This window comes from Marmota flaviventris, chromosome 18, assembly GCF_047511675.1.
Source record: "Marmota flaviventris isolate mMarFla1 chromosome 18, mMarFla1.hap1, whole genome shotgun sequence".
Classification (NCBI taxonomy): domain Eukaryota; kingdom Metazoa; phylum Chordata; class Mammalia; order Rodentia; family Sciuridae; genus Marmota; species Marmota flaviventris.
The window spans coordinates 49,978,986-50,123,164 of record NC_092515.1 but is presented as its reverse complement, the minus strand read 5'-3'; the positions used below and the strand labels follow the sequence as shown (position 1 = coordinate 50,123,164).

Genomic DNA, 144,179 nt, shown 5'->3' with positions numbered 1-144,179 from the left:
AGTTTTGATGTTCAAGTTGGAAAAATTAGAATTTTCCTTTGTGTCCATTTGAACCATCTCCCACCATCAATGTTACTCCTTTAAGGGTGAAGTCAAGTCTCTTTGCTTCCTTACACCTCTATTTTTGCCATTTGGAAACTGATTTCTGTGTATGTTTCTACTTCTGGAAATATATATATTTAAAAAAGTGTGGGCTGGGGATGTGGCTCGAGCAGTAGTCGCCTGGCATGCGTGTGGCCCGGGTTCGATCCTCAGCACCGCATACAAACAAAGATGTTGTGTCCGCCGAAAACTAAAAAATATTTAAAAAATTCTCTCTCTCTCTCTCTCTCTCTCTCTCTCTCTCTCTGTCTCTCTCTCTCTTAAAAAAAAAGTGTGAATTTTCCATGAAGCTTGATTGACTGTCATTAAAGAATAAGAAATAAAACTAATGTAATCCCAATTCCAGTGGATTCACAGAGAGAAGACACACTTTGGGTATCTGCAAATCATTGCAAATATTATTTAGTTACAAGTACCAGAAAAGCTTGAAAATTATTTTCTGTTTTTCTCAATCTTTAAAGAGAGGCCATCTGGGCTGGATGTGATGGCACATGCCTGTAATCCCAGCAGCTCAGGAGGCTGAGACAGGAGGATTGTGAGTTCAAACCCAGCCTCAGCAATGGTGAGGCACTTAGCAACTCAGTGAGATCTTGTCTTTAAATAAAATATAAAATAGGAATAAAAAAAGCACCTCACATGTTGATGATGAGGAAGGCTATGCAGGTATGGGGGCAGTGGATATATGGGAGATTTCTGTGTCCTGCATTCGGTTTTGTCTGGTCCTAAAACTGCTCTAAGAAAATTAGGTCTTTTGTAATGGAACAGAAATTTATTTATTTATATAAGAAATGTTTCTCTTTTTTTAATATTTATTTTTTAGTTGTAGTTGGACATGACACCTCCATTTCATTTATCTATTTTTATGTGGTGCGGAGGATCGAACCCAGGGCCCCGCACATGTGAGGCGAGTCCTCTACCGCTGAGCCACGACCCCAGCCCCCAAAATTTATTTTGTATCAGAAGAAAAAAAATACAAAATGGGGCTGAGATATGGCTCAGTGGTTGAGTGCCCCTGAGTTCAATCCCCAATACCCTCCACCCCCAAAAAAGAGGCCAATTGAATGGAAGAAGCTGTTACTAACATTCAAACTCCACTTGGGGCCCAAGAGCATAGATCTTTATAATTGCTGAGTAATGGGAAATTCAGAGTTGCCTGGCTACTTTGCTTTGCTGGAGAGCAAATGACACTCAATTCAATTAACTTCTATGGGGTACCCTGCCATTTCCTGGCTCCAATGGGGTACTAGGTGCAGGAGAACACTGAGGTTAATAAGTTCTCACGGAATTCAAAGCCTGTAAGAACAAGAGACCAGTGAGCAAATAAATTACCACATGAGAGATAAGTGCAAGTACAGAGGCGCATTCAAAGGTAAAATACATACTACGTTTAACCACGATAAAATTATCTGGTTTCATTTGTCTGCGAAGGTCAGGGGAAGCTAGTGGAAGATGTGATTTCATGGCAGCAGGTGAGTGGGACCTTAGCAAACAAGAATGAAATAAAGGTCTGAAATAAAGGCTTGCTTTCTCAGCTGAGTAACACTGGGTGGTTATTTTCTTCATTTCTTTAGATTGTCACTTGGGACTTTTGAGAAAGGAAGGGAACTCCTCTAGACAACCTCAGATGTCACAAAGAACACTGACTTCCTGGGCTGGTAGGTAGCTCAGTGATGGAGCACTTGTCTAGCATGTGGAAGGCCCTGGGTTTGATCCCAGGCACCGCAGAAACAAACAAAATTACACTGACTTCCCATCAGAATATTTGCATTTAAGTTACAATTTTTCAATTTAACAACTTTTGTGACCTTGGGAAAATTGCTTAACACTTCAGAGCTTTGGTTTTTACTTTTGTAAAATGATGCAGGTGGATTCTACTGGTGGTTCTCTGACCTTTGTATCTTATATCCTATCCACAATTAAGTGCTGTCACTGCAAGCTGGTTTCCTTGCTGTTCTGATCCTCCTTCCACAAAACCCAGAAGAGGAGCAAGTAAGCAAGAAAGCTCCTTTTTAAAGCACAGCCGCACCTCCACACATGCCTGCCTCCTACTGCCCTTTTTATAATTTATGATTTTTATATTTTTATTTTTTTTTCTAGGATGTAAGAATATTTGAAGAATCTTATGAATCCATAATTGTTCTAAAAACCTTGCGGCCCACTTACCCTCGTTTGTTTCCCTGCTGGTTGAGAATTCTTCCAGCATCTCGCTCCATGCCTGTCTTGAATACTCAAGAGTTGTGGGTTTTACCTTGAGTCATCTACTCCTTTCTCAGTTCAGAAAGCTCAAGAAGGCAAAATGGAAAAGGGAATAACATGCACCTTGGAGCTAATAGAAGCAGTTGCAAAGCTGATTGTAAATACCAAGGGCTGGGGATGTAAGTAGTAATAAACAGCCTTCCCTTGGGGACAGCTGGAGGAGGAAGCAGTCAAGAGCCTTTAGAGCAAAAAAGGAGCCCGTGTCATGCTGTGAGGCCCTAGGTTCAACACACACACACACACACACACACACACATACACACACACACAAGCCTGTGTGGTTAGGTCACAAACCTCTTTGCAGTGATTTGTTAGAAGACTCCAGTGCCTGGCCTCACATCTGGCTGCAATGGGCTGCAAGGCAGCTGCTGACTAGGGAACCGGGGACTGAAGAAGTTTTGGGTTTGACCTAGGCTTTGCCTCTTCCTTAAACTTCTCCCTACTTGAGTGTGTTCAAGCATAAACCAAGAAGTAATGACTCCTGCTTTATAAAGTTCACGTGAGGATTTCATATGGAGGTTATTTGAAAGTGAATCTTGGGAAAAATGTTCAGGAAATGGAAGAGAATTCCCAATTGGCTGACCATAGCTGCTCTGGTTGTTAAGACCAGATTTTCAATTGTGAGATACTCTGGGAGCTTACACACACACACACACACACACACACACACACACACACTAAAAGGCTTGGGGGGAAAATGTAAGGTTTTGATATCTACTTGAAGGAAATTATTCAAAATCCTTTTTGGGCAAGGAGAAATAATATTTTTTCTCCTTTTAAGGGAAATAAAACCCCTTATTTAGGTTTCTGAGATTTGGAGACTTTTCCCATCCTCTTTCCTACATCCCCAGCTCTCATTCCCCAAAGCAGTAAGAACAGAGTTCTCAGCCTCTACACTGATGATTTATCCCGGTCACAGAGGGGACACCCGGCTAACTGAGGTTAACAGCTTTCTCGGTTTCATTTCAAAAAGACATTAGCATGGAGGCTCTATGAAATGCTGATATGCCAAATACTGATTCATTCACCTGCAGAGTTCACTCTAAGGCAGGGACCTATTTGACAGGCAGGGCTGAGCTCCCAGCCTTTTCCTAAAGGGCAATCCCATAATTCATCTCCCAGTGCTAAATTACACCTGACACTTCACTGAAGGCTTCAGGTGCACTCGCCCAACTGCAATAAGCCTAATGCAGAGGAGGGTTGGAAACTACCAAAGAATTCTTTTTGGAAATAATACAACTAGTCTGATTGTGGGAAGCAATATCTGTGAGATAAGCAATCCCAGGCAGGATATGCATATTTGCCTTTGTTCTGTGGGAATGTGAACTAGCCAGGGACACAGTTAAGGAGAGGCCACAGCAGGAGAGGTGGCAGTGATCAGGTCTTTGCCCAGCTGTGGCCATATGCATGGGGCCCTCTGAACTATGAATGACAACCGGAGCTATCCTGTCCTTGGACTTGGTCTATTCACTAAAGGGTCTCCAAGCTTTTCTATAATCTGGGTTTCCCCTATTCTACTCTGATTTCAAATTTGCAGGATAGCAGACTATGGGAAAACTGCAAAGTCATGGGCTCTTGCTGTTTGCCTATAGCTTCCTGCAGAAAGGCTGGGGATAGGCATGGAAGAAGGTCAGTACCCATCCTTAGGCAGTAGGTCCTCCCAGCAGCCAAAGGATTTCCCATCCTGGTTAACTTGTTATCAGTCATGGTGATACAAGCCACAGGGTTGAGTTGGTAAAAGACAAGAAAGAAAAAAATAATAAAGCAACAACAAACAACTTGTCAAAAGCAGTCACGATCCAGCTTCCTTATCCAGTCCCTGTCTAGGACTTCTCTTCTAGGTTGCATGTAGGAATGAGGTGGGCACACGAGGCTTTATTCTGTTCAAAGCTCAAGGGAACTTGGGAGGGATGAGAGGGCAGGAAGTCATTATTTGATTGTATGTGAGGTGTTGGGGACACTACAGTGACCAGACAGACACAACGGTCTTCTCTCAAGGAGCTTCTGGTCTAATTTTGGAGACCTGAATTTAAAAAGAGCTAAGACGACTGATCTGCACAGCTGGGCAGTGCCCAGTACTCATTTGGTGCTTGGGAACTGCTGAATGATGAAATTGTAAATAGGGTAAAAGCAAGAGAATGAACTAAACACTATTAGGTGCCTTCTATGTCCCAGATTCCACCGGACGTCCTTTTCATTATGTTATATAATTCAGCAGAGGATAAACTTAAAGTCAAGGTCAGACCCTGGTATAAGGCTTCGGGAAAAAGTCTCTTAAATGGAATGCACATGAGAAGCCGCGATGCTTAGGAGAAAGACCCCAAGAGTAGATGTCCATAAAACTTGTGCATAAGTAACAAGCCTGTCATTTATCAATGGTATAGTGTAAGTCATCTGTCTCCTCTGAGCCTCTGTTTCCACATCTGTAAGTCAAAGGTGGGAATACTTCCCTCCCAGTATGGTTAAGAGGATTGGATAGAATGGAGAATATGAAAGGGCTTTGATAATAAGTAGGATTCTGCTCTTTCTTGGTAAAAGAAAAATCAAATTTTATACAGACTACTTGTTAAGAGTTAATAGTGTTTTTAAACAATGAAATTTTATGATTTTGAAAATTTGAATAACCAAATAATGTTATCAAAATGGTGTTTGGGGACTTTTTTGTTAGAAGGAGTCCTATAAGCCAAAGTTCTCTCAAGATGATTATTTGCCTTGTCTTCATTACATATTTGGAGAAATGACTGATATTCCAGTATCCATTCACTTAAGCAAATTAAAATGAAAAAATTATGTGTATTTATTTCCTAGTGATCTTCTGTTCCTGTCATCATTACAAAAGCAAAGCATCACCTCTATGAAATTTTACTCTCTACTTTTCGCCCATGTTTTTATCAGTGCATTACAGGTGTACTAATAGTGGGTTTCACTGTTACATATTTGTTCATGCACACAACATAACAATATAATTTAGTCCATTTGGTTCCCCAGTATTTCCTCTTTCCCTTCCCTCCTCCCTCCTCGGGTTCCTTTCCTCTCCTCTACTGATCTCCTTTGATTTTCAAGAGATCCCTGACCCACCTTTCTTTTCCTTTTTCCTCTCTAGCTCCCACATGAGAGAAAACATATGACCATTGACCTTCTGAGTTTGGCCTATTTTGCTTAAAATAATGGCCTCAAGTTCCACTCATTTTCCTGCAAAAGACATGATTTCATTCTTCTTTATGACTGAATAAAACTCCATTGTCTACTTTTATCTCTAGTGCTTTCCCTGCTCTAACCATGCCTTGCTTCGTGACACCTCCTATGTCAAAATCTGTGAATTCTGTAATTTCCTTCCCTTTCTCCTTCCCCAGATGATTAGAGAGGTGGTTATATGACACGGACCCATGTGGACATGGGTCCTCATAGATGAGGTGGACACTATCTCCCACCTAAATGTGAGGGACTGACATTTGTCACTGCTTTTTGTTTACGGTCCTTCAGCCAATTTTCGATCTATGTGACCATGCACATATTCAACCCAATTTGAATTAATTTTGCAAGTGAAAATTCATGGAGCAGTGTATCAAATGCTTTAGTAAAATCCATATATATTACCTCTAGTGCATTCCCTTCATCCATTAATCTCGTAATGCGATTTAAAAGAGTGATCACATTTGTCTGGAATGATTTGTCCTTTATCCATTCCCAAAGCTGCCTCATGCTCTTGGGCTCCATTATCCTCTACAGCCTTTCAGTTTTTCTCTCTTAACATCTGATTCGTTATATCGTTAGGCACGGGGTTTACATTTCACCAGATGATAATTACTGAGGACACCTTTTTCTGTGCAGAAAATATTTAAAAATTTTCAAGAATCTTTAAAATGTACATTGTCAAAAATAATTTCCATTGTTAAATTCATAAGAAAATTGCCTTAATACATAAGAAAATAATCATAAGAAAATTGCTTTAATAATCCAAGAAAATAATCATAAGAAAATTGCTTTAATAATCTTTCTTGGTTTCCTTTAAGATAAGTGTCTGTTGTAAAGTTCAGGATAGTATTTAAGCTATTTTTCCTATTCTGCTTGTTGGGATTGTGTTCCCAGAGTCATTTTCCCTTGTACCCAGGAAAGATGTGCACAGCCTTGTGTAAATTAAGGGTGATCTGATTATAAATATTAAATTCTTACTGGAATGCTAAAATGATCATCTTCACTAAGAATGTCTATATTTATTTGCAAAAAACAACAACAACAACAACAACAAACCCACAAACAAACAAACTTAGCAATGTTTCTCTGTGTGTATTTAGATCAACTTGCCTCCTCTCTCAAAATATTTCTCACCTTTAAGGTTTAGGTAGAGTTTTCCCCCTGAAGAGCTCAAAATCAGTAAATGGAGAGTAGTAGTTAACAGAAAATGGAAGATGTTTCCAAAAGAGTGGGAGAGCAGGAACGAGAGGCATGACAACCAAAGCAAAGAATGATGAAATCAGAGAGGCGAAAGACCATGCATAAGCGAAACTTTAGAACTAGAAACACAGTCCCATCAGTTAAGCCCATGGGCAGCTTTCTTTCCAAAGGTGACAAGGCTTAAATGGAGCTGATCCTTGGAGATCAATCCCTTGGCTCTCATCCTTCCCACAAGCTACTTCTTACTTGCTGTCATAGTCACTGTCTGGTTTTTCCTCTATTTCTTACCCACACACCATTTAGGAATGCTAGTGGAAAAAAGGGCTGAGAATCCCGCTTTTCAATTTTTTTCCCCACAGTGGGTGGTGAGTGCTGGTGAGCATCTGCTCCCTAGATCTTTACCAAATGACCCTGAGAAGACACCACTTGTAGGAAACATGCAGGGCATGTGGGTCAGTGTCTTATTAAACGATGAGGTGAAATTAACTTTATCTAAGTTAAGATGTTAGAAGTTTATATAAATCAGATTCAATTTAGTAACTTAGTGAGGCTGACTAGTATATTTCAGATATTCCATAAGGCGTATTGAATGTCACTGAACTGTTAATCAAAGACTCAGGTTCATCATATGCTGTGCACTGGAATACTGAATGGAAGACAGCTACTAGACAATAAAAATGGCTATAATTTTCCCCCCAATTTTATCTCTATTCTGATATCTATCTTCTTCCTGTAATAAACAAACGCAATGCAGATCAAAACCAACTTGTACCCAGGAAATATACAGCTTCACATTGATATGTGAACACCCATTCATTTGGATAGGAATGGCAAGTATTTATTACTGGCAAGGGAGACATGCATACAAAATTAAGTCAATATGCATGAATAAGTCCTGATTTTTATATGACATTAATATTGAGAAGCTGAGTACACATCTGATAGTGTGCCTTCCTCTGTCTTTATCCTACATAAAGTATTTGTGCTGAGGACTTAGGAAGCTTATTATTAGTGTTCTATTTTTCGAGGAGATATTAACGATGATTCAAGTACATAGAGTCTTAGGGAGGACTCACTCATTATACATGTGCCCTAACATTAAAGTCATCTTCCCTGTCTTTTGAAATTTGACTGATAAAGCCCTTGAAAGAGGAAGAAATCCTTTTATCTCCATGCCCTTCCTGCCCCTTTCTCTTGCCTGTACAAATGAGAACCTACAAGAAAAGAAACAAGTCTGAACCTGGGATATTGTTATTATCAGGTCATTAACACGTGCTCATGGTTTCTAAGAGGTTGTAACTTGAGAGTTGCACTGAAAGGGGAGCAGAACGAGTCCATGTGGTCATCTTACACTCTGGGATCCAAAGGGATCACTGATGGAAAATCTGACTTAAGCAAACATTCAAGCTACCGACTTTTAATTTTCTATTTTAAGATCATAGTCTATGATTTATGGTTCCCTTGTCTTTGAATTTTCCTATCTCTTCCTTTTCAATGTCTAGTGAGCCCCGGCTACATGCCAGATATTGTGCCAAGCGGTGGTAAAACGTCTATAAAGTATGACCCATGCCCTTAAGAATGTGTGCTCCTGTAGGAATGACAGGTAAGTAAGTTAATACAGACCTCGTGGAGCGCCAAGTACTAGGTTGGAGAGGCTGTAGAGTGCTCTTGGGGCACAGAAGAGTGGCAGCTAAGTCCCCTTGGGGGAACGTTGGTAAAGTTTTATAGAAGAAATGGTGCTTTAGTTGGGTTTTGAAAAATGAGTAGAAATGACGTGGAAGAGGTGTTTTTAACCTGCACCCACTGATTTCTAAGAAGTAGATGGATAGAATTCAGCAGGGCTATGACATGGGTGGGGAACAAAACCTTTTCTTTTCTCTAACTTTGAACCATTATTTATCACTCCCTTCAATTATAAACATAGATTATAAATCACAGCAACATTCACAGTACCAGTGACTGTATCATCAATAGAAATCACAGACATCATATCATATCCATATAAGACATTGTTGTAGGTTTTTCAAAATATCCTTTAGGCTCAACATTGCCTTAAAATTATAGGAGTAGCTTCACTATTGTACTTTATCAATGAATTAATAAGAAGCACACATTATCATACCAGAAACTTTAAAATATTTAATTGATTTTAATATCTTGATAATTTAATTTCCATTTAAATTGGTTTCCTTTGTCATTTGACATGTTTTATTTTATGCACACTTAAGTGCATTATTTCAGAAGCATCCATAAGATTTATCTCTATGGCAAACTAGCAGTGGGGTACAAGACACAGCAGAGTTTAAGAACCCTGAATGGGGAGGACTTTGGGGAAAAGCAGGAAAAGGAGACACTTCCCCATGACTTTAAGCATTTCATCTTGATGCTTCAAATCACACAATGTTTCTTTAAAACAAATGTTGATATGTATCAAGAAAAAACATGTATGTAACAATTTTGCAAAATATACTAGGCAATATGTGCTCACCATATTTTCATAAGGACATGTTCCTGGTAAACAAACCTATTAAGCATATTAACAGTGCATACAGAATTTCTGAGACTAACAAAAATGGTCCGTCCTGATATCAGCTTCTGCAGCAGATTGTGGTAGGATAAAGGCAAGGAAAGATGCCTGAAATACTTATTTGCTACTTTTATTTGCATGGGTAGGATGCTACAGACCAATTAAGGTCAACCAACATTTGCCTTACAAGCATTTCAATGGTTGTAACAGACACTGGAAATATAGAATATGCTAAACTGCTATCAAACATTAACAGAGGCAGCTGGTAGTTGTGGAAAGAACACTTGACCAGGGGTGTATAGCTTCAGGTCACAGCCTCAAGTCTGACATTAATATTTGTGGCACCTTGTGTATGTTTCATTGTTGGAGATGATGACTCTTGTTTTAACTTATAAGTTTGCTCTGAGGATCAAATGAGTACATTGAGATGATTAGAAAGGTTTGAAACATAATACGTATATTATTATTATGAAAATAGTGAAATACCACCATAATTACATTTTATGTCATATAGAAACAACAGTGAAATTTTATTATATCCTTGCATTAGAAAATATATTGAAGGTATAACTTTATAGAGAAATAGAATTAAAAAATAGATCTGATGTGTAAAATACAAGATGCAAATGTAGCAGGCAAATCTATCTATAATACAGGAGCTAAATTCCTATAAGACTGTAGACAATAAAACATAAGTGACTAGATGATTCCATAATACAATCAATTCCCTATACCTGGCATCCAAGCTTTCAAATATGACCTGTAGCACAAGACAGCAACGAACTTATCTGTTATTTAGATTTAGTGGCACTAAGACCACAAATACATACACATTTCATTAATGAAGCATATTCAATATTAAAATTTAGATAAGTTTCTCCAAATAAGCTTCTTCTTCAGAGGAATCATGCAAGCAAATATTGACAAATATTATAAACAATAGGCGAAAAATGCAGATCTTGTTTTTTCCCCCTTAAAAAAACCTATTCTTATTATGCTTTTCATTATAATCTAGCAGAGGAGGATTTAAGTACCAGCCTGGGCCTTCCATTCTCTAGGTCAATATTAAAGTTTATTTCTTCTATGGTAAAATACACCTTTTACATTCTGGGTGTTATCATGTAATTCAAACAAAGAGAACTGCATTCCAATCCTCTCCATTACCACAAAAGCATACAAGTTACTAACCAGAAGAACATTCTTCCAATTTTTGTTTGAAGTGTTTTTTATTCTCATGCATGCTGAGAAACATTCTTAAGCCAAGGCTATTGAAATTATACCTGTGAGACTTTTATTTTATAAAAATTATATAAGCCAAATGGTCCAAAATACTAACCCTTAACTGCCAATTCAAATAGTCCCTAACCCTCAATCATGTGCTAAAAGAGACAAATGAGCTATATTTGAGTTCTGAAACTAACACCTCTGGATAAAAAGGGTGGGGAAGCAAAGCTTAATTTGCATCTGGGAAAGACACGGTTAATATGAATGGGAGAGAAATGTAGAACACTATTCTAACTTGCTTATGTTCATGTCTTCCCAATGAACACCTGCATGAAGATACACAGACATTTATGGGCTGACCCACGTGGACTGAAATGACTGAACATTTTAAAATCAGAGAAGCATGGCTGTTGTTATAGTGAGTGCTTAGAGCCTGGCATGGGTGAAGCCATAGATTTTACCTTCGGGACCACCAGCAAACAAACAAAATTGGGAGACACAAAATCCAAAGAACTCTCTTCACCTCCTATGCAGTGTATGCATACACATGATGACCAACATAAGATTCAGAAGTACTTAAAATTTTTGTAGATATAAATTATAAATTAATGGAACCTGCTTCAAATAGACCCACAAAGACACACCACTCAAGATACAAGCAACAAAGCAAGACAGACACCTGATAAAAATACTCAGAAGTTCCCAAACTGAAAAAATTGCATCCTGAACACCAAAGTGTTATGATGGATTTAGAGGTGAACAGATTTATGTCTTATGACTGATGCAGGTGAGCAAAATAGGGTTCAGAACAGAGAACGGAGATGCATAAATGATGGGTTTAAGGAGCTAAGTGAATGAGTTTCAAGTCCATTCGCCCTACCACCTAAATTTCAATCCAAAGTCCTAAAAATTAAAGCTGAATGGTTTCAATCTTTTCTAAGGATGTCCTTTCAGTGGACAAAGCTTTGATCAACAGTCTCAGTCTTGCCAGGTGGCTTCAGGGACTCTGCCCATCAGTAGTTCCCCAATAGCATCCTTTCTTTTTCCATTTTCTTGGGTGAGAAAGGTTTTGTTTACTTCATGGGAGCCCAAATTTATGAGGTGCTGAGAAATAGGAGTGTGAGGCCTTTCAAGTTGTTCTCCTAGATTTAACACAGCAAAGCAAGCCAAAGCAGAGTTCCGGCATTGGTTAACACATTTGCACTGCGAAACCTTTTTGTTACAGGATCCAAACAGATGCCCAAATAAAAGCAAAAACAAAGCAATAACTAAAAATGTCTTCCCTCGATCCCCCCAAATAGCCCATCCCTTTCTAAGTCCAGGCTCCTGAATGCATAAGAAACTGTGTAGCCTTGGCCAGAGGAGCACCCCCTCCTCAGCTGGAGGCAGCATTCAGAAAGAATAGATTTTTTTCCGGCTTCTGATAGTCTGAGACATTGTGCCTGTCACTCAGGGTGAGCAAAATAGGGTTCAGAACAGAGAACGGAGATGTATAAAAGATGTAAGAGAATGAGAAGAGTACACAAAGTAGAGAGACAGTAGAGATTGATACCAAGCTTAATCCTGGGATGGGCCATTCTCCCCGTGCCTATAAGAAGCTTCTCAGCTATTTTAATTATAAATATTTATATCCACGGAAGCAAATTTAGAAGGATTTATATCCCAGGGGAGTGTAGATCAATAGATCTGAGCAAACCTCATCTCTAGGCTGACCACTTAACACTGTTATCACCGATTAGGGCTGCTTGGCCCTCCGGGAGGGTGTCAGTTCCCCTCTTGTCCTCCATAGGTCCACCCCATTCTTGGCCCCAAGAGGAAATCAATATCAGGATGCAAGGATCGATGTCCAGGACATCTGCTTGGCTGCAGTAGCTCACCTTAGGATCGCAGTTTGGTTAGCCCTTGTCGATCCGGCAACCCACCCTCCCCAATGCATCCTCCCAGATCTGCGGGTTTCCCGATTTTGATCTTTAGTTCATTAACTGAAATCAGCCAAAATGCTGCCGAATCTTTTTGCGTAATAAAAAAAAAAAAAAAGACTTGGTTATTATTTGCCTCACTTTCCAAAAGTGAAGAAACTTACCAGACCTCAAGGATTGGGTCAGAGTCGATTTCTTGCCCCATGGCCAGAGCTTGCTTCCTGCTGCCGACTGGGAGCGACTGGAGCTGGCTGGATTACTGTTCCAGGTTTGTGTGAGGCTCCCTATGCTTGGTCTGCAGTTGATAGATCCTCTGCTCCTGAAGCATCCAGCTATTGACCCGCCCAGGGAAAGAAAGAAAAAAATGGGAAAAAAAATCAATTAATACTAAACAGCTTAACAAAACCCTGCATAGCATAGGCCTGAAGCTTACAGGGTAGGAGTTGGGGTGGTCTCAGTGGCAACAGTGGTTATGGGGACAGGCTCAGCCAGCTAGAAAAGCTGATGTTCCAGGGACAGGAAGCCAATATGGTAGGCGTGAACACACACGCATTCTCTCTCTCTCTCTCTCTCTCTCTCTCTCTTTCACAGCAGCTTTAGTCTGGGAGCAGAGAGGACAGTTGCAGGTACATGTTCATTGTGAACTGGTGGAGAGTGACACAATCACCAAAACAGAAGGGCTGTGATCAAACTCATAGAGCAAATGGATGTTTTTCAGTTTTGTTTTTTTTCTCTCTTCCTCTTTTTGGAGGGAGTGGAAGAGGAGGCGATACTGTTTTGTTCTGAAAAGGTAATACTGTTTTACGTGTTACAGGAGAGTGACCCCAGGTATTTCTTCGTGCGTCTCCCTATCACACCACCACATGCACACACACATGAAGCATTTTTAAGGGGGGGGGGCGACAAGGAAATGGGGGAGCACCATACCTCAGCTGCCAGGCCCTCTGTCTTCTGCAGGAGCTGGCTTTGAAGGCTTGGGATTTTTGCATCCCGCTGTTCCAGCTGTAAAGAGTTTACATAGGGAGGGAGCAAGGAAGGATCATGAATGTCAACCAATGAGCAATTAGCATGACAAGACTAAAGTATTGATCCTCTAAAGCTCACGGCTCTGCTGTAGCCCCAGAGCTAGAGCGGCTCCCCTGTCACTAACTCGACAGTGCATTTCGGAAGCCTGTGCTATAGGGCTACTTTTTTGTAGCCCTGATTCCCTTCTTGGGGATGGGGAAGGTAGCACCCTCATGCTGCCCGTCAGGATCATCTCCATCCCTGGTACGAAGCTGCCAAGAAGAAAATAAAGAAGGTAAAGATTTTGGCTGTCCTGCTTCATTCGTTTTTTAAAAAATGCAGCTCCCTCCTGATGGCACCAGGCATTTCTATGTATTGATTGGAGAGAGGCTAGGGCGAAATCCCGGCCTGACAGCTGGGGCTGGAACTTGTGTGGCTTTCCATTCTGCATGGCCAGAAGCAAAGTGCCTTCTACAGAACCAAACTCCTGCTCAATCCAAACACCATACTTCATGTGCATATTTTACTCATTTTAAACTTGTGGGCCAAGATGGGAGGAGGGAATATGCTGTTTCACTGAAGAGACACCCTTATTCCTAGGTGTAAGTCTACAAGACATCAAAGAGAAAATAATGGAGTTTGCAGCTCAGCAGATATGGTGTTCAGATGGACACTAGCCAGGTGATGTTGCCCCTGTAATGTTCTCCATTCTCACCACCAATTCCTTTCTTTGGCCCTCTCAACCACATGCATGCCAACTTTTCTTCATCATTTCTGCTACTCCCCACCCCATCTCTCCCATGCCTTCACAAATTCTTAAATTGTTTTTCCAAGGTATTTCCACACCTTTTAAAAAAGACCTAGTAGCATTCCATTTCCACAAAATCTCCCAAGTAGTGGTAACCGTGTGCTCTGTGTGAGCTTCTACTTGAGCCCAAATCTCCCCTTACAATAGGGACATAATGATGAACAATACAGATATGGCTTGTTCACACAAAGAGCTTATAGAATAGTAGAATGAATAAGCCCCTCATTATGACCATCCCTCCATCCATATGCGCACCCACTCATCTATTTGTTGATTTGTTCAATTGATGTTTATCAAGAACTTTCTATTGTCAGGAATTACTCTTTGGTAAAATGATACGGCAGAGACATGAGTGCTTGCCTAATAATCATTTTTCTCCTTTTCTTCCCAGGTACACAGGTTATCTTCATTTCCCAGCTGTTTTGCATGGGGGCAATTAGATCTGATTAGATCTGACCAATAGAATGGGAGTGAAAGAGTAGTGTGCCTGGCCTGGGGTCATTAAAAACTTCCCACATAATCCTTCATTTCTTTCCCTTCCAATGTGACCTTGTTGGTAACATATTGATGACAGGGATGCATTGCAACCTGGGTTTCTGGGAATCCAACTGGAGAAAAGTGGCATGACTCACTTTAGAATATGGCAAGAGTAATTAATTTGTATAGTGTTGAATGATGGTGATTTTAGGATTGTTGATGTCAATGTGAGCTTAGCAGCTAGTGTTAATTTTACTGACTAATAAAAAGAGTGCACAAAAACATACATGACCCCTGCTTTCATGTAGAATTTACAACCTACTGGGTGAGAGACAAGCTAAAAAAATAATTACAAAAATAAATATAAGTCACAGTTGTGATAAGCACAATAAAGGAGAGGTGCCTGGGGCAATATACATACATGTCAGAGGAAACAGGCCTAGATGACTGCTATTGTGTACTTATACTGAGATCTGGAATGGTGAGTAAACTGGGGGTGTTCCAGGAAGAGAGGGCAGAGTGTGGCAGGTTGCTATGATAAGGAAGAGTTAGGTACAATCTAGAATCTAAAAGAACCCTAGACTACAGAGAGTAGGCTACAGAGAATGTGAAGGGATATAACTGCAACGTAAGGGTGGAGAAAGAAGCAAGGCCAGCTCCATCCCGGGCCTTAGAGGTTATAGATTTCAGAATCTGTCTTAAGACTGTTGGGAAGCTATTTAAGATTTTATGCGAGGTTAATAAACAAATCACACTTGTATTTTGAAAAGGTCTCGCTGGCTGTAGCATGAAGAATGAGTTGACAGTTTCATTTCCACCCATATGGTAGACCAGATAACCTCAAAACCCTTCTACCCCAAATGTTAAGATATTCTGAATAAAATAGAACATGCATTCTTTTAAAATAAAGGGCTAAATTTGCAAGTAGGGCACTCCCCGAGCACCAGATCCAAAGAGAGAACTGAAATGAGAGCAGGAGGCCCTGGGAACTTATCTGCCTTGAGGAGCTTGGCCCAGTCTCAGTGACTGCAGGAATTTGGTTTTAGCACCCATCTGGGAACAAGGGCCCGTGGGAGTTAATAAGTTGGAACTGAGATCTCCACACAACACTGGGACTCTTGGCCTAGGGAAAAATAACCCATCTGTGGTCACAACAGGGCTTGTCTTTTCTTGGCCCATAAGTCTCCCCCTGAGAATTTGTGACTCAGACTTATAGAGTTTAGGGATTTGTATTTATAATCCACCAAGTTCAGAAGCCTCTAAGCTGAAATATTAAAATCAAACTTAGTCTCAGTCCAGTCATATCACTATGGCATTTGGCAGGAGAAAACCTCAAAATACTCTGGAGAGCCACACCTTTATGTGGGTCACCTATGATTCTTGATGATAAAGGATGGCTGAGGATAGACTCACGTGCTCCAAAATCAAAACCAGCGAGTGCTATGCAAAGCAAACAGCAGAATGAGGCTTCTGAGAATTTCAGGTGATAGAATAGTCTGGTAGAAACTGCCAAAAGTATGTCTAACACTATTAAAGACATAAAAGAAGGTACCAAAACCATGCAAAAATAATAATGGATTATGAAAAAAGATAATAAACTGAAGTGGTGAGAATAATGCAGCCAGATCAAGAATGCATGTTACCAAATATATAGGACTCTTGGTACATATCAAGATTTAGGAAGCAATCATATTCTTTCCCCCTTTTCATTCCTTATGTTAAATATGTGATTTTTATAGGACAAACCTCTCAGCTGCTCTGTTAGTGACATCAAATATATAAGGACATAATGACTGCTCTAGAGACAGGAAACATTTTCCATATTTAAAACTGATGGTCAGCTCATAAGACATTCTCTCTGTTATGATTGTTGAAATGTCTCATAAAGGAAAATATCATCTCAGTGTGATTTCTTTGCTTCTTTGCACTCTTCAGCTCCATGTTCTCTTTCCAGCTGGGCACAAATTGAGGACACTGGCCTTTTCAATGGTGGACAAAGAGACATAATGGGAGCGAGGTGGCAAACATCAAAGGAAAGCTCAAAATAAGGAAGGCTCATTATTTTATCAGAAACTTTTTTTCCCTTTCTACTGTTTAAAACATTATTCCTATGCTTCATAAAAGAAGTAGGAATAAGTGAGATACTGACATCAAGAGGTTACCTGATCAGCCTGAGCTGGTGTTCCGGATGAACCAAATCCCAGCCCTGGTTCAGGTTGAAGTGAGGTGTCTTTTTTTTTTTTAATATTGGAGAGTCTTAGATGAAACTACAGGATTCCAAGGTTAGAAGAAATCAAGGTGACTTCACTCACATCTGTCTTGTGAGACACTGATTATCATTGCCATCGTCACTATCTTTTACTGAAGTTCAACTCTCTGCCAGATTGTGTGCTAGCTATTTCATTAACAGAAAACTTCTACAGAATGGGCATTAATATCCTCATTTATTGGATGAAAAATGACTCCAATGTTCCCAATTTATAAAAGATCCAGGGGTAGGATAAACACCCCAGCTTTCTTTAGCAGATTTAAGCAGAGGCAAAGTATTCAGAGCCCTAAGCAGAAGAGGGGCTGACAGAGAACTTAAGTGTGTGGCTTCAAAGCAAGCTGAGTTCTGAGCAGCCAATAAGACACAACTGAGCTCAACTATATTCATTTCTCTCCCAATGGAGAATGCAGATCTATCCAAGTGGGAGAGAGATTTTAAATAGCAATGGTTTATAGAGTCTACTGTACCATGTAGAGCTGTTTGTGACGTCAGTTTTTTTCTTACTTAACACTAACATCCCATCCATCCACAAGAACAGCTGTTGATCCTTTCTGATGTATTAAGTCTGTTCCCACCACCACCCCAAATTCATCCTGGTCCATCATATCATGCCCCAGAAACTTCCTAATGGGCCTTCCTTCCTCCACTCTGGCACCTCAACATCAATCCTTCTCACAGTAGCCAAGGTGATCTTTTACAAATGAAACCAGATAATGTCACTTCCTTGCTTAAAACTCTCCAAGGGTTTCCCATTGCACTTTGACTAAAATCCCACTTCTTGGTCAAGGTCTGCCTGGCCCTACAGATACTGGCCAGTACCCCTTGACTTTCTTTGCTGGAGTCTCTGGGCCACTTTTCTGATCTGGAAACACTCCAGGGTCCAGGTGTGTTAGGTGCTCACAGCTCTCTCTTGCCTGGAGTGCTCTGTCCCCAAGTCTTCACTTGATTGCTCCTGCTGTCCTTTAGGCATTGGCTCAAATATCACCTTTTTAGAGCTTCCTGCCTCAGGCCAATCTCTGTCACCTACCCTTTTGTTATCTTGCTTTTAAACACCACATCATCATCACCAATCATAGTACCTGGGATGTGGACACTCAACAATATTTACAAAATGAATACATGGGGTTCATAACATCTTTGATACCTGTTACCTTCCAAGACAGAGGAAAAATGAGATGCCTAATGATTAGGATAACTTATTTTTAATAAGTAAGTCCTAGAAAGGAAGTCTTTAAGTCTGTTTTCTTAAGATAAACATTGCCAGGTGGCTCCTGGCAACCCCTGGCAATCCTTGGCTTGTAGTGGCATCACTCTGATTTCTGTCTCTGTGTCACAGGACCTCCCTCCTAGTCTGTGTATCCTCTTTTCTTCTATTAGGAGAAAAAGCCAGTTTTGAGGCTTGAGACCCAGCCAAATCCAACAAGCAACTCTTAACTAATTATATCTGTAGAGACCAAATAAGGCCACATTCTGAGATTCTGGGTGGGTATGAATTTTTTTTTGGAACACTATTCAACCCGCTACACATGGGCAGTATCAACCGTAAATGCCTCTCCTTCCCGTTCTTTCTCAATTTCCCTATGCTCTTTGAGAGAGCAGGATCCTATTTATTTTCTCCTCACATTTTGTTCTCTTCCCTGTCTGTGACTCATGTCCACTGGTTCTTATGCCTGTCCTTCCCTCCACTAGGAATACTTCTGTAACTGTCTATCTGGAGGACTCACACACACCCACACATATTACCCATCTGCAATGTAGAGTACAACTGGGTTTTCATTAGAAAGTTTTCTAGGATATGGAGCTGAGGAGTTCCAAAATTGAAGAATTAGATTCTGACTAGAAGTATAAAGGCAATAAGGCCAAGGAATAAATAGCCAGTGATTCCAGGCTATGGTAGAGGTAGACTGCAGGGACATTCATCAGTAGCTGTAACAAATCACAGGGTTCCTATTAATAGTTACATAAGTAGGAATGTTTCAATATAGGACTTGAGGTTTACAATTTTCATGATGTTCTTTCCCATACCAAAGGAAAGTATACTCAAAAGACTATGCCTTAGAATGTCTTGGTACTAATCCATTTTGAGCTCCATTCCAAAGGTTCCATTTCATATGCATATTCCTGAAGTATCCACAGCCATGATCTTTATATAACAGCATCTCATGTTCATAGATACTGTGGTCTTTGAAGATCTTTTCTGTCATTTATTTAATTTTTATGATTGGGTTATAGAAGAGAGGAGAACTCACATGGATGAAGAATCATTTGTGTTTTCTTTGTTTGTAATTTTAATTTGCTCTCTGTCTCCCTGACTATAGTTATAAATGGTTCCTACTATTATGAAGAGTCCCTACTGCTGAAAAAAATTTTAATCTACTAGAGGAAATTTCTTCATCTCAGGACTCAATATCCTGTCTCGATTTCTTCTCCAGGAGAAAATTATAAAGATTCCATTACGATAAGATTGTACATAGTAGGAATTCAATCAATATTGATTTCTTTTGGAAATTTAAAGCAGTATTTTGATTCAAGTTGTACTAGAGGAATAAACACAAATAGTTACTTATTCAGGGGAAGGAAAGTGGTATTAGGACAACACCCAACAATGCACCACATGCACTAAAATAAATTGGATGAATTAAAAAATGTACCAATGAAGTAATAAAATTATTAGAAGAAATAATGAAATAATTTTTAAGAATAATATTTAAGTGAGAGATGTCTTTCCCAAATATGACACAAAACCTGGAAGTCATAACACAAGGACTTGTAAATTCATTACAATAAAAATAAAACCAATTTCTATATGGCAAAAATCATTATAAGCAAAGTAAAATGAGATGACAAATTGGGAAAATTTATAATTCATTTAACAGACAAAGGGATAAGTTGTATAGGATATAAGAAGCTCCTATAAATCAATGTATAAAGGTTTACTAACTTAATAGAAAACAAGTAAACAGTTCATAGGAAAAGAAATAAAATGACTTTTAAACATATTAAAATATCACTCATAGTAAGAGAAATGCAGATTAAATCCACACTGAGATACCATTTTATATTTAAATATTGATACAACTCCCAAAATATTGATAAAACAATGTATTTGTGAAGTTGTGGAAAAATGTATTCTTTCATACATTGCTGGTGGAAGTAAAAAAAAAAAAAAAACTGGCCCACACTCTATGGATGCAATTTTTCAAGACCCAATAAAATTGCAGGCAGATGTCCTTTGGCTTAACAAGTCCAGTCTGAGTTTATCATACAGATACACTTGCACACATGTGAAAAGGCACATGCAAATGTTTGCATTGCAGCTTTTAATCTACCTAAATGTTCACCAGTAGGAGACTGGTTAAATACATAATGGTTTGCCTACATAACAGGAGACTATAAAGCTGTAGAAATACTGAGGACTCTCTTACATGGAAAATCTTTTTCTTTTTGTAGGAAAATGGAATAGATAACAGGAAAGCTCCAGAAAAATCATCATATCTGAGAATATGATATATTATAAAATGAAAAAAATAACAAAAAGGCTCACATGTATGGTATGCTATTTGTATGAAGAATGGGGAAGGGAGTGTATACCTATGTATGTATTTACTTGTATATGCATAAAATATCTCTAAAAGGATACATGAAAACTGACAATGGGGATTGCCATTGGAAAGAGAGCCAGGTAGGTAGGAAACACAGAGAGAATTTTCACCATGATTCTTTGTATTTTGCTTTTTGAATTCAAAGAATATAGTCTCAAATTAATTAATTAAAAAAATAGCTCTCACACATAGACATACCCATAACCACATACACACAGACTTTTGCTATCAGATCTCAGACGTGGAAATATAAATAAATCCCTGGCATGCAGGAATCTTGGCAACATTATCAGGCTAGTGGGCTCCAGCAGTTAATGACACACAGGCTATAATTAGGAAAGAGAAACTCACCAAACATACTTGTCTTCTGAATTCCTGGCATGTACCAGGTACACTTGTTGAATGCAAAAATTAAAAATGAAGGGTATGATCCAGGATCAACAGCAAATGGCCTTTGTAGAGAACCCCAAACTATTGATAAAATACAAATTATTATAGCTGTTCTATCCAATAATTGACTTCTACTACCAGAATGTGAACTACTATTTCATTAACAAAGAGAAACGTAGGCTAGAAATGTAGGCTCTTTCCAGTTATATTTATCCTTGAAATTTTCAAATTACAACATTCTTTGCCAGAATGAATGACCATTCTCTTCCCTACTATAGGGTTATGTCTACGTTTCCAGCTTCTCAGGTCTGGGACCCAGAGAGTTCCCTGGCATCTCCCTGACCGTTTTTCTCTTTTCCTTTAAATACATAAATGTCTTATATTATTTAAAAAAAAAAAACTTTTCTCAAGTGTCCATGTAGCTATCCTTCTATACCTCTCTTCCCTTTCTCTGCCAAATTTCTCAAAATACAATTTATACCTGCTTCTTTCATGATTTGAAGTAACTGACACTTCTGTCTCTCCCTCTCTTAGTGAAGTGACATAAACTTCATAAAATCAACCATTCTTAAAGCAGACAATTTAGTGGTATTCAGTGCCACCAATGTTGTTCTACCATCACCTCTAACTAGTTCCAAAACATTTCCATCAGTCCCTAAAGGAGACATTTTAACCAGTAAGGAATCACTCCTCATTCCCTCCACCCCTTGGTCCCTGGTAACTAATAATCTGCTTTCCATTTCTATGGATTTTCCCTTTATTTATATTTCATATAAATGGAATCATACATGTGACCTCCAGAGTCTGGATCCTTTAACATTTTAAAGGTCCATCCATGTTGGAGTATGTGTCAGAACTTCATTATTTTTCATAGCTGAATTGTATGGCTATACCACATTCTGTTCATTCATTCATGAATTGGTGGACATTTAGACTATCTCCACCTTTTGGCTACTGTGAATAGTGCTGTTATAAACATTCATGTATACATATTTGTTTTGAACACCTGTTTTCAGTAGGTACCCAGGGGTGGAATTGCTGGGTTGTTACTTGTACGTTTTACTTTCTGTGTTTCTTTTTGAAGCAGTTTGCTTAAGCTAAGGTGCAGATATTCATGACAGCCTCATTCTTTCAACCAACACTTACTGAATGCTTATGAAGGGACAGGCCCTCTGCTCAGACATGGGGGATTCAAAGGTGAGTGAAACCGTCTCTCCTTCGAAGGTCCTCGAGGTCTGACAAAAAGAGGTAGATGGGGAAATAAGCAGAACAAACTGGATCACATCTTTCCAACAAAAAATACACTCTGGAAGCTCACCATTGAAATTAAAAGAAAACTCAGATTCCTTACTGGAGTCTTGAAGACTCTGCCTATACATGGGACCTCCCAGAATTCTCATGTGGGATGAACCCTGCTTCTTCACTCTTCCCCTAGCACCTAAAGAGCAGGCTCTTAACAAAGAGTGGGGAGATAGAAGAATAAAGACTTGTGTGAGTGTTCCACTGTTCTCCCTCTTGTCTTGGCCTCTATGCTCCAGCCTTTGTGCACTGAATGTGCCAACTCATTCCCTTCTCAGGGACTTTGCCCTTGGTGGTCCTTCTACTTGGATCTTCACATGGTTCCTTCTAATCATTCAGGTCCACCTGACTACACTTGCTTACAGAGACCCACTCAAGTCCACACATTTTCACTTTCTCCCACCTTATTTTCTTGATGGAGTTTACCCATTTCTGAAATGGTCTTGTTTACATATTTAGCTCTTACTTCAATCATGTGGTTGCTATATACTGTATTTGGTACACACTAGGTGATTGATAGACATTTGTTCACCTATAAGTAATTGGACTTCAGTTGTGTCAGATGCTTAAATTATAGTTTATACAAGGCTGAGTATTGGCTCCAAGAAGGGAATGATCTAATACTAAGGACATATTTGAGGGTCTGGCTTCCAGTTTTCTACCTTTGGGCCCATGTTCACAGCTTCTACAATCAACTTTGTGCCTCAGACGGACCTCTGTCTCATGCATACTCCTGGATATCTGGCTACTTAGTAGACATTTCCAACCCCACCTGAGCTTCTTCCTGAAATTTTTTTTCCTACAAACTTAGGATCTCAAGGCCTGTTTAGACTACTGTGTCCTCTCAGCTGTGATGAGAACATGTTTCTGATCAAAACATGTTTCTTCAATGCTTCTAATCTTATCTTCTATTTCCCAAGAGAACTAGTTGATTTAGTCACATCCCAAACATGCCAGAATTGTTAGCATGTGTGATTACCAACAACTATGGTCTTTCCCTCAGCATTATTATCCAATTTTTTCTGACACCCATATGAAATCTTTACTGTCCATTAAAATCTGTATTTATCTGGCCCTCCTCTGATCTTCTAAAGACCATAATATCTGGGCCTTTCATTTGATATTTAATAAATATTATCTTGTTTAAATAAAAATATTTCACTGATTTACTCCAAAGAACAGAAAATTCTCAAGGTACTGGCTGTTTAAATTCTCTTTGATAACATCCAACACCTCGCACACAGAGCAACATGTGCATAGCATACACATAAGAAATATCTTAATGAATAAATATGGATGTTGAGAAGCAAAGAGAAAATTTCTCATGGGTCATCTAAGGATTTCCAGTGAGGGTAAAAGTTGAGATGACTTGCATCTCTGCTTCCTATAAATCTTTCTTGCAGTAGTTCTTACTCCTGAGAATCATACGGAAGACTACCAATGCTGGAGCCCTCGTTCTAGAAATTCTGATTTAGCAGGTGTAGTTTGGAATACCAGTGATTTTGAAAACCCTCCTATGTTATTCTGATGTATAGAACCACTGGGCAAGACTTTCAGAATCTATCATGGTTTGTAAATTTCCAATTATGTGTTTCCATGGATATTTTTATTTTTCTCTTGAGTTTGTGGGTGTTATATATGACAAATCAGTCACTCAATGGCTGTCACAGTCTGGCAGGGATCCCCTGAAATGGAAAATTTCAGTTTAGAATAATCTCAAAACAAAATATTTGGGGTCTGAATATTTGTATCATTCTAAAATTCATATGTTGAAACTTAATTACCAATGTGATGGTGCCTTTGGGAAGGAATTAGGTCATGAGTTCATTGGGATTAGTGACCTAGTAAAACAAGTCCCAAATTGCTGCCCTGCCCCTTCCATCATGGGAGGACACACTGAGAATGTTTGATCGATGGATCAGGAAACAAGCCCTCACCAGACACTGAATCGCAGGTGTCTTGGTCTTGGAACTAGCATCTGGAACTGTATAATAAATAACTATAATATATAAATTTCTGTGGCTTATAAGCTACCCAGTATATGATATTCTGTTATGACAGCCAAGATTGACTAAGATACAGAATAAGATCTGTTGATAATATTGAAACTAGAGAGGAATGGTGGCAGACACTATCCATTGGCCACCCAGAAGCCATTATAGCTCTTTCACCTTGCTAAAAAGCCCCAATGCTGCCCAAATGGCAATGTTCCCAGCCTCCAGGGATGGGTCATAATTGGCATAAGCCTGTTTGGCAATCCCATTTCCTTTTATCTGATACTCAACTTAAAGTGAAGGTGGTCATGTGACAGAATCCCTGCCAATGATGTTTAAGGAAAGGACTACTGGGAAAGAATGCTTTCTAAAAGGAGTGTTGGCTTGTGTGTATCTGACTTCCCTTCCTGAATAGATACTTTGTCAGCCATTACCAGAAATAAAAAGCACTAGGACCATCTTCCAACATACAGAAGATGGAACACAGAAGGATGAAAGGTTTTGAGTTCGCAATAATATTGTTGACTCTCTGGAACTATCAACCTTCCAACATCTTCTTACTATGTGAGACTAAATGTCTTTAATTACATACTCAACAAACAGGGGTTCAATTTCCTGTTACTTTCACCGAAAGCATTCCCAACAGTCTTAGCCCACATTGCCATAATAACATGCATAGATTGGTGGCTTAAGCAATAGTGATTCATTTTCTCACCCTTCTGGAGACTGGAAGTCCAGGAGCTTCTGGCTTGTGGCAATTGCCTTTTCCACTGTGTCCTCACAGGGCTTTCCTCAGTGTGTGCATCTGCAGCAGGAGAAAGCAAGCTCTTTGGTGGCTCTTCTTACAAGGGTGCTAATCCCATCACGAAGACCATGACCTCATCTAGCCCTTCTCACTTGCTAAATGCCATGACACTGAAGGTTAGCACTTACATATAAGAATTTTAGAGGGACACAAATATTCAGCCCAAGATGCCATCTGATACAAAATTGTTCTACTTACAGACAGGAATATACTCTGAGTATCTCCAAAGTAGAAGAGATACTTCGTTTGTTTTTAATTGTATTCTTCAAGGGTTAGTGAAAATCACAGAAATACCACTGAGACTTTAGAACACACAAAAATTGGCAAAAATTCCCCTAAAAGCCAATTATAATAATAATGACAAAAGTAGGCATTATCTGTCTATTCATTCACTAATTCTCCATGAAGATCTACTGTGTACTCTGCACATTCTGGGGATTCCAAAGTGAAAGATGCAGGCTTTTAGACCTCTGCAATCTATTAGGAAAAATAAGATATAAAGGGCAGATGAATAAAGAACCAAACATTAACCTTATGGAGATAGTGCTAAGGAAGTTCAGCCTTAGGAGCGAGAACTTCATGAAAGAGATGAGATTTGGCATGTCCCTTCTGTCGGCAGGCTGATCTCTGTAAGAAACCAGACACGAACTGTTGAAGGGAGCCATATTCATACATTATCTCATGTGTTTTGGGCTGCCTGCTTTCAGAACTGATTCTCCTGCTGAAGTGGATAGCTGATGCAGTTAGTCATGAATCTGGGGAAAAGTTTTATGTCTGATCTTGCGGATGAAGAGGAACTCAACATTGCTTGGGAGAAATATTTCACTTTTATCCAGGGTGCTAACTTTTTTGGGCCAATGTAATATCATTTAGGAACTTTGGCAAGAAAATTAATGAGAAGCTTGTATTAATGCATGTATAAAACAGTATAAAACATAAAGGATTCATCATTAGTACACTTAAATATCAGGGATATTGGTTCTTAGCTTTCAACAGATTACTGGAGGAAATGCTGTGATTATGAAGGCCAATATATTCTTTGATTCTTTAAAGAGAGGTAAAAGAAATTTATGTCAGCCTGGTTTGTATAATCTCTTCCAAATTTCAATTCATTTCTACTGTATACACCAATACCCCTTCAACTGGCTTGCCCTTATCATTTGCAGAACATGGAGTAAGAACTCAAATGGAGATCTATATACATTTTGTCTAAATATTTAAAAATTTTAAAAATTAAATGATAGCATAAAACATGTTCTAGCTTCCTACTGTGAAAAATATATACCTTCATAACATATATCCCTGGGAGGCCACATTTCCAGTTAGCAACCTTTGGACTTTAGACCCAGCCTGTGTGGGGAATTTGTTCACAGGTCCCAGACCACAGTCCATTCCTCTTCCTTTTCCACCCCTGGCTTTGTCTCATGCTATGGATGATTTCATGTACATGTGGGGGATACCATGTGCATATCCAAACCTTATTCTCCCCCTTTGTAAATAGTCATCCCTTGGCTACCATTTAGGCCTAGTGGCAGACCAAAAGAATGGATCCAAGAAGAAACCTGTACAGGCCTTGGAAGCCTGCTTGAAACTCTGGAATCCTGGAGAGTGGAATGTGGTCTAGAGATGGGGAACACTGGTAAGTGGTTAGTGGGTATTCTGTCCTTTGATTGCGCGGACTCCTCATGAAATGGGAAAGGATGGGATGTAGCCAAAGTGAGGTTAGAGCAGAATTCTCTAATATGGGGCCCAGAACTGGGGCCCCTGTTGCTGTACTTCAGGACTCCCTGCTCTGCTGATTATCAGAGGCAAGTTCCATACACATACACACACACATACATACACACATATATGTGTATATATGTCTTATGTATATCTTATATATATTTATACATATGTCTTATATATATTTATATATATCATATATATATATCAGGATAATAAAGCTGCTTCTACTGCTAATATATCTAGTTGTGGAAAAGTCTAAAAAATTTAATAATATACATAAAGGGCTCTGTACGGGTGCTTTATACTAGTCATGTATTATTATTAAGCCATATTTTTGTTTTGTTTTCCATTTCTCCATGTACTAAATCAAAGGGCAAAGCAGCTTCCTGCTGCACACACCCTCTTATGTTATATATATATAATATATATAATCAAAAAAGCAAAGATAGAGAGCTGATGACAAAAGGGGCAAAAGTTATTACACACCTTTCAGATTTTATTCTTAAACCTCATGATTCCTTCAGGTCCAGGCTGCTTTCTTCAAGACTCCGAGTTTGTGGACATATGCTAATCGGTATGAATGATCTAGGCCCCCCACTTTGATGCTGTGTAGGGGACATTAGTCTTCAACTGCAAGGCAGGGTGATTCCTGCATTAAACAGGGAGCTACTGAGATCTCATCGGTTCAGCCAGCAGAGAATATGCAGTGCACCTTTGTGGCAGAGGCAGGCAGCTGAACAAGCGGGGTGTGCCGGGGAATGAATTACACCGTGAGCCTCTGCATCCATAAAAATGAGGCTGCTCCAGGGTCAGGCGGGTGGGTGATGTGTCACCGAGGCAGGTTAAACTGACTCGACCCTCTGGCTCGCTGATTTGAAGCTGACAAAAGGGGCTGTGCTGTGGCTCTGGGCTCAGAATATCTTACTATTGTCTCTGGCCATTTTGAACAGGAGAGCCTCTGGATTTTTCTTTCTTAGGATTGTATTTTTTCTTTCTTCCCCTTTAATAGAATCTATTTCATTCTTATTTGCTCAGAAATCCAAATTGGTTTTATTCTTGGGGTAGGGATTTGGGTATGTTTTGGGGAAAATCCCCATATCTTTATCCCCCTTTAGCATCTTGCTAAATAGAACAAATTGTCCTATTTCTGTTTTTTTGCTTTTCAAAAGCAATTACTTCCCTGTCATTTCTAGACATTCAGGCAGAAGAGTCTGCCTTGATTACCCATCCTTCCACTTCCCTCCTCCTTTCAAGTCCTCCAGCTTCTGCACTGCTGGGGAAGGATTCAATTAAATGAGGTGTCAATGGAGCTACAATGGTTTCAGGTCAGAGACGTCAGTAAAAAGCTGCAGAGCTGCGGCTGCCCCGTGTATGTAAATGTATATATTTATACCGGGGATGTCAACTTGCAGGACTCTCCTCCTCTGCTCTTCCCTGATCAAAGATGATTGCTGAGGCAATTACTGCAAAAGGAAAGAAAATCAGGGCTGCTTCCTCATGCTTGTGCTGTTGGAATTTAATTGCTTGGAATAATGGAGCAGGAGTCTCTTTCCTTTGCACAAGGCACACACGAACTTTCACAAATGGCGGTGCTAGGGCACAAGCACACATGATGGCCACCACGTAGAAAAATATTCACGTGTCCCTTAGTCCTTATGCACGTACATGGAACTGTCGGCGACACAAGGAAAAACACTGCGCTCTCTGGTTAATCTAGTAAAAGCAGCACACAGTATCTGACCCACATATTTTTTTTAAATATTTTTTTTTAGTTGTAAATGAACACAATATCTTTATTTTATTTTTTTATGTGGTGCTGAAGATTGAACCCAGTGCCTCACGCATGCCAGGCAAACGCTCAACCCCTGAGCTACAACCCCAGCCCCTCTGACCCACATATTAAAAGCCATCTTTTGTCTTCCTTTATAAAAGAATTAAAAAATTTTATTCTCATATTAAGAGAGATAGCTGAAGTAAGGGGAAAAGAGGAAAGGAAAGACTCTAATCAAGACAGACTCTTCTGCCTGAATGTCTAGAAATGACAGGGAAGTAATTGCTTTTGAAAAGCAAAAAACGGAAATAGGGTAACAGGGAGAAGTCACAGCCACAAAATATATAAATTCCTTAAATTGCATTTGTTGTTTGTTTAGTTCTTCTGTACACACAGTCCCAGAAGTCCTAGGTCTCTGCACAAACACTTCACATGTTAAAAGCTCTCTCAGACTCTTTTTGCTTTGTGTAGGAGGTTACAACAACAAGTGGAATAGTCCCCACTCCTCAGTGTGGTCCAGGCTATTCTGTTTCTGATCTCATGTGACATGGGCCTCAAAGACGGATTCTAACTTGCATCAACAAATATAAGGAGTGACAAGAAGATGCAGAAAATTTCAGCTCTCTCCATAATTAGTTCTGCTGTGTCCAAGCACCGGCACTGCACCTGGCTTCAGATGGGGTGAGACCTTGGTGGTGTCCAGAGTACCCACATGGCATACTTACATTTTCATTTTAGCCTGTTGAGGATGCTCAGATTTGAAATATTATTATTTGGCTTAATTCGGTCCTCCACCACTGAGCTACAACCCCAACCCCTTGTTCTGGTTCTTGACCAACTCTGCTTGGATTCTGTTGTTTCTTCCCTTTATTAAAAAAAAAACATATTTTTAATAGTAGTTGGTATAGTATCTTTATTTATTTATTTTTATGTGGTGCTGAGGATCGAACCCAGTACCTCGCATGTGCAAGCTCTACCACTGAGCTACAGCTGCAGCCCCTTGTGTTCTGTTATTTCTGACCCTTCCTCTAATGCCTTCAGTGCCACTTTACAGGATGTCTAATGTCAGTTGCAGCCTCTCCCTGTAATGGTACCAGTGCACTGTGACTCTGCCCAGCTCTGAACGTTCAATCGAATGGGAGAGGCAGAAAAATAAACAGATAATTACAATACAGGGTAAAGGTATAACCTGGGATCACTCTGAAGGAGGTGGTTTCTGGGTCAGAAGTAGCCAGCAGGGTATCAGGTACAACCCCTGCAAAGTGAAAGTCACTTTGCCTTTGAGATTTCTTTTTCAAGTGATTTGTTCTCTTTGACCCTCATTCAAAGGGAAGTTCAACCTCTTCCTCAGATTTTTGCAAATTCCTGGGTGGGAGTGGTTGGAAATCCTGCTCTTACTGTGCATTTTATGCCTCTGGAATTAACCCTTCCCCTGGTCTGTACCAATCCACGGGAGGTCCTCAGTACTACAAAAGGTGCTGGAGGGAACCAGTCACACAGGGTACTTGTGTGAACACCCTAAATGTTGGGGGCACAGGGACTTCACCATACCATGTTGTTCTCCCTTTTTTGGTTTTCTCTTGTTCTCTCTCTCCCTCTCTTTTCTATAACCACTCCCCTCAGGTCCTTCCCCTAGCCACTCAGCTGTGCTGAGCATGGAGCCACTGGAGTTCCTGCCTCCTCTACTGCTGACCCTTGGCCACACTGCCTGCCGTCTTTGAGAGACACTTCTGTGCATGAGTGCTTACACACTGTGGAGGCCTTGGTCTTTGTATTTTCTTTCTTTTTTTTTTTTTTTGGTACTGAGGATTGAACTCAGAGGCACTCCACCATTGAACCACATCCCCAGCCCTATTTGGTATTTTATTTAGAGACAGGGTCTCACTGAGTTGCTTAGCACCTTTCTTTTGCTGAGGTTGGCTTTGAACTCAAGATCCTCCTGCCTCAGCCTCCTAAGCTGCTGGGATTATAAGTGTGCACCACCGCGCCTGTTGGATTTTGTATTTTCTACTTATCTCTGTAGTGAATGAGTTATGGAATCCCTCCTCCTCATCTCCCCAACAAGGTAGATCCTTTATACAAAGAGTTATTATATTAACCACCAAATGTATGGGTGTTTTTTTTTGGATTTTTTTTGGGGTACTGAGGATTGAACCCAAGTGTGCTTTACCACCGAGCTGCATCCCCAGTCCTTTTTATTTCATTTTTATAGTGCTAGGAGTTGAACCCAGGGCCTTGTGCATGCTAGGCAAGTACTCAGCCACTGAGCTGCATCCCCAGCCCTGTGGCTCTGTTTTATAGGCACTGGAGACAAGGCATGAAACAGAGTTCTTGTTACCACAGGGTCAGTTTTAGTTCCTAATGCCCTTTATTCCCTGTTTTTTCTTTTCTTTTCTATTAAGTGGAAGGCATTCAGTCGATGCTTGCTGAATGAGCACTCTGCCTCCACTATTCCTACGGCCTTCTCTCTCCTCACACTATGTCACCAACCCTAATCTCCAGCTTGTGGTGTCCCCATCGCCCCGGCCCAGGCCTGCCGCTAGGACTTCGCTGGGGGTATTTTCAAAGGTAACATTTATTGGTTTTTTTTTTTTTTTGTGACCTTTGCAAAGAGCTTTCTATTTATTCTGTCCTTTAATCCTTACAAAAAGTCAATGAGGTAAATAATATTATTTTCACTTTATGGGTGAATAAACAGGAACAATGCTGTTATATTTTCTTGCCCAATAACTAGGTCTGCTTAATAGGTTTTTATCTAATTTACTATTTGGATTCCAGGTATTTTTCTGACTGTGAGACGGTAGTCTTGGGATGGACACCGCTCATTATTTTAGTTAGGATGGCCAGGGGAGATGTCATTGAGAAAATGATGAAATAGGAGGCAGCTGTGTAGACAGTGCGGGGCGGAGCGTCCCAGGCACAGGGGAAGGTTCTGTTCTACAAACAGGAGGTCAAATGACTGGAAGGAGAAATCCATACAGAGAGTCGACGATGAACTTACTGGGCATCAAAAATTCTAAATATTTTAGAATTAGGAGGGAAAACAGTTTGAAAGAACAACCAGGATTTAAAAAATCCAAGGTGATATTTAAAAAACATCCCAGAAGATATTGCAAAGAAGCATCAGGACAGAGATCTCCCCTCGTACTCCTTTAAAGCCTCATCTACTTCAAGTGCCTCTCCCTCCGTCTCCTTTTTCTACCAGAGTGAGAAGAGGAAGCACAGCAGAGTATGGATAACTAGGAGGCACTTCATATTAAACAAAATAACAGGTTTCAATCAAAATAGAATACTTAAAATAACAGTACCAAAAGCTGAATAAAATAATAAAGTACAGGATCAGAATGTTCAAAGAAAAAGAAATATATGTTTTCTTAAATATTTGAAAAGATGCTCGACCTCATTAACAATAAAAGAAGTGCTGATTAAAGCTATGTTGGGACCACCTTTATGCCTACCAGATTGGCAAACAGTCAAAAACTTTGACAATGAATACTGTTGGCAAGGTTGTGGGGGAAATAAGCACTGTGATGGTTAATTTTATCTGCCCACCCAAAGAGGCTATGGTGTCTGGTCATTAGGTAAATCATGAGTCTAGATGTTGCTGTAAAGGTATTTTTTTTGGTTGTGACTAAAATTTAATCAGACTTAGGTTACTGTGATTTCCTTCCATGATGTGGGTGGGCCTCACCTAATCAGGGAAAACCTAAAGAGAAAGACTGAGGTCCTCCAAAGAAGGAATTCTGCCTCCACACTCAAGTTGTTGAAGTTGCTGAAGTTCCCAGCCTGCCCTGTGGATTTTGGACTTGTCAGCCCTCACAATCATGTGAGCCAATTCCTTAAAATAAATCCCTCTCTTCTACTGTGTGTGTGTGTGTGTGTGTGTAGTTAAACACACACACACATATATAAACTATTGCTTCTGTTTCTCTGGAGAACCATAACTAATATTTAATATAGGCATTCTCCTAGATTTTTAGTAGAAATGCAAAATGGTATAACTCTCATGGTGAGGAATTTGAAAATATCTATTAAATGACAGGTTCATTTTCCCCAGGATAGAAATGAGGTGTCTCAATATTATGCCTCTTTCTTTTCAGTGTTAGAAATCAAACCCAGGACCTTTCTCATGCTAGGCAAATGCTCTACTGCTGAGCTATATCCCCAGTACAGCAACATATGTCTTTTAATTATTTTATTTTTTTGTGCCTTGTAAATGTACTGACTCCCTCTTAATAATTAAAATTCAGATTAATTAATGTATTTAAAAACCACTCATTAAAAACAAATATACAACCTGAAGCTCTAAGCATGAGATGTCAACTGGCACAAGATGAAGAACTGCCACTTGACATCCCTGTGGAAGCCTCTCAACTCTGGTATCCTGGTGAATCACCATTGTTACTAGCAGACTAGAAGCAAGGGTGCCCAGGAAAAGAAGTGAATGCCCCAGTGAGAACTAGGTGTGCACTGTTTGGTTAGGTAGGATAGACACAGCCGACCTAGGCAATGACATTCACTCTCAGTTTTCTTCCATATCTTCACCTCAGAGACTGACCAGAGTGTTCCATTCTGGCATTCACCACTGCAAACAGGTCAATATCTATATGACCTGTACCAGCAGTACCTCCATGTTTTTATATAAATGAACACTCTCTTTCTCAGCTTTAGTTTTCCTCTTACTTCTGACACTTTCAGGTTCCTTGCTACCTCCTCTTCCCATATGGTCATTAAACACCCTCCAAAGTTCAGCCTCAGGTCTTCTCTTCTTAGGCCAGGCTTTCTCTAACATGCTCATCCATGTTCATGGCTTCAGTGACCACCTTTATCAAGTGAGTGTCAAGCTCTTTTCTCTCTCCCAAACCTCTTCTCCCAGCTCCCTTGCGTGCATTCAGGTAACTAATGAGTGTAAGGTCCTTGCTTAGCATCTGGATGGCCATCTTAAGTGACAGCTGCCATTTTAAGAAAAATTTTGCTTTCCCACCAAGGGTGTTTCTGAGAAAGGCTCACCACCAACCCAACCCTTCACTGCCTGCATTAGGACCTGCCCAACTCTAAACGCTGAGCCTGCCCCATAAAAGTCCTGAACCCCAAGCCTGTTTTGCCTCTCTCTGTCTATGGAGAGATGTGCCTTTATTTGTCAGCTTTGACAATTAAACTCTCCTGTGTATTTCTGCTGGTCTCTGTCTTTCATTTCTTGCTCACCCATCTCCCGGTTCCTCGCTTTCCTTTCAATGGGCAGCTCTACTGAGATGCCACAAAGGTACCTTAAGCTCACCAGGTATAAAACAAAACTCACAGCCTTCACTACCTCCTGTCCCTGCCACCTGATCCTCCCCACACATTCCTTGTCTCAGTGAAGGCAGAACTCCGAGGCACTTAGCTTCTCTCTCCCTCACTTTCCATCTCCCCAACTGTCCAATGTATCACAAGCCACGATTATTTTACTTCCTAAACAAACAGATCTAGAATATTTCTACTTTTCTCTTCCACTGCTACCATCCCAGTCCTAAGTACCATCCTCCTGAAACAGCTCTCAAACTTTGACTCTTGGCCTCACTCCATCTGTTCTCCATTCTTGAGCCAGAATGGTAATTTTTTCATATATAAACCTTAGCATGTCACCTTCTTCTTAAAACAGTGACTTTTCTTCAGTGCCTTTAAGACTTTGCTTTCTTCGATTCTCTTTATTTCACAACTAAGGGTCCTATAGGAAGCACTGCCCACATCTCTCTTCCTTCCTTTCTCAATTTCATAATATCTCCCCCCACCATCCCTCTACCTGGTTAACTTCCGGTCTTCCTCAAAATGGCTTTCCCTGATGCTTCTGATCAGGTCAGTTCTTCAAAGCACCAGTTCAATGACATCATCATTTTCTTCTCTTTCTTCTCCTCCTTCTTCTCATTCATTCATTTATTCATTCAGAAAGATTTGAGGACCTACCGTGCCCCAGGCCTTGTTCTTTCAGTGGTATTCTCAATGCCTTGGAAGGCTGTTCACAGAGACACAGTCCTTGCCTTCAGAGAGTTTACATTCCAGTAGAGGAGAAGGATGTGAGCAAATAAACAAGCAAACAGATGCTGTCATGTCAGGTCACGATAAGGGCTCGGAAGAAGGGGAAATAAATCAGGGTCAGAGGGGAGAGTGATGGGGTCATTTAAAGCAGGGAAGTCAGGGAAAGCTTCTCTGAGGAAGGGACATTAGAGCGGAGACCTGTTTGCAGTTGAGTTGAGCTGAGGGAATGTCTGGGGGAGGAACATTCTCCGTTAAAATAAAAGCAAATACAAAGCTCAAAGATGGAGCATGCCTGGCATATTTAAGGAACAGCGAGGAGGTGGTGTGGCTGAAGTGCAATGAGCAAGGGGGAGAGCAGCAGAAGGAGAGTTCAGAGAGGTTGCCGGGAGCTATATCATGTCGGGCCAGGCAGGCCAGGTAAGGCCTGATTTTTTTTATTCTAAGAGTGATGAGGAATCATTGGAGGATTTTGAGCAGAGAATGACATTATCTGATCTACGTGATAAAAGATGAATTCTGGCTACTGTATGGGGGAAAAGAGTACAGGGAGGCAAAAGTGGGAACGGAGATGCCAGCTACCAGGGTACATCAGGTGAGAAATGACACTGGCTTAAACTAGGGTGGCAGCAATGAAGGTGGTAGGGAAAATCAGAATCAGGATACAGTTTCTGGTGAATTTTGTTGGTGAATCAGAACCTACTGTTAGGACAGGTGTGGATATGAAAGAAAGAGTTGCCAAAAATGACTCTTAAGATTTTTGACCCAAGAATTGATGAATGCCATTTGCTAAAACAGAGAGTTCTTATTATACTTGTGACAATAGTCTGTATGATTCTCTGGTTCAGTGGTTCTCAACTGGGGCTGATTTTGACTCCTGGGGAACATCTGGCAGTGTCTGAGACATTTCTGGTTGTCACAATGGGGATGGGGGAGTACTTTACTGACATCTAGTAGATGGAGGTCAGGGATGCAGCAAAATATTCTGCAGTGAACAAGGTAGCCCACTACAGTAAAGAGTTATCCAGCCCCAAATGCTAATAGGACCAGTATTGAGAAACCTGCTCTGATATTCAATGTTATATGGGTTCTATTATTGTAGGGACCCTGGAAAGCATGGCAGTGCCTAGCATTGTACTCCAAGTGCCTGACATATGGGGGAATTCAATAAAATATTTGCTATTATGATATTCACACAAATAGGCACAATAAATAAGGCCTTAGAAAAAGAAGCATCAAAGGAGAACATTTTTAAAAAATCAAAAAGAAATGGATTCAAGATTATGGTATCAATCATCAGACTTTCAACAGCTGTCTTCTACACCAGAGGAAAAAAAGATAGTCAAGAAAAGAATGTGTAAACCAGGGATTTTATATCCAGCAAAACTGACCTTCAAGTATAAAGGGGCAAATAGTTGTCAACGTGTAAGATCTCAGAGAAATTGTTTCCACAAATTATACCTAAAGAATCTACTAAAGAGAAAAGTTTAGATGAATAAAATGACTTGAAGAACTAAGTAGAGATTAAAAAGAGATCATGGTATATAGTAGCTATATGATCTAAAAATATAAATATAGTACAACTATTAAAAATAAGGGATGGGGCACAGAAATATTTAACATAAGTTTTAGAAGAAGAAAATAAAATAGAAGCAAACAATCATAAAAGTAATAGACTATAATATACAATTTCCCCGAGTGATTAAAAAATGCATATACTTTTGTATTGAAAGGGACTACTGAATACCAAAGAGAGCCAGTGTATCAGGGCTTACACCTAAACCCTTGTGAAAATTCAGAACTTTAAGAGTTAAGAGAAAATTCACTTTTAGTGAAACACTGGTGTGTGTGGGGTTATCCATAACAAAGTAGAAAGCAGACTAATATCACATTTCTTGTTAGCAATATTGGGTATTAGCAGACCCTGAAGCAATGCCCTCAAAGACCTTAGGAAGAAAAAAAAGTCTGCATTTAGCCTAACTACTAATTAAATATAAGTGCAGATGTAACATTTTTTTGGAATGTAATAAGTACTCACTACTTGTATAAAAAACGTTTATCACCCAGAGATCCTATATTAAAAAATTACTTATGTAGATTGTTTTGAATAAATGACAAAGGGTCCCAAAGAAGAGAATTACATAAAATAAAAAAAAAAAACAAAAACAAACAAACAGGTGGCCAAGGAAAGGAAGATATAAAGAAAGAAAGATACTTAAAGAGAATTGGAGAGATCTGAGTGTCTGAGGCAGTCTTCTTCAAAGAGCAACCTTCCAATGGTCTAGCATTACACCTCCTTCTCTATCATTCTATATAGTTCTATTGTGACAGGACTATCATAATGTAAAAACTGCATATCTTGAATCCTTAGAATCATAGCATGGACAATGTGTATAAGACAATAATAGTTATAGAAATATTACAAATGTTTACACTGGAAGAATAAAAACATGCAATTACCAAAAATTTGGTGGCAAATGGAAAGATGTGATGGAAGGAGGGAAAGATACACTATTTTCACCATCTTTTTTTTTATACTTTCTAATGATAATTATTCAAGAAATAGGCTTTTAAGAATATTTCAAATCATGAAGACAACCACTAGAAGACTTTACAAATTTCATAACTGATGGAAATTATGGGTAAGAAATGAAAAGGGCAAAGAGGATGGGAAGTAATGTAATTATATCAAGAACCACAGCTTTTAGCAACCTGGATTCTATTAGGTACCACCTAAGACTGAAGCATCAAGATGGAAATGTAAGAATATTGCTAATCATGACAATGCCTAATTGGTCAAATCTACCTGGAATAGACTTGGATAATTAGTGTCTGGGGTCTCCATTAAGACACAAGAAAGAAATGCCTCAGTTACCAGAAGGGAATTTAGACGGTTAAAACATAAAATAAATGTAAAATGAAATTAAGACTACTCTTTTTTTTTGTATCAGGGATTAAACTCAGGGGCACTTGACCACTGAGCCACATCCCCAGCCCTATTTTGTATTTTTATTTAGAGACAGTGTCTCACTGAATTGCTTAGTGCCTCTGTTTTGCTGAAGCTGGCTTTGAACTGGAAATCCTCCTGCCTCAGCCTCCTGTGTGGCTGGGATTACAGGCATGCGCCACCAATTCCAGCCAACACTATTCTTAATCATGCTTTCAAGGCCCTGTTCAAATATCTACTCCTCACTAACTTGCCAGGTATGGTGGGTTTTTTCAGTCCTAGGAAGACATGGGAACTACCCAATTAAGCACCTACTTTATGCCTTTACTAGGCATATTATTTGCATTATCTCATATAATTTTCATAATAACTTCACAAGACAGATATTGCTATTCCCATTTTATATGTAAGGAAACCAAAGCTCCAAGGGATTAAGAAATTTGCTCATAGTTATTTAGCTGATAGACATTCTGGTCTATTAAAAACCAAGGCTATTAAAAACTGACATTGCAGTCCATCCTTCTCCCACTTCTCCATGTTACACCTCTGTATTTATGTTCATGGTGTTGATTACATATATTTTTGTACCATGTATGTTTTATCTCCTAGACTAAATCATCAGCACTTTGATGAGGGGCTCTCTGTTTTTAATAGTACTTCTGTCTCTTACAGCACATAATGTACTACATTTTGTATAGAATGAGCTTAATACCTATTATATAATTCTGGAATGACATCAATGAAAAGGAAAGTTATATTTTTTAGGTAAGTTAGTTATAATAAGGAATTAGTGTAAAGGGCTGCAGTTGTGGCTCAGTGGTAGAGCACTTCCGGCAAGTGTGAGACCCTGGGTTCGATCCTCAGCACCACATATAAATAAATAAATAATAGAAGATCCATTAAAAATTTTAAAAAAAGAATCAGTGTTATGAATCTCTACATCCTCAAAGCACATCAAAAATGTGCTTCAGAAATTTATATCTTTGTCTTTTCCATCATTTTCCTAATTAGGTCATTTTCTCAGGATTACAAGCAAAAGAGATAAATAAATTTGTTATCTAATTATTTTTTCCTGTTTAAATGTCTAATCTTCCTTCAGCATTATTTTCTTTTTTAAAAAAATGTTTTTACTAGTGCATTACTGCTATCTGTAGTAGTGCAGTTCATTTTGACATATCCGTACATGAATGGAATATATCCCTCAGCATTATTTTCAATTCATTTTCTCTATATTTGTATTACCCTTTAGGCATATTATGTGTTAAAAAGAACTTCGAGGGCTAGCTTATGATGTTTACCACCATGCGTGACAATATTTCAAAGGAAAACCGACTTAACATGTCTAAAAAGGGAATTGGGGATAGCACGTCTTTGTAAACAATAAGCTTCCTGTACACAGTAATTTCATAGCGCCTGGCTCATTGCAAATGTGAGTGCTGGTTGAATCGCATGTAAAATAAGGAGGAAATCTTTATGGACATATTTCTTAGTAAAGGTGCATGTGAAATATGTCTCTTCCTAAATCGTCCACCTGATAGGCAGGATGCACGCAGCGCTGCTTCGGCGTTCTTCCTGTCACTCACAGCCCACCCCGCTCAGAGGAGCCCACGGTAAATCTCACCACCCTGCGAGTGTAGATGGATTTCGGTTTGTTTTGTTTCACTATGGCTGTATCTTGTTTCAATAAATGCTGGCTCTAAGGCTTCTTGTGCTTTTTATTCCAAGCTGAGGATGCACGTTTACAAGCTGCCTGTCTCTCTGCGTTTAGCTGGAAGTGTTCACAGCCCCTCCCCCAGCCACCCTTCCCACTGCTTCTGCTACTACTTTTATTCAATTCAACACTTGAGGGAACTGCAGATGAAATGCCTCTGAATCTAAATTGCCAGCAATGGAAATAACAACCTATTTTCTGACCTCCCTTTCCTCCACCCACTCTTTTCGAATCTGAGTCTAGGAGCACAAAGCTGCTCTCTCTCTCTCTCTTGTCTCTTGGGTTTAGTGACATAGTGGCTTTTCAGGACTAGGAAAAAGAAAGTACAGCTTCCAACAAAAATCTATTAGGAAAAATATTTGGAAAGAGGAATAGAGAAGTGGGTATGCATATGCTTATTAGGTCTATGCAAATTCTGGGGAATATACGATGTAGAATAAGAAATTGGAATTTATACACTGTAAGGTGAAGCTGCTACCTCAGGAGATTATATGCTAACTCCAACAGCACTAATCGCCACTAAAGCATTCTTGCTATTTCTCTTACAGAATTGCTCTCAGCATCTGTACACAAGACAGGAGAGAAAACAAGCCTTCTAACACCTAATTTTAAAAAATCCTAGACAGTGTTGCTCAGTTTAATCACGTACCATGTTACAAGACTTGTCTATGAATGGATTTTATCAATTTAAAAAAAAAATCAAATCTTCCCTCAAAAAAGAAAAAAAAAATTACCATTGTGAGATTTTAAAATATGATGCATGCTCTAATAAAACCCCTACTATGTTCTGGTGGGAAGTAGCAATAGTAAGTAGTACTATTCCCATTTGGAGTTAAGGAAACAAGCTCTTGAGAGAAATTACTTAAGTATTAACAGTCCAAAGTCACACAGGCAATGAGTGGAGGAGGAGATCGAAACTCAGGCTGGTGTAAGTCTGCACTTTGCTTCAAAGGAAGTTCTAAGCAATGGTTTGTGACAATTGTGACCCAGGACAGCATGGAACACAAGAAAAATGGTGAACACAGAAGTGGACAAAATGTAAACAGAATTAGCCATTGGCCATTTAAAACTTTTGAGTGTTTTAGAAAAGTAAAACCTGAAACAAGCTGTAGAAGAGAGATATAGACTGACACTTCCTCAAACTATCTATGGAGTAGACTTTTTGGAATATGTAGAACGTTATTTTTTTCATGGTTAATAATGGGTATGCATATGTGCAGCTTTTGTAAGTACTGCCAAATGGTTTTTTCAAAGGGGTTGAACGAGTTTACCTTCCTATTAGCAGTTACTTACCTTTGCCTATACTTTGTGTGTGTGTGTGTGTGGGGGGGGTTGTTTTCTATTTTAGTGGTTATATAGTGATATTTTAAAGTTTTTGTCCAAGTAGGTTTTAAAATTTATATCATTTAGAATTAATTAATGTTTTGATTAATTTTTTATTTGTTTTTCTTAGCACAGATTTTTTTTTTGAATTTTTGGTTGGAGACTCTTTTAAGGGGGGAGGTTTTTAAAAACTTCTTTCTTTCTTCTTTCTTCCCCCACCTTCTCTTCTCTCTTGTAGTTGACTTTAAGTAATCATCATTCAGAGCTCCAAGTTCAAAACCAAGACTTAAATTTGGGTTGAGGATCCCTCTACCAAGTGATACTGGGGACACCACCACATCAGTCACTGAACCAGTAGGAAGATCAGTTTGTTTTCTGAAACTGAGATTGTCGCTCCCTCCTGAAGCCCCAGGAGGGAAGGCTCTTCCTTCAGCCACCCTCAGGGCTGGAGGCAGTCCCCCTTTAGTGGGAAACAGAGTCTGGCTCCCATTCACATCTCCATCCTCACAAAAAGGGTGCTTTTAGTCCCCTTCATCCTTCGGGGTTAGCTTCCCAGGCCTCGTCATTTCCATGCCCATGGGCCTCCAGATCTACGGACTCAGCTCTTCTCACCACATACTACCTTCAGTTTGGTTTCAGTTTTTGGCCTCAGAGAGATTTATCTTGTTTATGAGTGCAAACACAGTTCTTATTAAAAAAAAATGAGTTGTTGTTTGTGTGTGTGTTTCTGTAGGCAGGGGTGGGGGCGTGAGGAGAGGGTTAGAGTGCTCAGAATATGAACCTGCACAGCCATCTTGACCAGAATCCCCTTCTTTGAATTTCAGCGATTTCCTTAAGACGTCTCAAGTCGAACCTGCATGTAACTAGGTTCATTATCTTTCTTCACTACAACCTGCTCCTCTATAGCTTCTTTACCTCGATGAATAGTATAAAAATTGAGCTGGTCTCCAAAATTAGAAGTGTCAACTCCAATCCCAATTCTTCCCTTCCTGTTGCTCATCATTTTAAATCTATCACCAAATTCTGTAGAATATATTCCAGCAGCAACTCCTGAACCTGGCTGTGGTGCTCTCTCCTCTCCAACCCCACTATAGTGTAAGCACTGTGTCAAGTACACTCATCCAGCCACCAATGTCTTTCCACTTGACTTGTCTTTCACTGTTTCCAGACTTACTTTCCTAAACAAACAACACAATACAATCTTAAATCTCTCTCTCTCTCATGTATGACTAAAAAAAAAAAAAAATCTCTCTCTCTTTTTACAACTTTAAATCTCTTTAAAGACTTCAACTGTCTATTACCTAGAGAATAAAATTCAAAATTGTTAGTAGGGATGAAGATAAAAAGGTAGGTTGAGGTCATAATATATGATGTTGGGATGTACTGTGTGGCTGAGGGTGGTGTTTGCAGTGAATGACAAATGAAATGTATGTTTATTATCTTCTTATGTACTATTAGCAATGATCTCTAATATGAACTAAAATGCGAGCATATGGATGAATGGCCATCACTGGCAGAGGACAGCGTACTGGCTATTCTACTTGGGCTGATCTCTGTTGTCCCATCGTGTGGATTCTTTATGTACTAATTACATCAGTAGGAGATGGAAGGGCAGGAGGAAGTTTGGGTGTTTATTCCTCCCCCTTTATTCCCATTGGGCCACTTTTCTGCTACTGTGGCAGGAGCCAGGTGGCCCATGGCTGAGTCTCTCCTCTGATAAAGATGGAATGAAATATATTTAAATTAGCAAATGTGAATTTAATTTCACTCAGGCAAAATTCTTAAAAAAACCCTCAAAAAAACACAATATCCTACCTCTTTAAGAGTAAACATTATTTTCTATTTTAATGAACATTTGGGTCTTACAGTCTAAGAGAAGAGATACAGATTTATTCCTTTAAAATCAGTTCTGAAAAAAAGAACTAGTGGATTTATTATTGAAATCCTCTGACATCTCTCTTACATTCTCATTGTATTTCTGCAAAATTTGGGGAGCTATTTGAAAACAGTCAATTCTAGAAACAATATAATTGGTCTAGCTTAATTGATCACATTTGGGTATTTTTTAATGGACAAAATGCTGACCCGTGAGTCATAATTAAAGCTCACAGTGCTGAGACTATGACACAGCATGACAGCCTGCTGGAAAAAACCAGCTTGTGCTTACTTTTTATCTAGGTGTGGAGTCCTTCTGACACATGCTCTTTCTTCTCTGACCTCCTTTCCAAAGTCAGAAGCACATTTTGTTTCTCCCATAGTGGTTAAAAATGACACATTCAGATGTATCTACAGGCTGAAGTATGAGCCAATTTCTAAGAAATGAAAACCAATGCAAAAAACAAATAAACAAAACAAAACTCAGAGCAAATTCAAATAGTCTCTGGATACCATCACTGAAAAATAATGACTTGTGCTCTGTGCAGCAAACAGGAAGCAACGTCCTGTGACTTCCCTGTTCAGCCCCCATCCCCCAAACTCCCTTCTGCCAACAACCCACATTTCATACACACCCAGTGTTGGGACAAGCGTGTGGTGAAGTGATGAGGGAGAGTAAGCTTTGGAATCACGTTCTTGGTTGGGGAAAACTGCAAGCTCTGACTCTTTCTATGTGAATGGCATTTCATTTTGTCCAGTTCAGTGTTTGCTGATGGCTCATGCTTTCTAGAAAAGCTTTGATGAAACCTTCTAATTTTACCTCAGCTTTTTCTCTTCTTTAGCGCAAGCTCTAGTCCTGGAAGTATAGAAATGTGGTCCAAAGGAAAACAGCAAAGTAGAAGTGAAGGGGGTGGGGAGGAGTCAAACCTGAAGGAATTATAAATTTGATGAACCAGTTATCCCTTTTGATACCTGTTTTACTAATTTCTTATACTGGATGATTCTGATATGAAAGAAAACCCCAAATCTTTTCCCATAAAATCCATTTTCCATTTCATGTATGTTTTTAATAGAGTTGATACAAAGACATTCTGAGTTTGTTCAAAATGTGGATATTTTTGCTTCCAGAGTATTTTTATTTTATTGATGTGGGAGAAAAACAAAGTTAACTTATTTCCCTGGTTTGCACTTTCTGACTTTAAATATAGTTCTTGTTCAGCCAGATCCTCCTACTTCAATAACTATTCTTCAATCATTGTGGGAAATCAACAATTCTCACAAAAAGTCAACTACATAAACATGTATGTATATGAGCACACACATATACACACAATTATGTGTACACAATATGTACACATAGTCCATACATATTATGTATGTGCATGTAATACATACATATCTGTGAACACATGATTCCCCAAACATGCTGCCTTGGACTTGAAAATCAGAGTACCTGGGGGGCAGCATGTTCATTCTCTGAAGTTCCCTTATCCACCTAAAGGCTGGATCCATCAAAGAGGAACTCGGTGGCCTTCCAATCTTATTACTAAAATTTCATTAATAAAGGAAGATTAAACTCATACCACAGAGGAAGAATCTAAAAATCAAACGCCACACCTAGAGTCCAGAGGAACTTTGTCCCAGGCCATTGTCTGTTCTCCAGACTCATTCTCCCTAAAAATCATGTCCAATTCCTCCAACACTGCTTTTAGTCCTCTACCTCCCTCTTTCCTATGAAGACAGTATTTAAGCCTCAACCATCTTGCCCTTCTCTGAATTTCATGCTTTATATGACACATGCACACACATGCACATTGACAAACTTGTATGCCTTTCTACTGTTAATTTGTCGTCAGTTCGTTTTAGCAGATTTTATTACTGAATTGAGGGAAAGTGGGAGCTTCCCTTCATACACATACTTATAACTTATATGTGTCTCTTTAAAGTATTTTTCTTGATTAAAAATATAAAAAAGGGCTAGCGTTGTGGCTCAGTGGTGGCGTGCTCGCCCAGCGGATGCGGGGCCCTGGGTTCTATCCTCAGCACCACATACAAACAAATAAAAGGTATTGTGTCCAACTACAACTAAGGAATGAATATTAAAATATATATATATATATATATATATAACCAACATCTTTGTACTTACAGTTGAAGTTTGGAAGCTGGATTATATCCTTTTCTCTAACCAAGTTCTGTCTCAATGGAGAGAGAGAGAGAGAAGTTAGGAAGATGGGAATAAAATCTGCTGTGTAACCAGGGAGGTCTATATTGGACGACATGGTTTAAGTGTGTGCAACAGCATACAATATACCTTCTCTTCCAAATTCTAAAGACCACATTAGCTTCTTCCTGTAAGCTAGAAAAACATGGCTTGGGTGTGCAGCAACAATGAGTTTCCTAATACTTTACCCCAGAGATAAGCAAAGAAAGCCACCTGAATCAGGTTTTCCCAAGGTTTCTGACATTTCAGCTTTTGGGTGGAGAGGTTAACAAGATGTCTACAAATGACAAGATCACAGAAAGGAGAATGGTGGGGCTCAGATGGGAATGCTCAATTCCTCTCCAGAACATTCAATCAGATAAACTTTCTCCATCTCTGAATGAGGATGTTTTCCAATTTTTTATAGCTATTCTATGGGAATGCAATTGATTTTTATATTATTGATTTTGTATCATGAGACTTTGCTAAACTCAGGGAAGAAGCTCTGAGAGCTTAAAAAAATAGGTTCTTTGGAATTTCCAATAAAGATTATTAGCAATTTGTGGGTAAAGATGAATTTTTAGTTCATTCTTTCCACACTATGCCTGGTATTTCTCATTCTTGCCTTATTGTGTTGGCCAGTACCTCCTGTACCAGGCATGACTTCTTCCCTTCTACTTTATTTCAGTTTCTGTCCTACATTTTTTAGTCTTTTCTAGATTCTTAAGTTGAATATGTATTATTTTCAATCTTTCTTGTTGGTAAGTGTCAAGAGAAAAAAAGAATCAAAATGGAGAAGAATTGGTTTGGTACTTAAAATGTGTCTGGAGGCTGTTGTTACTCAGTCACAAAACCCTTGAACTTGGCTGCAAGACAAGTTCACTCACTCCCCATTGTTAGCCCTGAAACATAGTTACCATCTGCTGACCTGTACAACTGGACCCTTCCACCAAATACCAAGATTGAGAAAACACCCAATTCTTTACTTACAAAACACCTTAACTTTTTAAAGATCAATCATAGTTTCAGACTAAAAAGTGTTGTAATTTCCAACACCTTCGTGGTTTCAAGAATAAATATAGCTGCTATTTTATAAAGCCTCTGTATACATTTTGAAGACTGCTTAAATCAGTGTTTACCCAAATTTGAAATCCTAATTAGTCCCAAATAAGTGTAATTTTCTTTGTGATGAGGTTAATTTTATGCTCAGTTGACATTACAAATATATTTAAAAATATACATTTTATGTTTGAGAACCATGTAGTTACAGTTCATGAATTTTAATAGTGCTTTGATTTTCTTTCATATTTAAATATTTAAAAATTTTCTTGGTGGTTTTGATTTTAACCATAAAATTATTAAGGAATAAACTTTTAGGTTTCCAAACATACATGCCTTTTATTTTTTGTAACGGTTGAGTTCTAATTTAATTTCAGTGTAGACTAAGAAAAATTTGCATGGACTTTCTTGAGGTTTACTTTGTCATTTAGTACAAGCTCATATTTTATAGTTTTTCTATGTGGACCCCATCTCTGTGTGGGGATACATATTTTTTCTGTGTAGTACTCATTTGTGACAGAGATGTATTAAAATCTCCCACTACTACTATAGTTTTGCTTCAAATCCTCCTGAAACCTATAATTTTTCTCTATTTCAAGTTCATGATTGTTATTATTTCTGAGTATGGTATTTTGTATTATTGTGCTTTGTCCTTATTTTCTTTTAATATTTTTAGATGAATGGACCTTTATACCTTTATTTTATTCATTTGTTTATATGTGGTGCTGAGAATTGAACCCAGTGCCTCACGCATGCTCTTCCACTGAGACCTGTGCTTTGTCCTTCTTAAGGCCTTTAACAAGGCTTAAATACTACAAAAACATCTTTTAGTATTTGTCTGGTAAGTCTTTCTTTATCCCTCAACATTTTATTTTCAACATTTCTTGCATTTTTGCTTTAGATACGTATTTTGTGATCTGAAAATGGCAGAACTTTGTTATTTTCTTTCTTCTTTGAAATATGAATGAATTAATTACATCGTAGTAAGATATTAACTGAAAGACGTTTAGTCTCAGTCACAGCCAGAGGCAGTAGGTGAAGAACATCATATGACAAAGGAAGGAGCTAGACTTTCTGTGCCTTGCTTAGAGAGGACAACACAGGTTCTGTTCATGCTCATGTACACACGGCCTCCCAGAAAAACTGGTCCTGCAACCTTTACCCCATTATTTATATCCAGATTACCAAAGAAGCTTGAGAGAAGAAAAGTAAAGAAGAAAATGTGAGGGGTGGATGATGAGACGATGGGGGAGGGCAGTGGGTAGAGGGAGGGATGAAAAGAGGGGGAGGGGAGGGAGGGGGAGGGAGAGAGAAGAGAATGCATTAAAAGAGTAATTAGCCTGGCAGGAGTGCTATACCCTCCCTAACCCATTCCTGCAAGCCAAGTGAAAATAGGGGTGGAGTGCTTGCCAGAGGGGAGATGGAAATCTTACTCATTTGCTAAGGCTGAATGAAGATACCACAGACTTGATGCTGCCTTGGGATAGAGCCAAAAGAAGAGAGGAAGTATTTAGGACCTAAAGTCCTGCAATTGCTAGGGCTGGAGAGCACAGGCCTGAAAGTTGTCCAGCTAGTGTTCACCCTGATGGCAATATGAGGAAAAGTGTTTCAGGCCAAGGTCCCTTCCACTGAGGAGGAGCAAGGGAATTTTGCAGAAGCCAAGTGGATGCTGGAGGTTAATCAGGTTAAATCCATGAAGGATGGTTCCTAAGAGAATTGCCTTCCTGACTGAGACAGGTGACCTCAGAGGAAAATAACTATCTACCCAGAGCAATAGCTGTTGGGAAGAGTGGCCATCAGAAGTCCCCTGAGAGTACATCTTCTGCTTCAGAGGCTTGTATGGTACAGAAAATCCTACCACAAATTTGTTCAGGGCCCAGGGTCAGCAGGATGTGGGAATGATGATAGGGTCATGGTCAAAGGAACCTGCCAAAGTACTCCATGATAAGGAGCCAGCCTATGTTCATCTCTCCCACGACAATAGGCATATGACAGCAATGACAGAATTCCCTCTTACCTTCTCCACACAACCCTGGAGGAGTTAAGGCAACGCAGAAAACAGGCAAGACAGGGAGGAGCCACATAATCACAAACTGTGAGGCTATTTCTCTATTGCAAGTTCCTGTGTCTTGGTTGGAATAGTGAAGGGTAGAAGCCTTCAAGTGGATGAGAGATTGAAACTTGGAGTTAGAATGCCTGAAAAGATCTTGCTTATTAATTCCTGAAAGTGACAAAAAGCAATGGAGTCTATCTGGTAGAAAGTATGTCAGACAGGAGTGTGAAGAGGATTATTGGGAGGAAAACTGGGTTATTTCTTGCTTATTTTTCCACTGAACCCAATATTCAATAAATCCATTATATATTTATTATGATTACTAATATATCTGGACTCATTATAAAAAATAATTTTGTATTTTCTATTTACTTTCTTCTTGTGCAACTGGGGATTGAACCCAGGGCCTAGCACACACAAGTCAAGTGTTCTACCACTGAGCCACAGCCCCAGGCCTACTTTAATTTTGACTCCTTTTATCTGCATACTATACTGAATAAATATTTGATATTCCTGCTTTACATTTCAGGATGGAAAACCATAAATTACTTGTTAACTTTTAAATATTTTATCAGATATATTTCTTTTACATATGACATATTTTACATATATTTCCTTTTACATATGACATGGATATTTGTGTACTTTTATTGCCCACAAAATAACACTATTTACTGTCTTGTTATTTTTTTTCTTATTTCTGGATTAATCTTTTTTTAATATTTATTTTTTAGTTGTAGTTTGACACATTACTTTTATTTCACTTATTTATTTTTATGTGATGCTGAGCTCGAGCCCAGGGTCTCCCCCGTGTGAGGTGAGTGCTCTACCGCTGACCCACAACCCGAACCCCTGGATTAATCTTTTTTTGCAACAAAAAAGTCCCCAAACTTCTTTGCAATTGGCAACTAACAATGTACTTATCAGCTTTTAAGCTTGTGATTCTTTTTAATAACCCATGTCTCCCTCTGGGTTAACTTCGTTTCTCATTTTCTTTAATATTTTTCTGGTTGTATAGTTTTGCTCTCCTTCTTAAATGACAGTACAGCTGAGTATAAAATTCTAAATTGCCAACTACTTCTCCAAAAACCCATCATATTCTGATATTTACTATTTTTTAAAAATATTTTTCTAGTTGTTGATAGACCTTTATTTTATTTATTTATATGCGATCCTGAGACATCAGCATATAAATAAAGTTCCTTACACATGCCAGGCAAGTGTGCTTCCACTGAGCCCCAGCCCCAGCCCCTGATATTTACTATTTTTGTTGAGAAGATTGATGGAAGCATAGTCTTCCCTTTCTAGGTCATCTGTATTTTTCTCCATGATAGCTTGTAAGATTCTTCTCTATCCTTTATGTTCTGAAGATTTATCATAATGTGACTTGATATGACTGTACATTTATTTGTCTTGCTCACTATTCAAAGTGAAATTTAAAAGAGAAACTTTCTGGCTTTTGAATTCTGAAAAATTTCAGCTAATTACCTTTTTAAAAAATTTTATTTTTTAGTTATAGTTGGACACAATACCTTTATTTTATTTATTTATTTTTATGTGGTGCTGAGGATCGAACCCAGGGTCTTGCACATGCTAGACAAGTGCTCTACCGCTGAGCCACAACCCCAGCCCAGCTAACCACTTTTTAAAATGTAGTTTTCCCCTCCATTACCTCTATTTGCTTCCTGTGGATTTACTTTTATATGTGTCTTGGAGCCTCACAATCTATCCTAAATGCTTTTACTTTTGTGTTATTTCTTTGTTTTCCTGTGAATTTCTCACTATTGCCCTTCATGTCATTAATTATTTGTTTGCCTGTGTGTAACCTAGATTTTATTCCATCTATTGAGTTTTTTTAAGTTTTCTACCTATAGATATTAAGATGGCATTCTGACTCCAATACAGAATAGATTTTTAAAACATCATTCTAGGGATACTATTCTGAATTTAAGAAATGTGCACTCCAGTATGCATGAAAAGGGACTCTTCCTCCTAATGTATTAATTATGATATGGGACAACTAGAGGGAAATGGCATATCTTACCTAATAAAGTCCTTAATTGTTTATTCTTATGATACATTATAAGAATAATATATTTACCATGCTAATAACTTTGGTGATTCTTTTTCTTTAATGGTCTGAGTTCATAGCTCTCTAAGGAGATGAGGTCTTTTGTGATTGTTTAAAAAGAATGCAACTAAGCAATTGTATTTTTAAAATAATATATGCAAGGATGTTTGGAGTCAGTTTTCATAAGTCAATACATTAAAGATGACTGGATAATGAGTACATTTTAAATATTTCAAATATGAATAGAAGAGAGCTCACTAGGCACTCTCCCAAATTTCTCCCAAACAAATGTCCTCAGGACCTATCCAAAGTATGTAATGCTTTTGTCTAAGGGGAAGGTGAACAGGAAATGCTGAAATATTAGAAACAGAAACCTTTAGTGAAAAATATCTGACATTGTAATATGTAGTAGGTAGCATGAAAGTTTTCAAAATGGTAAATTTCAAGTAAGTTTAAATTACTTTTTATTCCACATTGGGTGATTATATGAGGCTGGCTTAAAGGTAATAGTTTGTAATTAGCTCATTTTAATGTATTATTTTTTTTCATCTAAACTGATTAGTTATAGAAATATTTCCTTTTCCCTTGAGGAGGATATACACATTTGTTAAAAGAAACACAAGGCTAATGCCTAATAAGCATTCTAATGTATATAGCATCTGTACCTCTTCAAATATAACATACAGTTATAAAATAAGTAATAAATCCCCCAAATTTCTTCTGGATTCTTGCAGAGAGTCAGAAACTCCCTCAACATTCAGCATTTGACATGACTGGTCAGCCATTCCTTTTAATAAAGATCTCTTTCAATTCTGTTTCTAAACCTTTCTTCCTCTTTTCCCTTATTGTTTTCTTTAACCCTCAGATCTACTTACTCACTTTTCCATCTCTTACATATTCTCATTCAAAATATTAACAGGTTAATATTTCTCAGGATTTCAAATATAATTTCTTTCTGATAACAGAAATTTACTTCTCCATGGGCTGGGGTTGTAGCTCAGTGGTGGAGTGCTTGCCTCCACGTGTGAGGCACTGGGTTCAATCTTCAGCACCACATAAAAATAAATAAATAAACTAAAGGTATTGTGTTCATCTACAACTAAAAACAAACAAACAAAATCATTAAAAAAATCTACTTTCCCAACCTGATGGCATTCTAAAACATCTGTTGCATAGTGTCAACTTCCTAAGCATCACTTAGGAATACACTTCTATATTAATATGTTTAAAGTTTATTCCAAAGGAATATTTATGGAAGATGTAATTATGTCTCAAACCCTTTTCTGGCTGCTGGGCATATCTAAACCATGAGGCACAGGAGCTTAGAATTAATTGGGGTGAGAAATTTGTAAACAGTTAGTTACAGACATAGTGTGATGAGAGCTGAGAACAGAGAAAGTGCACAGTGCACTCCAAGTGCTCAGCCCATGGCTAATCTGCTAAGGCTGCCCCTCCCTATGTCATCATTCCACTTATTCACTTGAGCCTACAACACTGCAGACATCTCTGACGCACTCTCTCTATACCCCATACTATCAAATTCATTACCAGGTACCATTTTTGACTCCTTCTTCCAAAACTCTTGTGGAAATCTTGCCTTCTGCTCTCCTGCACTCCTTGCTATCTCCATGGCCATGGTTCTAGTCCCATCTCTCAAAATAATCTATGGATTGTTTCACGATTCTGTTTACTGGACTCCCTGTTTGAATCGCTGATCCAATCTTTCCAGTATTGTGATGCACTTTCTTTATTCCATTGGCTTATCAATCCCAGGTCTACCACTAATAACTCAACTTTACCCAAGCAATTTAAGTTCTCTGGGCCTTCTTTCTTCAACTGAACAATGTATTGTATCTCAAAGTTATGTTTTAAAAATATATGTAAGTATAAAAATACTGCTTAGCACGTAATAAGTAAATGCAGCTCACTAAATGTAGCTACTATAAATAACAGTTATTATCAACTATTCTAACTCCCATGATGTATTATTGCCTCTTACTAAGTTTATAACATTTTTATTTTATAGCTTACTATGCACTTTTCCCTCTTCTTATTAAACCACACGCTCCTTGAAGGCAGGGATTAGATCTTATTTGTCTTCAGGCATGACTTAGGAGCCAATTTTTCCTTGGCTTATGATTTACTACTCAATAGGATTTGACAAACTCCTGTTTGATTCACAGTTGATGGGGACAAAAAGCTCCAGAGCTCAATTAAAATGATACTTGAAAGATACCTGATATCACTAAAATCTATAGAATTATGTATTAAATGGTCCCCAAAGAATCAGCTATTTCAAAAATAAAAATTATTACAAAGAGCTTAATACATCATGTTATATCATATATCACACACTATAAAAATGTCAGAAGTAGCTTTATTTCATATTACTATATTTCTTGATGGTGATCTAGTTAGACAAGTAAGGCTTGCTGAATTTGAACGTGGATAATAAAGCTCAGGTTCTAAGAAAATGTTTAAAATATAAAATAGAACCAGGGAGGGTGGTGGAGAATTCCTTGGGAGAATGCAGTTAGGGGATATTTGAGTCTCAACAGTTTGCAATTCCTTTCACAGCACATAAATGATTTAACAGTAACACAGAGTAGCCAGAGTAAATTATTTCCATTTCAATCACTGCACAACCTATAATAAGTAACCAGATAAGATGCTGAATGATTATATTGTTATGATGTATGCTGATCTGATCTGAGTACTTTTTTCTTTTTTTTTTTGTTTTGTTTTGATTTCCGATGCCTTGGATCCTTGCCAAATCATTAAACAAGTCAGACCCAGCTGAAGCTGGCTTGAACAATCTCAATGTAACTTGCAAAGGCCAGTTCATCAAAACCCTCAGGATTACACAAACAAGGAAAAAAAAATACCAAGGGGCCTCCCCTATTTGTCTTCCTGGCTATCTGTGTTTCATGGTAAGGAAAGAAAATAACATGAACAGGATTTAAATGCTCTGTTTGACAGGTTATTAAGATTACACTCATGACCCGCCTATTCCCCCTGATCCAGACAAGTCAGAAGGGTGGTAGAATGTTTCTAAAGCACCCACACATACATATAAAACACAAAATGCCAGAAAAGAAGAAAGAGTAGGAAAACAAGGCCAACATGAATAATTTGGTAGCATTGTAGGGGTTTTAAAACCAAGACACAGGCTAGCATGGCAGGGTCTATCAGCAAGTTGACTGGCACCAAATTCTCTGCACAGAATTTAGATACTGGGGGCTCAAGTGCTGTCAATCTCATCTTGTTCTACCATGTAATCAATAGTTCCAACTGAGACCTTCACAGGAGGCCAGATTCTTATCCTGTGCAATTAGAGCCTACCTCTGTATGAGATCTCTTGTCACAGGGTCATCTCTGATACACACAGTGGGGCACCAACTCTAACTTTTCCAAGGCCCTTTATAAATATTCTTCTAATGACACAAATTTTACCATCATGGGCACAGGCTTGGGTCTTGCCTCACACCCTCTCTTAAGTCTGAGTTTTAATAAAACGTGGGTGCTTCCATGGTAAGGGACACTGGGAAACCACTATTGGATGCAGAACTAGGAAAATTTTAAGAATTACTGAGAGAGAAAGCTCTGAAACCAAATAGATTAAAATATGTCCAAAATTACTATCTTTGGGATGGTGCAAGGATTGGCCAAACTATAGCCTATGGATCATACTAAGTATGGCTACTTGTCTATATTTGTCAATAAAAGTTTTAGTAGACTATAACCATGCTCATCTATGCATTTACATATTGTCTGTATCTATCAGAGGTGAGTGGATGCCAACAGAGACTTGTCAACTATTCCTTTTCAAAAAAGTTTGCCAAGTCCTGATAAAACAAAATCAGCAAAATCACCTAGGCTCTTTTTTTTTTCTTTTAAATACATGTTGCCTAGGCTCAATTCTTTTGATGTGAACTATAACAATGATATTCTCCAAGAAGGCACTTACTGGAGTACCTGCCCAAAGGGGCAGTATGTATGGTAGAAAGACTGTCTGTTTACTTTGAACCTAGATTTGACTCATTTCTGCAGTTTATTGGGCCAAACAATCTTCCTCACAGTTATTATAAGGATTAATGGTTGTGATCTAAATGATAACATTTAGAACTTACTATACTGTTGTGTTTTTTCCTTCCAGTCTCTATCTTTATGGTTGCTGGCATGATCCAAATACATCAGACACGCATTGCTTTGACACATTTTGAAGGAGTGGCACCATCTAGAATTGCATCCTGACTCTCACTTGTGCTTTTCCTTTGGTTGATATCATTCTTTAGGGAGATGCCATTGTTAACGTACATGATAGTCTTTGACTTAAAAAATTTTAGTCTTCTCCATAGAACTCAGAAAGCACAGAGAAGAGGCACTTACAAACAAAAGGGAAACAAATGATTTGTCCATAATTAAGTACAGGTTAAAATCATCCATTCACTACTCATAATGATAGGTTATTATCAGTGTCGATCACATGCTTAGATCAATACCTAAAACTCAAAACATGGAATTACTACTTTGGTGTCAATATTGTTCATAATGATTGAATTCTAGTAATCAATTTTAATAACTGCAAATGAACTCAAATAACAATTACAGACATTGTCCAATGCAACTGGATATAAATTCAAAAATATTTTTGCTTGTTGAAAATATTAAAATATATTTTATATTGAAAAACAGACTAATGTTAATGTTATATTATTATTAAGCAATAATAATGCCTAATAATCATCAAGCCCCTTCTGAACATTAGTAAGATTAACAGATAACACCTATATCATTTTATTTAATCTTTACAATAATCTCATGAGAAGGATAAAAATCATTATTCCCATTTTATGATAAACCAAGACTTAAAAACAAGTTAATTTCACTAACAAATTACATGATTTTAAATTCATAACAAGAGATGTTCAAAAATTATTTGTCATAATGGAAAAATATTCTGGGCATGTCAAGTTGGACAGAGCCTGCTGCTTCGTGTATCTCCACATTACTGATTGGTGTGCTGAGTCCTTTGTACTTGATCTTCAGTTAACTTGATTGCACATCATTTCCTATGATGATTAGGTATCAATAGTCAATTGCTTTTTCAGATTCAATGTGATTTTGATGACCTATTTATTTAATTTTTGTTCTTTGGATTTTTAAATAGATGCATTTGCAAAGTCAAAATATCACATAAATTATAATGGAAAAAGCAACCCCCTGTTCCAGGTATTTTTTACCTCTAACTTCCACTCTCTAGAGTCAATGATATAACATATTTTAGACATTTCTTCTGTAATTGGTCTAAATATTTCCAAAGAACATGCTGGTATTGCAATGTCTTGATTTTTTCTTCTACTTCAGGCATGCTGTCCTGACTTCAGAGAGTGTAAGATGAGGCTTTAACTCTGATGCTGCCCCACATCTTGTGCATGCCCTTACACACTTACACAGTCCCTCAGCCGTCTTCTCAATATGGTCATAGAACAATTTCTTATTAAGACATTATTCAGTGCTTACAGTATTATCACCACCAGGATACTAGTGACAACTGAGTCATAGAGTGTACTATGGTTGTATTTTCTTGTTCTACAACTTTTTGTTTTCCATGGAGTCAGTGCTTACATGATTTTTTCATCTGCTTAATTTTCAATAACTTATTCTCTCAAACTGACAGAGTGGGGCCAACGTCAATTAACCAACCTGTTCCTTTTTCCAGGAATTATCTGTTCTGGAGCCCTCTGGCATTTTGCTCCTATATGGACTAGTTTTCCTAAAGTTCTCATCTTTAAAATTCGATCGTGTCAATCTTATTCAAACTTCTGTATGTTTATTTATCTTTATCTATGATATCTGTAGATTTCTGATAGAAGGAATAAAAATCTTTCACTCATAGAATATCTTACCAGCCAAAAAACAAATTACACTTTTGGTTGAATCTGTTTACTCCCAAGTAACTGGTATTCCATATCTTCCTTATTCTTATATTCATTTTGGTTTGGCTACTGTATATCCTTAAATAATATTTCACAGAGAGGTCTTGGGTAATAAAATTTCTGTATCTCTCAATGTCTGACCTTATTTTGATCAATTATGTTAATTTTTATTTTCTTGATCATGACTCTTGATTCAAAATTATTTTCTTTCACGTTATTTTGTGCATTTCAATTTTTTTTATAAGTGACAGGGCTCTTTCTGCTTCCTGACTGCCATGAGTTGAGCAGCTTTCCTCCACCACCCCCTTTTGCCATGATGTTCTGCCTCACCGTGGGCCCGGAGCAATGCAGTTGGCTGACCATGGTCTGAAAGATCTTTGAAAGCATCAGGCTTTTTGTCTCTTCTGTATTCTTTCCACCTAGAACAGTGCTGGGTATATAATATATTTTTGATGAATGAGTCAATGGAAAGAAAGTACACAAAAGAATGGATGATTCTTTAACAAATTAGAAAACTGACATTTAAAGAGAATCTCCTTGGCATTTCCATCATCTGACCAGAAGGATAATCTCAGGTTAGAGGAAATGAAAATGCAGCAAGTAACTGTAAAGGGGAATCCCAATTGGCAGAGAAGATCTCCTGGTCTTCTTCTAGAGGGACAAGAGCCTCCCAGGAAAGGCACTGGTTTCTCAGGCATTGAATATCTTTATTTTGGAGCAGAAGCAAGATACTTCCAGCTAAGTGGGAATTTGAATTAGATAATACATAAGGCTTCCTCCTTGCCAAGCAGAAGAGAAATAAAGTGAACATTTATATTCTAAGGAAATGCCAGCCACTGCATTAGAATCTTCCACTAAATTACCTTCCAACAAACCTGTGATGGTAAAATTTTAGGCTACCGTACAGCAATCAAAACTGAAGCCTGTGAGCTTCCTGAATATTTTTATGTATGTTTATTGACTGAGATGAAACCACATTTTGAAATGTAATTCCATTATGACAACTTTGATATCCAATTTAAAGAGGAGACACTTTTAGACTTGATTAATATAATGAAGGCAATTTTATGTTATATACTAATATCAGGAGTTAAAGTGACAAAGTTTTCTGTCATCTTTTTCAAATTTCATGAAGCATTTGGCAAAACAAAAGAAAAAACAAACTTTTCCTTGATTACTCTTTGTCACCATATCCCAAATGACCAATTCCTTTATTCATCTCACTCTGCAGGGATCTTTATGGTCACAATCTCCATTAACACTAATGATTAATTGAAGCAGTGGCTTAGCTATTTCCTTGTAACTTGGAAGCAGAAAGAATTGTTGAGTGCACCAAATACTCCCTGATTTCCTTAGTTTGAGTTGAATGGCATTTTTTTTTTTACCAGAATATTCAACCTTTACAAATGAAAGCATCTGACCAGGAATGATTGTTTGCTTAACCAGTCTCTCCTTAAGCATGAGTTTACATCTGACTTGTATTTTCAAAGAACTCTAAAATAAATAGCAGTAAAAGGATATCTGCAAAATATAGCATTATATATTTTATCTGAACTAGTTATTGACTATGAACTTAGAACTTCTAAGTAGGTGATAGATTTGGGCTGTTGCATCTTGATCCTCCTGTTGAGCTTATCATTGTGGTGAAGAACCAACGTGAGTTTGTGAGGAAATTCTTGGAAGTGAGAGCTGCAACCTATAGTCATGAAGTAGAATACATGTAATGGTCTTGGGTAATCACTAGGGAGACCAAGAGAGAGAAAATGAATTAATGAAAGTGGATTATAATTACCAGAAAAGTAAGTAAGTGAATAAATGAAGCAGGTCCCCACTTTATTATTTTTTATTGATTCTTATTAGTTATATATAACATCAGGATACATTTTGACATAATCACAAAAGCATGGAATATAATTTGCACTAAATCAGTCCCCAGCACTTTCCTTGTCTTCCCTCCTCCCCCACTCCATTCCCCTTTACCTACTCTACTCATGTTTCTGCAATTTATTTATAGTTTTTTTAATACTTATTTTTAGTTATAGGGACACAATGTCTTTATTTTATATTTATGTGGTGCTGAGTATCGAACCCAGTGCCTCACGCATGCTAGGCGAGCACTCTACCTCTGAGCCACAATCCCAGCCCCTTATTTATAGTTTTTTAAAATCAGTGTTTTGTGGCTTATAAATAGTGGATTATAAATTGATTTTCATATGCAAGAGCAACAAATAGTATATTTATCTTTTTCTTTTTTTAAAGACCTTGTAATTAACATATATTAATTTTACAGAATAACGGATGCCATTGTATCATATTTGTACATGTGTACAACATTTTGATCATTTCCATCCCACCATTACCCACCCATCCCCTCCCCTCCCGCCTCCCCCAATCCCCTTCCTTTTCAGTATGTCTCTCTTCTACATTCATGTCGTCTTTTCTCTTTGTAGATTTCACATGAGAGAAAACATGTGACACTTGTCTTTCTGAACAGTATGTTTATTTCTAGTTAATGCTCTTTTTCTACATTGCCAAAAAGCCCCACAGTACGTGGTGTCCAGTACTCATAACAGAACTTATTAAACAATGATAGAATTGCCTCATTACTTGTGTCTCTGCACTTTTATTCAGTTACAAGCTTAATGAGGGCAAGTATATGCTATTTTTGAACACATTATATACTAAAATCACAGTTAAAGTCTGTGTGTAGGAGTATGATTTACCTGTGGTACTTATTCATTCCTTGAACAAAATATTCATTGGATACCTGCTTTGTTCCAGGTCCTCTGCTAAATGCTAATAAAACAGTAGAGAACCAAGCAAATGTGTTCTTCACCTTCATAGATCTTATTTAAAAATAAATAAAGGAATAAATCAAAGTGTTTAAAAAAACTTATGAGCAAACAATAAGAAATACAAATTGCATCATAAAAATTACAAAGGAATAATATGTATTGTATTTTTTAAAAGCTCAGCAGACTTTTTTTAAATGGCGAATGCATTTTTATTTGTTTATATGGATTAAAATTATGCAAATAGGACTATTAAACTGAAACTAACATATTATGGGCTGCTGTCAATAGATTTATTGAATAAATGTGGTGAAGTTATAATCCAGATTTGACAATGAAATTCTGAGAATTAAATTTATAAAATTCGAGTTAACTGAGAATTTTAAGAATCAAGCTCATTGTGTAGTGAGGTATACACTTTCTGTTCAAAATTTGGCCATTCTGACTGTTATTTTGCCCACATCAGCTTTAAGATTTTTATATGGATTGAAAATTTTTCAATTAAACTACCTTTTCTGATTTATCCAAGCAGTGCTTTATAAAAACAATTGCTGAAATATGAAGTGAAAATAAGGAAAGTTGAAGAGATTGATCTATATAAATAACTTCATAGTACATATGTATGAGTCTTTAAGTTATTCTCATACAAAAACCAATCTTGGCAAGGTTTGGAAATCACAATTAGGGAAGAAAACATGGGTTACTACTTATTAAGCATTGCTATGTTCTTCACATTGTGTTGATATTTTATATATATGAAGTCATTAGGTCTTAAATCCTTGTGGGGGGGTACTTTGAAGTAGGTATTGTTGTCCCTATTTTATTGACAAGGAAACAGAGTCAAGAATTTATACTTTTGCCCTATGTTACATGTGAAACAGTTCTTACTTCAAGTCTTTCTTTGAATCAGATAGCCTAAGATGCTTCATTTTCCTGAAGACACTATCATGTCCTTGACTCTTACTATGAAGAAAATTTTGATCAGAAAACAGGATGGCCATTGCATGGCCCCACTTGGTTCTACTACACTCTGTTCAAAGTAGCTGTGCCCACCAAAATTGTAACCCAAAGATTATAAATAAATTAGGACTAAGAGCCAGGACTTTTGACTACCAGCCAACTGGGGATCCTTGATTCTTCTGCTTCTTTGGCATTCATTAATCTCTAGCCTTGCCTCCTCTTTCTTCCTTTTTCTTAAGTGAGCTCTTATCCAACCCTCATTACCTCAAATGCAATATTGTAAAGCTTTCTAAGAAGTCTCATAATTTCTGCAAGTTCTAAATCACTTCCATACCACTTCATGTACAAGTGACAATCTTCCATAATACAGTTCTAATCTGTTATTTCTACCTAAGTCTTCTGTGGATATACACATGGCAACAAATTAAATTTAAGGATTCATGTCCTTCACCCAATGCCTAAACCCTTATTACTCTTTAGCACCCCTTCTCCAAATGGTCATATTTCCTGTTTCCTAAATATTTCCACTTGTCTTCTGCAATAATTTTATTCTTCTTCCATTATTTCTGCTTTTAGAAGTCCCCCAATGCCTGAATTGAATTTTACTTTCCCTGTTCTCCCAGGTAGAAATTTTTTATTACTTTTCTGGGAACTTCCCTAGTTTGTGTACCTGAGAGGTCACTAATACACAAATAGTCAGAATTTAATGTTTCACTTCCCCAGTGACTGGTAGATTTTACATAGGTAGGGATTCTAGAGTGGTAAATTAATATCTCCTAAAGTGCTTAGTAAAGTGTTTTGAGCAAGAATTCAATAAATATGTACTGAATTAATGAAGAAATCTGGGTTTGGGCTAGAAATCAGACATGATTTGGGGACAAAACAAAACAAAAAAGTAGATTTGGAAAGGCTATCTAGAGGTCTCAAAATGCCTTGTGAATCCTTTGAAATGACTGTTTATGTGCACATTAAGATAATAAGGAGAAAAACAAGATAGAAGATAGAGTAGGTTCAAAAATGGTCTATTCTCTCTTTTGGTTTGGTTAAGGGTTTAGCAATCATGTTTATATTTTCAGAAAATCAACTCTGTTCTATTGATCTTTTGTATTTTTTTTATTCTTGATTTCATTAATTTTGGCTCTAATCTTAATTATTTTCTGTTTTCTACTGGTTCTGGAATTAGTTTGTTCTTGCTTTTGTAGGGCCTTGAGATATAACATTAGATTATTTATTTGGGACTTGTTAAAAAAATGTAGACACTTAATGCTATAAACTTTCCTCTTAGAACTGCCTTTATTGTGTCCCAGAGATTTTGATTTTGATATGTTGTATCCCTGTTCTTATTTGTTTCCAAAAATTTTCCCATTTCTCCCCATTTCTTTTCTGATCCATTCATCATTCCCTTAGCCAAACTAACCAAAAGAAAGAGACAGAAGACCAAAATCAACAAAATTAGAGATGAAAAAGGAAACATCTCCACAGACATTGCTGAAATCCAAAGGATCATTAGGAAACATTTTGAAAACTAATATTCTAATAAAGTATATGGAAGATATTAAAAAATTTCTAGACACATATGACTTAACCCAAATTGAACCAAGAGGATATAGAAAACCTAAGCAGACAAATATCAAGCAACAAGATTGAAGCAGTAATAGAAAACTTCTCAACAAAGAAAACCTGGGACCAGATGGAGTCTCATCTGAGTTCTATGAGACTTTTAAAGAAGAACTAATGCCAATCCTCCTCAAATTATTCTGTGAGAAAGAAAGGTGGGGGGAGCACTCCTAAATTCATTTTATGAAGTCAGTATCACCCTAATACCAAACCAGATAAAGACACATCAAGAAAACTACAGACCAATATCCATATGGACCTTAATAAAAAACTATTAATAAAATTTTTAATTCTTAACAAAATATTAGCAATCTGCATTCAAAAACACACGAAAAAGATTGCACACCATGATCCAATTGTTCCATTCCAGGGACACTAGATGCCTACTCCATGCAGGCATCTCCCCACAGTAGCTGCTAGCTGACTTTGGATATCTGGAAGGGCAGTGGAGAAAATCCTTGGGCTAAAATAACAGAAATGGTTAAACTCATTGAATGAGTTTGTTTTATTAAAATAGCCAATGACTAGGAAATAAAAAAATAGACTGGAATAAAATAGATCAATGGATCAGTATAAAGCATCCAGAAACAGACATGAGTATTTATGACAAGTTGGTAATTAAAAGAAGTTTGAGTGAAAGAACAAATTATTCAACAAATGGTTTTGGACAACTCCCTTCCCATGTAAAAAAAATATATATATATTCCTTACCTCATTGTCCACAAGAATATTTTCCAGTTGGATTAAAGACCTAAAGGGAAAAACAAACTTGAACTATTAGAGTTGCTTCAAGATTAAGAAGTCTTTCTTAAATAGGATAAAATGATAAAATTTGAAAATTAAAACTCCTATACAACAACATGAATGTTGGCAAACAAAAAGAAGCAACAACTCAAATCTACTTGGCTAAAAGGCACAGTCAAAAAAAATGTTTTACTGGGGGAAACAATAATGAGATACCTTTTTTTTTTTCATCAAGACCATCAGAAGAAGTTTAAATGTCAGACAATATCAAATGTTGGTAAGAAAGTGGGGACTTCATGCACCTCTGATGGTAGTACAAACTGGTTCAACTTTAGAATGCATGTGGCAATACCTAATAAGGTTTGTAAACACTTGTCCCTATAATAGGCCATTCCATTTCAGTATATATGTCCTACTCTGAACTCTCATATGTGTTCAGAAAGAGATGTATATATGTGTGTTCATTGCAGCATTGACTCTAATATTAGACATTTGAAAATAATCCAAAAATCCTTTTGGACCAATTTGCCTTTATGAATTGATTCTTTGACTCCTAATGATCCATATGGGAAAAAAAATCATACGATGAGTAGATTCAAAAAACCTGACACTAAGCAATAAAAGCAAAAAAAAAAAAAAAAAAAAGAAGATAAGATACATGTATTAGTGAAAAGCATACCAGATAGTCTAAGTATTGTCTGTGGATGGATATATGTTGAGATAAAAAATGAATTTGAAGCAACTTAAAACAAAATCTAGTAGTTGCTTCTGGAGAGTAAGAAGAGAACTGTACAAAAGGGATGTGGTTATGGGGATTTTAGCTTTATCTGTAATATTTTGTTTTTTAAATGCAGACTATAAATTATTATTATAATATTCTTTGTAATATACTATATTAATTATAGTAAATATATTATAATAATCAGATTATTCTTTGTAATAGTATGAATTATATTAAACATACTATAATAGTATTCTTTGTAATTATATTGTTCTTTGTATTATTCTTTGTAATTTTCCGTATTTTAATATTTTTTTTTCATGCAAAACTTTTGAGATGTTCTCTTCCGACTTCCCAACGTATTGATGCAGACCTGTACAGAAATATGAAATACACAGTGAAAAGTGTATATAAGATGCTCTGCTACTTAAACTATTTTATGGTAAAATTTTTAAAGTTTATTTCTGAGAACCGTTTTACTCTTGCCATTTTTCTGTGTGAATAGGATAACACAATTAGAGAGACTCTGTTCTGAAGGAAGATCTTGAGAGATCATTATAGAAAAACTCTTTCATTTTACAGAAGAGAAAACGAAAGCCCAGAGACTGGCTGAAGGTCACGCAGCTCGTTAGTAATCCAGTCAGGATGAGAACTCCGAAACCACGCCAGAATGTTGTATGAACTACCTTTTCCCGGCTGTCATCTTTATTCATCCTTCCTCCTCCTCCCCCAACACTCTGACAGAATACTGCTCCTCTATTATTATTCTTGTTACACTCGGCTTGGTGTTATTTACGTATGTCTGTTTCCCTCCCAGAACATGAACTTTTACTCCTGGAACTCTGAGACCATATCTGATTTATCTTTGTAGTTTTGCACATAGTAGGTGATCAATAAATATTTGTTAAATATTCTATTTTAGTTATTATCTTTATGGTATTGCCAGTTTGGTGTGAAGGACAATATATTCAAAGGAATTTAGCACTTAGATTTGTTATAACTCTGATAATAGAGCAAGAAAACTATTTAATATCTAATCTTCACTTTAGAGGTTACTTGATTCAGGGAGCTGAGCCACAACATCTCTGTCATGCTTTGTGATATATACATCATAGGCAAGACATGTGTTTAGCAGCTGAGCTTGCCTTATCACCAGGATGGTATGTGACTCAGTGGAGCACGGGCAAGCTTTTCTTAGAGGGGTGAGCATGAATGCCCCCCCCCCTTTTCCCCAGCATCATCTTAATCTTGTACTCAACATTCAGCCCCTGTGGTTGATAAATGTTTAAAAGATTTTCACTCACACTGTTTTGCCAATGTGATAGATTTTATTCACCAGCTGAGATTTTCATGTGTTCTCTAGCTTCCTATGGCTTTTCATTGGGTTTGGGTTTCTCTATCCTTCCCTTATATTAGTAATGATTCTAGAATAATGGAAAAGAGCTCAATTCAAGCTTCATAGCAATTTAAATATCACTTTTATAGTCCCCCCCATTTCTACAGCATCTTCTCTACTAATATTAACACCACAGCTTGAGGCAGGCGCAGACCAATTTGCCTTTATGGATTCTTTGACCCCTAAGAATCCTTGCTCTGTTTCTGAGCCCTTCCGACAAGAGCCTGATGTTAGTACCACTAGCTTATATCTACATGTTACCTCAAAGGCAAGTGAAAGAATTAAATCAACCTTTTCTTCTTCCTCATAGAGAACAGACTATATAAATTACATTTGTATACAAGTCTCTGCTTGCTTTTAGTAATTCAAATAGGAAATCTGCATATTTAGAAAAAAGAGGAAGTGGCAGATTTTTTTTTTTTTGGATGACAATATCAGGCTCAGGGAATGAACTTAATATGAACTTAGTGAAATATCAAAACCATTGTGGTTGATGTATATGAAAAACACTTGGATTCCTAGAGCATCCAATTTTATGGAATTGAAGTTATGCTTTTAACATTGTGTAAATATGAATTTTGTGAAGAGGATAGCCAATAATAGTGTTTATTTCCTACTGAATTCAGAAAAAAATACTTTTAATAATATTTTATATAAATACCTTCCTCTATCTTCTGAGCATCAAATGAATGACTAATTAAATCTGTTATATAAAAACATCATAGCAGATGGTCCTTCCCATTAATGAGTACGTAATGAAATAATAAACATGCTGAAGAGAAAGACATGAGAGATTGCAGATCAGTTGTGCAGTGAGTCATTTATCTCAGGACCCAGAGGTCAACCAATAGGAAAGCTGCTGTGAGAATGAGCATTGAATCCCCTCTCCTTTTCCCATTCTGCTGGTCACCTATTAATGCCATAAATGATACATTTAAATTATTGGGTCTTCAGCATAAAGTGTCCCAGAAAAATACTCCACAATTCACATAGATTTAATGTTAAAATGGTAATCTCATTTATAAATATATAAGCAAAAGTTATAATGTAATAACAAATGGAATTCAGTAACATATCACAATATTAATATAATATGACTAAGAAGGGTTTATTCCAAGACAAAGAGAGTATTTAATGTCTGGAAATCTATCAACATAATTCATTACATCATGAAATCCAAAAGGAAAAACAAAATGATTATATCAGTAGATGCTGAAAAAGCATTTAGCATAATTCAGAAGTCATTCTCAATAAATAATAAGTAGAAGGAAACTACTTAGCTACAATGAAGGCAATTTTCCAGAAACCAACAGAAAATGTCATTCTAAATAAGAAAACTCTCAAACCATTTCAATTCAAATCAGGAACTATTTAGGGAGGGTCATTGTTAGTAATTACTATTTTAATATTGCCTTGGAGATTCTAGTAACTATAGGGAGGCAAGAAAATTAATTAAGATGCATAGGCATTAGAAAAGAAACCACTAAGAGAGTTGTGCTGGATTGTTATATGGTTAAGGAGGTTATAATGGGAAATATATTTCTTAGAATTCCTCACATTTGTGATTTTGTGCAAGAGTTGGCCAAAATCAGAAGTCACATGAGACTTGGGAGGCAGAGGAAGTCACTATCTCTGAAGATCCTCTAGAGCAGGGATAATTGATGGATAATTGTAGAAGTACCAGTGAATTCGAGTTCATCACCATTCTTTTCCTACTCCATTTCTAACTCTACTTCCCGCTAGACCTGACCACAAGTAACTCAGGTCCTCCAGCAACTCCACAAGTGGGAGCTATGCAGAAAGACCAGCTATTCATAAACTTTTCAGCCAGTTCTTTGTGTCTTCTCTCTGGCTTCTAGATGTATCCAGCTTTCCAGACTTCCATGCACATACGTTTCAGAGGTCTCATTAGTGACTTTTTTCTCATCTTCTAATTCCCATTTGGAGACTTTCTTCCAAACATTTCCAAACACTTGTGTAAGGTCTTTTCCTATAATTAAACCTATTTCATGATACTAGTTGCTCTGTTTCTCTGAATAAACTCTGAGGACCAGAATTAGAAAAATAATCTATTAAGGGGGCTGGATATGAGACAAATGTTTAAAATAAAGTTTTCCTGTATTTTAGCAATATGAACCTAGAAATAAAAATGGAAAAATAGTAATATTCTGTTCATGATAGTGACAAAAACTATAAAAAATTAGGAATAAAAGCAAGGCTGCTAAGCAGTACAAAGAAAGGCATAGGATTATATGAAAAAAATTCAACTGAAGCACTTAAAACAAGATGTAAGCAACTGCAAAGCCATTTCATGTTCTTGAACATGGAGATGAAAGATGATAGAATGGTAGTCCTTCCACACCAATATAAAAGAAAATACATTTACAACTAGTATCTTAACAGAATTTAAAAAAATAGGTTGTCTTCAAATTTACATATATGAATAAGTGTCTTATAATAATCTAGACGTATATAAAAAAGAACAGTGTATATGTGTGGGAGTCCTTAATATATAAGAACCTAATATGGCTTTTGTAATCAAATCACTATGCATCACCATAAGAACAGATATATCAATTGATAAGATAGGAAATTCAGAAATAGATTATATGAGAATTTAACATGTGAAAAAAAATTGATAGTATACCTTGGTAGGGAGATTACATGTGGGGAGCCATTCTCACACGTGACTGGGCAACTCCCGGTTTGGGTCTGAGGCGCTCTGGCTAAACTGTGTCGGAGCTTTCCCGACCCTCTCCTGGTGCCAGAGCCTGTCCGTGTGGGGGTGTGACTTGACCGCTGACCTGGGGGCCAATCACTGACCCTGACCTTGGAGTGCTGCCCCCCTCAACCTTCACTGGATGGAATTCTCCCATGAATTTCTTGTTCCCCAATAAAAGGCTACTCCCTGGCGTGCTCTCTCTCTCTCTCCTGCTAGCCCTGAGTAATCCTTGCTGCCCTACCGGGTGGTTCAAGGTATGAATCAGAGGGAGAGCCATCTCGGACCTGGTCATAGAAAAAGGTAACTGAGTCTGTGTGTTTTATTTCGATCTCACTAGCTAACTTTTATGCCAAGAACCTCTTTAATGAAACCAGTGCGCTGGTCGCATGGTGGAAATTATTAGTTTATTAAACAATAAAGCTTTTAGTTTATATATGAGCATGAAGAGAAATTCAGAAGCATACATAAATTGGTTAATGTTAATTGTCTAGAGGGTAGGTGTAGGACATAAGGTAGGAGTTAGGAGAAAAAAGGAAGAATAAGAAAAAAGATAAATCATTAAGTGAACTTAGAATGCATGATATATACCACTTATAGAAATTTACATTTTAGTGTGATTGTGTATAAACATACACAGAGAAATGGATGGGGGAAGGGGGTGAGATCTAGTGACTTGTAAGGATCTCCATGACCTATCAGTTAAGAAAGAAAGTTGCATAATAAGATTCTATCTAGATTAAAAGAAACCAACGCACTGTATCAGTCAGGGTTTGAAGTTCTGAAGCAGAACTTCTAGGAGCCATATAGAATAGGAATATATTATAACAGTTTGGCCTTGTGCAGTTGTGGGAGCTGGTAAAACAATTTGTGTATGGCTAAGGCTTCTGTATCCAATGTAGGGCCTAAAATCTTCAGGGAAGGCAGTCGGGAAGGAAAGATAGTGATAAAATGCCATGCCTCAAAACCAAAATGGGCCAGGCATGGTGGCGCATGCCTGTAATCCCAGTGGCTCAGGAAGCTGAGGCAGGAGGATGGAGAGTTCAAAGCCAGCCACAGTAAAGCAAGGCTGCTAAGCAGCACAGTGAGACCCTGTCTCTACCAAAAAAAAAAAAAAAAAACCAACCAAACAAACAAACAAACAAAACAAAATGGAACCTAAAACTGGAACCCAAATGGTTCTTTTACTTCCTCCAATTCTCCCACTTTTGTCATGTGGGTGACCTGCAGGATAAGTCTTGGTCATAAAGCAGAACATACGTAAAAGCAGAAGAAGCTGAAGGAGGAAATCTTGTAGGAGCTGGAGAAACTTTGGGCATAGATATTATCTGATACCAATAGGGTAAGCTAGTAGGTCTACAAAAAAATGTGTATAAGCTGTGATAACACTTGATCCTACACTAACTTTCCAATCAAACTATTTTTATTTTTCCCTTCAGATCCCAGGTAAATTTTTTCCTTTGGCCAATCCTAGTCCAGAACCACAGAAGAAAGGAAATTCTGGAGAATGTTACCCCCTTATACATATGCATACAAATAAACAAGACTTCTAAGTGTATGTATACCTTTATGATGGAATAAATACAGAGAAAGGCATGTTAAGAGATGTGAACAGGGTTTTATGAAAGGGAAGATGGATGATCAGTCTTACCTGGATACAATGTTTTATCTTATTATTTTCCCTTATCACAAGCAGGTATTATTATAGTAATTTTAAAATATTGAATGAATTAGAAACAGTAAAAACCAAAATGGATTCACACAGATCTTCAATTCTTTCTGATTTGGGTCATTATCAAGCTTGTTTCTGTGCTTATATCCCATTTCTAGCATTTAATAGCTGTGTGGCATTTGAGCAAGTTATTTAATCTCTCTACATCTTATTTTCCTCATTTGTAAAATGGACATAGGAATGATAATGATAATACCTGGCTTGTAGAGTTGTTGTGAAGATTAAATGAGACCCATGAAATGCCTAGAATAGTGCTCAGCAAATAGCAAGTACTCAATAACATTAGTCATCATTATCGTTATTTTGGTATTGCTGTTATTGTTAACAAGTCTAGATGGAAATCACTCTCCTCATTCTCATACCCTATCAACTCGATTCTGTCCTGTCACATCAAGAAGAAAGAAGGAAGAAAAGTGAATCTGATTTAAACAGAGCTGCCCCAAAAGGTTGTTGCTAGCCCATGGGTCAGTGAGTTGTAACCCTGGGTAGTCATTAAAAGGATGTCGATGGCAAATAGATGCAAGGTCAAACAATGCTTATCCAGAAAAAGTCTGGGATTGAGACAGGCAGTTCTGGCTCAATGTGTGTGTGTGTGTGTGTGTGTGTGTGTGTGTGTGTGTGTGTGTATTTTCCCAACTGTTAGCATAAACATGCTTGTGTATAAATTGGAAAAAAAAACAACAACAGTACAATAACTAAGAATAAATGCACCTAGGAAAGGTTTATAAATGCCTGGAAAGGTGAGGTCAGTATACCACATATTATCTTTTATTTCCTGATCTACACATAAAGCTAAAAGAAGGGACTGCCAGCATACTCATTTATGCACCCTGAATCCTGCAATTTATTTCACTGTATTTGATGTTAGCAGGGAAGCATTTATTTATTTAAAATTGCTCAGAATATAGCACAAAGAGCTATTCTATAGGTAGGAATTGTGTCTACACTGCAAAAAATCCCCCTCCTGCACTTTTGACATATTGTGACCACACAAGAGGCAACACGAGGCTTCTTTTGTTTTTAGATGCTGCAGGAGGAAATGAAACAATGGGGCATGAACATGGCTCTCAACCTTTTTTTTTTTTTTTTTTTTTTCCTGCGGGGGCACACGTGGTTTGACTAATGTTCCCTAACACAATGCTCTTCTAAACGCCATTCCCAGATCACTGGCCATTACTTCGTCTCATTCACTGCCACCCAAGAGAGCATTTCAGGATACAAATGAGTGAGACTGACATTGCAGAGGATAACCTTGGAGACATTCTATTTTTTTAATTAAAAATGTAATGCATGAATATATTCTTATTGTAACAGACAAAATGGAAATACATTGAATATACTCCTATATCAGCTCTTCCTTGCTCAAACTCCTGCTTCCCAAAGAACGAAGTTAAAATATTAACAATTTGGTATATGTCTTCAATATCTTACGTTCTCATTTACAGTTATTTGTATATATGTGTGTGTATATAGACATGTATTGTTTTTCTATAAATAAGATTATATTTTAGATATTTTTGGTGACTTGCTTTTTTTGCATTCAAGATTGTAACATCAGAATATTTTTCCATGAGGACATAGAACCAATTTTTTTATAACATTAGCATATTCTTATGTTTCAAAAATATACCATATTTTGTTTAACCTCTCATTTGGTAGCTATTTATGTTATTGTTATGTTTATTTTTAAAACTCAATGTTGCAAAGAACATATTTGGTTATCTTGGTATTTATTTCCTTATGGATCAATATATTTATTAAGAACAGATACCTAGAAGTGGAATGGCTGTGTCAAAGAGTACACACATTTTATCTATTTTAGTATTTAACTACAAATAAAATGTCCTGAAACTTATACCAATTTACATTCTTATCAGTGGCATTTTTTTTTTCATTCATTCAAAAAAAAAAGGTTAATTCAGGGCTCCTTACCTACATACCTACGTATGTAATGTGGTGGAGGAAAAGTAAAGCATGTTCAGGAGTATCAGGAGTAACAGGTGGGTTGCATCAATCTCTGAGAAAAGCTTGAAAGGAGTATTGGAACAAGCCACCCAGCTCTCTGAGGGGAGGGGGTCCAAGGCAGAGGGAACAGCAAAATACCCCGGGTCGTCAGGGACGTCCCAGTGTGGCAGGACTGAAGCGAACAAAGTTAGTTAGTGGGTATATGAAAGTATCTGTTTCTGTGGGCTCTTGTGAATACCAAGTATTATTAATCTTTAAAGTATTGTCCTGTTTATTGGCTATCTCATCCCTTTTTTTCAACTTGTATTCTGCCTGATTACTAATGAGATGGAGGATCTTTTTACACATGTATTGATCATTTTAGGTTCATATTCTATTATTATTCTGTATTTGTCTTTATATATTAAATTTTTGACTGGAGTTTTTCTTACTGGTTTTTAGGGTCTGTCTATAAATTCTTATTGTTAGTATTTTCTTTTTTTAATATTTTTTATTAGTTGTTAATGGACCTTTATTTATTTATTTATATGCGATACTGATAGTTGAATGTGCCTCACACATGCTAGGCAAGTACTCTGCCACTGAGCTACAATCCCAGCCCTTGTTAGTCTTTTCTTAATTACACAGGTTGCAAATATTTTCTCCCAGCATTTATGATATTCAACCCTATCTCTTCATTAATGAATTTTGGATACTGTTTTCAGCTTGAGACAGCCCTCCTCACCATAAACAGGGAGATATCTTTCTATGTTTTTTTCTGATAGTATTATAATTTTATTGTTCATTATGTTTAGCTTTTTAATTCATTTGGGATTTACTTTTGTAAATGTTAAATAGAGAATAGCAGTATGTATAATGTATACATGTATTTTTCTCTATTTACTGATTTGAAATGTAATGCTTATTTTATTAAATTTCATAAGTATTAATCTGCTTCTGGACCCTCTTTTCTTATTGTTCTATTTTTTATATTTTCTTCTCAATATCACACTGTTTCAGTTATTAAGGCTTCAAAATATATTTAGATGTCTGATATGGATGCCCTCTAAATTAAATTTTCTTTTTAAAAAATATTACTGGAGGGGCTGGGGTTGTGGCTCAGCGGTAGAGCACTTGCCTTGCACATGAGAGACCCTGGGTTTGATCCTCAGCACCACATAAAAATATATGAATAAAATAAAGGTATTGTGTCCAACTACAACCAAAAAATAAATATTAAAAAAATATTACTGGAGATTCTATTTCAGATGAATCAAGAATGAGCTTCTCAGGTTTTATTTTATTGGCATTTCATTAAAATGTGTAGGTTAAGGTGGGAGAATTAATATTAAGTGTTCCTATCTGGGAAGTAGAGAAAATATCTTTCCATTTATTTAGGTTTCCTTTTATGTTTTTCAGTAAAATTTTACAGTTTTGTTCCATGCAAGTCACTTTCTTGCATATCTCTTGTTAGGTTTGTTCTTAGGCATTGTATGTTTTTTGTTGCTATTTATGAATGTGCTATTATATTATATTTTCTCCTATCTTAATTCACCTCTATTAGACAAAGTCATCAAAAATTCTTCCAGTAAATAAAGGTATAAGGATAGTTTTACTCTGATGATGGTTGCTTAATAACCTATTGTTAGTAATAGAGCATCTGAATTGGTTCCTTTATCAGAACACTCTCTGTGATATGACAAATCAAAGTGACTACCTTTAGCCTTTGCTTTAGGACATTTATTTACTTGGGAAGGAGGCAATTAGGCCAAGCCCTGAGGCTCATATATGTTCAGCCATCCTGGAATCTGAGAACAAAGCAACTGGGAGGCCTCTTTGCTCTTAGTACAATCATCTCTGATGCTTTGACTTTCTTTTGTTTCAAGCTCTTATTTTATGTAACAGAAGATTTTTAAATTATGCAAAATCTTATACACATAGAAAAAGCACATAAAAATAACTTGACCTCCTTTAATAGATGGGTCAGTTATTGTGACTCAAGTTTAACAGCTGTTGATTGTTTGCCATATTTGATTCAGAACTCTTTCTGTATTGTTTCAGTTAGTTTTAAGGAAACAAAATGTTCTAAATATAGCAAAAGCACCATCCCTTCCCTTTTCATTCCTGCTGAAATTGGTGTGTTTCATTCCCATGCATGTTTTCCTATCTTGATGATTTTTATGTGTACCTCTAAAATATTTATTGACTTATATGTTTTTAACATTTACACAGCTGGCATCAAAATGTAACTTGAAATTGTGGACTTCTGAAATTTGTCCTTGCTGACAAGGTCAGTTCCTTGAAGTTGCTCTTGATATCTTTGTTTTACATCCCTTTGGTCAGATTATTTACATGGTTACATCTGGTGGCCAGAAAAAACTAAGAAATGTAGTTTTTATTCCATGTCGGCAGACATAAGCCAGGCTTAAAAAAACGAGGTTTATCTTTCTAAGAAAGAAGAAAGAAACAAAGAAACAAGTACTAGAGTTACAGCTAGCCATCTCTGCCGAAAACCTTGAAATACAATGTTTATTGTAGATTTCTAACATATACCTTTATTGGATTAAGGAGTTTGTTTTTTCCTTTTCCCAGTTTACTAAAGAATTTTAAAAATTGGATTTAACTAGAAATAAAGGCTATTGAACTGATTTTTGGCATCTTTTAAGATGACTATATGGGTTTCTATTTTAATCCAGTAACATAATAGATTAAATAGATTTTCTAATGTTAAACTATCCTTGCATTCCAGAAATAAATTTTAATCAAGCAATAACTTGAGTCTTATATTAATTATAACCATACCCTTTTCTTTTATCCCAGTGCAGATTTTTATTTGCTAATATTTTATTTTAGACTTAAAACATGTTCATAAATTAAACTGACTTATTCTATTCTTATTTATTATTATTTGTATGGCTTTATAAGCAATTTATTATCTATTTATTATCTAGCTATTAAAAGTTAATGAGGAAGTTTCCCATTCTTTTTGTATTATGGAAAATTTATGTCACCTAGGAATTATCAATATTATATTATTTAATATAATTCATCTGTGATACCATCTGGGTTAGGGTCTTTTTAAGGGATAAAGCTTTGACTACTGACTATTCTTTTCTTGAGTTGCTTTTTTGCAAAAAAAAAAAAAATATATATATATATATACACACACACACACACACACACACACAGAAATCAACCCTTTAGTTTAGATTTCCAAACTTTTGACAGTAATTTGTACTGAGCTTTCTTTCACACTTGAAGAAAATCTTTGTGTTGCATTTTTGTCTCCTGCTTTATATTGTTTACTTATGTCTCTTTTATATTTTTTATCATAATTGTCAGAGCTCTGAAAATTGTGTTGAATTTTTAAATAATTAGTTAATGGCTACTGAGTAGCCCTTTGAAGCCTTTTGCTTACTTCATTGTTTTCTGCTTTTAACGTCTTAATTATCTCCTCCAAATTGGGCTTATTTTACTAATTCTCTTCTAACTTCTTGTATCCTGTGGTTAGGTCATTGTTGCAGGCATCAGCTATTTATTCCTAACTTGCTTTTTCTTTGCCCACTTGTAACTATAGTGGCTAAAATAGCTAAGTAATCAATTTCCTAGATATTCTTGGAGCTAGGTACAGCCATGTGTTCCAAGATATAAGAATTTTTCTAGGGACATACCAGGAAAGATATTTTTGCTGCTCACTAAAGCAGAGAAATACACAGAACACTGTTTCTTTCCAACCAGTAGAGGAAACAAGTGTAAGGAGAAGGCCCTTATGTGTGTCTATGTAGTGTCCCTTATAGAAAGAAATACAGATAGCATTATTGCTCTAGGTTGTTGGCTCAGGCCTTCTGTTACTTTATGAAAAGACAGCCTAGAAGTGGTTTACATCGTGCCCACATACCACTGTGGAGAACTTACTCATTTGATCATAACTTACCGGAAGTGAATCTGGGAACGGGGACTAGTCATGTCAATGCTGTAACTCTATTACTGTGGAAAGAAAGAACAGATCTTTACGACATGTTTTTTTGTTTTTTTAAAGCACATCATTTGTATCTCTTCCCACATTCAATAACAATAACAAAACAATTAAGGAACCAAGTTACTTATGAAAGCACAAAGTTGGAAGTTGTTCTATCATCCTTGGAGCTCTATAATAGGAAAAAAAGTGATTTTTGAAAATATTCATCTAAATCAGGTGATACCACTAGCACTCCTCTCTGAAAAAAATACCAAAATTTGAGCTAACAAAATCAACTTAGGTAAGCAGTAACAGAAAGCCTGAGCCAAAAACCTAAAGCAATAATGCTATCTGTATTTCTTTCTATAAGAGATGCTACCTAGACACACACTGGTATGTAATGGAGAGGCTTCTCAATTCACTATAAAATCATATGGAATGCAGACCAAGTTAATATACTCACAGGTGGCATTAGTTGGTAGTGTCATAAAAACAATTAGCATTGATTTGTACCAACTCTAGCTACTCAAATTAGCAGACTTAATGACAAGTGTGTATATAAGTGGCAATATTCTGCTATATATTCAGAAATATTAAAATGGAAAGAAGAATATCACTCTTTAATTCAAGATGTCAACATCATTGTCTTCATTAAACCATTTTTTTTTTATCTATCAGGTGCTATAAGATGTATTATAGGAATAAACAGAAGGTATTGTCTTTGGTCTCATGCAGCTTTCAGATTCTTATTATGTCCTAAATTGTCCCATTAATGGAATGCCTAAAAAACTTAAACTGAGCAACAAATATACCATTTATGTTAACTTCAAAATAAATATATTTTAAGAGTTCTATTATTTTGAGAAAAGTAATTGGTGAGTGATTAGTAATAATATTCATTAATCTTATTAATGATGTAATTAATATTATTAATGAGAATAAATTATACAATAAGATCTAGATTATAATTTCCCCAACATATTTCAATGCATCTGTGGCAATTACATTTAAATACTTACAGAATTGGGAACTTGGGACTTAACAGGTTAAGAAAGAACAAGCATGAATATATTTACAGCAAATAAAATATGGACTACAATATCTAGTAGGTGCTTAGGTATTTGTCCAGTCTTTGTTTTACTACTGTTAGCTGTGAGTAGGTTGCGGGAAGAAATGGCTGGATTCAGAAGAATGAAACAAAGCAGCATGAAGGGGACAGGCAGCAAGGGTAGAGTGGCCTTATGAGAAAGGTATTATCGTAGTATCATAGAATGTTTTTTCTGAAAGCATCCTTACATGGTGAAATTGTCATTTTTTTTTAGATGAAGTCCAGGGAGCTGCAATGACATGCTCAGTGTCCACCAGAGAGTTTGTGGCAGAGCCAGGTCTAGAACTAGCTCTCCTAACTCTGTTCTGACATTTTATTGTCTACCTGGCTTATCCTAAATGCTTCCAGGAAGCAAAGGAAATTCCCCCACTTATTCACATTTGCTTTATAAGACTCCTGGAACCCAACCCTAGCTTTGTTAAAAAAAAAAATGCATTAGCCATCACCTGGGGACCATACCCAATGCTTTGGATGTTCTGCCCTCACAGTCTTCCTCAGAGAATCCATCTCCACCTTTCTTCCCTAAAACTCCCTTGGCAAAGTCTAGGCTTCCTTCTTCGCTGGAGGCTTTGATTATTAATTCACTGTAGAGCTGGCCTGAAACACTAAGTCTCTTGATATCATTTCTATAGAGGAAAAGCCTCCATATTCCTAATTTTAAATAAGCACACTTACCTTTTAATAAAAAGCCAAACACTGGAGAAATCCCTATAAAATTTCTCAGTGCCTTTTTTTTTCTGTTCTAAAGAGAAATTATATATGCTGCTTAAATCTGAAACTATGACCTAATGTATTCAGAATCAAATATAACATAAACAAATCTCCATAGTTTCTGGTAAAAACTGAAATTGTCCTTTACTATTGCAGATCTCACTCAAAATTCCACCCCAAATTAAAGAGAACAGAGCAGTTTCTCATCATCTGATAAATGTGTAGAATGGATATAGAAAGAAAATTTACAGTGGAAGAAGTGTTGGTGACAGAATCTGGTACTATAGTTATTTTCTGAAATGCATTTTTTTTTTCCTTCAGATGATTCTTTCAAAAGAAAATGGTGGGCTGGAAAGTAGCTCAATTGGTAGAGTGCTTACCTTGCATGCATAAGGCCCTGCATTCCAATCTTGAGCTCAAGCCCATAAAGGGAATTCAAATCAGCATTACACCCAATGTAGCATCTTAAAACATCATCTTGTGGGTAATTTTACCAAAATATTCCATGTTTGAAAATATTTTTGAAATGTCTACATATGACAACATTGAACTGTGGGTACCATAACAATAGCATCCAACATAGGGACAGGTGGAGAACACAGCTATGAGCACTGTGGAACTCACAATCAAGAAATAGGTTATAGAGCTGGGTGCCCATGGCACACGCCTATAATCCCAGCAATTGCTATGTTGTCATATGTAAACATTTCAAAAATATTTTCATACAGGTGGGAGGATTGCAAGTTTGAGGCCAGACTCAGCAATTTAGCAAGACCCTAAGCAACTTAGTGAGACCCTATCTCAAAACCTAAAAAAGGGCTGGAGATGTGGCTCAGTAGTTAGCACCCCTGGGACCAATCTCTGGCATCAAAAACAATAACAAACAAAACAAAATAGACTAGAACAAGAAAGTCTTCATAAAGAAGCAAAACTTCAGCCAAATCCTAGAGGATTGGCAAGATCTGTACATGTGGAGAGGAATAAGGAGCAGGGCTAATGTTTAGTTGGATATTTTGGTACAACAGCACTGGCTGCTATGGCTGGCATCCATTCTGTGAACTAGTGAAGCCATTCTGAATGGTTGCTGGACCTGTCAAATGGGTTGTTAGGTATTCTGAAAATTACTCCTGGGGGCATTCTTCAACACAGATGTAGAAGTGACTGTTGGAGGTCAGGGAGCAGTTTGACTTGCCCCTGACCATCAAAAAGTAACAAACAAATTGACAGGAAATAGATTTATTTTATATATATATATATATATATATATATATATATATATATAGATATATATATATATATCTATATATATATATGCATTTTAATTGTCGATAGACCTTTATTTTACTTATTTATATGTAGTGCTAAGAATCGAACCCAGTGCCTCACACATGCCAGGCAAGTGCGCTACTGCTGAGCCCCAGCCCCAGCCCTAGACTTATTTTTAATTGTTTCTATGTCTCAAGTAATAGAGACATATCTATGCAAACATGTCTTCTATTATCATGCAGAAACTGTCTCAGTCCTGTTGACATTAATATATATATATTATTTTGCCATGCTGGGTATTAAACCCAGTTTCACACATAGCTCTACCACTGAGCTATGGCCCTCAGTTGGACATTATTCTTAAACTTCATTGTCATACAGGCATATGAGTCAAACTGATAAAACCCACTCAATGGGCACAGATGACGATAATGATTGTTTACCAGAATGAGAACTGTACTGTCACTTCTAACTCTCAGATCCAATTTCAACCCTTTCTCAATACAAACTTTAAAGCAATCTCATCAAGAAATAGCAGAGCTGGTCGGTCTTCTCTAGCAGGTACTTCTGCCATTTCACCTTTGGAGGTAAGTAGCCTCAGGGACACGGAACCAATTTTCAGCAGTGATTTGCTACAATATTGAATACACATCTCAATACCCTCATAGATAGAAAAGAAGGGTCTGATTCATCAACACTTTCCTTTAGGTCAGCAAACACTCAGGGAACAATTAGACTGTTTATAAAGACTTGGTACCTGGAATAGTGCAAAGTCAATTAAAAAAATATATTGAATATGTGAGCTTTTCCAAATTGTCATCAACTGTTATGACAAGCTATTAAAGAAGCTATTGTAGAGGACTGGAGGAGCAGCTGATTTCAAAACAGTAAATCAAGTCTTGGTCAAGAGCACTGATGAAAAGAGAACAGGATTCTTGCTGTGTTTATGAGTGGCTCAAGACAGCTTTAATACACATCAATCACAGGTAGGCAGCGTGCTCTGGTCTGTGCCCCCGACTCTCAGCGTGACCTTTTGTGAGTCACCAGACGGCTTTCAGGCTCGGTTACTCAGCCGAAAACAAAGCCAAGGAGCAGAAACCTCAATGAAAAACAGGCACTGAATCACTAATGAGATTTCCTGGGGAAATAAATTCCTCACCTCTACAACCCCCTCTCTGTGACAGCCCCCTCTAGACTGCCATGTCCCACACATTCAAGAGATGGTGAGCAAAGTGAAGTGTTTGAGGCACGTGGCTGTGCTACCCCCCACCCCCACCCCATTCCAGCTTCAGAAGCATTTATTGGGAAGAATTCGCTGTGGTTCTTAAACTAGGAAAAGCCATAGAGAAAGAAACCATCACGTGATCCTGCTTTTTAGAAATTAGAGCATTAGCTTTGGGTTCAAACCCTCTCAATGAACTATGGTTTGCTGAGAGACTTGTGAGAGCTGGCCAAGGAAACTCTCCCTTTCAGTTAGATTGGTTCTGAACAGTTTACAGTTGAATAACCAGTACTTTGAAATATTTCCGCCACCTCTAGGCAGAAGCATTCATTATTGTGAAACTTTCTGCTAAAATCAAAAGATCAGAGTTGCATGAAAGTGTACCGATGTGACTTGTGGGTGAAACCAAGTTTGGAGCAGAATGGCTGGGACAGCAGCCTCCTAGGAGGAGTAATAGAATAGGCAGAGGGTGGGCCTGGGGTTTGGAAACACCACCAATTCTGTCAACCTCCCCAAATCTGAGGTCCAGTAGGCCAGCTGGGGAAAAAGGAAGCTCAGAAGGAGGATGTGGAGAATGAGACTGTGCTTTTGTTTTTAAGATTGTACATCCCTTGGGGGTTGCAGTACCGACACCCCCACCCCCACCCCCGCCATGAGGTCCCTGTCTGGCACATAAGGGTCTCCTTCCTGAGGCTGGGCCCCTTAGAAGGGTTCCACATGACTGAACCCCACTGAATCAGTGAGTCTATTTAGTGGTTCGTAAGAAAAGCTGACGATATCAAGGCTCCAAGGCAGGCTGCCACCCCAGAGCCTCAATCGTAACTAATGGGGGTTTAAAAAGGAGATCAGAAAATATCATGCAGATAAAATACAGAGATAGGAGAAAAGACCATAACCTCAATCTGCAAAATGTAATAGCTTTGTCAAAATAAAAGCCAAAGCTAAACTCTCCTGCTGCTGCACACCTCCTAGCTCGAGGGAACTGTTCAAGCAGAGAGGCATTTTCTATTAGTGCAAACTCTGAATGCAGCAGGGAGAAACCCAGCCATAATATCTGCACAACGGCCCCTCCATGCAAACACCATTCCAGTAATGGGAAATTTTAATGATGTAAAGCAGCAAGGTCACACGATACATCCAGGCAGCCCTTGGAAAGACACTGCCTCTGCAGATATTACAGAGGAGAGCTCAGAATTGCTCTTGGTTCATTAGGCTTTGCCTGAGGGTTTTTTTCTTCCACTATTAACTACAAACAAGGTTGAGGTTCTTGTTACTCAGTTCCTTGTATGCAATGCAAAGAGGTGAAGGGCAGGGTTTGTAAATATGGAAATGCAGATGGCTTAGACGTGTTTTTACAATACTTGAAATATTCTCTCTGAGTCACCTTAAATATGAAAATTGCAAAAGCCTTATCAATGTTGCAGTATTTTTTTCTACTCATGTATAGATAAAGGTACTATATGCACATAAATATACACACATGGGGTGGATTGATTCCCTCCCCTCCATATAGCACCACCACATCTTCTTACGGTTTGCCTCCTTCTCCCAGCTTTATGACCCCATTGAGATCGCTCTTACTGTTTTCTTCCTCGTTACATTTTGATATTTCAAAGCATGGCCTGGATCTCACTCCCATCTCCCCACTCCACATTATTAATGAATTGGAAAGCAGACATCATTAGTTTTCGGAGACCATTTCTTTTAAAATTTACAGACCCCTTCATCTGAATCCCGAGAGACAGTCTGCTGTTCTCATCTTAGAATCTTATTAGCATCATATCTTCTGTATCCTGCCATGCAAACTGCATGGCTATGCACTTTCTAGCACTTGACCCTTTTGCGGACGGAATTAATTTACTCTTTGAAGATGCAGCAGCATGCTGTTGTGCTTGTTAAAGAAAGAAAAGCCAAGCAAGGAGATGGCAAAGCAAGCAAAGAAAATTCTGTTTAAAAGCAAGCTCTTGTAATCCAAGTTAGATGGAGACTGGACAGCAGAAACTAATAACCAGCGACTATTGATGGCTATGGGCAAATTAGCTGATTAGCAGGGATTGTTGAGAATTTCTGCATCCAACATCTAAGAACCTGGTATGGACGAGACCGCAGGAATTACTTTGTACTAGAGCCTTCGTTCTCAGAAAGCTCTGGTTCAATACGGTCCAGGTCAGCACTAGGAGAAAACTCAAGACACTAATGCTGATTTTTGTCAGCTACCTGATCTATCTCCTGAGATCTTTTAGACTCATTTACTTGGTACTCACTGTGTGCGGGTTTTAGATGCAGGAGATGTTTTAGATGTAGGAGACACAGCAGTGTGTAGGACAACATAATGTCCCTTTAGTCATGGAACTTAATTTCTAGAAAAGGAGTTAGGGAAAAAAAATACACAAGTGTGTATATATGTGCATTTAAGATTTGATTAGAGTTTGTAGTAAAGAGTTTAACATACACACACATATGTAAGCGAATAATTAAGAATATAAATTCAGGTAGCTCTAAGTGTGATGGAGGAAAATAGAGCCATGTCAAAGAATAGAGATTGATAAGAGGAATTATTTGAAATAGGGTGAACTGTTTACCTAGAAGTTGACATTCAAACTGAGATGTTAATGATATAAAAGAGTCAGATCTGTGAAGATCTCAGGGATGAGTGTTCCAGACAAGAGGTAAAGCCCCTCAAAGCAGAACAAGATTGATATTTTTTAAAACATTTAGACAGAATGAATGTGGCTGGAGTGTAGTGAGAGGAGAGGGAGGAATAGAAAAAATAGGCAGTATTGGAGAAGAAATGTAAAGCCCGGGATAAGGAGTTGAAATTTTATCCCAGTTAAGAAGAAAACAAAGGGTGTTTTAAGATCTCTCCTGATGCTTTTAAAGAAGAAACTCAAGGGTGGGGGCCAGGGGAGCAGAATGAAAGCAAGGAAACCAGATAGCAGGTTACAGGAGGTTATCACAGAACACCAGGCTAGAGATCGTTGTGGTGTCTGGGAGATCAGTGGCAGCAGTGGAGGTGGTGAGAGGTGGAGGGATTCAGGACATTTTGCAGATAAAGCTATGAAACTTGTTTAGGAATTGGATGAAGGAGTAATTGTGGATGTCTTTAACTGAGCGGCAGAAGACTGAAGGGGGAGCAGATTGAAGAGAAAAGGAAAGGCTCCATTTTTAGCCAGGTTAAATTTGAGATGATCATTAGAAATCCAAGTTGATAAGAGGCTCATAGTAGAAGTATGAAATAACCTTTTAAAACCATGTAATTAGATGAGATTGTGGTAAGAGTGAGTTCTGATGGAGAAAGGGCCAAGGTTGGTTTTAAAGCACTCCAAAAAGTACAGGTCAGGGCAGGGAAAAGAAGAATCAAAGGACACCGAAAAGGAGGTAACTAGAACTACAGTAGCATAACCAGGAAGTACTCCTATCACCACCAACAAAGACATTTAAAAAAGAAAGGGGTAATCAACTGTATAAAATGCCACCAAGAGTAAAATGAGAATGGGTTATTTCGGCAAGATGAGAGTCATTGGCTTCCTTAATAAGGCAGTTCCAGTGGAGAAATAAGGACAAAAATTTGATTGGAGTGAGTTACAGATAAAGTGAGGGATAATGGTGGAAAAAAAGAGTCAGCAAGTACAGCTACCCTATTAATGAATTTTCTCAGAAAGGAGAGCAGAGAAATGGGTGTTAGTTGGAGGATTACTGGAATAAAGGAAGGTTTTTGTTTAAGTTGGGAGCAACCACAGCATGGTTATGTACTATTAAGAATGACTATTGTAAAGGAAAAAGGATGATGTATAAGAGAAAGCGTGTAGTTGCAGGGGTCAGGCTTTGAGTAAAGGCATGATGGGATCCAATTCCCTAGTCACGACATTGGCCTTAGACAGGAGCAGGGACGTGTTATTCATTGTAATAGGATAGAAGGTAGTTACAGGTGGCACATTTGTTTGTGTGAGGTTCTGCTTCTCTTCTGATTTTTCAATGAAATCAGACACAAAGTTATCAACTAAGAGTATATAATGTGGAGGATGATTTAAGATTTGATTAGAGTTTGTAGTAAAAAGTTTTACATGAGACCAGAAAGCATGATTGTATATTTTCTTTTAACCACATTTATCTGTTCAGGTAAGGATGAGTGTTGGCAATGAGTAGGAATTACCAACATTGGGGTTACCATCAAGAATGATAAGGGAAAGAGAGGCAAGGGAATCGCCAGATTAATTACACTGATAAGCCATGGAATTTAATATTGATGGTATAAGAAATGATGATATGAGGAAGAAGAACAGGAGGTTGAATTAGTTGATGGGTGGGCACAAAAGGTGGAAGAACTGTTGGCCTATGGATATAGAAGTTTAACTGAGCTGGAAACATTTTTTAAAGTGGGAATTTTGAATTTTGAAGTGGTTTGTGGAGATACCTGACAAGGGAGAGGAAAAGATGAGTGAGTGGGAGGGAGGTCAAAGCATCATGCAGATGCTGTGGTAAGATAGTAGAGAGCCAAGTGCTGTCTTGAGCCATCCGTGGGCTGTGTGTGTGAGCTATGCACATTTGAGCAATATGAGGGAACTGGTCTGGTGTTAGGCTCTGATTGGGCTGTGTGCCTATCCTCTCTACCTGTGATCCCACACAGCACCTGAGATGGGTGTGATTTCCCAAGATGTCAATCAATCTGCTGACCACAAGACATCAGCAAGTAAGACTCCACCCTTCAAAACCCAACCCCTTGCTTTATCTGGATGGAATATTCTATCCAATGTCTTTTCTCCAATAAATAGGAGGGTTTCCGGGTGTGTTCTCTCTCTTGCTCCTTCAAGGGCTGCCCAGGGTGGAGCTGACCCTTGGGGTCACTGAGCAGTCCCACCCTCTAAATTCATGTTTGTGTTTTGTGCGGTTTCTTCACCGTTTTCCTCAGTTTATTCCTGCGGCAGTTCCGTTGAACTCAGCTCATCTCGCCAGCCCGGCCAGCTGGTGACAGCTGACTACACCACCTGTTCACCCAGAAGACCACAAATGACCACAAAAAGGAGAGCTAGCAAGTAACTTAATCTGACCAAAGGAATCAGTTTTTGAGAGAAGAATGAAAAGAAAGAGCCTAAAAGGAGTGATGAGGAAAAAGAAGGACATCTTTCCCACCTCAAATCCCCAAGGGTATATGAGAAACAGCAGCCCATACTTGACAAGGCAGGAGGAAAAGCAGGGTCCTAAGAGAGAACCAGGTTTTTGTTAGAGTAATAAATTGAAAGGAGCATTTTTGAGATGAGTTAATTATAGAGGGGAGTTATTTGTTTATTTGTTTTCTGATGAAAGACTGTAAGTTCCAGAGTAGATAGTGAAAGGATTTGATAGGAACAAAAAGGGATGAGAAACTGGGTCAGATTCAGGGATAACAAAGCCACACATGGATAAACACATAGGTTATAATAATGATGACCTTAAAGATGCACTGTCCAATATGGTAGCCATTAAGCATATGTGCCTACTGAGCACTTAGAAATGTGGCTGGTCCAAATTAAGATATGATATAAGTAAAAATACAATGGATTTTTAAGACACTAAAATATCTCAATAATTTTTATGTTGGAATAGTATTTTTGATATACGGGGTTAAGGAAATTGTTATTAAAATTGACTTCATCTTTTTTTTTTCTGTTCTGGGTATCAAACACAGGGCCTTGCATAGGTTAATCCATGCTCCACCACTGAGCTACATTCCCAGACCTGACTTTACTTTTAAAATGTGGCTACTTTACTTATTTTAAATGTGGCAACTAGAAAATTTTAAATTACTTGTGTATCTCACATCTTATTCTATCAGACAGTGCTTGCTGCCTTAAGAGCTTCCATTTCTGGTGGTGACCTGAACAGGTATGCTGGAATTAGACCTGATATTTTTATGGGAAGATGGGCCATCAGTTCTAGTGATGGCCATATTCGCTGGAGTGTTCTTTTCAACCCTTAGTTCTTAGAGTCCTTGGACCAGTAGCCTTGGCATTAACTAGGTGCTTGCTGGATATACAAAATCTCAGGTTCTTTCCAATAACCACTGAATCAAAATCTGCATTTTTAACAAGATTCCCAGGTGAGTCATGTATATTAAATTAGAGAAACATTGTTTGGGCTTGTTGTTTCCAGTGGTGATGCTGATAAAGTTGAAGTTGAGTAGGAAGCAAGTATAAGGAGCACCTTTCTGTGTAAGAAAGGGTCTTATCAGTGAGTAACTTCCAGTCTGGAGGACAGTGTTTAGATCTGTGGTAACTTAAGTATATAACCCTGCACCATTTAATGTGGTAGCCATCTGTCATAAGTGGTTATTTAACACTTGAAATGTGGCTGGTCCAAATTGAGATGTACTGTATAAGATACACATCAGGTTCTGAAGATTTAGAAAAAAATATATATAAAATATCTCATTAGTAAGTTAGAAATCTATTAGGTATTTTATTTTATTACATGTTGATGACACTTCAGGATGACAATATTATGGGCATATTGAGTTGAATAAAATGTATTGTTAAAATTAATTTTACCTTTTTAAAAATGCACCTACTAGAAAATTTAAAATTTCCATGTGGCTCACATTACAGTTCTATTGGAGAGCACTACTCTTGATCACCCTGGAAGAGTTAAGTTTCCAGGACTCTGCCATACAGACTATGTTGGGCAGGATTGGTAAACTACCAGCCACAAGCCTAATCTGGCTCACCACCTGTTTCTGTAAATATGATTTTATTGGAATGCAGCCATGTTGATTCCTTCACATTATCTTTGATTACTTTCATACTCTAGTGACGTAACCAAGTAGTTTTGACTGTGACTGTGTGGGCCACAAAGCCTAAAGTTATTATCTGGATCCTTACAGAAAAAGTTTACAGAACCCGGCTGTAGAAGGAAGATGGAGAGGCTGTACTTTTTCTAATTTAGTATGGGTCCAGGTCCCTATTCAGCCTGCTCAAAGCTTTTGTCTGCAGAAAAGTTTGAATATATCTAGAAATAGTCTCATGATAGTAGTTGAAAATTCTTTCAACTGATTGTAGTACAATCCTTTACCTTTCATAATTGTATACTTAATTGCACTATTGTTTTGCATTACTGAAACCAGAATTCTGTTCTTTTAAAAAGTATTCTAACAGGGGATTCTTTTTAGACTTTATGAAGTTTCATTTATTAGGTTAGGTTCTAATTATAGCCAGATGCTATCAAGTTTTTAATCATTTAAATTGGTTTATTTTCCTTTTATTCTGCTATTGTACATTGAGTACACTTAGTAACACAGTACCAAATGTTAGAAGTACATAGCAACTTCCAATGATGAAACTTGATACAGATTCAAATTAAACTTTTGGCAGGGAATAATGTGCCCCTTCATAATAAGAAAAGGAATAAACTTATTAAGATTATTATTTTAATAATTATTATTCTTCCATCTCTTTTGTATTCCATGAAGATCCTTCCCAGCTGGCTTTGCCCTCCTTAAATTTATTTTCGTTTCTAATTGATTCTCCATGCCATTTCTAAACTAACTTTTTGAAACACTAATCTCTGAACTTCTCTGCTTAAAAATCCTCAAAACCTATTGAATTTAAAAGTCCTGACAAGTTCATAAATGTACACTGGACAATCTTGTAATCCTATTTTCCATCAATCATCTAGTATGGATCTCAATTTCTCAAGTTGGTTCTTTCTTCTACATCCGTCCACAGTAGATTCTGTTCAGGTTGTCTTTAGTCCAGAATATAACAATCACCTTACAAAACATTTCACTTTCTCTGCCTCCTCACCACTTTGATTCAGGAATCATATATCTACTAGAAGATTTTCATAAATTACCAGTTATATCATTGCTACCTATAGTTATGTAATTCCTCTACCTGAAGTTCTTTAATAGTAATTCATGGACCTATAATTTTGTTTCTTAATCTTTCCTTAAAAAATGTTTTAGCTATGATGTAAAAGATCATGGGTGTCCTTTGCCCCATAGCAAGTGAAAAAGAGAGACAAAATAAAAAGCATACTAATGGAGGGGACTACTTAAGAGCAGTAGAAGTAAAGTTGATGAACTCATTTCCAGAATAATTCCTTTATTTTATTTTATTTTGGTTAAAGGCGAAGCAATCAGTCTACTAACAACAGAACTGATGGGGCACACTGGAATCTGGAAGAGCTTCAACATATCAGTAATTCACTTGGCATAATACTTCTTGTTCTAACCCAAATTTTGCTGAGAGAAAACAGCAGAGAAGCCAGGCTTAGACAAATGTAGAATTTGAACAATCTTTTATATTTTTACATATTTTGATGATAAATATAAAGCAATATTGTTTTCTAATTTCTTTAATAGACAGTTGATTGCTTAAAGCAAAATAACAATACTTCATGTATAGCTTAAAAGTATGAAGTTGTAAAATACAGGGAGAAAATAGAATAAACTATGGAAGGGAATAAATGACATTATAACATTGAAGTTTCATAGGTAATATGTGAATTAGTATAGACTATAAGAATGTAGTCTACAGAGCAACCTCTCTGGGGGAATGTAAGACCCTACTGCAGCTAAATATAAGGAATGGAAAAATCACTAAAAATTATAGGCTAACCCCTTCTAAGCTCAACTAATGCAAAAAAAAAAAAAAAATGGAATTAGTTTCTCAATGGAGGCAGCCTGGAAGATTAAAGATTAGGCTATCAGAAGTGAGATTAATTTTTGCTAAAGAGGCACCTCAGTCACCCCTTCATGAAGGTTGAACTATCTATCACTTCTTTACTATAGATGCTAGGTAAAAGAAAGCATGCATCTCCTTGGGAACAAACAAACAAATAAAACATACAATGTGTTTTTTTCTTCTATACACTATATCTGGCATATAAAGATATCATAAAACATGCAAAGATTTAAGAAAGAAAATTTGATGCACAATTAAGAGACAAAAACATTAATCAACAGATTAACACATAACTCAGTACAATTAGCAGGATAAAACTTTTAAACTAATATAAATAGATTCAAACATTTAGAGAACAAGATGGGCAGAATTGGTGAACAAAAAGGTAATTTCAACAGAAAAACTGAAACTTTAAAAAGGACTAAGTGAAAATTCAAAAACTAAAAGTATCTGATATGAAAAACATATCAGATGGGTTTAACAGCAAACTGGACACCACAGAAAAAAGGATAAGGGAATTTGAAGTTAAGTCAAAAGTAATTTTCAAACAGAGTCCAAAACCCCAAACAAAACAAAACAAAAACTGTAAATGGATCAGAACACCAGTGATTCATGCAATAATAACAAGATGTCTAACACAAATGTAATTGAAGTTCCAGGAAGGAGTCAACAATAAGAACTAAAGCTGAATTCTCATAAGAAAGAATGGAAAAGAAAATGGGATTATATGTTCAAGTGCTAAAAAAAGAAAGTCATTAATATAGAATCCTACAGTCAGTGATAAGATCCTTAAAAATGTAGGCAAAATAAAGCTATTTTCAGTTAGCAATAGATGAGATAATCTGTTAACAACAAATCCGCACTGTAACAAATGCTAAAGGAAATTACTGAGGTTAAAAGAAAATTATACAGAATAGAGACTGTAGAAAGAAAAGAGCAGCACAGGAATTGGAAAAAGGAAAGAAAAGGTGGGTAAATATAAAGCAATATTTTTTTTTAATTTCTTTAATAGACAGTTGATTGCTTAAAGCAAAATAACAATACTTCATGTATAGCTTAAAAGTATGAAGTTGTAAAATACAGGGAGAAAATAGAATAAACTATGGAAGGGAATAAATGACATTATAACATTGAAGTTTCATAGGTAATATGTGAATTAGTATAGACTATAAGAATGTAGTCTACAGAGCAACCTCTCTGGGGGAAAGAGGTGATAGAGTTATAAAGCAAGTAGAAAACATAAAAATAAAATACCTAAGCTTTCTGTTATGGTATAGGCAAAAGGTGTCCCCAAGCTCATGTGTGAGACAATGCAAGAATTTTCAGAGGTGGAATGATTAAATTATGATAGATATAACTGAATCAAAGGATTAATCCACTGATAAGGATTGACTAGGAGGTAACCCTAGGAAGGTAGGACGTGGCTAGAGAAGGCAGGTCACTGGGAGTGTGCATTTAGATTATACATTTTGTCCCTGGCAAGCACAGCTTGCTCGCGCTCTCTCTCTCTCGCTCTCTCTCTCTCTCCATCCTTGTTGCCATGTCCTGAGTACTTTCCTTTGTCACACCCCTCCACCATGATGTTCTGCCTTATCTTGGGCCCAGAGCTATGGAATTGGCTGCCTGTGAATTGAGACCTCTGAAATTGTGAGCCAGATAAAACGTGTCCTCTTCTAATTGTTCTTGTCAGGTTTTGTTTTGGTCACAGTGAAAAATAAAGACTAAAGGAACAAGAACAGATAGAACAAATAGAAAGCAAATAGCAATACAGTAGATATAAACTCAACCATATCAATATTCACATTAAATATAAATTGGACAAACATTATCATTAGAAAGCAGAGAAAAAAATTGATTTTTAAATAAGAACCTAACCATATATTATTTATGAGAGGTGTACATAAATGTAAGGATACTGATATTTTGAAAATAAAAAGATGGAAAATTACATGCCTGGAAAAACAAATTGTAAAAAAGCTAGTGTGGCTATTATTTTCAGTCAAAGTTGCCTTTGAAACAAGTAGCATGGCCACAGAGAAAGGAATTTTAAAATGATGAAAAAGACATAATAATGTTAAATTTGTACATACCTGATGATGTAGCATAAAAGCACATGAAGCTGCAATTGATAAGAATAACAGATATTTTAAATATACACATACTTTTCAAGTGCATATGGAACATTTGTCTAGATATATCATATACTGGGCCTTAAAATAAGTCTCAATAAAAATCAAAAGATAAAAATTATTCAAAATATTCTATATGATCACAATAGAATTAAAATTACAATAACAAGAAACAAAATTCTCCCTAACATTTACAAGCCAAACAACTGACTTCTAATTGACAAATAGATCAATAAAGAAATCACAAAGGAAGTTAGGAGAGATTTTTGAAGTGAATGAAAATAAAAATATAACATCTTAGGGAAAGTGAGGCAGCTACAGCAATACTCAGAAGGGAAAGGTCATAGATTTAATGCTTATTTTAGAAAAGAAATAAATAATCTAAATTTTCTCATAAGAAGAAAAGAAGAGCAAAGTAAGTATAATGAAGAGGAGAAATTAATGAAATAGAAAATAGACAAATGGTTGAGAAAATTAACAAAGCCAAGCCGTTTATTTGAAAAAATTAATAAAACTGATAAATCCTAATAAGAATAATGAAGAAAAATAGAGAAAACAAAAATATCAGTAATGAAAGAAGGAACATTACTGCATATTCTAAGAAAAAAAGAGATAAGGGGAAATTATGAACAACAACTTTATGCCAATAAATTCATAAACTATAAATATTTTGGAAAAAATAAACAGACTTTTTTTTTCTTGCAACATCTGCATTTATTGACTTTCATGAAGCCCGTCTACAAAATCCTTGATTCAGGTAGTGGCGTATGTGACCAGGGTAAGTCCATATCATGTACAATCAGAAGAATAAGATCCGAATTAGAATAAATTATACTTCATGTATGTACAATATGCCAAAAATAACTCTACTGTCATGTATATCTAAAAAGAACAAATAATAATAATAATAATAATAATAATAATAATAATTTTAAAAGGGGAAAAAAGAATACCTAGCCTAAAAATTAAATCAAAATTTATTTGCATGGATAAAATTTCTTTTCACTTTTAATTTAGTGCATATATTTGACCTTTTTTTATGGCCACTATTCAAAGTCACAATACACACTATTCACATCAACTCTTTCCAGTTCCTGCCTGATCTACTCTTTCCCAAACTTTTTGCTATTCCCTGAGCCTTACATGGTTCCTATGCATTTCTATACTTCTTTCTAATGCTCCTTTTCAGCATTAAAGACCAATGCATCAGGTATGAACTTTTCCTGGATTCTTCAGACAGCTGTTCTTCTATTTATGATCCCTTGAAACTTTATTTTCATTAGGAGACTTAGCACATTGAACTGCAAGTGATTGTATACATATGTCTAATAATACATGTTTTTCTAGTTTTTATCCACAATTCAGGTCATGAGTTATGTTTACAAAGGCTGATGTTTTAACTAAACTAAGAAGAAAAACACGGGGTGAGTGGATATCATATTCAATACTACATTCTTCTAGAGTGTACTGTTTTCAACTGTATTTGCATTTAGTTACTCTTAACTTGGTGGTACAAAATATTTAACCTATGACAATCACTTATCAACTAACATAATCTCCTGCTATACTTCCATTATTCCCTATTTATTGGTTATATAGGTACAAAATCATGTCATGAAAGAAATATTTTAAAACATTTATTTTCTAAATCCTTTCTCTATACAACATGAGTATCTTTCAAAGAACAGTTACTTTCTCACACATGTAAAAACTTCCTTAGAGAAACGGATTAAGTATTTCAATTTTCCAAACTATCTTCTTGATGGCTTCACATCCTATTGATATTCACCTTTTATTTCAGAATGGTCAACAAATCTGGTTCACCTGTCTCATTGTAAAAGGAAAAGAAAACCCACAAATCATCTTGTAACTTTTAAGTAATTTCTTTCTTTTTTTTTTTGGTACCAGGGATTGAACCCAGGGGTGCTTCACCATTGAGTCACATCCCTCTCCCACTTTTTATGAGATAGAGTCTTGCTAAGTTGCTGAGGGCCTAAGTTGCTGAGGCTGGCCTTGAACTCATGATTCTCCTGCTCCAGCCTCCCAAACCCTAGGATTACAGGCATGAGCCACCATGCTTGGCAGGTAATTTTTGTCTGTTGCAAACAGAGAATTTGGCTTTTCAGAAAAAGACCCCACTCTGTATCTTGTTAAACCATTATAGTAAACACATAGGTAGCTGAAGACAATGAGAACTGTGTCATTATCAACCTCTTCAAATTTCCTTCCCAAATGATCAACTATGGTGAACAGTTTGAATGAAAATAATCACAATGTGGTATGGGGTTTAAAACACAAGGGAAATAGGGCTAGGGACATAGTTCAGTGGTAGAAGCTGGCCTAGAACTGCATCCCCAGCACTGCCACACACACACACACACACACACACACACAAGGAAAATGTGGAAATAGCAATCGATACCACAAAAGCTGGAAGGGGAGAAATGGAAGTATATTATTCTAAGAATCTTATACTATATGTGAGGCAGTACAATATCACTTGAAGGTAGCCATGATAAATTAAAGATGTATGCTTTAACCTCTGAAAAATGCCACTAATACAACAAAACAAAGAGAAGCAGCTAGTTATCTAGGGAAAGAGATAAACAGAATAACAAAAGGTACTCAATCCAAAATAAATTACAAAAATGAAAAGGAGGCCTGCAAGGTGGGCAGACCTGTGACCGACCGGCGGAGTAGGCCCAGCGGCCCGCCGGCGTGGTAGACACATCACCCCAATTGGAGGAGGGGCGGAGCAGAGCCGCCACACCTGCCTGCAAGACGGGCAGTCCTGCAACAGACTGGCGGAGCAGGCCCAGCAGCCCGCCGGCGTGGTAGACACATCGCCCCAATTGGAGGAGGGGCAGAGCAGAGCTGCCGCCCGTACCTGCAAGGTACGCAGACCTGCGACTGACCGGCAGGGCAGGCCCAGAGGCCCACCGGCGTGGTAGACACATCACCCTAATTGGAGGAGGGGCAGAGCAGAGCCGCCGCCCGTGCCTGCAAGGTAGGCAGACCTGCCACTGACCGGCAGAACAGGCCCAGCGGCCCGCTGGCATGGTAGACACACCACCCCAATTGGAGGAAGGGCACAGCCGCCGCCTGCGACTGCAAGGTAGGCAGACCTGCAACCTGGAGAAAAGGCCCAGCGGCCTGCCAGCGTGGTAGACAGATCATCCCTATTGGAGGAGGGGCCCAGCCGTTGCCCGCAAGGTAGGCAGACCTGGAGAAGGGGCCCAGCGGCCCGCCGGCGAGATAGACAGATCACCCCAATTGGAGGAGGAGCACAGCTGCCGCCCGCCCCTGCAAGGGAGACTTTAGAGCGATACAAGAGCAATATAAATATATAGGGGGAAAATTCAATAACACAACAGTTTCACCAAGCAGAAAGAAATGCAAGCAGTATGAAAAGACAAGGAAAGAAAGGACCACAAGCAATGCAGGTCAACTCAACTTTAGAAGAGGTAATAGCTGTAGCAGATGGAATGTCAGATAAAGAATTCAGGATTTACATGCTTCAGATGATCTGGAGTCTCAAGGAAGACATTAGACAGCAAAATCAGACAATGAAAGATCACTTCGACAATGAATTACATAAACAAATCCAAGAAGCAAAAGATCAACTATATAGGGAGATAGAGGTTATAAAAAACAAACAAACAGAAATCCTAGAAATGCAGGAAGCAATAAACCAACTTAAAAACTCAAATGAGAATACTACCAGCAGAGTAGAACACTTAGAAGATAGAACATCAGACAATGAAGATAAAGTATTTCAACTTGAAAAGAACATAGACAGCTCAGCGAGACTGTTAAGAAACCATGAGCAGAACATCCAAGAAATTTGGGATAACATAAAGAGACCAAACTTAAGAGTCATTGGGATACAGGAAGGTATAGAGGTCCAAACCAAAGGAATGAGCAATCTGTTCAACGAAATAATATGAGAAAACTTCCCAGACTTGAAGAATGAGACAGAATCCCAAATCCTAGAAGCCTACAGGACGCTGAATGTGCAAAATCATAAGAGATCCACACCTAGACACATTATAATGAAGATGCCCAACATACAGAATAAGGAGAGAATTTATGTTCATAGCAGCACAATTCACAATTGCTAGACTGTGGAACCAACGCAGATGCCCTTCAATAGATGAATGGATAAAAAAAATGTGGCATTTATACACCATGGAGTATTATGCAGCACTAAAAAATGACAAAATCATAGAATTTGCAGGGAAATGGATGGCACTAGAGCAGATTATGCTTAGTGAAGCTAGCCAATCCCTAAAAAACAAATACCAAATGTCTTCTTTGATATAATGAGAGCAACTAAGAATAGAGCAGGGAGGAAGAGCAGGAAGAAAAGAATAACATTAAACAGATACATGAGGTGGGATGGAAAGGGAGAGAAAAGGGAAATTGCATGGTAATGGAGGGAGACCCTCATTGTTATACAAAATTACATATAAGAGGTTGTGAGGGGAATGGGAAAATAAACAAGGAGAGAAATGAATTACAGTGGATGGGGTAGAGAGAGAAGATGGGAGGGGAGGGAGGGGGGATAGTAGAGGATAGGAAAGGTAGCAGAATACAACAGTTACTAATAGGGCATTATGTAAAAATGTGGATGTGTAACCGATGTGATTCTGCAATCTGTATTTGGGGTAAAACTGGGAGTTCATAACCAACTTGAATCTAATGTATGAAATATGATATGTCAATAGCTTTATAATGTTTTGAACAACCAATAAAAAAAATAAATTAAAAAAAAAAAGAGAAAGGAAGCAGATTACATTTAGGGGTAAACCAATCAGGATAACAGCTGATCTTTCAACACAGACTCTGAAAGCTAGAAGATCCAGGATCAACATATTTCAAACGCTGAAAGAAAATGGGTTCCAACCAAGAATTGTGTATCCAGCGAAATTAAGCTTCGGGATGGAAGAGGAAATTAAAACCTTTCACGATAAACAAAAGTTAAAAGAATTTGCAGCTAGAAAACCATCTCTTCAAAACATCCTCAGCAAAACATTACAGGAAGAGGAAATGGAAAATAACAATGAAAACCAACAGTGGAAGGTAGTACAGCAAAGGGAAAAATAATCAAAGAGGAAAACAAACCATGTTTAGTAACATAAATAAACAAATATGGCTGGAAGAACAATCCATATCTCAATAATAACCCTAAATGTCAATGGCTTAAACTCACCAATTAAGAGACACAGGCTAGTAGAATGGATCAAAAAACAAAAAAAAAGATCCAACAATATGCTGCCTACAGGAGACGCATTTGATAGGAAAAGACATACATAGACTGAAGGTGAAAGGTTGGGATATATCATATCACTCATATGGACTTCGGAAACAAGCAGGAGTGTCCATACTCATATCAAATAAAATAGATTTCAAGCCCAAGTTAATCAAAAGGGATAAAGAGGGACATTACATACTGCTCAAGGGAACCATACACCAACAAGACATAACAATCATAAATATATATGCCCCAAACAATGGTGCAGCTATGTTCATCAAACAAACTCTTCTCAAGTTCAAGAGTCTAATAGACCACCATACAATAATCATGGGAGACTTCAACACACCTCTCTCGCCACTGGACAGATCTTCCAAACAAAAGTTGAATAAGGAAACTATAGAACTCAATAACACAATTAATAACCTAAACTTAATTGACATATATAGAATATACCACCCAACATCAAGCAGTTACACTTTTTTCTCAGCAGCACATGGATCCTTCTCAAAAATAGATCATATATTATGTCACAGGGCAACTCTTAGACAATATAAAGGAGTAGAGATAATACCATGCATCTTATCTGATCATAATGGAATGAAACTGGAAATCAACGATAAAAGAAGGAAGGAAAAATCATGCATCACTTGGAGAATGAACAATAGGTTACTGAATGATCAATGGTTTATAGAAGACATCAAGGAGGAAATTAAAAAATTCTTAGAGATAAATGAAAACACAGACACAACATATCGAAATCTATGGGACACAATGAAAGCGGTTCTAAGAGGAAAATTCATTGCCTGGAGTTCATTCCTTAAAAAAAAGAAAAAACCAACAAATAAATGATCTCACACTTCATCTCAAAATCCTAGAAAAAGAAGAGCAAATCAATAGCAAAAGAAGTAGAAGGCAAGAAATAATTAAAATCAGAGCTGAAATTAATGAAATCGAAACAAAAGAAACAATCGAAAAAATTGATGGGCTGGGGATGTTGCTCAAGCGGTAGTGCGCTCACCTGGCATGCGTGCGGCCCCGGGTTCGATCCTCAGCACCGCATACAAACAAAGATGTTGTGTCTGACGATAACTAAAAAAATAAATAATAAAAATTCTCTCTCTCTCTCTCTCTAAAAAAAAAAAAAAAAGAAAAAGAAAAAATTGACAAAACTAAAAGTTGGTTCTTTGAAAAAATAAATAAAATCGACAGACCCTTCGCCATGCTAACGAAGAGAAGAAGAGAGAGAACACAAATTACTAGCATACGGGATGAAAAAGGCAATATCACAACAGACACTTCAGAAATACAGAAGATAATTAGAAATTATTTTGAATCCTTATACTCCAATAAAATAGAAGATAGTGAAGGCATCGATAAATTTCTTAAGTCATATGATCTACCCAGATTGAGTCAGGAGGATATAGACAACCTAAACAGTCCAATATTAATTGAGGAAATAGAAGAAGCCATCAAAAGACTACCAACTAAGAAAAGCCCAGGACCGGATGGGTATACAGCAGAGTTTTACAAAACCTTTAAAGAAGAACTAATACCAATACTTTTCAAGATATTCCAGGAAATAGAGAAAGAGGGAGAACTTCCAAATTCATTCTACGAGGCCAACATCACCCTGATTCCTAAACCAGACAAAGACACTTCAAAGAAAGAAAACTACAGACCAATATCTCTAATGAATCTAGATGCAAAAATCCTCAATAAAATTCTGGCGAATCGGATACAAAAACATATCAAAAAAATTGTGCACCATGATCAAGTAGGATTCATCCCTGGGATGCAAGGCTGGTTCAATATACGGAAATCAATAAATGTTATTCACCACATCAATAGACTTAAAGATAAGAACCATATGATTATCTTGATAGATGCAGAAAAAGCATTCGACAAAGTACAGCATCCCTTCATGTTCAAAACTCTAGAAAAACTAGGGATAACAGGAACATACCTCAATATTGTAAAAGCAATCTATGCTAAGCCTCAGGCTAGCATCATTCTGAACGGAGAAAAATTGAAGGAATTCCCTCTAAAATCTGGAACAAGACAGGGATGCCCTCTCTCACCACTTCTGTTCAACATAGTTCTCGAAACACTGGCCAGAGCAATTAGACAGACGAAAGAAATTAAAGGCATAAAAATAGGAAAAGAAGAACTTAAATTATCACTATTTGCTGATGACATGATTCTATACCTAGCAGACCCAAAAGGGTCTACAAAGAAACTATTAGAGCTAATAAATGAATTCAGCAAAGTGGCAGGATATAAAATCAACACGCATAAATCAAAGGCATTCCTGTATATCAGCGACAAATCCTCTGAAATGGAAATGAGGACAACCACTCCATTCACAATAAAAAAAATAAAATACTTGGGAATCAACCTAACAAAAGAGGTGAAAGACTTATACAATGAAAACTACAGAACCCTAAAGAGAGAAATAGAAGAAGATCTTAGAAGATGGAAAAATATACCTGTTCATGGATAGGCAGAACTAACATCATCAAAATGGCGATATTACCAAAAGTTCTCTATAGGTTTAATGCAATGCCAATCAAAATCCCAATGGCATTTCTTGTAGAAATAGAGAAAGCAATCATGAAATTCATATGGAAAAATAAAAGACCCAGAATAGCAAAAACAACTCTAAGGAGGAAGTGTGAATCAGGCGGTATAGTGATACCAGACTTCAAACTATACTACAGAGCAATAGTAACAAAAACAGCATGGTACTGGTACCAAAACAGGCGGGTGGACCAATGGTACAGAATAGAGGACACAGAAACCAATCCACAAAACTACAACTATCTTATATTTGATAAAGGGGCGAAAAGCATGAAATGGAGGAAGGATAGCATCTTCAACAAATGGTGCTGGGAAAACTGGAAATCCATATGCAACAAAATGAAACTGAATCCCCTCCTCTCGCCATGCACAAAAGTTAACTCAAAGTGGATCAAGGACCTAGATATCAAATCAGAGACTCTACGTCTGATAGAAGAAAAAGTTGGCTACGATCTACATACTGTGGGGTCGGGCTCCAAATTCCTCAATAGGACACCCATAGCACAAAAGTTAATAACTAGAATCAACAAATGGGACTTACTCAAACTAAAAAGTTTTTTCTCAGCAAAAGAAACAATAAGAGAGGTAAATAGGGAGCCTACACCCTGGGAACAAATCTTTACTTCTCACACTTCAGATAGAGCCCTAATATCCAGAGTATACAAAGAACTCAAAAAATTAGACATTAAAATAACAAACAACCCAATCAACAAATGGGCCAAGGACCTGAACAGACACTTCTCAGAGGAGGACATACAATCAATCAACAAGTACATGAAAAAATGCTCACCATCTCTAGCAGTCAGAGAAATGCAAATCGAAACCACCCTAAGATACCATCTCACTCCAGTAAGATTGGCAGCCATTATGAAGTCAAACAACAACAAGTGCTGGCGAGGATGTGGGGAAAAGGGTACACTTGTACATTGCTGGTGGGACTGCAAATTGGTGCAGCCAATTTGGAAAGCAGTATGGAGATTTCTTGGAAAGCTGGGAATGGAGCCACCATTTGACCCAGCTATTCCCCTTCTCGGTCTATTCCCTAAAGACCTAAAAAGAGCATGCTACAGGGACACTGCTACATCGATGTTCATAGCAGCACAATTCACAATAGCAAGACTGTGGAACCAACCTAGATGCCCTTCAATAGACGAATGGATAAAAAAAATGTGGCATTTATACACAATGGAGTATTACTCTGCATTAAAAAATGACAAAATCATAGAATTTGCAGGGAAGTGGATGGCATTAGAGCAGACTATGCTAAGTGAAGCTACCCAATCCCTAAAAAACAAATGCCAAATGACTTCTTTGATATAAGGAGAGTAACTAAGAACAGAGTAGGGAGGAAGAGCATGAGAAGAAGATTAACATTAAACAGGGATGAGAGGTGGGAGGGAAAGGGAGAGAGAAGGGAAATTGCATGGAAATGGAAGGAGACCCTCAGGGTTATACAAAATTACATACAAGAGGAAGTGAGGGGAAAGAGAAAAAAAACAAGGGGGTGAAATGAATTACAGTAGATGGGGTAGAGAGAGAAGAGGAGAGGGGAGGGGAGGGAAGGGGGGATAGTAGAGAATAGGAAAGGCAGCAGAATACAACAGACACTAGTATGGCAATATGTAAATCAGTGGATGTGTAACCGATGTGATTCTGCAATCTGTATACGGGGTGAAAATGGGAGTTCATAACCCACTTGAGTCATAGTGTGAAATATGATATGTCAAGAACTATGTAATGTTTTGAACAACCAACAATAAAAATTAAAAAAAATGAAAAGGAGAACATAGAAAAGTTTAAACAAAGAGAAAACAAATAGAAAAATAATAGACAACTATTAAATTAAATGATTATGGCTGGGGTTGTAGCTCAGTGGTAGAGTGCTTGCCTAGCACGTGTGAGGCCCTGGGTTTGATCCTTAGCACCACGTAAAAATAAATAAATAAAATAAAGGTATTGTGTCCAACTACAACTAAAAATATTTTTTTAAAAATGATTTAATCATCAACTAAATTGATTAAATGATTAATTTGATCATTAATGATTATATTAAATGTGCATAGCTAAAACATCCTAATTAAATGGCAGATATTATATTGCACAAAGAAATAAGATCCAACTACTTTAAATATGAAGGCATAAATCAGTTAAAAATATTAGAAAGATATGTCATGCTAACACTAATCAAAAGAAAGTTGGAATATACATGAATATATATATATGCAATAGATATACATGAATATATATATATGCATATATATATATATATGCAACAGATATATGCAATATATATGGAATAGATATGTATATATATGGAATATATATATGGAACTATATGTGGAATATATAGGTAATAAATATCTATCTACTCAGGCAAAGTACATTTCAGAGTAAAAAAATATTATCAAGTATTTTAAAAAGTCAATTTATAGTAATAAAGTGTCAAATAACTAAGAAGATAAAATAATCACAAACATTATTGTCTTAGTTCAGGCTACTGTAATAAAATATCACAGATCAGTGACTTAAATAGCAGAAATTTGTTTCTCTTTCTGTAGTCTGGGAAGTCCAAGATCAGGGTACCTGCAGTTTCAGGTCTGGTGAGCCTCTTCTTGCTTTGCAAGTAGGTGTTTTCTTATGTCCTCACATGGCACAGAGTCAGCTCTAGTTTCTCTGCCTTCATGACCTCATCTAAACCCAATTACTTCTCCAAGATGATCTAGTCCATCACACTGCCTGAATTAGACACTCAGCCTGTACTTGTTTTCTCCAATACCACATCCCTAAAACCACATCCTTTGTTCTAGTCATACTTGTTAGCACTTCTATGTTTTTGCTCTTGTTATTTTCTAACTTGGCATCCTCCCCTTCCCAATCACCTGCCTAGTTCTAGCTGTAAGTCAACTTAACTTGCATTTCCTCCTTTTCTTTCTTATTCCTCCTGTTATCACTGACTCATCTCTCCCCTAAATTCTCCAGAATTATAGTCTGCACTTAGTCCTGAGTTATATATGGTCTTCTATAATTTGCTTTTGTTTCTTGTGTCTTATTTTACACAATTTCAGGAAATTGGATTTGAAGAAATATGATCTTTTGTGCTGATTAAAGCACCAATGAGACACAAGAGAGTTAATGTGTGCTATTATTCCTTTAAAATGCTAATTATAATTAATATCAATGTAGCACATCTATTTTTTTTGCAGTCCTCTATTTTGACAATACATAAATTAAGGTTTTTTTCTGTTTCATTTGTCAAATTTGTGTTGTTCCCATAGCACCAGAACATTCCCACTTTTGTGTAATCCACACTGAGACACGTGGGACTCATTCCCAGGGTATTAATCAGCTTTGGAACAGGCAGTGCTCATGCCAGATACAGACTGGCAGGAAGCTGATGAGGCAGCACAATGAATGATCTACCATAAAGGCCATGGGCAAGAGGTGGCCATTAGTCTAGAGCTCAGTAATGCACTCTTCAAGTACATTACTCACCAATCTATCAGGCAACCTGCTACAGGACCGAGAGATTCCAGCACTTTTAAATCTGTAATGCGATGGCTGCCAGCCTGCTCTACATGCCCTAGGTTACAAGGGCATGGTAGTGTGGGAGGAAGGCAATCCATTTGGTGTCATAGCCAGTATTTTTTCTATTCTTTCTTCTGTGTGTACTTAAGAAATGGGGCTTCCATTATCCATAGATTAATAGTGGAGAGAATGCTCTGGTGTCTCTATTAGCATTAACTATTGGCAGATATTTCTCCCATGTCTAATCTGCAGGATTTTCATCAGCTAAACAAGAAATACTTGTACAGGGAATTCATAGTATATTTTTATTCTAAGTTATAACTATTTTATTCTATGAATTTTCTACTAAAATAGACTAACAAAGCAAACCCAATTTAGTAAATAAAAGCAAAGTAATAAAAACACAAATGAGCCAAAACAGTTGTAAATTAAGAGTGGCATTTCCGCCCCCCATTCATGAAGCATTTACCAAATGTAGAAGCTCTCTGCCAATATACATAATTGTGATTGCAAGTAAGGGTTCAGGTAAGAAAATGGTGATGTTTACAGTGATAAATTTTCCCTATCCATAATTAACAAACATACAATTAAACAAATGACAGTGACAAGATGAAGAGTTGATAGGATTAAGTTGATTACTATTAGGCTTATTATTTATCCTGAGATTATAGTTTCCGTACTTCTTTAATATTACCATGTCTTTTTCAATTATGATAGACAATTATAATTTTTAAATGCTCTTGCTTGGTGATATAAAAGGTTGGAAAATCTATGTTGATGTACCCAAAGGTGTGAGAAGCACTGATCCAGAGTGTTCAGTGAGTGTAGAGATGTTAGGTTGGAGACAAGACCAAGGGGAAAGGATGGTGCCCCTCAGCTCCACTTAACATCTTCCTATGAGGGGAAACTGTGTCACACTGCAATTAAAGGGAGGAAGCTAGAAGACTAGAAGGCAAATTCAAGCCTCTAAAGGGACAGTACCAGATCTTGAGCCACAACAGCCTAGGGACTGACCTAAAGTTAACTTAGTGCTAGTTAACTATCATAAGCATTGAGGTTTGCTCCCCCTCTATGCATTTTCCAGGGGGAAAAGAAACTTATGGATGGGCAGTAGAGAAGAAATTGTGTCAAATTCAGCTGTCAATCAAGATGCCAACCAAACCCAGACCCATCTAGGAAAGAAGGGGGAGAATTAGCACAGCCCAATAAAAGAGAGCTCCACGTTTTATTTAAGTGAGGGCCTTCAGCTACTTCCCAGCTCAGCCTTCTCTCCTCACTTAGAATGAACTTTCTGCTTTTGATAAATCTTTGTTTTGCTTGCCAACCTCTTGCATCTCACTTCTTTGTGCAGGACATCAAGCACCTGGACCTGGGACCCCTGGGGACCCCTGCTCATGCACTGGTAAGAGTGAAGTGAAGGAAAGGTGCTGTCTTAGCAGTAGTCATGATGGCCACTTGAGAATCCAAGCCTGTGTGGGTTCACTGTGGTGATAAGCAAATGGGGAAGAAGGGAATTAGGAACTGGAGATTCTTACTTGAGAAAGGCAAGGGGATCGTTGGCTTTTTGTCCCTTTTGACAGAAGGGACTATACTGTCACACCAAGTCCTACATCAGTGCTTTCTCAGACTGTGCATGAACATAAGCAGCAGAGATTTGAATACATACAGAGCATAATAATAGATAATGTTCACTTAGCATATACTAAGCGGTTCTTACCTGATAGAAACGCTCATTAAATCTTCACAACAGCTCTTCAAGGTCATTATACTTTTCTAGAGATTCTTATCTAGAGGGCTTAAGCAATTTGCAAAATTACCTGACTCTCAATTTGAATCCAGACAGTCTGGTCCCAGAGCATGTACTCTTATTAACTACTTCTTTATATTGCTTAAAACACCTGTTTCATAGATCCCACACCCAGACTGACACATTCAGGAGATCAGGTATGGTGTACAGGCTTCTGGGCTTTCAAAAGCTCTATAGTAGTTCTGATGTACAGCCAGGGTTAAAAACCACGGGTATATTATTAGTTGTCTAGCCTGGTCTTCTATAGCATCATTCCCCTACCCTGGGCTTATACTTTCTTTGTAAACCACAGGAAATGTCCTTGGTGTATCACACTGGTATGTCACACTGACAACATGCTGTCAAGCTATGATGTAAATGGGGTTGAAGGATGGGGATAGTCCTGTTCTCCTGTGTTCTAATCATATTCTACTAGAATATAGGGCTCAGTTCTGGGCATCCATAAACAAACAAAAAGTCAAAGAATACTAAAATTATGGAGGAATATGACCTATGCAAAATAAAATTTTGTTTAAGAAATCGAGGACATTTGATCTTTAGAAAAATTACTTGAGGGCTGATATGAAAGTCACAGTCAAATGTCTGAAGAGCTGTCATCTAAAAGAGGAATAAGATTCGTGCTGAGGATCATCAGCATATAATTAGGCTCTGTGCATGGAGGTTAAAGAAGATAGTCTGTAGTGTCTAATGGAGGAAATAAATTTCTAGGAATGAGAAATGCTGAAAGATAGAATTGGATACACCATAAGATTCTGAGTTCTCTGTCTCTAGAAGTTAAAGTGATTTTTGGTGGCTGACATTCTTTTTTTTTGTGTGTGTGTGGTACTGGGGATTGGTCCCGGGGCCCTCAACCACTGAGCCACATCCCTTTTTATTTATTTATTTTATTCTGATTTGTTATATACAACAATGGAATGTATTACAATTCATACTACACATATAGAGCACAATTTTTCATATCTGGTTGTATACAAAGTATATTCACACCATACATGTCTTCATACATGTATTTTGGATAATGATGCCCATCACATTCCACCATCATTTCTAATCCCATGCTCCTTTCCCCTCCCACGCCTTTGCCCTATCTAGAATTCATCTATTCCTTCCATGCTCCTCCTCCCTACCCAAGTATGAAACAGCTTGATGCTGGTTGTTTTAAAGAATCATAATAATATCCATTATTTATCAGGTGGTTCGTATGTGCCCAATACTGTTAAAACACTTCATGAACTAGATTTTTTTTAAAGTCCATATTTGTTCAGATATAATTTTTATATGGTACAATTTGCCCTATTTAGTTTTATAGTTATATGAATTTTGATAACACAAATATAAAAAGTGACAACATATAAATATGGACATATAGTACTACAGCGAAGATACAGAATATATTACTTTGTTCTCCTTTACTTCATTTTTTAAAAACAAATAGAGAAATTAATTTTAACATATTTTCATTTAACCCAATGGATTACCAACATAATTTGCAAAGAAAATAATTGTAAGATATTTCATGTTCATTTTCTTTGTCCTAGTAATTCTTTGGAATCTAATGTCTATTTAACATACAGTACACCTCAATTCAGACTAGATACATTTCAAATACTCAGTAGCCTCATGTAACCAATGGCTGCCATATTGGCTCCTTTCTCCATTTTTCAACTTTTGGTGAGACATATGCTGTAGGCTGCATGATAATTCCCCTTGTTATCCACATCCCCCCTTTTAAATCTTATTTAGGATCCTGCTAAGTTGCTTAGGGCCTTGCAAAATTACTGAGGCTGGCTTTGAACTCGAGATCCTCCTGCCTCAGCCTCCTGAGCTGCTGGGATAATAAGTGTGCATTACCTTGCCCGGCCTTTTATATTCTTGATATTGTTTACTAAGTAGCTTTTAAATATTCATCAACACTCAAATTAGTAGGCAAGCTATAGTTGATGCCAGTTGGCAGTACTTCCCATGAACATACCCTTATGATGATGATATAGAGGAATGCATGTAATTCTACCAAGGGATATAAAATCGGGTAGTTGCTAAGGACATGAGTTAGGCTGGTTGTGGGTTCAAATATCAGCTCTATCACTTTCTAATAACGGCTCTTGGGTAAGTTATTAAGTCTTTCTTTGTCTTAGTTCTTTCATATATAAAATGTGTGCAATAATAATATCTTTTATGTTCTGTGCTACCACTTGACTATTTCCTTTGTTAGAAAAACAAAAGTAATTATATATTATGCTTGGTTTCTCTCTGGAAAATATAAAACATTAAGAGGGATTAAGAAAAATTCCTTTCCATTATTTTCAAAATTTTCCTCATATTTTCAACAAAGTGGGGACAAGTGAAAACTCTCAAACAGTAGATCTGCTCTTTGAAGTTTCTGGAATATATCAGTAGAAAAACTGGCTCTTCCAATACCACATGCAGTTAAGGTAGTATTTATAAGGAGTCCAGAGATTTTGTTCTAAGGGAAAAAATGTCCTGCAACCAAACAACTAAATATTCTGGATAAAAGATTTACAACATCTTTTTAAATATATAGCTGAGCTCACAATAAAGTAAGGAAAATCCTTCGAGACAAAGAACTAAGGAGAAGCATGAATCCAGAGAGGTAAACATGCTAAAGCCAGCGGCTGCCCTGAGGGCAACTGCCAATCCCCCAGAAACCTAAAGCATCTTATTTGAAAAGTTGGGAATGGAAACACCAACTTAAAATCAGGATTCTGGAAGAGACTTACCTTTTATGAAAGAGTGAAGTAGGAATTCTGCTCTGCCAATGGGGAAATAATAAAACTTCTGGTCAGAATAGACAAAACCAAACAAACACACTCACCTCTTAGTATTCTTAGTAGGTGACAAATAATCCAAACAGGGAATCTTGTAAAGGTAGAAAAAGGTATCATTCACAATTACAACAGAACAAAGGGCACTAACTAGGGATTTTTTTGGCAAACAAGGACATATGAGTACCCCAATTCATAACTGTAGGTTTGCTGTCATGTGAGTATGGGGACTGAAATCATGCTATCTACATGAGTTGAAAAATATCCACACTGAGAAATTAAAATCATCATTGTTTAATTGTTCTTTTCAGGCATCTAGCAGGAGAAGACGCAATGTTTTCTAGGAAAACATGTTCTCAACCCCGACCTCATAGAATTTTGTCAGATTTTCCAGTTAACATGATTTTATTTTGGAAAAATAAGAAATATCATGAAGGAAAAAAGATATTATGGACAAGATTCAAAAGAAACAAAAAGTAGAATATCTAATGAAAATATAGTATTAAAAATATTGGAATTACATAATTAGAATATAAAATAACTATGTTTTACATATGTACAGAAATAAAGGAGGAAATAGAAATATGAGCCAGAAATAAGAGTGTACAAAAATATAATTAGGCAGACTTTTTTTTAAAGAATTCAACCAGACTGTTTATAAAAACTAATATTTATAATTTAATAGACAATGGGAGAGAGAGATGGGGAAAGGTTAATCAACAGGTACTAACTTGTAGTTAGATAAAGGTAAGACATTGTGGTGTGCCATAGACAGCAGTCGTGTACTGTATATCTCAAAAAGCTAGATGAAATAATTTTGAATGTTTTTATCATAAACTGTTTGAAGAGATAGATAAATTTAACCAGATTAAATAGTGTATATATGTATCAAAACATTACTTGGTACCCCACTAATATCATTTTTTTGTGTTCTTATTTATTAATTAAAAAGAAATTTAATTTAAAAAATAAAGTTAAAAATTAAATTGACAGGTAAAACATCAGATTTGATGTAGAGGAAGAAAGAATTAGTGAACTAGAAGATAAAACAAGAGAAATTAACCAGAATAAAACAGAGAGACATAGAGAGGAAAAAAAGAAAAAGAAATTATGATGTATGGAAAAGAGATTTAAAAGATACAATATCCATCTTTTTATCTTTAGAAATGATAATAAAGGTAAAAAAGAGGCAATAATAAAGATAATTACTGAGAATTTTTTCAGAAATGTTGGAATATATGAATTCTTAGAATCAGAAAGTATAATGATCAAAAGTAGAATAAATGAAAAGGAATCCACATATATATAATACCTAACTAGAGAAAATCTGAAAACATATGAAGAGAATACGTTAAAAGTAATTAGGGTTGGGTGTTGTGGTGCACACCTATAATTCCAGTGGCTCAGAAGGCTGAAGCAGGATGGTCATGAGTTCAAAACTAGCCTCAGCAAAAGCAAGGTGCTAAATAATTCAGTGAGACCCTGTCTCTAACTAAAATACAAAATAGGGCTGAGGATGTGGCTCAGTGACTAAGTGTCCCTGAGTTCAATCCCTGGTATGCCCCCCACCAAAAAAAAAAAAAAAATCAGAGAAAGTGATGACGAAAGAAACAACACTGATATCTGACATCTCAACAGCCATAATGAAAACTAGAAACTGGGGTAGAATATATTCAAATAACAGAAAAAAATTGCAACTTAAATTTGTATTCTCAGAAAATTATCTTTAAAATCTGATGCTAAAATAAGCAAGTTAGACAAAAAGTGAGAGTTTCTGAGCACTAGAGTGCCGCAGTCTGGCTGGGCACAAATAACCGGGACAACAGGAGCCACTCGTAGGTTCAAAACAGGAACTACTTTATTGCCCGAACACAATGGGAACTCAACCGGAACTCCACTGAAACTCCGCGAGAACCAACAGGAACTCAACGGGAACTCTGCTAGAACTCAAAAGTAGCGGGCACCTGAGGTAGCAGGAGCCGCCTTATTGGCAGACAGCAGAGGTTTATATATACAACTGAATACACAGCTTGTTTCAATTTAGCATCATCCAGTTACAGCAATTAGTCATTATCTTAATAATTATACACAGCTTAACTTAATTATCATCATCTTAATGGCTTGCTGGTGTTACTTCTCAACCACTTCTTCTGGCAAAATGCCAGGCGCCATCTTGATTTGGTTGTGGCTCTCAACACTAGAGCCTCACTGAAGAATTCTTAAAGCCTATACCACATACGGAAGGTAAATGTTCCAGAAAAAAGGTCTGTGGTGTATGTAATAAGAACTGGCAAGCAAAATCAAACAAGCAATCAAAAAAGGCCATATATTGGATATATATGGATCTAAACCAACACCTGCTATTTGAAAGATTAGGGCTCCATTTCAGGCAAGGATGAAATAAATGCTATCAGAAAACTGTTCTGAAGATAACAAGATAAATTCTGGACAAAAACAAAACCAAAACAAAAACAGCTTCTTTTTTTTTTAATATTTTATTTTTTAGTTTTTGGCGGATACAACATCGTAGTTTGTATGTGGTGCTGAGGATTGAACCCAGGTCGCACGCATGCCAGGCGAGCGCGCTACCGCTTGAGCCACATCCCCAGCCCCCAAAAACAGCTTCTTAAAGGGACTAATTATAAACCAAAAAGCCAAAATTATCAGTGACTAAGAAGCTACCATAGGAAAATCTCTTTATAGTTGAGTGTGGAGTGTGGGAAGAGATATATGTAAATATTTCTTAAGATACAGAAATTAATAATTAAAAAAAATACTCCACTGAAATTTACAAAAAAAACCACCTTTTATAAAATAAAAAGGCAAGTCATAGACTGGGAGAAAATATTTAAAAAACATTAATCTGACAAAGGGCTTTTATTTAGACTACATAAAGGTACTTAAAAGTCAATAATTTAATGGGGTTGGGGTTGTGGCTCAGTGATACAGTGCTTGCCTGGCATGTGTGAGGCACTGGGTCAGTTCTCAGCACAACATATAAATAAATAAATAAAATGAAAAGGTCCATGGACAACTAAAAAAAAGTCAATAATTGAAAAATAATCACTCAGTTTTTTAAAAGGGTCAAAGATTTGAACTAACATTTCACAAAGACATATAAATGGCCATTAATCACATGAAAAAGTACTTAAAATCTTTAGTCATTGGAAAATGAAAAATTAAATCTCAAACTACATATCCACTAGATTGGTAAGATTAAAAATATTAAATTAGTGGGGCTTTTGAGCAAGCAGAATTCTTAAACATTGCTGGTAGGCATATAACATGGTACAACTATTTTGGAAAAGATTTGACAGGTGTTTTTTTTAATGTAGTTAAATATTCAACTACCTTTCACCCAGCAATTACCAGAGAATAAAAACACATGTCCAAAAATTTTGGGCAAAGAACATTTATAGTACATTTGTTCACAATATCTCCAATACCCATAAATAGGAGAATGAAAAAAAATCATGGTACAATCCTATGGCAAAATCTTTACTAGGAAGGAGAAGAAACTACTGACACTTGCAACATAGATAGATCTCAGTCATCTAAGCAAAAGAAACTGGACACGTGAGAACACACTGTTTAATTTAGGAGAAGTTCTAGAACAAAAACTAATATATGGTGAAAATGTATCACAAAATTATTTGTATCAGGGTAGACTAAAAGGGGATCCAAAATAACTTTCTTGAACAATAGAAATGTTCTATGCCTTTACAGGGGTATGTGAGACATAGGTGTATACATTTGAAAAAATAAACCCTATCAAATTGTATGCTAAATACCTGCATATTTCACTGTATGCTAATTTTACTTTAAAAGAGTTATAAAATATTAAATTCTAGTTAGTAGTCTTCAGTTTTTGCCATAATCTGATTTAACAATTTGAAACCAACTTTTATGAATTCTAGACAAATGAATAAACATAATGAGAATAATGGAAGCCAAATTTCTCACTGTTAGAGAAAGGAGTTATATATTTAGAAAGAGGCAAGACTAGAATGTAACCCATAGCATGAAGGCAGAGTTGGAGTTATCAGGATAAACACATTTTTGGACAGCTATTTAGAAGAATAAGAAGAGATACAGGTGTATACATAAAATATATTTGTTTTTATAATTTTTTATAATTATATTTTCTAGTTCTATTAGCTGAGAGTCTAATAGAGTCTAATACAATTTGCAATGATGCACCATTAGAAGTGCATGTGCATGTGCCTGTGGTACCAGCTCCTCAGGAGGCTGAAGCAGGAAGAATACTTGAGCTCAGAAATTCAAGGCCAGCCTCAACAACATATTGAGATATGATCTCTGAAAAAATAATTGGTAAATAAATAAAACATTCCAAAAAGTATCATTTCTGCAATTATAAAGCAAGACAGACTAAGACACTAGATAACAGCAAATGAGGAGAAGGGATTGAGCCAAAGTATTCTAAAATCCTCACACATGCCAGAAAGGGGATAAATATTTAGATTGTTTTTGGATTTTATTTATGTATGCATATTAGAATTTAAAATATAACCATTAAAATAGTAGCAATATAGCAGATGACTGCTCAGCTAGTTGGGGAACATATGAAATAAGAAAAAGACTATTCAAAATAAGTTAAGAAATTTAAAAAAAACAGAAAAAGTAGAATAGCACAAAACAAGATGGGTAGATAGAAATACATTAGTAATCACAATAAATGGACTAAACGCATCTACTAAAAGACAATTTCAGACTAGAGTTTCAAAAATTGTTACATTATTGTTACAGGTAAAGCCTGAAATATAAGCCTACAAAAAGAAGAAGTACATAATGAAATATATAATAAATTCCTAAAATTTAATAAGGAAAATAAAACAGAATAGAAAGAAAAGAACAAAAGAAACAGTTACTACAGAAAAGTAGAAATTCAAATGGCCTATAAGCTTAAATATGTTCAACCTTTCTAGTAACCAGGGAAGTATAAATCAAAATCACAGTGAGATACCAGTTTATGCCGATAAGGCAGTAAACAAACAAAGGCTTTTAAAGATGATAATACTAACAGTTGGCAAACTGTGGAAAGTTGAAGAAACCTCTTATTGTCCTCCAGTATTCCTTATCTCCTTTGTCCAATAAAGTACTGATATTTGGCTGAAACAAAACCACTTTAGGATACAGTTATCATTTTCCAATCACTCTGTTATCATTTGGTTAAGATCTAGCTACTACATTACAACTGATATAGATAGTTCAAATGTCCTTGTACATGTCAGAGTGAGGAGGCATGACCTTCTTTCCCTCTTCCTTCTTCTGAGAAGCTGAAAGCAGATGTGATGGCTAGAGATCAGGCAGCCTCTTTACACTATGAAGTGAAAGAAAATTTACACATTGAGAATAATGAAGTAATAAAACAGAATAACTGGACCCTAATGATTTGTACTCACCCTTGTACAATGAATTATTTACCTCTAAACTTTATCTGCATGAAGGGTAGTAAATTTTTCTTTTGCTTAAGCTACTATTATACATTTGTTTCTTTGTTTTTATCTATCACAGTCAATCTAAATTTGAAATAATATATAAAGAAGTCAGAGCTCTTAAATACTGCTAATGGTAGTGTGGACTAGTCTAGCCACTTTTAAACACAATTTGGTATTATCCAGTCAAGTTGAAGATGGAAATATTCTATGGCCCAGAAATTCTACTCCAAAGTATACATCTAGAGAAATTTGCACATGGGCCTTGAGTGACATTAAAGAGAATTTCAGAGCAACACTGGTTTTAATAAAAATAAACAAACAACCTGAAAAAAACTGTGTGTGTGTGTGTGAAAATCGATAAAGTATATTCATACAATGGAATACTACTCAACAGCAAAGTGAATAAAAACCACATAAATCAATGAGTGAATTTCAAAAGCTTAAGGTTGAATGTAAAAGGCAAGTCACTAAAACCATATCAGTTATGATAGTATATATCAAAATAAAAATTATGCTGCCTTTACCCTGGGGTGGAAAAACCTCTGGGGTACCAAAAATGGAAATAATTCAATATATTGGTCAAGTGTTGAAAAATGAGATGACTTGAATGTGCAGATCAGCACTATGCAGCAGATTCCTATAATAATGAAAATATTCTGTCTCTGCGGTCCAGCACAGTAGTCACTCACTTCGGCTATTGAACACTTGGAATATGGCTAGTGCAACATGGAACTGGATTTCAAATTTTATTTCATTTTAATGTAGTTTAAATAGTTGCATGTGGCTAATGGCTACTGGTTAGCACAGGTCTAGGCAATGAATTCTCCTGCAAGGAAGAAAGTTTTCCAGCTTTTTGCTTATGTATTTGGTATGTGACTCAAAAGTAGAGTTCAAAGGATGGTAAAATTGCTATAATAAATATCTTTCCATCTCCATCTATTTATATATGATTAAAAGTTTTCTCATAGATTATATCAGCAAAAGAAAAGTAAATAAAATTGATTCAGCCAGTAAAATTCACACATAGACATAGAATTAATTGGGGGGAAAAGTCCTATGCATCTCATTAAACGATGTGTTTTTTAATAAAAAAAAGTTTAAAAAATAATTCCTCATAAAAAACAGGTATTTTAGTTGCTTTGATCAACTGTATAAAAATACAAAAGAAATTTTAATGTTGAGAGCAGAGATTCCCAAACTGAGAAGGTTCTTGGTGCTCTCAGTGTCCAGTAGCTTTTTCATGACTCCTCTAGGCTAAAGCAAAGTCCCGACCGAATAGTCGTAGTTCAGGTCATGCCCAACAGATGTCACTGTGTTTCTCTCAAAGATTTAAAATATCCTTCTGGCCCCTGGGAGTAGGCTGAAGTGTCCAGGGGTACTTGGGAGCACAGTCTGCGATCCATGAAACTAGAGACTTTCAGACATAGAAAGTGAAACAACTGACAAATATAGTTAATGGATATATGGGAGTAACTTATATTACCAATATTTAGAAGTAGTTTTCAAGAATTATTTAGTGGAAAATATGTAGGATATCTGTAAAAAGGGAGATTCAAAGAATTTATAATGATAATGCCTAGGGACAGGACAGTGGTGACTGTGTTTAGGTATCCACAAGAAAAGTGTAAGGTTTAGATTAAATATCCTACAGAATAAATGGATGAATATACACATCTATATAAATATACCAATGTATACAACAGGATTTTTTTTTTTTTTTTTGTACTGAGGATGAAACCCAGGGGCACTTTACCACAGAGTTACATCTCTAGCTCTTTTTATTTTATTATTATTTTTTATTTTGAGTCAGTGTCTTACTAAGTTGCTTAGGGCCTCACTCAATTGCTGAGGCTGGCCTTGAACTTGAAATCCTCCCACCTCTGCTTCCTGAGTCACTGGGATTACAGTCATGTACCACTGTATCTGGCTGCAGGAAAATATTTTTTTGTTAGGTCTATAAAAAGCAGTATTCAACTTAGGAAATAATCCTCTTCTAGTGTGCATCTCATCTTTTACTTTGAAGGCTGCTATAACTAGGGAGGACCATATTAAGAAAGTAGACCCACCCTGGAAAGATTTAATGAGTTAATGAGAGAGAGAAGCAGCCATGAGGAGTGGGGGGAGAAGAAGTATTGCGAAGTGGAAAAGAGAAGTACAGTGAGTTTAAGGGAATCTTAAAGTGGGTTTAGAGGAGGGGCTACAGACTATGAATATCTTTAACTATACAAATAAATTAAGATAGGTGTATTTTCCCTATTATATTTATAAATTTATTTTTCTTTCTGGCATTTTTTACAAATAGGCTTTTATCTGCAATTTAAATCAGTTTACAGGAAAACAGTAAAGTTCTTCAAGAATAGCAGCAAAGAAGGATAAACTAATATAAAAATGAAACTTCTCTAGCCAAACACACACATATACTTTGATTAAAATAATAAGACCTCTAAGCCCATGAATTTTATGCAACAAACATGGAAGAATTTGAATGGAGTAGATACCAGGATTTTCTTATTACTGTTCTCTTTATGAAATCACCTCATGACAAACAAAAGAGTTTTCTACTATTAGCATGGACTTTTTAGAGGGCAGAAGTTTCCATCTTTAAAATAAGGCCTGTGTGGAAATAATTTTTCCCCAATAACAATGTGAAATTTGAGAAATTTAATGTTCTTTCAAATGTCTTTCTGGTCCAAAAATCAGCATTTTCCCCCCACTGTTTTCATTTTTTGAAATTTAGCCCACCTTTCAGTTCCTTATCAGTACAGGGACAGTAATAATCATTTCACTGAGTTGTTGCGGAAGTAAAGATATTGTCTGGGAAAGCCCCACACCATCCTGTGATGCCACACAACGTCAACCATGGCAGTTGTCATTCCTCCACCTGTTCCCTGGCTTACACGAAACCCTGCACCTTTGGCTTCTTAATGGCAGACTGGAGGTTCTCTTGTGCATACTTTTAGAGGCAAATCCATGGCATTGTGGACCATATAATTTGGAGATTCAACAATTCTTCCAACTTTCTCTGATACATTAATCATTATTTCATTTCCTGTAACTCTGGGCATTTCTCAAGGATAAATTACAAAATTTTCACTCCTTTGATATACTCCTTTTGAAGGTTCTAGATGAATCTTTGCATTTCAGATATTGCCAATCTTGAATTACTCTCTCATCCACAATTATTCTTATCCTCTTTCTAGTTCTGTACCACCACTGTCTATCAAACATTTCAATTTAAAATGCCACAACTATTCCTGAAACATCATATTGAAAAACAATCCATCTCCCCCAAGAGCTATCTTCACTAATTTTTCCTTGACTATCAACACGTTAAGAAACTCCAGACTCATAACCTTGGCATCACCTTTTCCTAGTTCTATTTTAACAAATTTTGCTAATTCTTTATAATACTTTTAAGATTCACTTTTCCATCAACCCCATGGCCCTACCACATCTGTATTCCCTTCCCAAATTCTCGACTTTCCAGATCTCTAGCCTTAACTTTCTCATGTAGAATATTTCAGTAGCTTGTTAGGAATTCTTATCATCTGACTTTATCCACATCAACCAAGTTTTGAAAATATTTGTATATCAATTACTCTTTTACTCAAATATCCAGAGTGAATGCCTATAAATATGTCCATTACTCAAAGGACTTCATCATTAGAATGACTATTCTATGAACTAAAATTTTACTTGCTGCCCTATTATGTTTGCTATCTTTAAGTTTGACTTTTCTTGCCCTCTATGCTTTTCCATCTGCTATAGATGTGATATTGGCAAAAGAATGCCTTTGCTACTGTGATGGAATGGGAGATGATCAAAAGAGGGGAGAGAACTTCTGCAGATGACAGTTTGCTCTACAATTAAAAATGAAAATTCGTTGCGGAGTGTGGTGGCACATGCCTGTAATCCCAGAAGCATGGAGGCTGAGGTATTGTGAGTTCAGAGCCAGCCTCAGCAACTTAGCAAGGCACTGAGCCACTCAGTGAGACCCTGTCAAGTGCTCCTGAGTTCAATTCCAGTCACCACCCCACCCCCCGCAAAAAAAAAAAAAAAAAAAAAAAAGCAAATTAAAGGTTTTTCTTTGGTTTGGTTTGGTGGCCCAAAATTTAACTTTATATCATTCTTCTTTTCCATCTTTAGAGATTCATGGTCTTCACCCTCTTCAAAATCCAGCTTTACATTTAAATTCAAGGATGTTTTCTGGACTGAATGCACATGGATAAAATATGCCCTTTCCTTAAGTGTCTCTGCTGTTCATTTAGAATTTTTAAGCATGCTGGTGTTGGGCTGGGATTGTGGCTCAGTGGTAGAGTGCTTACCTGGCATGTGTGAGGTCCTGGGTTTGATCCTCAGCACCACATAAAAATAAATAAAGTAAAAAATCCATTGACAACTAAAAAATAGTTTTTAAAAAAGAGAACGCAGGTGTTGATGTACTGTTACTTTCAAGCCCTTTTAAACACATACATAGTGATTATCATAAGCACATATCTCTTATTATCAACCTAGGACACAAAATAATGGCACATTTAAAAAGTTTTTCAAATCACAGGTCTCTATGTCTTTTCTTCTTTCCCATGATGCTTGCTTTGCTGACAACCCTGAGACCTCTATGGATGCTTATTTTGACTTAGAGTTCACTTCTAGTAACCATCCACTGACCAGTCAAGCAAGTAGTTGAACTCTTCATCTGTTACTAATGTCCCTGACACAAGATGGGCTTATTGAACAAAGACAACTCAGAAGTCCCAGCACACTTTTTATTGTCATTGTTGAAATACTCTGGTGCCACATTTCTTGTTCTTTGTTGGCCAAATTGCAATAAATTGGGCATGGCTTTTTTTCTGAAAAGCTGGCCATGCTGCCCAGTATACATCTCTTCAGGTATAAGCCTAAGAGTACCTCCCAATGCATGGAAAGAGCTCAATTGAACTTGCCCACATTGCTTCTTGGTACATGAAGGTTTTCATGTATCAATTCATTGGATTCATATCTTTGAGTTAGGGCACACACATATGAATATGGTTCTCTAAGGGTGCCTGTAATATCAAAGTAGATGTTTCAAGTGATTTTTAGACTTGGTTACTGCAGTGATTAAAATTACTCCTTTTTCTATTTGTTGTTTCCCAAAACCACACTTTTTCTGCCCAAGGATAAGTTACAATGCTTCCAGGAGAAAATATGGACAGTTACCGAGTTAGTGTTAAGAACCAATCTATTTTTTCTCTTTTCCACAGTTCTCACCATAGTAAGTACTTGTAGAGACATTGTTTTGTTGAACAAGTCCCTAATGTTAATATCCTTTGCTAATCTTCTCTAAAAGGGCTATAAAAACAAAATTTATGTTTTTCTAGTGTCTTATTAGATCAAAGCTAATTAGACCTACATGGAAATACGCTGGGAAAAAGTGGAAGGAACATTCCAAAGTGGAAAAGGAACACTCCAAAAAGAAATTGAAAAAAGATTTCTTGTGATTTTTTAACCCCAAAACTAACATCTGGGGCTAGCTGGGATGTAACTCAGTGGTAGAGTCCTTGCCTAGCATGCTCAAGGCCCTGGGTTCAATCCCCAGCACCACAAAACAAAAACAAAGAACAAAAAAACTAAATTATATACATTGCTTACTTGTATGAAGAGTTGCATCAAATTTCTTAGGCAAATATAATTTCATTTTTAGTTTAGTGGTAGTCTCTGAAGTTAAGATTCAAAACAGTATTATTAATAAAGCTATTCCAGTTGGACTGGACATAAAGAGTCTTAACCACCTTTCTCCATATTTTACGAACCCCTTATATCTAATGAAATTAGAGTTCCTTTTTGTTGCTTGAATAATGTATACTTTCTGCTTCTAAGCATTTTTTTCCTCACACCATTTTTTGCATCTGGAATACCTCATTGTAGATAACAAAGATTATAGAAAACAGCAAAATATTCAGTAGTTATGGATCACAAGATATTCTAAGTATAACTTAGTAAGGGGAGTACCCCTTACAAAGTTTGGGTGTTTGTCCACTAGGAGTTTGAAGTCGAACTGGGTGGGGTGGGGGAGGTATGAAAATAGATAAGTGAGTTGTAGTAATGAGAATAGCAACAGGAAGATTAAATAGGAAGCTATCATAATTGTCCCAAGTAACAGATGATGAATACAAACTTGGAGTTAGAGGCAGTATGAACATAAGGGCTTACCACTTCTTCTTTTGAGAACTTCACCAAAATGACAGTAGAATGATTCGAAATTAAAGTATTCAGAAGGCCAAAGGTAAAGGCGGATGAGACTACATTAAAGTTTAAAAGCTCCAAAGCATAAGGGTAAGTGAGAACTGACTTAAAACTTAAGCCAGCAGGGAAAGAAACAAGTGAATTTGTACAACAGACCCACATAAAGACACAAGAAGTACAAGTACTAGATGCTTCTGAAGGTTGGGATATGGCAAAGGTATGAATAAAAGTCTGTAGAAGCACTGAGACCTACATAAGACCTTCATCAACCTTATAGTTAAGCAAATTGCCCCTCTGTGATCCATAGAGAAGACTAGAAATCTATTCTTTGAAGAGGCAAAACTTGTGTGACTTTGAACTGGGATGTAAAATTTGGCTGAAAACTATCTTCATATTAAAAACAAAGGAGTTACTGAAAATCTGTATATTAAATGATGACCACATCATCTCCTGTTCTCAGTGTGACTCTAAGAATATTGGAAGCCAAGCTCATATTCTCAAGACAGGAACTTAAGAAAAAACTGAAAAAACTGACCATTATAAGATAAAAGACTTAGAAATTATAACAGTTGGAGGTCCAAATAAGACAACCAACCATTCTGTCAAACACTGGCACCAACAAATAATCCATATAAATATACAAAGAGATTTTATATTATCTTTTAGAACCTCATACTCAAATATGAATTAATAGTCAAGAAGCAGATTTTCTCAAATTCCTCTGGACACAGTGAAAAATTGAACAATTAAAAAAAGGAAACTTTGAGGAAAAGAGAGAAAGGAATAGAAAATAACTTCACAAGACCTGTAATCAATATTCTTGGACAAATCAGACAGCATCTTTATTGCACTCATGAGACCAAGAACAAGGGGTCATTAAAAGGAAACATTCTTAGCATAAAAATATTCTTTAAGTTTAAAAATCATGATAAACAATTCACACTTTTTGTAAGAGTAGAGTTACTTGTATTAGATTAACATCCCAACAGATAAATAACTCTGGGGGAAAATATAAAGATAATTACTTGCAGGCACTAGATACCAACTTAATAGGCAACAACTAGAGGGAATTCGACATTAGAGAAAAGGGAAATGTACTAATTCTGTGTGTGGCTTTCTAAGGGCTCTCCGCTGTACTGCATGGAGTAGGGAGGAGTCAAGGGGAAAACTGCAGTTTAACTGATTTGGGGATTCAGAGGGAAGAGTTTGAACTGATGGAATGGCTACAAAAAGATGAGAAAATCTCAGAAATGAGAAATTTAAGGGGCCAGAGAAGGAAAATTTATATATAAGTTCTCTCACATCTTGGGCTGGTCTTGATTAATGCATGTTTGGAGGACCCGGTAAAAAGCAACAGCTAGAAGACTGAAGCCTTTAGCTCAGGGTAAAGTTTGAAGTTTGAATTTAGCCACTAGAATTGCTTGCTAGAACAAAATCAACACTATTTAGATGATGATATCTATAGTCTCTATAAGGGCATAATTAAAAATTACTAAACATGTGAAGAAAAAAAACGACTAGGAACAACAGTAAGATAGAGAAGGTCAAAGAAAGAAAGCAGTGAACTTAAAGCTGGATCAAAAGAAAATATTCAACCTGAAGCTGAGAGAAAGAAAGAGAAAAATACTGAAAAAAAAACAACAAAAACAAACAACAACCCAAAGACTTTGTGAACTGTGAGATCATGCTTAAATGGTTTAAGTTATATTTACTTTCATTTTTTTTTGGAGAGAAGGAACATATGAAAATATAATGGCCAAATTTTTCTAAATTATTGAAAAACATAAACTTACATATTCAAGATCATGGAATCATAGCAAAATAAATATGAAGAAAAATATACTGGGATACATCTTAACCGTACACCTGAAAACATAAAGAGAAAAGCCACCACCAGGAAGAAAGTCCCATTAAAAAAGGGAAACAATGATACAAATTACTTCTGATTTCTCATCAGAAACAATGAAGGGCAGGAAATAATGAAACATCTTTGAAGTGCTGGGGAAAGCAGAAACTTGAAATTCAAGTCAAACTTGGATTCCATATGCAGGAAAAAATTATCTTAAAAGTGAAATAAACATTTTCAGAAAAACAAAAATTGAGAGAGCCTGTTATCAGCATAGCTTCACTACAAGAAATACAATGGAAATTATTAGACTGTGGAAACTTACCTGAAAATTCATACAGGAAAAATGAAGAAGTCTGAAATGGCAAATATGTAGGCAAATATGAAGAACTATATATATATATTTTTAAAAATACATTTAAAAGACTATGATTATTTAATGGAAATATAATAACACTAAAGTTTTGGTTAATGTATATATAGTGTATTATAAATGAAAATATAACAGCAGATGAGATGGCAAATGGAAATAGACTGCTACAAGGCTATAACTTTAAAAAAATGTTCTCATGGAGATATAATTAACATGCCATATAATTTACTCATTTAAAGTATACAACTAAGTGACTTTAATTATATCACAGAAGGAGGATGGCTAATATTGAATATAAAATTTCTTACCATGGCATGATATAAATATTTGCTTCAATTCATCTCCCCAAATCTTACCCCAATTTGACCTGGAAACACAAAGTAGCCATTGACTATGAGGTATGGTTACAAAATTTAGTCTATTTCAATCAGGCCTCTTAATAATCTGTATTAAAAATTCAGGAATTTAGATTTATAAAAATGTTAACATTAAAACAGAGCAAAGGATAGAGTAAATAAAGTCTCTGATAAGAACCAATCCAGGAAGAATTAATATGCATAAAAATTTCACAACCAAAATGGAATTTTTGAAATGACGATACAATTTGAATCTGATCATAAACTCAAATAACCACTACTTGTTGACAGCATTATATAAATTGGGACTATATGGATATAGATTACAAAAATATAATCAAAAGTACTGAAGATACCCTACCAGACACTAGCTTGACAATCAAACAAGAAAAGTTATGGCTGGTGCATTAAATGTGCTCAAATAAAAACATTGTTTTCCAAATAAATTTCTATTTACAAGAAGACCATACTGAATAGTGCAGTATTTCTCAAATATAAAAATAGATTCTTTAAAATGAAATTCATTTATATATATAAACATAAAACCATAAAATTAAGTATAATACTATAATCCTTTTTTTAAAAAAGTACTTCTCAGAAACAATCTTTCAGAAGAGGAAAAACGGCAGATCAGAAAAACCCACAATATCATAACAACTCCCAAAGAGTGAATTAAAACAGCAGTTCTGCAGTGGCAAACAGAGGTAGGAAACTGTGAGAAAAGACAGTAGGCAACTCAGGAAGCCAGCAACCAAGGGAAAATAAAAATATTGGTTTCTAGAATAGAAAAAAAATTATTAAAAACAATGGTAGCAGTGTCAAGTGTATAGTAGTTCAGTTGGGGAGGGGAAGCTTACCTCCAACAAGCCAAAAGAAATTCTCCCACTGGATTTAAGAAAAACAGATGCTGCTATTCAAAAAATTTGCAATCTGAATAGAACATAAACTCAGATATGGCTGAAAGTCATGGCACCACCCAACAGAGACATTAAACTGGGGGAAAGAGCAACAACTTAAAAACACTCTCTATTTCCCAAGGGCAGGCTAGAAGTCCTTGCAGCTTACCTTTGGTTTTCCTGTTTAGCTATTTTTTCCTCTTCTTGTCTAGTTTTTGGTATACTTGCTTTTGAACACCCAACACCAAACATCCATTTAGGCTCTATTTTTCACTAGATTGGTGGGTACCCACACCAAAAATCATTTTAGGCATGAAATAGAGACTGTAAGACAGTCTTATGGTCTTGGGGTGGGGGGGAACTCAGGGAAAATCTGTAGGGTAACTACAGATGCCAGTCTCTCAGTCTGCAGAGTGGAGAAGAAATGAAGGGCAATTTCATTTGAAATTGAAGTCTGATATCTTGGATTAGGAGCAGAGCAATGGAGGGGATGAGGACTGGGACAGATGAGGGTCAGATGAAAAGCCACCTTCCTGTGCCACCTCCCCAAATCCCAAAAGGGAGTAGAGTACAGACTAACATGTTCCACATACTTCCCTCCAGCACACAAACTGAGGCTATCAGAATGAGAGTTATGACTCAACTTAGATCAGTCTGTAAGTAAAACAAGTGAGAGGGCTGACTAGCAATCTGACCAGACTTATATACAGTTCCACCCTGGACACAATAATAGATACAATAATAATTTTTTGTGTCAAGTCTGCTTTGAAGAAGATACTGCTCCCCAACCAGAGGTGGCTAGTGAAAAAGAAGAAGAGCTCAGCATACAGATTCTCCTAACAAGTTTGGCCAGTTTGAGTCAGAGAACAAATAAATAGCATGACATTTGGGCCACATATTTCTTCATAGTTGGAATCTAAAATGGAAACTCCAGAAAGAAAGTCCCCTATTTCAAAAGCCTAATGAAACTGAATCTGTTTGACAATTATTGCACTAACTACATGCTATTAATGGATTTTGAGGGTCTCCCATGTTTTGTGATTTGTCACAGTGCTAATTTTATTAACTAATTGGATCCTTCCAATACCTGTTTTCCTTTCTTCCATCTCTATTCCTGCCTTTTGTCTTTCATCCTTTTTGCTCCTCAGATTTTAACTTGTTTCCTTTTCATCCCTCACCCTTTATCTTTTTTTTCTTCCATTCTTCTAATTCAATGTAGAATACAAATGCTTAACTTTTTAAGTCTATTATATATTATTTCTCACTTACATTTCTTTTTTGATGAATAGAATTGCAAAAATCATTAATAATAACTTTGATAGCAAATGTTGATATATGGTTTGCTCTTATATTACCATTGTTACTGGCAGTTACTCTGGTGTTTATGATTAAAATTAACACTTTAATTATGATGATGAGGTGTGTTCAAGCTAAGATATGCCCCCAGATGAGAGGTTATTATAGAGATAACTAATCACTAAAGGACTTTCACAAAACAGAGGATGAGGAATACATTTCAACAGATGCACAAATATAGCATCTCATAAAATATGAGAAAACAGGCCAATAACATACCTCCAAAAATTTATCACCACCTAAAAACCAAATACATAGATACTGAAGTGGATGAAATCCCAGACAAATTCTCAAAAGGTGATTTTAAAATGATTAAGAGCTATAAGAAGACCTAAGAAACAAGATAAGGGAGAAAATACAGGATGAAACTGCATTTCATTGAAGAGAGGTTCTGAAAAAGAACCAAACATAAATCTTTAAAATAACTCAAATAATCAAATAAAAAATTCACTTGAAAGTCTCACCAATAGATTAGATCACATAGATGACAGAATTTGAGGCCTTTGAGAATAGGTATATGAATTTGATACTTAGCAATAAATTAAAAAAACACAAAAAATAAAAAAGAAACTATGATCAGAGTACACAAGAACTATAGGACATGAAGAGAACAAACTTTAGAATCATTGGCATTGAGTAAGGAGTAGTAATACAGACTGATGACACTGATAGTCAATTTAGTTAAATAATGGCAAAAAATATTCAAACCTTGGGAATGAGATGAATATCCAAATACAGGAAGCATTTAGAATAATAACATACTATAATTAAAATACCAATATATGGCACAAGGATAGAATTTTTAAAATCTTAGAGAGAAATGACAGGTCACATTTAGAGGTAAACCAATCAGCATAACATCTCATTTCTTAATAGAAACTCTAAATTCCAGGAGGGCTTGGAACAATGGTTCAAACCCTTGCCACAGCCCGGCTGGCTGGGCAAATTAACCGGGGGGTGGGGGGTGACGAGCAACTTGTGTAGATTGATACAGCAGGAGAAGGAGCCGTTTATTGTAGGACAACAGAGGGATATTTATACATTCCACACAGCTTATCTTAATTAGCATAAACTAGATACAGCAGTCAACCAATAAGAAATCTCCATTAATGGCTCGCTGGCATTACTTCACAAACCACTCCCTCTGGCATTTTGCCAGGTGCCATCTTGACTTGTTTACAGACCCTAACATTTCTCTGGCAAAATGCCAGGTGCCATCCTGACTTGTTTACAGACTCTAACAAACCCTGAAAGAAAATAATTGACAACCAAGATTGTTATATCCAGCAAACTTATTTTCCAGAATCAAAAGAGAACTGAAAACTTTCCAAGATGAGCGTAAACTAAAAGAATTCATAGTCACTAAGCCAGCTTTGCTGAAAATACTTAAAGAAATCCTACACATACAAGAAATTAAAACAAATATCAGAGCTGGGGAAAGGATGACACTCATTAGAAGCATAGTTAAGCAAATGACAATTAGGGCTTAATTAAACAATTGAAATAAATAAAATTTCAGAAAATAATAAACATCCCTCAAAAATAACAATGAATGTAAATAATCTCAACTCTCTAATTAAAAGGACTGGCACTTCTCAGAAGAGGATATACAATCAACAAATATATAAAAAAGTTCATCATCTCTAGCAATTAGAGAAATTAGAGAAATGCAAATCAGAATGGCAGCTATTAGGAAGATAACAATAAGTGTTGGTGAGGATGTGGGGAAAAAGGTACACTCATACATAGCTGGTGGGACTGCAAATCAGTGCAGCCAATCTGGAAAGTAGTATGGAGATTCCTTGGAAATCTGGGAATGGAACCACTATTTGACCCAGCTATCCCTCTCCTTGGTCTATACCCAAAGGACTTAAAATCAGCATACTACAGGGACACAGCCACATCATTGTTTATAGCAGCACAATTCACAATAGCTAAACTGTGGAGCCAACCTAGATGCCCTTCAGTAGATGAATGGATAAAAAAATGCAGCATATATACACAATGAAATTTTATTCAGCAATAAAAGAGAATAAATTCATGGCATTTGTAGGTAAATAAATGGATGGCATTGGAGAAGATAATGCTAAGTGAAGTTAGCCAATCCCCAAAAAACAAATGCCAAATGTTTTCTCTGATATAAGGAAGCTGATTCATAGTGGGATAAGGAGGGGGAGCATGGGAGGAATAGATGAAGTCTAGATAGGGCAGAGGGCTTGGAGGGAAAGGGAGAGGGCAGGGGGTTAGTAAGGATGGTGGAATGTGATAGACATCATTATCCAAAGTACATGTATGAAGATATAAATTGTGTCCACATGCTTTATATACAACCAGAGATATGAAAAAATAGTGCTGTATATGTGTAATAAGAATTGTAATGCATTCCGTTGTCATTTTTTTAAATCAATACAAAAAAATAAAATAAAAGGACGGCAGACTAGATTAAAAAACAAGACCTAACTATACGTTGTGTGCAAGAGGAAAACCTCTCAGATAAAGCATCTACAGGCAAAGAGTGAAAGGATGGAAAATATTCCATGAAAATGGAGCTTTAAAGCAAACAGGAGTGGCTACTCTCATTCAACAAAGCAGAGTTCAAGTCAAAATTAATAAGAGAAAAATGTCTTTTTAAACTGGTAAAAGGAACAATGAATCAAGAAGATACACCAATGGTAAATATTTATGCCACAATGTCAGTGTACCTAATTATATAAAGCCAATTACTTAACATAAAGGCTCAAATAGATCCCAGTACAATAATACCAGGTGATTGCAACACACTTCTCTCTGGAAGACAGATGTTCATCCAGACGCAAAATTAATAATGACACATGAAACTCCCCAAATATAGATCAAATGGATGGACTATTTCATCCAAACAAGAGCTGAATACACTTTTTCTTGACTTTTCATAGATAGTTTTCCAAGTAGACCATACTTTATGTCACAAAGCAAGTCTCTGCAAATACAAAAAAAAATGTAATTCTTTGTATCTTATTGGATAATAATGAAATTAAAAATCAACAGCAAGAAAAACTACAGAAATTACATAAACATATGGAGGTTGAACAATATATTTTTGATTAATGAATGGGTGATAAAAATTGGGGAAAATATAAAAATTATTAGTATCAACAGAAAATAGAGATACAACACAGCAGAATTTCTGGGACACTATGAATGCAATTCTAAGAGGAATTCTTATACCTATGAGCACCTACATAAAAAATATCAGAAAGATCCCAAGTAAACAACCTAATGACATATTTCAAGGTCCTAGAAAAACAAGAACATACAATTCCAAAAGGTACAAGGAAGGAAATAATTAAGATAATTAAGGATAATAATTAAGGATCAATGTGCCAAAGTTTATCAATCTTGCTTATCTTTCAAACCAAAAGAGAGAGAGAGAAGACTCAAATTAATAAAAACAGAGTTCAAAAGGAAAAATCATCACAAACATCTCTGAAATACAGAAGATCATTGGAAACTGTTTTGAAGACTTATATTCCAAGATAATTATATCATCAGAAATGTGCAAATCAAAATCACAATGAGATACCATCTCATCCTAGTAAGAAAAGCTATTATCAAAAAGACAAAGATAACAAGTGCTGGCAAGGATATGAAGAAAAGGGAAGACCGTACACTGTTGGTGGGAGTCTAAATTAATACAGCCATCATAGAAAAAGTATGAGGTCCTCAAAAAATTAAAAATATATCTATTTATGATCCAGTAATTCCACTCCTGCATTCCTATGTTCTTTGCATCAATCAAGAAATGGAAAAAACCTATATGTTCATTGGTTGATGAATGGATAAAGAAAGTGTAATGAATATATCCAATGAAATACTAGTCAGCCATAAAAATATCTGAATTCCTGTCACCTGAGACAACTTGGATGGGATTGGTGGTAATCATGTTCAGTCAAAAAGTAGGCAAAGAAAGGCAGGCACTACATGATATATCCAATATGTGAAATATAAAAAAGTTGATTTCATAAGAAGTTGAGAGTAGACTGGTAGTTACCAAAGGCAGGGAAAAATAAAAAGAGAAGGGTGGATAAGATTTGATTAATGGGTTCTAAATTTTAGTTAAAGCAAAGAAATTCTGGTGTGCATAGTTGAATAACTACAGATACAAATAGTGAATACATTTTATTTATTTTTTTATTGGTTGTTCAAAACATTACAAAGCTCATGATATATCATCTTTCATACATTTGAATCAATTGGGTTATGAACTCCCATTTTTACCCCAAATACAAATTGCAGAATCACATCGGTTACACACTCACATTTTTACATAACGGCATATTAGTGACTGTTGTATTCTGCTACTTTTCCTATCCCCTACTATCCCCCCTCCCCTCCCCTCCCATCTTCCCTCTCTACCTCATCTGCTGTTGTTCAATTCTCTCCCTTGTTCCCCCCCCCCTTTCCCCTCATAACCTCTTATATGTAATTTTGTGTAACATTGAGGGTCTCCTACCATTTCCATATGCTTTCCCTTCTCTCTCCCTTTCTCTCCCCCCAATTGTCTTTGTTTAATGTTAATCTTTTCCTCATGCTCTTCCTCCCTGTTCTGTTCTTAGTTGCTCTCTTTATATCAAAGAAGACATTTGGCATTTGTTTTTTAAGGACTGGCTAGCTTCGCTTAGCATAATCGGCTCTAATGCCATCCATTTCCCTGCAAATTCTATGATTTTGTCATTTTTTAGTGCTGCGTAATACTCCATTGTGTATAGATGCCACATTTTTTTCTATCCATTCATCTATTGAAGGGCATCTAGGTTGGTTCCACAGTCTAGCTATTGTGAATTGTGCTGCTATGATCATTGATGTGGCATTATCCCTATAGTATGCTCTTTTAGGTTGTCAGGGAATAGTCCGAGAAGGGCGATAGCTGGGTCAAATGGTGGATCCATTCCCAGTTTTCCCAGGAATCTCCATACTGCTTTCCAAATTGGCCTCACCAATTTGCAGACCCACCAGCAGTGTACAAGTGTACCCTTTTCCCCACATCCTAGCCAACACTTATTGTTGTTTGACTTCATAATGGCTGCCAATCTTACTGGAGTGAGATGGTATCTTAGGATGGTTTTGATTTGCATTTCTCTGACTGCTAGAGATGGTGAGCATTTTTTCATGTACTTGTTGATTGATCGTATGTCCTCCTCTGAGAAGTGTCTGTTCAGGTCCTTGGCCCATTTGTTGATTGGGTTATTTGTTATCTTATTGTTTAATTTTTTGAGTTCTTTGTATATTCTGGATATTAGGGCTCTATCTGAAGTGTGAGGGGTAAAAATTTGTTCCCAGGATGTAGGCTCTCTATTTACCTCTCTTATTGTTTCTCTTGCTGAGAAAAAACTTTTTAGTTTAAGTAAGTCCCATTTGTTTATTCTTGTTATTAACTCTTGGGGTATGAGCATCCTATTAAGGAATTTGGAGCCCGACCCCATAGTATGTAGATCGTAGCCAACTTTTTCTTCTATCAGACGCAGTGTCTCTGATTTGATATCTAGCTCCTTGATCCATTTTGAGTTAACTTTTGTGCATGGCGAGAGAAAGGGATTCAGTTTCATTTTGTTGCATATGGATTTCCAATTTTCCCAGCACCATTTGTTGAAGATGATATCCTTCCTCCATTGCATGTTTTTAGCCCCTGTATCAAATATAAGAAAGTTGTAATTTTGTGGATTGGTTTCTGTGTCCTCTATTCTGTACCATTGGTCCACCTGCCTGTTTTGGTACCAGTACCACGCTGTTTTTGTTACTATTGCTTTGTAGTACAGTTTGAACTCTGGTATCGCTATACCTCCAGATTCACACTTCCTGCTTAGAATTACTTTTGCTATTCTGGGTCTTTTGTTTTTCCATATGAATTTCATGATTGCTTTATCTATTTCTACAAGAAATGCCATTGGGATTTTGATTGGCATTGCATTAAACCTATAGAGAACTTTTGGTAATATCACCATTTTGATGATGTTGGTTCTGCCTATCCATGAACAGGGTATATTTTTCCATCTTCTAAGATCTTCTTCTATTTCTCTCTTTAGGGTTCTGTAGTTTTTATTGTATAAGTCTTTCACCTTATACAATGGTGTTGTTAGGTTGATTCCCAAGTATTTTATTTTTTTTTGAGGATATTGTGAATGGAGTGGTTGTCCTCATTTCCATTTCAGAGGATTTTTCGCTGATATACAGGAATGCCTTTGATTTATGCGTGTTGATTTTATATCCTGCCACTTTGCTGAATTCATTTATTAGCTCTAATAGTTTCTTTGTAGACCCTTTTGGGTCTGCTAGGTATAGAATCCTGTCATCTGCAAATAGTGATAATTTAAGTTCTTCTTTTCCTATTTTTATGCCTTTAATTTCTTTCGTCTGTCTAATTGCTCTGGCCAGTGTTTCGAGAACTATGTTGAACAGAAGTGGTGAGAGAGGGCATCCCTGTCTTGTTCCAGATTTTACAGGGAATTCCTTCAATTTTTCTCCATTCAGAATGATGCTAGCCTGAGGCTTAGCATAGATAGCTTTTACAATATTGAGGTATGTTCCTGTTATCCCTAGTTTTTCTAGAGTTTTGAACATGAAGGGATGCTGTACTTTGTCGAATGCTTTTTCTGCATCTATCGAGATGATCATATGGTTCTTATCTTTAAGTCTATTGATGTGGTGAATAACATTTATTGATTTCTGTATATTGAACCAGCCTTGCATCCCAGGGATGAATCCTACTTGATCATGGTGCACAATTTTTTTGATATGTTTTTGTATCCGATTCGCCAGAATTTTATTGAGGATTTTTGCATCTAGATTCATTAGAGATATTGGTCTGTAGTTTTCTTTCTTTGAAGTGTCTTTGTCTGGTTTAGGAATCAGGGTGATGTTGGCCTCGTAGAATGAATTTGGAAGTTCTCCCTCTTTCTCTATTTCCTGGAATATCTTGAAAAGTAGCTCTGCCACTACTCCAATTGGTGTGACGTGTCTACCACGCCCGCCGACCCCTGGGCCTGTTCTGCCAGTCGGTCACAGGTCTGCCTACCTTACAGGTGCGGGCGGCAGCTCTGCTCTGCCACTACTCCAATTGGGTTGATGCGGCTACCACACCGGCCGGTCGCTGGTCCTGTTCCAGGCGCGGGCGGCGGCTCTGCTCTGCCACTACTCCAATTGGTGTGACGTGTCTACCATGCCCGCGGACCCATGGGCCTGTTCTGCCGGTCGGTCACAGGTCTGCCTACCTTGCGGGAGCGGGCGGCGGCTCTGCTCTGCCCCTCCTCCAATTGGGGTGACGCGACTACCACGCCGGCGGGTCTCTGGGCCTGTTCCGGGCGCGGGCGAAGGCTCTGCTCTGCTCCTACTCCAATTGGGGTGACGTGTCTACCACGCCGGCAGGCCGCTGGGCCTGTTCCGCCGGTCGGTCGCAGGTCTGCCTACCTTGCGGGCTCGGTCGGCGGCTCTGCTCTGCCCCTACTCCCATTGGGGTGACGTGACTACCACGCCAGCGGGTCGTTGGGCCTGTTCCAGATGCGGGCGGTGGCTCTGCTCTGCCCCTACTCCAATTGGGGTGACGTGACTACCACGCCTGCGGGTCGCTGGGCCTGTTCCGGGCGCAGGTGGCGGCTCTTCTCTGCCCCTCTGGCTTGATGACAAAGTGAGAGAGACTTGGGTGTTTGTGACTCACTTTACCAGGAGACCAACTGTTTGTGTTGCCGCTGGTATCGATGAAGTTATCTCCTCCGCCGCTTTCTGATGACATCAGATCTCTGCCATGTTGGTATCCCATGCGAATGGCAATTTTTCGTTCTCTTTGCCGGGTGACCAAAGCAACGTGTGAGTCCTGACCGGCCCTCACAAGCCCCGTCTCAATCACTGCCTTTGAAGGCTCGGTTGGTATTTACCTCCACAGTATTCAGCAGGACCCGGACCGAGAAGCAGTTTCCGCGGTTTCTTTAGCCCTGGGCCACATCAGTTCCGGGAGCCGGAATTTGGACGCTCCGGGCTCGGTGTATGTTCTGATAGGAGCAGGCTCCAAGAAGCAGTTTCCACGGGTTCTTTAGCACTGAGCCTGGGTAATTTGTCTGCGAGACACACGCGAATGGCAGCCTGAAATTACCTGTTCTATAGCTGAATGAGCTGCGATCAGTCGAAAACAGGGATGGTGACGTCAGCTCTCCAAGATGGTGGCTGCTGGCTTCCTCTGTGGTCTGACCGGTGTGGAGAACCGAATTGGACCGCTTCCTTCCCCCGTCTCAAACCCAGAATTCAGCACTGAGCACAGTGATTGCACAGGTGGCAGGAGCCCGCAGAATCTGCAGTGCTGTATCTTTGCGTTGCTATCTCGTCATTTCCCAGCGCATGCCGCAGACTCTAGCCGCAGGGCGATTTGCTGAATAAGCAGTGTGACCCTCTGTGCAGACAAATCGCTTGCGTTTGAGCCCCCGTAGCTGATCCTCGTGCGATGGAAATCCTTCCTCTAGGTTTTGGAGCACCCCAATTTTGCTGGAAATTCCTAACAACATAGCTTTTAGCCGTTCTAACTAGTCATTCTCCCGCACAGTGACGCGGTACACGGGGGTGATGCACTCCCTTCGCCGCCATCTTTGGAAGCTGTAGTTTTCTTTCTTTGAATTGTCTTTGTCTGGTTTCGGGATCAGGGTGATGTTGGCCTCACAGAATGAATTTTGAAGAGGTCCTTCTTTTTCTATTTCTTGAAATAGCTTGAAAAGTATTGGTATTAATTCTTCTTTGAAGGTTTTGTAGAACTCTGCTGTATACCCATCCAGTCCAGGGCTTTTTTTGGTTGGTAGTCTTTTGATTGCTTCTTCTATTTCTTCCTTTGTTATTGGTCTGTTTAAATTGTGTGTGTCTTCCTGAATCAATCTGGGCAGATCGTATGACTTAAGAAATTTATCGATATCTTCACTATCTTCTATTTTATTGGAATATAGGGTTTCAAAATACTTTCTAATTATCTTCTGTATTTCTGTAGTGTCTGTTGTGATATTGCCTTTTTCATCCCGTATGTTAGTAATTTGAGTTCTCTCTCTTCTTCTCTTCGTTAGCATGGCTAAGGGCCTGTCGATCTTATTTATTTTTTCAAAGAACCAACTTTTAGTTTTATCAATTTTTTCAATGTTTTTTTTTTTTGTTTCGATTTCGTTGATTTCTGCTCTGATTTTAATTATTTCTTGTCTTCTACTACATTTGCTGTTGTTTTGTTCTTCCTTTTCTAGGTTTTTGAGGTGTAGTGTGAGTTCATTTATTTGTTGGTTTTTTCTTTTTTTGAGGAAAGAACTCCAAGAAATGAATTTCCCTCTTAAAACTGCTTTCATTGTGTCCCATAGATTCTGATATGTTGTGTCTGTGTTGTCATTTGTCTCTAAGAATTTTTTTATCTCCTCCTTGATGTCTTCTGTAACCCACTGATCATTCAGTAGCATATTGTTCATTTTCCATGTGATGTAGGATTTTTCCTTCCTTCTTTTATCGTTGATTTCCAGTTTCATTCCATTATGATCAGATATGGTGCATGGTATTATCTCCACGCCTTTATATTGTCTAAGAGTTGCCCTGTGACATAATATATGGTCTATTTTTGAGAAGGATCCATGTGCTGCTGAGAAAAAAGTGTAACTGCTTGATGTTGGGTGGTATATTCTATATATGTCAATTAAGTTTAGGTTATTAATTGTGTTATTGAGTTCTATAGTTTCCTTATTCAACTTTTGTTTGGAAGATCTGTCCAGTGGCGAGAGAGGTGTGTTGAAGTCTCCCATGATTATTGTATGGTGGTCTATTAGACTCTTGAACTTGAGAAGAGTTTGTTTGATGAACATAGCTGCACCATTGTTTGGGGCATATATATTTATGATTGTTATGTCTTGTTGGTGTATGGTTCCCTTGAGCAGTATGTAATGTGCCTCTTTATCCCTTTTGATTAACTTTGGCTTGAAATCTATTTTATTTGATATGAGTATGGACACTCCTGCTTGTTTCCGAAGTCCATATGAGTGATATGATTTATCCCAACCTTTCACCTTCAGTCTATGTATGTCTTTTCCTATCAAATGCGTCTCCTGTAGGCAGCATATTGTTGGGTCTTGTTCTGTGATCCATTCTACTAGCCTGTGTCTCTTAATTGGTGAGTTTAAGCCATTAACATTTAGGGTTATTATTGAGATATGGGTTGTTCTTCCAGCCATATTTGTTTATTTATGTTACTAAACATGGTTTGTTTTCCTCTTTGATTATTTTCCCCCTTTTACTGTCCTACCTCCCACTGTTGATTTTCATTGTTATTTTCCATTTCCTCTTCCTGTAATGTTTTGCTGAGGATGTTTTGAAGAGATGGTTTTCTAGCTGCAAATTCTTTTAACTTTTGTTTATCATGGAAGGTTTTAATTTCATCTTCCATCCTGAAGCTTAATTTCGCTGGAAACACAATTCTTGGTTGGAACCCATTTTCTTTCAGTGTTTGAAATATGTTATTCCAGGATCTTCTAGCTTTCAGAGTCTGTGTTGAAAGATCAGCTGTTATCCTGATTGGCTTACCCCTAAATGTGATCTGCTTCCTTTCTCTTGTAGCTTTTAAAATTCTCTCCTTATTCTGTATGTTGGGCATCTTCATTATAATGTGTCTAGGTGTGGGTCTCTTATGATTTTGCACATTCGGCGTCCTGTAGGCTTCTAGGATTTGGGATTCTGTCTCATTCTTCAAGTCTGGGAAGCTTTCTCGTATTATTTCGTTGAATAGATTGCTCATTCCTTTGGTTTGGACCTCTATACCTTCCTGTATCCCAATGACTCTTAAGTTTGGTCTCTTTATGTTATCCCATATTTTTTGGATGTTCTGCTCATGGTTTCTTAACAGTCTTGCTGAGCTGTCTATGTTCTTTTCAAGTTAAAATACTTTATCTTCATTGTCTGATGTTCCATCTTCTACGTGTTCTTCTCTGCTGGTAGTATTCTCAATTGAGTTTTTAAGTTGGTTTATTGCTTCCTGCATTTCTAGGATTTCTGTTTGTTTGTTTTTTATAACCTCTATCTCCCTGTATAGTTGATCTTTTGCTTCTTGGATTTGTTTATGTAATTCATTGTCGAAGTGATTTTTCATTGTCTGATTTTGCTGTCTAATGTCTTCCTTGAGACTCCAGATCATCTGAAGCATGTATATCCTGAATTCTTTATCTGACATTCCATCTGCTGCAGCTATTACCTCTTCTAAAGTTGAGTTGACCTGCATTGCTTGTGGTCCTTTCTTTCCTTGTCTTTTCATACTGCTCGCGTTTCTTTCTGCTTGGTGAAACTGTTGTGTTTTTGAAATTTTCCCCCTATATATTTATATTGCTCTTGTATAGTTGAAAAGTCTCCCTTGCAGGGGTGGGCGGCGGCTGTGCTCCTCCTCCAATTGGGGTGTTCTGTCTACCACGCTGATGGGCCACTGGGCCTGTTCTGCCGGTCGGTCGCAGATCTGCCTATGGGAGGCGGGGGCTCTGCTTGATGATGGTTGATATATTCTATATATGTCGGTTAAGTCTAGGTTATTGATTGTGCTGTTGAGTTCTATAGTTTCTTTATTTACTTTTTGTCTAGAGGATCTGTCTAATGGCGAGAGCGGTGTGTTGAAGTCACCCATAATTATTCTGTTGTAGTCTATTTGACTCTTGAACTTGAGGAGAGTTTGTTTTATGAACGTTGCATGCCGCAGTCTGGCTGGGCACAATCAGAAGCCACTTGTCAAAAGAAACTAACTTTATTTTTAGAACCAAACACGCCAAACAAAACAGCCTCTCAGGAAAAATCCTCAGAGCCTCAACTGCCACCACCGGCTTTTTACAAGCCTGTCTCTCCCCACACAAGCTTCTTTCCACCTCCCACAATCCTCCTGCTCTTGAGGCCGATTGGCTGGGTCATGTGGGCGGAGCCAAAAAAGTCCCCCAATGAGCAGCTCCGTGGTCTGAAAGGGCAGGGAAACAGTCCAAATGAGCATCACCGCAGAGGAGCCAATCAGCTAGACGTTGCTGGGGCCGAGGAGCCAATCAGCTAGATGTTGCTGGGGCCGCTGTGAGCCAATCATCAGCCGGCAGCTGGATTGCTGGCAGCTGGAAGTTTGCTGGGGCCCCTTCGGCTGTGGCTCTCAACATCTCCCCCTCTCTGTTTAAACAACAAGCATGTGGCTTAGGGACCGTGTCTGTTAGGCAGTCCAATTCAACATATGGTCCTTACCCGTCATCGGATGAACTGACCTCTAGGCGTCAGCCTCCTGTCTTAGGTTGGTACCACTGCAATTGGATCATACCCGTCACTGACTACCGGTCCAGCATACAGCTATACTTGTGGATAGGCCTTTGCACCAGTGGGGGGGTGAGGTTCTTTGCCTCACCTCTGTTGGCCCCCAAATTTTAGACCATCACTAGTAGAGGAGGATGCAAAATGCCATGACATTAAGCCAATTGAGGGCTCCTTTGAAAAATTGTACCACCGGTGACATCATCAGCAAAAATACCCCAACACTACCACAAGTCGCTGCACCAACAGATAGTTCACAATGCATACAGGTGAGCTCACAATGTGTCCAGGCAAGTTCTGCAAGCAGTTCAGTGATGGCTATTGTAGAAGCTGTAGATTGGTTTTATCTTTGACTTCACCAGCACTGGGATGAAGATAGGAATTCTAGCAATAATGGCTAAAGAAAAAATTATGTAACATTACAGAAGGCACTAAAAGAAAACAATTTTCTTAACAATTTACATTGTCTTCACCGGCACTGGGATGAAGATAGGAATTCTGGCAATAATGGCTAAAGAAAAAATTATGTAACATTACAAAAGGCACTAAAAGAAAACAATTTTCTTAACAATTTACATTATCTTTAAGAGAATTATTAAATATAATGAAAAGGAAAGGTGAAAGTAAACAAACAGATCTGTTAACCTTCTTTTTTGTTTACATATTAAAACAATCCTCAACAGTTGTTTACCCAATTTAAATTAAACCATATAAATCACGTGAAAAAAAAATATTTGGATCCATTTTATCATGAGCACTCATCATATATGATATATGGACATACATACATTCAAACATATAACACAAAACACAAGTGTGCACACATAATATAATACATACAACACATAACATTATAGTAAAGGCCTTATAACTTTTTACAGGAAATCTCCATTGCAATGTTTAAAAACTCTATAGTCAAAAAATAGAACTGATCAGCAAAACATTAACCTAGGTCTGTATGAGCTCAAAAAACAAAATAGAACTTCATGATATGGCAAAGGGCAATAATAAAATAGATATTGAAAAAAGCATCCTGGTTCTGTTGCAGATGTAAGAATAGCCAAACTGGAGTTTTGGATATCAGTTGTTATGGATTTGAGCCAAATCATCTTCTTTTTGGTCTGTAGAAATCGCTTTAGTTAATCTTTCTGGAATCCAAATCGGCTGCTGTTCTCCCTGTGGAAACACATAAACAGACCCCCGACTCCAGACAATCACTGGGTCAGGACCTTGGTTAATCTCTCTGGAATCCAAATCGGCTGCTGTTCTCCCTGTGGAAACACACAAACAGACCCCCGACTCCAGACAATTACTGGGTCAGGACCTTTCCATTGTCCTGTTAGAATATCCTTCCAAAGTACCTTGGGCTTATGTACATTTTTTGGACACATATGCCTTTCCGCAGCACTAAGTCCTGATGAATCCAAATTTAAAAAGTTTAGAGTAAAAAGGGTTATTTTAAGTTTATCTTTGGGGAATATATACCCCTTCCCAATTCCTTCTTTTTGCTTTAATAAGTACATTTTAATAGTTTGATGAGCTCTTTCAACTATGCCTTGTCCCTGTGGATTGTATGGGATTCCTGTTATATGAGTAATGCCAAATGTTGAGCAAAATTGTTTAAAAGAGGTAGAAGTATAACCAGGGGCATTATCTGTTTTTAACTGTTTTGGAACACCCACAGTGGCAAAATTTTGTAAGCAATGAGCTATAACATCTTTAGTTTTTTCTCCGGCATGAAGGGAGCCCATCAAAAATCCAGAAGAAGTATCAACTGTAACATGCAAATATTTTAATTTTCCAAATTCTGGCAAGTGTGTGACGTCCATCTGCCAAATATGGTTAGGTATCAATCCTCTAGGATTAACTCCAAGATTAACTTGTGGTAAAAAGGTCACACAATTTTGACATTGTTTTATTATTTGTCTAGCTTGTTCCTTAGTTATTTTAAAACGCTTTTGTAAAGTATTAGCATTGACATGGAACTTTTTATGAAAATTTATAGCTTCTTCTAGTGTAGAGAAAATATGTATGTCATGTGTAGTTTTATCTGCTAAATCATTGCCCAAACTAAGGGCTCCAGGCAATCCTGTATGTGCCCTGATATGTCCTATAAAGAATGGATCTTTTCTGTCCCAGATTAGACTTTGTATAGTGGAAAGCAAAGAGAAAACAGTAGAAGAAGGGGAAATCCTACCAGCATCTTCAAGAGATACTATAGCATTAACTACATACTGACTATCAGAAAATAAATTAAATACAGAATCTTTAAACATCACAAAAGCTTGTAAAACTGCATTAAGCTCTACCTTTTGAGCTGATTGTTTGGGTACTAAAAATGTAAAAGTTTGATCAGGGGTAACTACTGCTGCTGTACCATTATTTGACCCATCAGTGAATATATTTGGAGCATTCATGATAGGTGTTTTTCTTGTCATTTTTGGAAAAATTACAGGATGCAATGACCAAAAAGACAATAAAGGATTAGATGGTAAGTGGTTATCAAATGAAACATTAGATTTGCACATGATTATTGCCCAAGTATTTAACTCATTAGCTAACTCATCAATTTGATTCATAGTATATGGAGTAATAATTTTACTGGGAGAAATTCCAAACACTCCCTTTGCTGCTTTTATTCCTTTGAGTATTAATTGTCCTACAGCCTCAGGATACCTAGTAAGAATAGTGTTAGGAGAATAAGATAAATGTATCCATAATAATGGACCTTCTTGCCAAAATACTCCTGTAGGAATATTTTTTGTTGGTAGTACAATAAATAATAAAGGCAAACTTATATCAATTCTATCCAAATGCATATTTTCCATATATGTTTCAATGATTTTTAATGCCTTTCTTGCTTCAGGCGTTAACATTCGGGGTGAATTTGGATCTGATGGACCTTTTAGGATATCAAATAAAGGTCCCAACTCTCCTGTTGGTATACCTAAATAAGGCCTTATCCAATTTATGTCTCCTAATAACTTTTGAAAGTCATTAAGTGATTTGAGTTGATCTACTCGTATTTGAATTTTTGGTGGACGGACCATGGTTGAGGATAATAGAACTCCTAAATAATTAATTGGAAAATTTAATTGTACTTTATCTATTGCTATCTCTAGATTATAATTTTTTAATAAGTTTGTAAGTGTGGCATAACATTCTAGCAATGTGTTTTTATCTTTGTGTGCTAATAATACATCATCCATATAGTGAAATATTTGTAGTTCAGGATTTTGATTTCTAAGTGGCTGGATTGCTTTGTTAACATAAATTTGACACATAGTTGGGCTGTTAGCCATCCCTTGAGGGAGTACTTTCCATTCATATCTCTGATCAGGACCTTCATGATTCAGTGCAGGGATAGTAAATGCAAAACGTGGACTATCCTCAGGATGAATTGGAATTGAAAAAAAAACAATCTTTAATATCTATAACTAAAACATACCAGGTTTTTGGCAAAGCAGACAACTGAGGAATCCCTGATTGAGCAGGTCCCATAATAACCATCTCATTATTAATGGCTCTTAAATCTTGCAATAATCTCCATTTACCAGATTTCTTTTTGATGACAAAAATGGGAGTATTATGGGGAGATACAGAAGGTTGTATATGTCCTTCCGCTAATTGTTGTTTGACCAGGTCATGGGCTGCTTGTATCTTTTCTTTAGTCAGGGGCCACTGAGGAACCCATACTGGTCTTTCTGATTTCCAAGTAATTTTTATTGTCTCAGTGGCCCTTTCTGAAAATCCAACCCATGTCTGTCTGTTCCTTGATCTATTTGTATTGGTGCTGCTATACCTTGTTCTTGTTTTTCTAATCTTTTTCCTTTCCTAAAACCTTGTCTAGTCATAATAGTGGGTGCATTTTGGTTGATGTTATTTGTTAATGTCAAACCTAATTGATCTAGGACATCTCGTCCCCATAAATTTACGGGAAGATGATCCAATACATATGGCTGTATAGTTCCTTCACATCCTTCAGGATCCTTCCAATCTAATACCATTGCACTTCTATGGGGATTAGTCGCCACTCCTAGGCCTCGAAGCGTTTGAGTGGCTTGTTGTAATGGCCAATGTTTTGGCCATTCTTGACGAGAGATGATGCTAAGGTCTGCACCTGTATCCAGTAGCCCATTAAATTCATGTCCTTGAATATTTAGTTTTAGCATGGGGCGAGAATCTAAATTTAAAGAAAGCATAGCCCAATCTACACCTGTGGAGCCTAATCCCTTGGAACCTCTTTCTACAGTACGACTGGAAAATTTATCATGTAGGCTGGGTATTATTAGTAACTGTGCTATTCTATCTCCTGGTGAAATTACTGATATACCCTATGGAGAACTGGCTATAATTTTTATTTCACCTTCATAATCGGGATCAATTACCCCAGGACTTATCATAAGTCCTTTTAGAGTAGAAGAGCTGCGTCCCAATAATAAGCCTACTGTTCCTTTGGGAAGAGGTCCTTTCACCCCTGTGGGAATGATTTGAACTCCCATCTCTGGAGTTAGTACTGCTCTGGCGGAGGCGCAGATGTCCAACCCTGCGCTCCCTCTGGTTTGTCTGATGAGGGATCTGATGGACAATGTGTCCTGGGCACTACCCTGATGGGGTTGCTGGGTTCCTCCAGTGCTCCGTATATTTGTGGTTTTGGGCCCCGGAGCATTGGGCCCCCCTGTCCATTTTTTGGCAATGGAGCCCGATGCCTTTCTCCACGATATCGTGGATAAACACCTGGTCCTTGTTCGTTTTTTGATAATGGAGTACCCTCTATGGTGGTTTGAGAACGGCATTCATTAGCCCAATGTCTCCCTCTACGGCATCGTGGGCAAATACCTGGTATTCTACTCCTTTGATACTTAGTTTTGTTAAACCCTCCTCCAATGGGGCAATTCCTTTTAAAATGTCCTGTTTGTTCACAATTGTAGCATGTTCTTGGCCTGGCATCTAAAGCCTGTTTTACTGCAGCTGCCACAATTTGCCCTTGTTCATTAATGTCTCTGGCATCTAAAGCCTGTTTTACTGCAGCTGCCACGACTTGCTCTTGTTCATTAATGTCTCTACATAATTTAATATATGTGTTTAAATCTTCATGTTTCCATGGTCTAATGATATCTCTGCACCAACGATTCGCTTGCTCATAAGCCAGGTGTTTTAGTAATGGCATTGCTTGTTCTGTATTCCCAAAAACTCTGGTAGCTGTTTGAATAAGCCTATCTACAAATTCAGCATAAGGTTCATTAGCTCCTTGTATTACCTTAGATAATTGACCTTGTAAACCTCCATGTCCTTGTAAAGTCTTCCATGCCTTAATTGCATCTGCAGCAATTTGTGCGTATACGCCAGGATCATATGCAATTTGTTGCTGCTGATCCTCATAAGGTCCCTTTCCTAACAACATATCTAGATTTCTCTGAGGATAACCAGCTGCTGCATTTCGCCTAGCCGTCTCCTTGCAAAATTCCTCATTGGCAACCTTCCATAACAGGTATTGTCCTCCATTTAGCACAGCTTTACACATATTAGCCCAATCTGCTGGCGTCATGTTCAAGTTGTTAATGGATTCGACCATGCTTACAGTGAAGGGTGCTTGAGGACCATAGGTTGTTACAGCCTCTTTTAGCTGCTTCACTGTTTTGAAATTTAAAACTTGGTAAAATCGCTGCCCTCCTGCCTCAAATACAGGGCATGTTAATATTTGAGATCTTGTCTCAGGATCCCAACTATCAACTGCGGGGGTTGGGGACCTCCCAGCATATGGAGGTGGCCTTGTTAGTTGGACACTTACGTCCTCTGGTGATAGAAAGGTGTTAGTAGCAGTCTCCTGTTGTAACTTTCCCCCTGATGGCTTTTTCTGTTTTACACTTTCTTTCTCTGTCTGACTAGCTTGAGAGGCCTTCTCTTTTACTTGAATCTTTTCCTCTGTCTGACTAACTTGAGAGACCTTCTCTTTTACTTGAATCAATATGTCTTCTCCTTCCTCTACCATTGTCTGAACTGAAGGCTTTGGACTAAGCAAACAAGATATGAACGTCCACAATGGCAATGTGCCAATTGGCAGAGTCCCTGGGCTTTTCTTTTCTATTCTTTTTAAATCTTCACCATGATGGTTCCATTGTGATATATTTAACAACTCCTCCTTAAAAAGCCATGGGCTACATTTTTGTATTGTATCAACATATGCCCTGACTGCTATTGATTTTACTGGGATGCCTCCTTCCTCTAACAATTTACTTAACACTCTTTCAGTTTGTTTTTTATTAATTTCTGATCCCATATTTCTACTATAATACAACCCAACAAGATGACGCCTAACAAAACTGAAACAGAGTGAAACAAAATTGAAACAACACAAAATCATTATAATAGCCTCCTGAAATGTCCATCCGTCCTTTCTCCCTATCTGTTCCTCAGATGTGAGCGTTTTTTCTTCCATCTTACACATCTCCAGGGACAGGCAACTTAAAACAAAAGTGAAACAAAATAACAAAAGAAGAATCTTAAAATGGCTACCCATCCTCTCGCCCTGCCCTCAGGGGCGAGCAGTTTCACTTACCCTCAGTCGCTCCCCGTACGGGCCACCAAATGCCGCAGTCTGGCTGGGCACAATCAGAAGCCACTTGTCAAAAGAAACTAACTTTATTTTTAGAACCAAACACGCCAAACAAAACAGCCTCTCAGGAAAAATCCTCAGAGCCTCAACTGCCACCACCGGCTTTTTACAAGCCTGTCTCTCCCCACACAAGCTTCTTTCCACCTCCCACAATCCTCCTGCTCTTGAGGCCGATTGGCTGGGTCACGTGGGCGGAGCCAAAAAAGTCCCCCAATGAGCAACATTGGGGCCCCAGCAACATCTAGCTGATTGGCTCCTCTGCGGTGATGCTCATTTGGACTGTTTCCCTGCCCTTTCAGACCACGGATCTGCTCATTGGGGGACTTTTTTGGCTCCAACAGTTGCAGCTCCATTTTTTGGTGCATACAAATTGATAATTGTTATGTCTTGTTGTTTGATGGTTCCTTTTAACAGTATATAGTGTCCTTCTTTATCCCTTTTGATTAACTTAGGTTTGAAGTTGATTTTATTCGATATGAGTATGGCCACTCCTGCTTGCTTCCGAGGGCCATGTGAGTGGTATGATTTTTCCCAACCTTTTACCTTCAGCCTGTGTATGTCTTTTCCTATCATATGAGTCTCCTGAAGGCAGCATATTGTTGGATTTGTTTTTTTGATCCAGGTTACTAGCCTATGTCTCTTGATTGGTGAGTTTAGGCCATTAACATTTAAGGTTACAATTGAAATATGATTTGTACTTCCAGTCATGTTTATTTATTTATTTATTTTAGTTTGGCTAGTTTTTACTTTTTGGTTATTTTCCTCCCCCTTTACTGAGATACACCCCGCTGTTAGTTTTGGGCACTATTTTTCAATTCCTCTTCTTGTAGTATTTTGCTCAAAATGCTTTGCAGTGCTGGTTTTCTGGCTGCGAATTCTTTTAGCTTTTATCATGAAAGATTTTAATTTCATTGTCCAATCTGAAGCTTAATTTTGCTGGATACATTATTCTTGGTTGGAATTCATTATTTTTCAGCATTTGAAATACATTGTTCCAGGATCTTCTCGCTTTCAAAGTCTGTGATGAAAAATCAGTCGTTAACCTAATTGGTTTACCCCTGAATGTAATCTGCCTCCTTTCTCTCATAGTTTTTAATATTCTCTCCTTGTTCTGTATGTTGGCTATCTTCATAATTATATGTCTTGGAGTTGGTCTATTACGGTTTTGAATGTTTGGGGTCCTGTAGGCTTCCAGGATTTGGCAATCCATTCCATCTTTCATCTCTGGGAAGTTTTCTAGAATTATTTCATTTAATATGTTGTCCATTCCTTTGGTTTGAATCTCTATGCCTTCTTCTATCCCGAGGACTCTCAAATTTGTTTTTTTTAATGACATCCCATATCTCTTGAATAGATTGCTCGTGGGATTTAAGCATCTTTTCTGTGTTGACTATATTCTTTTCAAGTTGATAAACTTTGTCTTCATTATCTGATGTTCTGACTTGATGTAGTCTATTTGTAATATTCTCGTTTGAGTTTTTAATTTGGTTTATAGTTTCCTGCATTTCTAGGATTACTGTTTGATTTTTTTAAAGATCTCTATCTCCTGGTAAAGCTCGTTCTTTGCCATTTGAATTTGTTTGTTTAATTCATTTTCAAAGTATACTTTTATTGCTTGGACTTGCTGCCTCATGTCTTCTCTAATATTCCTTTCCATCTGAGTTAGGTATGCCTTGAGTTCTTTCCCTATCCCTCTTTCTGATGCTTCTAGGTCCTCCTGTAGAATTAAGTTGTCCTGCATTGTTTGTACTCCTTTTTTCCCTTGTTTTTTCATGATGTTCACGTTACTTTCCAGCTCTATTTGATTGCTGTGTTTCTGCTCTCTTCTATAGATTTGTTTTGGTTTTGTATATCTCTGTTGTCTCTTCTTTGTGTTGGTAGACTATTGCTGCTAAAGTGGATTCCGCTGGGAAGGAATTCTGACGGAGGAGCTCCAGTGACGTCACCTCTCTGCTATGGCGGCCCCCAGGCTCCTTGCCGGGGTGTCTGAATGGGGGGGTGGGACTGGACTGTCTCTGGTTGGTTTCAGCTCCCGGTCGCTGGCGGGCGGGCGGGCGGTCTCCAGCCGCCCAGTCGCGCGGGCAGCGGGTGGGCTGTCGCCGGCGGGCGGGCGGGCGATCTCTAGCTGCCCAGTCACGCGGTCGGTCACTGGCGGGCGGGCGGTCTCCAGCTGCCCAGTTGCGCAGGCAGTGGGTGGGTGATCGGTCGCCGGCAGGCAGGCGATCTCTAGCCCCCCAGTCGCGCGGTTGGTTGCTGGAGGGCAGGCAGTCTCCAGCCGCCCATTCGCGTGGGCAGCCGGCGGGCGATCGGTCGCGGGCGGGCGTGCGGTCTCCAGCAGCCCAGTCGCAGGGGCAGTGGGTGGGCTGTCGCCGGCGGGCGGGCGGTCTCCAGCCGCCCAGTTGCGTGGGCAGCGGGTGGGCTGTCACCGGCAGGCGGGCGATCTCTAGCCGCCCAGTCGCGCGGTTGGTCGCCAGCGGGCGGGCGTTCTCCAGCCGCAGTCACACGGGCGGCGGGTGGACTATCGCCGGTGGGCGTGCGGTCTCCAGCCGCCCAGTCGCGAGGGCCTGACCTCTAGTCCCCTGGTTTCTCCTGCTAGTCCTGGTTTCTCCTGCTAGACCAGATTTCCCCTGAGTGATGCCTCTCGGCAGTTCAAACTGTACTCTGGGCCTGCTGTTTGTTGGGTGTGGAGGGTGTCTATTGGGAACCCCGGCACTCTATTGTTTTGATTTTTCCGCTTGCCCCTCCCCCAGCGCTGGCTAGACAGGTTTCGTTTTCACTTCTGATGGGAGGGGGAGTTGAAGGTCAGGTGTCTCTAGTTTTCCCCGCATCTTTATGCAGGCTCGCTCTGATAATCCCTCCCCCGGAAAGCCTAGGAGAGATTTTATGCGAATTCCCCACTGTATGGGAGATGAGCTGAGTAACACACACCTGTTTTATTGTTGCAATCTGTCGGAGAGTGGCAGTGGTTACTTCAGCTCTCCAAGATGGTGGCCACTGGTTTCCTTGGTGGAGTTTCCGTTGTGGGGGATAGAACTGTACCGCTTCCTTCCCCATCTGAAATCCCGAACTCAGCCCGGGGCTCAGTGGGGGCTCAGCCGGCAGGATTCCACAGAATCTGCAGCAACGTTTCTCCCTGTTTGCTGGTCGCTTCTCGGTGGTGCCCCACCGTCTGTATCCACGGGGCGGGCCGCGCGGATCAGTCAGCCCGGATCTCTGCTCGTGAATACATTTTATAAAGCTAGAAGAGACAGGCAGGCCCAGGGCAGCCCCGCTGACATCCACAGAGCACAGGCAGGCTCAGGACAGCTCCACAAACACCTGAAGAGCGCACACTGGGTCTGAGCTACATCTTTGAACCCATTGCCC

General features: G+C 37.5%; 1 long non-coding RNA gene across 2 annotated transcripts; it reads right to left on the bottom strand.

The window, feature by feature from the left end:
* Nucleotides 1-57,217: 57,217 nt before the first annotated feature.
* LOC139702642 (uncharacterized) lies at nt 57,218-120,599 on the bottom strand. Of its 2 annotated transcripts, none has more exons than XR_011705214.1 (5): nt 120,506-120,599; nt 89,402-89,430; nt 74,324-74,376; nt 61,845-61,884; nt 57,218-57,504 (listed from the first exon to the last, which is right to left on the bottom strand). It is a non-coding gene; the product is annotated as an uncharacterized lncRNA (long non-coding RNA). The 2 variants fall into 2 exon arrangements; XR_011705215.1 differs by lacking the exon at nt 57,218-57,504 and adding an exon at nt 61,524-61,596.
* Between the last annotated feature and the right edge of the window lie 23,580 nt (nt 120,600-144,179).